Raw genomic sequence first — 144179 nt, 5'->3', positions numbered from 1 at the left:
GAAGGAGGAGGCGTGAAACTTTAGCCAAACCTGCTGTTGTAACAAGTTTTAAGCCAAAACCGTGTCCCTCACTGAGTGTATGGATTAAATAAAGTCGATCAGTGAGATTATTTCCAGAAAAATGCAGAAACTCGATGCTTTTTCAAGACGTTTTGACTCTTGAGTTTTTTTACTGCCTGAAAAACTAAAAGCCGTACAGTTAAAGGCACATTTTTGGCCTGAGACGACCCTGAAAGAAGCTCGGAACACATCAAAGTTTCATTCTCTGGTAAATAATACAGTTTATATGTTGTGGATTGAGGTGATATCATCCAAAATGGCCGCCCCATGACATCACCGTCATGAATTCTGCAGTTCTCTCTCTCTCTCTCTCTCTCATGGTACATGTACTGCACTTCCCTCTCGTCACTTCAGTAGTTTCTGATTTGTCATGTGTGTCATAAGTGAAGCGGCAGTGAGAGTCCACTCTGTCCTTATAAAGTCATGTTACACTTTTTTCATTTCAGAACTGATTAGCTCAACATTTTTTTTTAAAGAAGATGGACTGACATTGAACTGGGGAAGATGACACTGCAGATTTATATTTGTATTACTGAAGGCCACTGTAAGGCAAATAGACTGATCATTTTGGAGCTCAAATGACCTTCTTTATCATAGGGTTTGACTTTATTCTCCTTTCAGTGCCAGCGGAGAACGAGTCCCATGGCGTTATGTATGGGAAATGCTATACGTTTGTTTTGAGACAATTTGATAGAAAAAACTTCAAATTGTGCACGATTTTGGTTTAACCCCTTAACTCCCACCTGAACCGAGCACATTTACTCCAGTTTGGCTTTACCTCAGTCCAAAAGCTTCTGGGGAAAAAGCTGTGATAATAGCAACAAAACTGAGACGAAAACAATGATGGAAATGTGAGGAAAAAAGTGAGAAAACATTGACAAAAAAGTGACGAAAAAATGACAAAAATGTGACAAAATGCTACAAAAAAATGACAAAAATGATTAAAAATGATTAAAAATTTGACAAAAAAATGACAAAAAATGACAAAAAAATGATTAAAAAAAATGACAAAAAAATGACAAAAATGTGACAAAATGCTACAAAAAAAATATGACAAAAATGAGATAAAAAATGACAAAAAAATGACAAAAATGTGATTAAAAAAATTGACGAAAAAATGACAAAAATTTGACAAAAAATGACCAAAAAATGACCAATGAGCTACAAAAAAGTTACAAAAATGAGTTGAACACCCAACAAAAAAATGATGGAAAAAAAATCTGATGACGTGAGGAAAAAGATCCTCTCGGTTCAGGCGGCAGTTAAGAGGTTAAACAGTATTTACAGCCAAGTTTGAGTGAAAAATCCGTACCGTTGTCTTTTCCGTCAGTATAGTATTTACTCTCACGGACAATTAATAAGCTAAATAAAATGGCAACACCTGCAGTTGCGCTTATGGCCTCTAGGGGCACAAGAGTTACTTAGTTCTGCTTTAAACCAGGTCCGGGATTTGAAGGCTAATGTGTGCATTTGTAGGAACAGGCTCTGATTGATGAAGGCATTTCTGTGGTTTCTTTGCTTTAATGGGCCCCCTGCTGGTCCTGGGGCCCGGGGGAACCTTACCCGGATCCCCCCCTCCCACCAACGGCCCTGATTCAACCTATTCACCCCATGTAAAGCATAATGAGTGAGAGCAACACAATGGGTCTGAATACTTGCATCACTTTTCTCTTTTCATATTTACTATAAACTTTTAAAAATATCCAATTTGAATGTATTTTTTTGAGTATTCGGTGTATTCATGTTTCACGTCTGAGCCCAGAGTAAACCCCCCCCCCCCCCGCATTCGCAATTACAACGAACATAAGGCCGCCGTGCCCCGCTAACGAGCTGTCCCGAGAGCACAGAGGCGTGACCGGGGGGGGGGGGGGGGGAGAGGGGGGCGTGGCCTGGATGACATCACTCCCGGATGATACCTGAGGGTGATGTCATTGTTTATCATCACGGCTTTAAATCCATCTGGGTCAGGAGTCGCAAAGTCATAAACAACAACAGAAAATAGATCGATAAATGAAGTGTGTGTGACATTTAGACTCGTAAACAGCCTCATCTTTTAGATTTTATTTCAATTTTGTTTTTTTATTTCTCTTTTAACTCCATAACTGAACTGAGCACATTTTCTCCAGTTTGGCTTTACCACAGTCCAAAAGCTTCTGGAAAAAACTGTGAAAATAGCAACAAAACTGAGATGAAAACAATGATGAAAATGTAACAAAAAAGTGAGAAAACATTGACAAAAAAAGTGACGAAAAATGGATGAAAAAGTGGTAAAAATGTCACAAGAAATTGACAAACAATTGACAAAAAAATGACAAAAATGTGACAAAAATGTGATAAAAAATGGACTAAAAAATGACAAAAATGTGACAAAAAAAATGACAAAAATGTGACAAAAAAATGACAAAAATGTGACAAAAAAATGACAAAAATGTGACAAAAAAATGACAAAAATGTGACAAAAAAATACAAAAATGTGACAAAATGTGACAATTTTTTTTTACAAAAATGTGATAAAAATTTGACCAAAAAAATTACAAAAATGTGCTAAAAATTTGACAAAATAATTGACAAAAAAAAATGACAAAAAGTGACAAAAAAGTTACCAAAAAGTTACAAAAATGAGTTGAACACCCAACAAAAAAATGATGGAAAAAAAAATCTGATGACGTGAGGAAAAAGTTTCTCTCGGTTCAGGCGGGAGTTAAGAGGTTAACCATGTGGTCCATGCTTGTATGGGAATTTAATCCACTCTGAAATAGCCAGAAGATGACAACACAACTATAAGATCAATGTGTAAGTTTATGATGATAAAATACAGGCTCTAGCAAATCATAAAACAATGAATACGAAATAAGAGAAAATTTGCAAACTGTTATGTTATATTATTAGACAACAGTTCTTTCCCATTACTACATAGCAGAGTTTTGCAGCCGTGGAGAGGTGTGGTGTCATTGTTGATGGAAGGAAACGCAGACGGAAACATGTAGGAAATGCCCTGGAGCTGAGAGCAGCAGAGGAATGCCAAAAATCCAATACTGTACAAGAGAAGAGAAAGGAGGGGTGTGAGAGAGAGTGAGAGAGAAAGAGGGAGGGAAAGGGGGAAAGGAAAGGGGGCTAAGAGAGAAGGGGAAAGAGAAAGAAAAAGGAGAGAGAGTAAAGGGGTGGTAGGGGTAGAACGAGGGAAGAAGAGGGGGGAAAGAGAGAGGAGAGAAGGGTGATAGGGGAAGGAAGAGGGAGGAAGGAGGAGGGGGTAAAGAGAGGAGGGGAGAGAGAGAGGGGAAAGAGGGAAGGAGGGGAAAAGAAAAAAGATAGAGCAAAGTGGGGTGAAGGAAGAGAGAGGGGAAAAGAGTGGGAAAGAGGGGAGAGAGAGAGAGAGAAATGAGAGCGAGGGAGTAGAGATGAGAGCAAAGGAAAGGGGAAAAGGAGAAAAAGAGAAAAAAGAAAGAAGGAGAGGACAGAGAGGGGTAACGGGGAAGCAAGAGAGAGAAGGGAAGAGAAAGGGGGAGAGTAGAGCAGGGAATGGAAGAGAGAGGAAAGTCGAGGAAAGAGAGAGAGAGAGAGAGAGAGAGAGAGAGAGAGAGAGAGAGAGAGAGAGAGAGAGAGAGAGAGAGAGAGAGAGAGAGAGAGAGAGAGAGAGAGAGAGAGAGAGAGAGAGAGAGCGCGAGCCGTCGTGTTTACATAGCAGCCGCGCGTTGCTATATTGCATCACCGACAACAATAACCCACAATCCTCTGCGCTAAAAATAGAATGACGTCAGCCCGCCCCTCCCGTTCCCGTCCGTGGATCAGTGCGAGCGCGCCTGCGGGCTTACGTAGGCACGCTCTGACAGAAGAAGTCCTCTCACGCCACGCCCCCTCCACTGCGCCGCCGCTCTTATAAAAGCGGAGTGATGCAACGGTCGGGCCACACACGCAACTTCCCACCGCGGAGGCAGAAGGACGCGACAAAACGGGAGCGATAACCCCCGAAAACTGAGATTATTCACCCCGCTTTCCTCCGACAGGACGCGCAGACACAGAGAACACACAGGTGAGCCGCGTTTTCCGAGTTTTGTCGGTGTTACGGGGCCTGGGTCAGAGAGCGGGGAGGTGCTAGCGAGGGAAGCCGGTGTTGTTGCCGCGTTGCCCGGGTGACAGGCAGAGGGTTCCCCCCCTGCGAGCCGCGGCGCCTCCGACTTAAGCTTTTAATTCATTCTAAAATGATTTTAATACGCGGGTTTGCGCCTTGTTTGTGTGCGGAATGCTTTCAAATGGCTTCGAGAGGGTTGGAGCTGGTTGGAGAGCGGAGGTAGCGATTAAGTTGTAGCCGGCTTTGGGGAAGCGTTGCCCGGGCGACAGACAGAGGAGTCCCCGGTGTTTCCCTTCGGAGCTCCGCTGACTCTGGGGCTGTCGAAATAACTTCCCGAAACGACTCCACAGCCAGCTTTAGCAGAGATTTGATAAGGAAACATGTCAAGGAACACTTTTGTCTCGGTAAATAAGCAATCTGAAGTGTTTTACTGATCGAAAAATGTGGGGAAGTATAGCTATAGTTTTAGGTATAGGATTACTGTAGCTCGGTTGACAGGGAAATTGCTTTTTTTTTTAAATCATACTTGGACTTAACCTCTTGAACCACCTGAACTGAGAGGATCTTTTTCCTCACGTCATCAGATTTTTTTTTTTCCCATCATTTTTTTGTTGGCTATTCAACTCATTTTTGTAACTTTTTTGTCATTTTTTGTCACATTTTTTCGTCAATTTTTTCGTCAAATTTTTATCACATTTTTGTCACATTTTTGTCATTTTTTCGTCAATTTTTCGTCACTTTTTTGTCAATGTTTTCTCACTTTACTGTCACATTTCCATCATTTTTTTCCGTCTCAGTTTTGTTTTTGTTTTTGGACTGGGGTAAAGCCAAACTGGAGAAAATGTGCTCGGTTCAGGTGGGAGTTGAGGGGCTAACTTGAAAATCAAATTGTTTTGAGTCATTGTTTGCTCTCGTCCCGATAATGAATGCTTTATAACCTTGTTTGTTTTTGTGCAAACACTGATAATTGCTTCCCTGTACTTTTACCAAACAACCGAGCCACCTTGGAGATTTCCAACTTGTTGCGTCATGTTTGACCTTACCACAGTTAGTCAGCAAAAAATGCTTTCCCAGGTTATGTAGCACGACTTGACAGATTAGCTTCCACTTCTTCGGCAAACAAAGGCACTGAAAAGGTTCCTTAAGTACTTTTAGTGGCTCAGAATGGTACTATTGTTGACCCTAACCGAGTCAAGTCCACTTTTTAAAGCGAGTTAATTGACTACTCTTTACCAGAGACTGTTTTTATTGGGGTGTCTGGGCACTTGGTTATTCAAGGATGACACTTTAAGTCTTTTAGGATGAGAATTGAGAACTGCTGTGACAATAATAGTAGTAACTTCTTCTGGTTCCATTAAAATAATAACTTTTTGAACATCTTGGAGTCTGGTCCAGGGGCGTGTCCAGACTGTTTTCTTTGGGGTGGCCGGGCACCAAAGTCTCTCAGGATCCAAGCAAAACTCTGAATTGAGAATAATGAATAATACTAACTTTTCGAAACGTTTTTTTTTTCCCCCTCCAGAATGATGCTGCAGCACACCGGTCCTTCCCTGGCGGACATCAGCTGCTCGGCCATGGTGCCCTGCCTGTCTCCTCCCGGGACCCTCTCCCTGGACGACTTCACAGGCTTCAGCCCCCTCGTGAGGGAGGAGCTGCGGCTGACCATCCAGAGCAAGCGGCTGTCCCACGGGCTGAGCGCCGACGTCAGCTCGGACGGGGCCAGCTCCAGCAGCGAGAGGCTGACGGACTACCTGCAGACCTCCGGGTCGTCGGGCAAAAGAGAGGTACGATAGTGAAAAGTATTAATACTGCAAACATGTAAATACTGTGGTGATAAATACAGCAGATTCCATCAAATTGAAACAAAAGTCATTAGCAATTTAGTTTTGTTTTAGTGTCAAGACTAGAATTATTTTATACTGAGTTGGCTTTATTAGTAGTGAGAACATTTTCCTCTCAAATCCGTATTTGGTTTTAATAGTATTTTTTTTTTCTTTTACAGCTGAACCCTGCAGAGCTCGAGAGGCGAAAGAGGCGACGAGAGAGGAACAAGGTCGCCGCTGCTAAATGTCGCAACAAGAAAAAGGAGAAGACCGAGACACTGCAGATGGTACTTTTAATTGACTATTACTCGTAACTAGTCATCGACAAAGTTTAGCTCCTGTCCACACAGCATTATCTATCTTTGTATTTGGGAAAAAAACTTTACCCACTCGTTTGGACGCATCATATTACATTAAAGTGATAGTCTGGAAGTCTAAATGGTTTACAATTTTTATAATATGTGTATCTCTCTCCTCACTCTCCAAACTTACAGACTATCACTTTAAGTTTAAACACGAATCATTTGTTTTCAGACTTCCAAAAACACAAATTGTGTCTCAAAACGAGGATAAAATGGTTTTGAATTAGAAAAATGTAGCTAAAACTGAACTTTAGTTAGACGGACAATGGAAGTGGAGTGATTTTGCGATGTATTGACTCTGTGCATAACTTCAAATCATAACAACAGCGCCCAAGATGTGACTTCCTGTTTCCATCCAGCACGCCAAAATAAAAGCACTATATTATTAATTAGATCAGCAGTTCGTTAGGTCAACTTTCTCTCTATTAACCGACAAAACACTTAAAATGTGTGTGTTTTATTATATTCTTGTGATGTTACAAGTACCTGCTGAACTAATCAATGAGACCGGCTGTGTCCTTTTATTTTGGCGTGCTGGATCGAAACAGGAAGTCACTCCTTGGGCGCCGTTGTTATGATTTGAAGTTATGCACAGAGTCAATTGTGGCTTCTTGTGATACAAATATTACAAAATCCACATCTACATATTGAATATTTAAGTCTGCTCACGTCTCACCACCCCTTCTTGTTGCTTTTCCAGGAGTCCGAGAAGTTAGAGACGGTCAACGCCGACCTGAAGGCGCAGATCGAGGAGCTGAAGCAGCAGAAGCAGCAGCTCGTCTACATGCTGAACCTGCACCGCCCCACCTGCATCGTGCGGGCGCAGAACGGGCGAACCCCGGAGGACGAGCGCAACCTCTTCCTCCAGCACATCAAGGAGAGCGCGCTGCAGCTGGAGAACCTCACCGCCTCCCTGTCCACGACGACCTCACACACCACCACGACCACCGCCGCCACGCCGGCCACCTCCACCATAGACGCCTCCGAACTCCTGTCGCTCAATCACGTGCACTGCTCCGGCCACCTATGAACAAAAAAAACAAAACTTTGACTTAAGAACTTTTCAAACACCGATTCTCGTCCACACGAAGCTGCTAAAAAACAAGAGTGAGACCTGCCAATCATCGCCGTGACCCGCCCACGCCCTCAAAACCAAAGCTGCTGATTGGACGACGCGTGATGGGGCTACGGAAATAGAAAATCTGCTTTGAGTTGAAATTACTTGAAATCGTGATGTGGTTTTGGATGCTTTTGTGTAGCTTATTTACAAACGAGACATATTTTTTTTACTTGGTTTTATATATTTTGTTTAAAAATTCACTACTAAATTGATAAAAATCTATATTATCCTTTTCAAGTAATTTCAACTCAAAAGTTTAAAGTTTTCCGTGACGCGGTTGCATTGAGTTGAAATTACTTGAAATTGCGACATAGTTTTGTGTAGCAAACTAGACATTTTTAGTCTTTGTTTTATATATTTTGTTTAAAAATCGACTACTAAATTAATTAAAATCTAGATTATCCTTTCAAGTAATCTTAACTCAAAAGTTTTAAGTTTTCCGTGACGCGGTTGCATTGAGTTGAAATTACTTGAAATTGCGACATGGTAAAAATTATACTTTTTACAATTTTTTTACGCTTTTTGATGTTTTTTCCACCTTTTTATACGTTGTGTTGTTGAATTTTTCTACATTTTTTTTAGTTTAAATCCTAAATATTTTGAGGCCTACAAACCAAATCCACATCCATATTGCCGTTTCGAGTAATTTCAACTCAATGTTTTCAAGTGTAACGTGTCCCCGCCCACTCCCTCGAACCGAAGCTGCTGATTGGACGAGGCGCGACATGGTTGGCTAGTTATTTAAAACGATAAGAGAGCAACTTTTTCATACCCCGATTTTCAGATTGTGTCAAAACAGTCGCGGCCAAGGAACGAAAGCTACAGCACTAACAAAACGTTTTTTATTTTACTGAACTTTTTATACTCTTCGGTTAAGGCACAAGGTCTGTTTCCACTTCGACTCGCTCAGCACTTTACACGCTGGGTGAGCTTTTCTGTTTTCTGCTGCTAACCTCTCAGGACCTACGCTGGAAGTAGCCCTCGGTGATGGAAAATGGTTTAAAAAAAACACATGTATTTCAAAAACCTAGCAGGAACGGATCTCGGTTAGCCATAAATATTATGTACATATGACTTAATAGCACTGCGACCCCACTTAACTGTAGCGTTGCTTGTTGGATTCGTGTTTTTTTCTATATAAATGTCGGAAATATTGTGTAACTGTGTGCTGCTGTCCGAAGCCCCCAAATGCCTCAGAATGTATTTTGTAGAAAGTATTTATTATCCATGTTTTTTGGAAGATGTGCTTCGGAAAAAAATGTCGTTGCTTTGAATAGAGAGCTATATATATAAACATGAACGATGGCAATACTGTGTCTGCTTCGAATGTCATAAATACATTGAGTTTTATCACTGCCAACGTTGCTCTGTGTTTTCACTCGTGTCAAGGAAGAAAATCAACAAAATGGATAAACCTAGTTGTAATTACTTAAAGGAATTAGTTTACCTTACAAGATCTTTCTCAGATTCCTTCAATCAAACTTACTACGTGGTTGAAACTGGTCAAATGAACCAAGAACGCTTCCTGTAGGTTAGATTGAATTAAAAAGTTAAAGTGGCTAGATACAAGTTTGTCATTTTATACTCACTACTGCCACCTCAGGTCTTATGCGTAACTGCAGCTTCTGTATTAAGCTTGTACATGTTACAACTTTTTGAGTGATTTTAGAGGCAGTTGTGGTGAACAGATGTCATTCTACACATTAGGACATTGCTGGAACATGTAGGGGGAGGAAAATACTTAATTTTAACATTTTTAAACTCCGTATAGTCCCTTTAAAGTGATAGTCTGGAAGTCTAAATGTTAACGGATGTTATAAAATGTGCTCGATCAACCACCTGGTCTTGCATGTAAACTAATTAATAATATATATATGTATTGTTTTTGGTGGAGTCCCTCCTTCCCGGATCTCAGCGACTAATCAGAGTCTAGCATCCTCCCGTGTCGACCAATGTAGTGCAGAATGCAGCAGAATATTACGCAAAAAGATCCAAAGAGAGCCAATTCTCCCCCAAAATACTCCATTGTTAATCGGAAAGATTCGCCGCCAAATCCTATATGTGCATTTTCTGTGAAAGGACTAAACCAAGACTAAATTTGGTCTAAACGAGTCCAAACCAGCTCTAAATCAGGATATGGAGTCTTTCATTAGAACAGGGGTGCGCTTACAAACACAGAAACTAACTCTAAAGCTTAAAAATGACAATAAAACTCTTGAAATCCCACAATGAACATGAAATACAATGAGACAAAACTTACTTTGGGTAAAAAATAAAGTATTACATCAGAAAAATGCAAATAAATGAGCAGATGATAAATATTGAGCCCGGAAATGTATTGTTTGAAATGTCGTTTATTGAGAGTTAAGTCGGTATAGTAGTTGTATAGTAGTTGTATAGTAGTTATATTTGAAAACCATATTGATAATTTTTAATTTCATGTTACATGGTGTGGCTTTAAAAGCACTCTACTCTACCAAATCTATTACTTTTTTAGTCAAAATGTGACAAAAAAGGTTAAACCCCTTTGAGTCACATATTGACCATACACAACATTAACCTCTTAACTTCCACCTGAACAGATCCCATTTTCTCCAGTTTGGCTTTACCCTAATCAAAAAGATTCTTGGGGAAAAAAGCATCAAAATAGCCACAAAAAATGAGAAGAAAACAAGGATGTAAACGCAACAAAAATGTGACAAAAATTCAACAAAGATGTGACAAAAATGTGACAAAAACTCAATCAAAGAGTGACAAAAACTCAACAAAAATGTGACAAAAATTCAACAAAAATTTGAGAAAAATTCAACAAAAAGTGACAAAAAGCTCAACCAAAAATGTGACAAAAATGTGACAAAAATGTGACAAAAATGTGACAAAAATGTGACAAAAATGTGACAAAAATGTGACAAAAATGTGACAAAAATTCAAAAAAAAAGGGGACAAAAATTCAACAAAAATGTGACAAAAATTCAACAAAAAAATGACAAAAAATCAACAAAAAGTGACAAAAACCTCAACCAAAAATGTGACAAAAATTCAACAAAAAGTGGCAAAAAGCTCAACCAAAAATGTGACAAAAATTCAACAAAAATTCAACAAAAATGTGACAAAAAATCAACAAAAATTCAACAAAAAGTGACAAAAATTCAACAAAAAAATGACAAAAAATCAATCAAAAAGTGACAAAAAATCAACAAAATGTGACAAAAATGAAAAAAAAGAAAAGAAAAAAAAAAAAAACCTACAAAAGGTGACACAACACAGCAACAATGCGAGGAAAAAGATCAGTTTTGTGGGTCTTAGCTTTCAAATGAGGTGTTTACACAGGCCTATGTAATAGCCAAAGAGGACAGAATGCATTTGGTTTAGGCGGGTGGTAAGAGGTTAAACTTCTCTTACTACTTAATACTTTTATGAGGCAAAAACAATGTCAGGCCTTTCATGTTGTCAGCACTGGCTCTTCCATCATCGTATTTTTTTTTTTTTTTTTTTCAAACTTATTAAATAGATGAAAGGTCAGATTTCTCCCACGTGAGGCTTGTGACTATGAGTAATAAAGAAACCTGAATTAAATGCATGTTATAGGTCATGATGAGTCATTGTTTTTGTGTGTGTGAGACCGTTTCTAAAATCTGCCCCAAATTACATCAGAAAGGTTTGTTCTAGAACAAACTTTTCCGGCCCCGAGTTTGACCCCGACGTTTGGAGCCCACACTGTAAAAAAAAAAACATGCTTATTTTCAAAACTGGATTTGTAGGAGTGACACGTTAGACACATTTAACAAAACAAACAAAAAACCTTTACCCAGTTTACTTTAGTTTGACATTTTTTGTGATGTTTATAGTTTCACTTCCTTATTCGACAGGAAGTCACATAGATCGAGGCAAACCATTTTAAACTGTTGCCGTGCCGACCATGTTATGTCAATGGGAAAGGAGTGCACTGCAAAAAGTAATCTTGAAATAAGTCCTCTTGTCTTTGATTTGAGAGTCTAATTTCAATAAAGTTGCATTTAAATTAAGATAAAAGAAATCACTGAACTCAAATCTAGATTAACCTCTTAACTTCCACCTGAACATGTTTTTTTCCAAATCTAAAAGCTTCTACAAAACAGCAATAAAAAAACGAGAAGAAAATGAGGATGTAAACACAACAAAAAAAACACTTAAAAGTGACCAAAAAAAGTGACAAAAATTATAAAAACTCAACAAAAAAGTGACAAGAGAGCAACAAAAAGTGACAAAAATCCAGCAAAAAAGTGACAAAAATCCAGCAGAAAAAAGAAAAAAATCCAGCAAAAAAGTGACAAAAATCCAACAAAAAAAGACAAAAATCCAGCAAAAAAAGACAAAAATCCAGCAAAAAAAATGACAAAAATCCAGCAGAAAAAAATGACAAAAATCCAGCAGAAAAAAGAAAAAAATCCAGCAAAAAAGTGACAAAAATCCAGCAAAAAAAAGACAAAAATCCAGCTAAAAAATGACAAAAATCCAGCACAAAAAAAAAAGACAAAAATCCAGCTAAAAAATGACAAAAATCCAGCAGAAAAAAGAAAAAAATCCAGCAAAAAAGTGACAAAAGAGCAGCAAAAAAGTAATAAAGTGACAAAGCACAATAAGTGACAAAAACACATAATAAAAAGTGACGACAATGGCAAAGAGGAGAGAATGCATTTGGTTTTGGCGGGTGGTAAGAGGTTAAAAGAAAAATCTTAATTTACATGAAATAACAGATGTGAATATTTTTGCCCCATGTACAGATTTTTTTTTTTTTAATCTAGGACAAAAGTACTTATTTAAAGGAAATTTCACTTATTTCCAGATGACTTTTTGCAGTGTGAGTCAAACTGCTGTTGAACTTTACCTCTCAGATTAAAAATTCAGATAAAAATAACATTTCTTTCCAACTTTTCTTCAATAAAATGTTAATTATTACTCACAACAGATGTCATTTGTACTTTAAAGGCTGAACCTCTTACCCCCCGTCTGAACCATTTCCTCCAGTTGGGCTTTACCCAAATCTAAAAGCTTCTCTACTGCAGATCAATATCTCATTTGAAAGCTAAGGCCTGCAAAAGTGATGTTTTTGTTGCTCTTTCATCACTTTTTTGTCACTTTTTTGTTGTGTTATTGTCATGTTTTTGTCTCTTTTCTGTTGTGTTTTTGTCTCTTTTCTGTTGTGTTATTGTCACTTTTTTGTTGTGCTTTCATCCTCGTTTTTGTCTCTATTTTGTTGATTTTCTTTCTTTTTTTTTAGCTTTTAGATTTGGGTAAAGCCAAACTGGTTATGGCGGTGGTTAAGAGGTTAAAAGGGCCTTTGAAACCAGTAAGACTTTCTTTAACCCCTTAACTCCCACCTGAACCGAGCACATTTTCTCCAGTTTGGCTTTACCCCAATCCAAAAGCTTCTGGAAAAAAGCTTTGAAAATAGCAACAGAACTGAGACGAAAACAATGATGGAAATGTGACAAAAAAGTGAGAAAACATTGACAAAAAAGTGACGAATAATGGATGAAACAGTGGCAAAAATGTCACAAGAAATTGACAAAAAATGGACGAAAGAATGATAAAAATATGACAAAAAAATGTCAAAAAATGTGACAAAATGTGACCAAAAAAATCACAAAAATGTGACAAAAAAATCACAAAAATTTGATTAAAAAATGACGAAAAAATGACAAAAATGTGCCAAAAAAATCACAAAAATGTGACAAAAAAGTGAGAAAACATTGACAAAAAAGTGACGAAAAATTGATGAAAAAGAGGCAAAAAAAATATCACAAGAAATTGACAAAAAATTGACGAAAAAATGACAAAAATGTAAAAAAAATTGACAAAAAATGACAAAAAAATGACAAAAATGTGATAAAAATTTGACAAAAAAATAACTAAAATGTAAAAAAAAAATTACCAAAAAATGGACGAAAAAGTGACAAAAATGTGACAAAAAATGACAAAAATGTGACAAAATGGCAAAAATTTGATTAAAAAACTGCCAAAAATTTACAAAAATGTGACAAAAAATGACAAAAAAAATAACAAAAATGTGACAAAAAATGACCATAAACATTGACGAAAAAATGACAAAAAATGTGACAAAAAATGACAAAAATGTGACAAAAAATGACAAAAAAGTTACAAAAATGAGTTGAATACCCAACAAAAAAATGATGGAAAAAAATCTGATGACGTGAGGAAAAAGATCCTCTCAATTCAGGCGGGAGTTAAGAGGTTAAACTTTAACTCTCTCAGGTGTTTACTTAGAGCTTATATAACGACATAAAGCAGCTACACCTTTAAAATCCGCTTTAATAATATGGATTTGCATGGTGGCCTTTGTGATTTCTGTCTCTCCTGTGCTGGGACCGGCCTGTACTTTAACACAGTAGGGTTGACTCTCTGTAACATCCCTGTAACTCCCGCTGAGTGAAAGGTGAGTCTGTCTTGGTCTGGTGTAACGCTCTGAAAGATTGTTTTGTCAGGGCCTGGACTAGTCTGGACCTGTCCCAGAGAAGAGCGGGACGCAGAGGGAGGGGCGGCACGTTACACAAAACAAAAGTCACGCTTACACAAACGCACGCGCGGTTTCATCATACCCGAACCCTCTGCGGCGTGACGGGGCTCTCTCTGCAGGGCGGCCCGGTGACTCGTCCGGACAGGAACAAAGATCCTCCAGTCATTCAAAGCCTGCTCTGATTAGTGGTTTTTCTTCAGCTTTTCAGACCTGGAGTCCTTTGTGTTTGTGGCAAACACACGGCAGAAACATCTTCATGAGCTAAACCTGTACTGTATTTAACAATATTTGACCTTAATCTGGGTTTTTCTGACATGCCAGCTGAAAAAAACTGAGAAAGTTCTGTGATAAACACCGAGACACTTCATGTGTTTCTGAACTTTGCGAAAGGAGAGAAACAGCGCCCCCAATTTCACGCTAGTGGCCAAAAAGTGCACTGCATCCATATTTACAATGAAGATTGACTGGAAGAGAGTTTATATTAAAGGATATTTCAGGATTTTTGACACAGGGCCTCATTTCCCAGTGTGTTGCTGATACCTGGAGATGTTTTTTTTTTTTTTGTAATTCATGCAGTTATATTTGATATTTGAAGAGTTTTGTGCCGCTAGGGTAGTGCATTTCTATGGTATCAGCTAGCCTGCATTAAAAACAGCCTGACCCGCTCCACAGAGCACCTGAGGCAAATCACTTATAACACCAGACTAGCCATATAAATGTCTGTGTCCATAGAATCATGTTTGGAATATACCTGACCTTGCATCACACGAATGATCGCATTTTGAGGGACTATTTTCTATGTATTTTCTGTGTAGCTTATACAACCACGAAGCTGATGCTGCTCAAATATAAGTTATTTTAAATGCAAAATGGTAAAAAATACTCTATGGAGACAGACATTTATATGGTTAGTCTGGTGTTATAAGTGATTTGCCTCAGGTGCTCTGTGGAGCGGGTCACACTGTTTTTAATGCAGGCTAGCTGGTACCATAGACATGCACTAGCCTTGCATTAGCCTAGCGCCACGAAACTCTTCAAACATAAGAACTGCATGAATTACAAAAAAAATATCTCCAGAAATCAGCAACACTCTGGATAACTAGGAAATGAGGCCCTATGTCAAAAATCCTGAAATATCCCTTTAATCATACAGGTGCAAAAGCAGGTCAGTCTGTAGCGGGCCAATGCAATTGTTGGGCATGTTTGGAACGCGGGCCCCACTTTGGGCACCCCTGATTGAACCTCTTCACCCCCACCTGAGTTTGGCATTTCATCAATCTAAAAACTTCTCGAAAAAGTACACCAAATATACTAACAAAAGAGCTAAGGAAAAGCCACAATGACACACGAAAAAAAAAACAGATAAAAACACTAGAAAAAGTGACATAAACGCAAAAAAAAGGGAGACAAAAAAGCTTCAAAATGTGCCTTGAGGCTGAAAGCTCCAGTCGAGAGGCTTTTAGATTTGGGTAAAGCTGAACTGGCAAAAATGCTTTCATTCAAGAGGTTTATAAATACAAATCTAGTACACAATAAGTAGTAGTAGTACACAACATTTTTTAAGGGGAGACACTACAGGCAAAACTAATTTTTTTCAGTTTTCAGGTTTTGGGCCAAATTGGTCTCTGAACAGACAAGCTTTCACCTGGAAACAGAAAACATGCCTAATCTTCACAAAAACATGTTTAAATATTGCGCTGATTCAATGTTCTCCCATAGACTTATATGGGGGAAGGCAATTTCAAGGGCCTTTTTCTGAAAACACATTTTTCTGTCATTGTAGCTACACTATGTCCACGTCAGTCGGACCTAAAGACTTCAAATTTTCCAGCCTTGGACTGAACAATATTTGAACAATATTTTTATTATTCAATCCCTAAGCCCCATTTATTGAGTTTTGAATGTCAAAAAATTAGGCGAAAATCACTTTTTTCCAAATTTATCCACTAAAAAACAGCTTATTTTAAAACTAAACAAGAAATCCAAAATCCCCTCTGAAAAAGTCTTGGCAACTTATTTATCAATAAGACGAAACCATACATTTGAATGTAGCTCTATCCATTATTCAGATTTTCTCGCCGAAAAGATGGGAAATTTGGGGCATTTTTAGGCGTAAAACACCTTGTTCTTATATGAAAAGACAAAATGACAGAAATCTTGCGATGTATTTTTTTCTCACATTTATGCCAGTGATCGACAGCAAAAGTTTCAAATTGATATCTGTAAAAAAAAAAAAAAATCCTATTCACCTACAGTGTCTCGCCTTAATGTTGTTTTACTCTTTTGACGAACATGTCCTTTCATTTTAGTCGAGATTTAGTCAACTACAATTGTAAGTACATTTGCATTTATAATATTCATTATAATCATATTTCATGAAGCTCCTCCCACATGACACAACTCAGAGCTGAGGATTTACATGATCTGAGGCTCTTTAGAACTGTCAATGGACGTTTGAATGATTTTAGTCTCTTTTTTTCATTTTTATTTAGTCTTGTTTTAGTCGACAAAAAATATCAGGACATTTTGGTCACAGTTTTAGTCTCATGAAAAACATGAACACAAAACACAAAAATATCACTTTGACTAAAATTATGATTTTTTAAAATTAAAATTAAAGGAACAGTCCACCGTCTTTTTCATACTGAGATATGTTCTGATGAGCTTAGATGAGTTGATGTGTACCTGTCTGGTCTTTGCGCGTTCCCTCAGTCACACAAAACAACCAAAGATGTTGTTAGCATTTAGCCTTTCCCAGTGTATTCCTATGGCTCCAAACGGGGGTGAAGTTGGAAGACATCATTTCAGAAGAATAAGAGACTTTTCTTAGCGGAGCTGTCTTTCCAGCTTCCTCTGAAGAACCTAAACAGGAACGCCCTGGATAAAGCCTCTCGTACAGCGCCCCCTGCTGTCACAGTTTACAGTTGAGACGCTTCATACACAGGATTATGGATGAGACAAAAGAAAATAAGTTAATGAAGTCGAAAATGACACTAATTACTCTTCACTGTGCGACTGCAGCTTCAGGCAGAAGGAAGAAGGAAAGAGAAAAAGGTAAAACTGTTTGAAAAGGTTCGTAAACTACGGGGCAGCACCTGAAAAGCTTCTCCTTCCTCCTTGAAACTGGGCTGAGGAGGAAACTTTCGGTCGCCATGACGGTGCGTTTATGGCGGCGGGACAACACCATCAAAAACCCTCTCCCTTTGTTTCAGCCCATGGAGGAAGTTCTTCACACTTTCACTTAAAGATGGATTCTGTGGAGCTGAGAGTCAGATCAAGGGGCTTTCCCCAAAACTGCACCAGGAACCAGGAAACCAAATGTGTTTTTGTCACGTGGCGCGACGCTGCAGGTCAATGGGGGAAAATATTAACTTACGAGATATTACTTTGAAACTGTAGCTGTGGATTAAAGACATGGATACGAGACACAAATGGGTTGCAAGTTTTCTGTCATTTTACGTTTTCATATAGAAATCAGGGACTTTATGTATGAAAAGGGCATTTTCTGCAGTGAAATCTATATAATGGATGGAGCCAGGTCTAAATGTATGCTTTTATTTTGTTGGTCGGTTTCTACAGGCCTTTTTGATGCCTGAATCCTTTATTTCCCAATGCTACAAATGCATATTTCACTTCTAAAGATTCATAAACGTTCAATCAAATGGAGGAATGAGAGGAAATGTTTATATTCAAAACCAAATCTGACACAGCGGTGTAAAATGTCAGTCAATACTGCAGCTGATTTAGTTTTGGACCATAGTTTTTGACAAATATATGCAGTAAAAATGTAATCGAGCAGGATCTGTCTCGAAGAAATTCCTATTTAATGCCAGTTTGAATCCAATTCAATGCTTTTTAAGGACTTTTAAAGCAGAACTAAGTAACGTGTTTACCTTAATAAATCCTTTCCGTACCTCTGGGGGTAATACAAGAGTTAATGGGAGGATTGGAGGGTCTTTCATCTCCCCCTGGTGTCTGTGGACAGAAAACAACAATTGCAACTTGACTGTCATCGGACCGGAGTCACCAATACACACTAATGGAATCACGAAGAAGAAGCTGATGAATGAAGGTTTATTCGGTTACAAAACATAAAACAAAAAGTATGTACTGAAAATGTTGCCCTATTTACAAAACAACAAAACAACATCTACCCATCAAAGACGTTACAAAAAACAAATATATACAACATATTATATATATACTTATACATATTACACACATATACAGTACACATATTTTTTCTTCTTTACTAAAATAAAAAATGTGGTAATTTGTAAATACAAATGCTTGTTTGTTTCTCTGTTCGATTTTATGCACAACAGTAATGCATAAGCTAACAGGCTAACGGGCAAAGCTAACTGTGGGCTAGCGTCACTTAAACAGTATTTACAGCAAAGTTTGAGTGAAAAAAATGATCTCCATTGTGTAATTGGATGAACAATATCCCTCTGTCCCTTTGTCTTTTCTGTCAGCGTAGTATTTACTCTCACGGACGATTAATGAGTAAACTTGCTACGACACCTGCAGTGTCGCTTATGGCCTCTAGGGGCAAGAGTTACTTAGTACTGCTTTAAGGACTTACTTTTGACATTTTACCTCTTAACACTTCACCCCATATGCTTTTTCTCCAGTTCAGCTTTACCCAAATCTACAAAACTCATCTGAACGGATCACTCGCATTGTCGTCACTTTTTAAACACTTTTTTTTCATTGCGTTTATCACACATTTTCTCGCTCTTTTGTTGCATTTTCATCCTTGTTTTTATCTCATTTTCGTCTCTCTTTTGACACTTTTTTCAGGAGGCTTTTAGATTTGAGTGAAGCCAAACTGGAGGAAATGGGCTCAGTTCAGGGGGGGATTAAGAGGCTAACCCCACCTGTTGTTTATGTCTTAGCTACAAAGACTGTTTTCCAGAGGAGATTTTGGATTTTCTGCTCAAATTGCACCACTGTTTTTGCTGTTCAAAGCTCAATAAATCAGGCTATGAATTAGATATTGATAAGTCTGTGTATGTTCCTCCTGTCTTTAGCCGCTGCTGTCTCCCACAAAGGAAATGCCCATACTTGGATTACAGCGTCATCTCGGTCACAGCCTTTCGTGCTACACGTGGATACCAAACATGTCAGTATTTGTGAATGAATAAACATGGGGAAAGAGCAGGGAGCAACACAGCCATGTTGGAGTTACTTTACATGAGAACTCGTACTTTCAAAGGATTTTTACATTTTTTAACAGATTTTTATCCCCTAAAGTTTAAACCACTCAAGTTTGATCCTTTTTATGCACAAACCGTCTTAAAGCCCGTCCGATTCCCTCCGGGGCCCTTGATTCCCATGTGCTGATGTTGTTCACACTGTAAATCTGGCACTCGAGTCATTTTTGAAACTTTAAACCTGTCTTTTCATCTCACCCTCTCTAAGAATTTCTGCAGAACTGTGAGCAGCTGAGAGATGCCGTCACTGCTGAGAACTGGAGGAGTTAAAGAGAAACTGAAATGAAAGAGAAACTGTTGGATTTGTGAATTCTAGTGCACTGGAATAGTGAGACTCATTTCCTGCAGTTTATCAGCAGAAAAAAAGTTGGTTTTGTCACATATTCACTCTTTAGGTTGACCTTCCACATGACATATTTTAACCTCTGACCCCCCCGCCTTAACCGAGTGCATTTTCTCCTGTTTGGCTTTGCCCAAATCTAAAAAGCTTCTTGACCGACGAGCAACAGTGTAACGCCTCATTTGAAAGCTAAGACCCACAAAAGTGATTGAAGCTTTTTGTCACGTTGTCGCCGCATTTTTGTCATGTTTTTTGTTGCTTTATCATTGCTCTTTTTGTGACTTTTTTGTTGTGTGTTATTATTGCTTTTTTGGGGGGGGGTTTAATTGCTTTTTTCATTGCTTTGTTGTCGTGTTTTTGTCAACTTTTTTGTCACTTTTGCCTTGCTTTTCCGGCACATTTTTGTTGTGTTTTTGTGGCTTTTTTGTGGCTTTTTCATTGCTTTTTTTCATTGCTTTGTTGCCATGTTTTCGTCTCTTTTTTGTCTTCTCTTTGTCTCTTTTTTGTCTCTTTTTTTGTCATGTTTTTGTTGCTTTTTCATTAATTTTTTTCATTGCTTTGTTATGTTTTCGTCTCTTTTTTGTCTTTTCTTTGTCTCTTTTTTGTCTCTTTTTTCGTCATGTTTTTTTTTGTTTTTCCATTGCTTTTTTCATTGCTTTGTTGTCATGTTTTGTCACTATTTTGTCATGTTTTTTTTTGTTTTTCCATTGCGTTTTCATTGCTTTGTTGTCATGTTTTGTCACTTTTTTGTTGCTTTTCCGGCACATTTTTGTTGTGTTTTTGTGGCTTTTTTGTGGCTTTTTCATTACTTTTTTTCATTGCTTTGTTGTCATGTTTTCGTCTCTATTTTTGTCTTTTTTGTCTCTTTTTTGTCTCTTTTTTCGTCATGTTTTTGTTGCTTTTTCATTGCTTTTCCAGCACATTTTTGTTGTGTTTTTCTGGCTTTTTTGTTGATTTTTCATTGTTTTTTTCTGTTGCTTTGTTGTGATATTTTTTTGTCACTTTTTTGTTGCTTTTTCATTACTTTTTTTTCATTGCTTTGTTGTCATGTTTTCTTCTCTTTTTTCTCTTTTTTTTGTCATGTTTTTGTTGCTTTTTCATTACTTTTTTTCATTGCTTTGTTGTCATGTTTTCGTCTCTTTTTTCTCTTTTTTTGTCATGTTTTCGTTGGTTTTTCAATACTTTTTTGTTGCTTTGTTTTGTTTTGTTATTATGGCTTTTTTGTTGATTTTTCATTGCTTTTTTTCGTTGCTCTGTTGTCATGTTTTGTCACTTTTTTGTTGCTTTTCCGGCACATTTTTGTTCTGTTTTCATCCTCGTTTTCGTCGCTGGTGCTTTTCTTTTAAGCTTTTAGATTTAGGTAAAGCTCGGTTCAGGCGGGGGGTGAGAGGAGATAATGGAGAGGTCAGACCGGTGGCCCTGCTCTTCCAGAGTCCGTCCCTGAACTCTCACTGTTTATGAGGTTTAAACATTCAACAAGTCAAGACTGTGATGTGTTTATTTCATTTCATTGAAAGGAGGGAAACTCTTACGTCAATTATATATTATGTCATGTCCAAGACAAAAGTCCTTCAGGAAAACAAAATCAATCTTGAAACCTAGAAAACACTGGAGTCCAGGCCTGCAGAGAATCTGACAGAGCTTCATCCTCAACATGAAGGTAAATGGCGCCCTCTATTGATCACGAATGAAATACACCGTTTTCACCAAAACAATAATGTACTTTTAAAGCACTTCAGCTGAATTAACCTCTTGATGATTAGAAAAACGCAACAAAAACAAGGAAGAAGCTTTTTGTAGGTCTTAGCTTTCAAATGAGGCGTTACTCTGGCCAATAGGCTGTGAAAATGTGCTCGGTTTAGCCAGGGGTTAAGAGGTTAAACACGTTTACTACATATACAAGGCTATGCCTAATCCATATTAATACACAAGATACTGGAGTTACTCCAATAAAAGTAAAGGCAGCTCAGTCAAGTTATTACTTACGTGAAAGTACTGCATTTGTTGTATTTGCTGTAGAAAATATTCAAAGGGGAGTTCAAAGTTTAAAGGTGCATTATGGAACTTTTTAAGTGAAAACTACATCTGTAGGAGAGTCAAATCAAATGTTTTTAGTTTTATTAGAAGAGTTGTCTATTAGAAGAGACCTGACATATTACATACATAAACAGAAAAGAAGAAAGTGACCTCTGTATAATCAGGCCTTTAAGATACTGGACATGAAAGATACATTTGGTACATTTGAGTATTTTTAAACAGACCTTTAGCCTCTTGACCCCCGCCTGAACCGAGAGGATTGTTTACCTCACGTCATCAGCTTTTTTTTCCATCATTTTTTTGTTGGGTATTCAACTCATTTTTGTAACATTTTTGTCATTTTTTCGTCCATTTTTTATCACATTTTTGTCACATTTTTTGTCTTTTTTTTTTGGTGATTTTTTTGTCTTTTTTTTTTGGTGATTTTTTTGTCAAATTTTTATCACATTTTTGTCACATTTTTGTCATTTTTTGTCACATTTTTTCACTTATTTGTCAATTTTTTATCAAATATTTGTAATTTTTTTTGCTACATTTTGGTCATTTTTTGGTCACATTTTTGTAATTTTTTGGTCAAATTTTTGTCAAATTTTTGCCACCTTTTCATCAATCTTTCGTCACTTTTTTGTCACATTTCCATCATTGTTTTCGTCTCAGTTTTGTTGCTATTTTCACACCTTTTTTCCAGAGGCTTTTGGACTGGGGTAAAGCCAAACTGGAGAAAATGTGCTCGGTTCAGGTGGGAGTTAAGGGGTTAAAAGTCCATCCCTCTGGCCTCGTGGTGAGGTCACAGCGTGGACTCCCCTGGGCAGATGGAGGAGTAGATTGACCTGTGGGATTAACCCTGCTCTCTGCGTGTGGTGGATTTGCTAGTGTTTTGCTCGTGGACACGAGGTCAGACGCGGGACAGGCTGAATGGGCACAGACGCGGGACAGCGATGTTCAGGACGGCCTGTCTTCAGCTCAGGTAAGAGACAATTCTGTTTATTCTAGAGCTGCACTAGAATGATCTGCGTCAAAGCTTTTCAGAAGCAGACTGTGGAGTTAGAAGCTTTAACAGAAGATCACACGGAGACAGGAGGGTTTGTTGTTTTCAAAGTATCGGTTCACATGACGTCTAAGAGTGGCCGATATTGACAAAAATTAATACCGCAAACTGTCAGGTTGTACAAACATCTACACCGCTTTGTCGCTCAAAGTAAAATTGTCCTGGACAGGCTTCAGAAAAAAAAAATCACTTTTCCCATTTTCTTTCCAAATTTCCCCCCATTGTTTTATTGAATTGAATTGAATTGAATTGAATTGATTTGATTTGATTTGATTTGATTTTTTTATTTTTTTATTTATTATTTATTTTTTATTTATTATTTTTATTTTATTTTATTTTATTTTATTTTATTTTATTTTATTTTATTTTATTTTATTTTATTTTATTTTATTTTATTTTATTTTATTTTATTTTATTTTATTTTATTTTATTTTATTTTATTTTATTTTATTTTATTTTATTTTATTTTATTTTATTTTATTTTATTTTATTTTATTTTATTTTATTTTTAATTTTAATTTTAATTTTTATTTTGCAATTTAAAGCAATAGTAAGTAATTTGTTTACCTTTATAAATCCTTCCCGTAGACCCTCTGGGGGTAATACAAGTGTTATTGGGATGATTGGAGGGTCTTTCATCTCCCCCTGGTGTCTCTGGCCAGAAAACCATGTTTGCAACTTGACTGCCACCGGACCGGAGGCCCCAATACACACTAATGGAATCACGAAGAAGAAGCTAACAGGCTAAGTGCGGGTTTAGCGTCACTTTAAACAGTATTTACAGCCAATATTTCCATTGTGTAATTGGATGTACAATATCCCTCTCTCCCTTCGCCCTTTCTGTCAGCGTAGTATTTACTCTCACGGACAATTAACCTCTTAACTCCCGCCTGAACCGAGAGCATTTTCTCCAGTTCAGCTTTACCAAATCTTGTAGGCCAGTGTAACGCCTCATTTGAAAGCTAAGATCTGCAAAACTCATCTAAATGGATCTTTTTCCTCAAGTCATCAAATTTGTTTACATCTTAATATGCTCGGTTCAGGTGGGAGTTAAGGGGTTAATGAGTTAAAAAATCGTAACTTGCTACGACACCTGCAGTTGCGCTTTTGGCCTCTAGGGGCAAGAGTTACTTAGTACTGCTTTAACTTTTTTTTCTCCATTTGTTCGCGTTTTTTATGATTTCTTCCCCCATTCTCACACTTTTTTTCGGGAGACATTGGAGATAAACTCTTTATTGTACATTTTCATATCTTTCAAACATCAATTCCGATATTATCTTTTAGATGATATATTGCCCACCTCCAATAACATCACAACATTGTAAAGTATAATTTAAAACTGAGCTGATGCTGTTCTATTGTGGTAACTGTCAAAACACATACTTTGTGTAATCACAGCGTCTTCTCTCTCAGCACATATGAACCATGACTGTCTGATAAAGGCGCCCAAAAGTGATTAATAGAAATTCAATTACGATTTCAATTATTACACTAAACGATTATTGAATTAGCATAATCGAACATTACATTATTTTTTATACAGCTGGGATTATTTTCCCTTTGCATTTCATGGCTCAAAAACAAGCGGCGCTGTGTGATGATGTCATCAGGCCGCACTGCTCAGTTTGCTTGCGCAGGTGTGAGGGCTGGCCTGAACTATGTATTTCCCTTTACAAAATGACCAACTAACATCACAAAAAACATGGACCATCGTTTTATGATCAGGCCAAATTATTTTACGGCCATTTTTTTTTTTAATTTTTGTCTGGCAAGTCCAAATCATGGCAAGATCAAATCTATAATAAAAATATTTCCCTTTCAAAATAGACTTGACCTCTTATCCCCCCGCCTTAAAGAGACTAGATGCAAGTTGGTCATTTTTATCCTCACTACTTTATTGAAGCGACAGTGCAGGATTTTGGAGAAAATGTGCTCGGTTCAGTGGGGGTTAAGAGATTTAAAAACAAACTCCAGGCGATTTTCTAATCCAAAATGTATATGAACAGTAATATTTTGTATTTACATTACACTGTTTTTACACCCTAATCGCCAAAGCAAAAAGGGGCTCATATTCCCCCACTCCCCCGACTTTAACAATGTTTATTAAATTCATCTTTGGAGCCAGAAGTTTTATGCTGGAGGGCCGGATTTGGCCCCTAGGCCTGACGTTGCCTGATGTAGAGGGAGGGAAATACTTAGTTTGAACATTTTTAAACTGTGTGTAGTCCCTTTAACCTCTTCACCCCCACCTGAACCGACAACATTTTCAAGTTTTTGTTCATTTTCCAGCTTTACTCAAATCTAAAAGCTTGGCATTAAAATGCAACGGAAAACAAGGATGTAAACGCAACAAAACAAGCATCAAAAAGTGACAAAAAAATCAACAAAATGCTAAAAAAAAGTGACAAAAATTACAAAAAATTGACAAAAATGCAACAAAAAAATGGTTAAAAAAATCGACAAAAATGCAACAAGAAAGTGACAAAAAATAAACAAAAATTCAACAAAAAAGTGATAAAAAAATTGACAAAAATGCAAAAAAAAGTGACAAAATTAAACAAAAAAAGTGACAAAAAAGTGATACAAAAATGACAAGAAAACTACAAAAATGTGACAAAAAAAGTGACAAAAGAGATGGAAAAAAATACGGGAAAAAATGACTGGTATTGTGGATCTTAGCTTTCAAATGAGGCATTACACTGGCCTATCGGCAAAGAGGAGAGAATGCATTCTGTTTTGGAGGGTGGTAAAGAGGACCTGAGCACCTTTTCTCCAGTTCGGCTTTTCCCTAATCTAAAAGCTTATCGACTGGAGAGCAACAATATGACGCTGCATTTGAAAGCTAAGACCTACAAAACTCATTTTTGACGTTTTTTTCTTTTAATTTCTTGTTGTACTATTGTCGCTTTTCATCAAGTTTTTTGTCACTTTTTTTTCCTTTTCATTTTTACTGGTGTTTTTGTTGCGTTTTCATCCTCGTTTTCGCCATTTTGAGGCTTTTTTCAAGTAACTTTTAGATTTAGGTAAAGCCAAACTGGAGAAAATGTGCTCGGTTCAGGTGGGGGCTAAGAGATGAAGCTATACTTACTGGCTGGGCCCACACTCTCCCCTGCGGCTACTTTCTTTACTGTGCAATAGTCGCCTTTTGCCAGCAGAGGGCGCCAGTGCATCGACTCTTTATTTTCTAAACTTTCCCCCGGAGTTTCTTATCCAATCGCGGGGCAGGCTCGTGTCTGATAACCCCGCCCACGTCCCGCGGCGCAGCCCAGTCTCGGAGAGAGAGAGAGAAGTCGTGCGTAACTGTTTGGACAGAGGAGAGATGTCGACGATCCGCTACTTCAGACCCGCTCCAGTCCCGGGACAGCGCTGACTTTTCACCCCTTTTCTCGGACAACTTGTTTTCTAACCATGAACTGTGCACGAAGGCAGCGCGAGGAAGAAGAAGGAGAAGAAGCAGAAGAAGAAGCGATGGGAGCGCGAGAGGACAGACACGACTAGAGAAGACATCGTTTCCAGAAACAGGAAGGACGGGAGAAGACAGAGGAGAAACATGAACAGGCAGCAGCAGCAGACGCAGGGAGTGGTTTTAACCGGGTACCACAGCAACCAGGAGCTCCTGTCCACCGGCGAGGCCACGGGGGCGCACAGGTGGGACGCACGAGCGGGCATTAAGTCTGTTTAACTAAGAGAACGTACGCGGTGACGCTGGCGGTAACTATTGTCCCGGGTTGTTCAGTCCTGGTAAAGTCTATGTGGGAGGGAAGAGATGCATGATATTGCGATAAAAGTGTAAAATATTACGATGTCGATAATTATTGCGGTATTTGACTAAACCGCGTTTCAATTTGAATCGGTGTATTCCATTGTGTTCGTCAAAACGAGACAAAAACAAAGGCAAGTTTATTTGTAGAGCACAATTCATCCACAAGGCAACTCAAAGTGCTTCACAGTTGCGTAAAAGTACAAGAATAAGGTTAAATCACTCCATAAAACATAAAGATAAAGACTAATGAATAACAGTAAAAGGCCAGAGCGCAGATGAAATACTTTCAAAAAGAACTGTTTTCAGCCTGGATTTGAACATTGTCAGAGTTGAGGCCTGTCTCACATCCTCATGAAGACTGTTCCAGATTTTAGCTTTAGCCTCACCGTGTTTAGTCCTGACTCTGGAACCACCAGGAGACCCCTCCCTGAGGTTCTCAGGGCCCGAGATGGTTCATACACGGCTCTAACCTGTCAGAGAAGGACTTTGGTGGTAACCTCTTAACCGGAAAAGCAACAGTAACACGATAAAAAAAAAGCGCCTAGAAGACAGCGAAAACATGACAATAAAGCGTTAAAAAGCAAGGAATAAAAGCGATAAAAAAATGACAAAAACAAGACAGAAGAACTGAGAAAACAAGACATAAAAGAGACAAAAATGTGACAAAAACATGGCGTGCACGTGAACAAAAAAAGTCTGTTTTGGAGGTCTTAGCTTTCAAATGAGGTGTTAACACTGGCATATAGGCTGTAAGCTCCAGCGGAGAGGCTTTTAGATTTGGTCAAAGCTGAACTGGAGAACATGCGCTTGGTTAAGGCGAGGGGTAAGAGGCTAAAGTACCAAGAAAAGATTCGTACACTCTGAGCGACAGGAAGCCAGTGCAGACACCGGAGCGCTGGACTAATATGGTCGTATTTCCCGGTTCTGGTCAGTTTTATCTAAACTCCGCGTTATATGTTTTTATGTTTAATGTTGCACGACTTCACCGAGACAAAATCCTGGTTTGTGAACCTGTTTGCAAACAATGGCAATAAAAACGATTCTGATTCTGACCACCGTTAGTCTAACCTGCTGGAGACGCCGAAGTCTCTCTAAGTCTGGTTTTGACACTATTCCTCTGATCTCTCGCCGATGACTTCTGCGAGCTGAACTAAACTAAACTGTGATCTGGGTTTAATTTGAATGGAACATGTCTTGAAAAGGGTTTGGTAAAATAACGCAATGATATCGTAACATTGCACCGCTGTATCACAAGTTACTTCAACATCCTGCAGCCCCAGACTTTCGTCCTTGTTGATAGACCTTGGTTTAGTTTTGTTTTGCTTTAGTCAAGGTTATATTCATGTTTGTTTAGACTTGATTCAGAACTGGGTTAGTCCTGGTTTATGCCTGTAGTTTTGACCTCTGTTGTCCAGGTTTAGTCCTACTTAAGTCCAGGTTAAATCTTTCTTTAGACCTGATTATGTGCTGTTTTAGTTCTGGTTCATGCCTTTGTCTTTTCTCGCTTAGCTCTGGTTTTGTTTTGACTGAACCAGGCCGGGTTGACCTGTTTGAGTCCTTCCTTTATTACTGATTCTGCCCTAAAATCCTCTCACTTCCATCTATCTTTGACTGGCCTGGTTTTCTGTCCTGCTTTAGTTTCACAGCCTGGTTTAGTCCTCTTTTGTTGTTCCTTTATCCAGGCGTTGGAACAGTAATCACGATGTTGTTTATGAGCTTCCACTCAGAGCAAAGGTCAACGCGACAGAAGCATTTCCCTTTTTCAAACGAGAAGTTCAATACTGTTTGTTTAGGACGGATCTGGTGCTGGTTTGTCCCTGCTTTGATCTTGGTTTGGTCTTGGTTTAGTCCTGGGCATTTTTCTGCATATTTTTTAGTTTTTTTGCTGAAACCAGTGCTTTTGTTGTTGTCATGTGTGGACGTCGGCCCCTGGACCTGCCGTCTTTGTGCGGACGCTATCGGTCGATCAGTAACTTAACCTTGGCTTCGTCCTGGCGCTGATAAGACGGAGCCTTTACCTCGTTACAAAAGGGTTTTCTGCCTTGTTTGTGAACGCTCGGATGTAAACGGCTCCACACTGAGCTTTGACACTCAGGCTCACACTGACTGAATAGAGGACTTTCATTCAGTCCGTGTGCCTCAGAGTTTAAATTATAATAAAACCAATGGTCGCTGACTACTCTGCTTTGTGATGACGACACTAGAGGCCTCTGTTGCTCTGTCATTACTGTAGTACTTCCATTTAGCCGCTAGTCTCCCATTGGAATGTACTGCACTTTTAGAGAAGTTAAAAACAACTTTAGAACCTGGTGCCTGATTTAACTTTCTACAGCTAGATATTCCTCCTGTGATAACGCCGGGTTAGTTACAGTTAAAGGGACCAGGCTGGTTTTCGCAAGAACATTTTTCCGAAATCTTGCACAAATTGTTAGAGAAATAACAATGGTGTTCGAGAGGATAGATGAAAAACAGGCAGCAGTCTGGATGTCTTATGCAGAAGTTTATTTACCATCGGTGCGGGACCCGGAGACATGAACTCGTGACATTGTGCGAGTCTTATCATGTCTGTCTGTGCTTCCACAGAAATGGGATAAATCCCCTCTCAGAGCGTCATACGCAAGAGTCTGAGCCCCACAATCAAGGCCATGACAGAGATAGTACGACTGTACAGCCTGACCCAGCCTGATAAATAGCAATTTAATGTTATCCTCTAACACTAATGAGGGTCGGACTGTTAGCTTTGGAGCAGCGCGACCTACACCGAGGGCCGAGTCTACAGTGAAGATCCCGCCCTTATGCCCTTTCCAGAAACTTGCTTCGTCAGAGCTGGGGAGGGGGAGTCTGTAAATCAGCCATGATTTCCCCCATCGACCGTGGTCATTATGTCAAACGGGGATTATTTTATTTGTTTGGTCGGGACAGTGCATGTTAATGAACATTATATGAACATATATGTAAACATGCCACGCCGGATTGTAGCCTTTGCCTAATTTATATCTGTTGTCCCCACTCGTACTCTCAAACACTCTCTCTTTCATCGTGGTGTACATTGTACATGTTTTTTGTAGTGGGGAAACCCAGAGTAAACCTACGCAGACACTGGGAGAACTTGCAAACTCCACACAGAAAGGCCGCGTCCAGATGAGAATCGAACCTGGAACCTTCTAGCTGTGAAGCACGAGCACTAACCCATGTACCACCGCGCTGCCTTTAGGTTTTGTTCAGTCTATGTGAGTTGTTTATTGTAACTAGGGTTGTCAAAAACATCTAGTCCTCAATACTAAATCGATTCTGAAAGTGGTTGCCTATCAAAGCGAGATATTCATTTGAGCAGATATCGATACTTTGTTTCCCATCCTCTGTTGACCCGTCCTCCAGCTCGATCCCAGAGGCCGCAGAAAGAACCTGCAGCTCAAAACTTAGACTACAGCTAAAAGTACTCACTTAAACCCGGAATAAAATAAACATTGTTGAAATGCTGCTGGTGTGTTGAAATAATCAGCCGTTCTGATGAAAAAGTAGAATTTGCTAATGTGGCTAGCGTTAGCTTAGCGGCTCCCATTCGTTTACGTGCATCGGTTAGCATCGGATATGAAGCCGTGTTTTTCTCTGAAGATTCTCAACAAAATGAAATGAGATCAAAGCCAACTGTATAGTCTCTGTTTGTGCTTGACTCATATATGCAGAGGAATTTTAAAGGCCAGTTTTAACGTTGTTTGTGCTTTATTGTGTTGTTTAACCTCTTAACTCCCGCCTGAACCGAGAGGATCTTTTTCCTCACGTCATCAGATTTTTTTCCCATCATTTTTTCCTTGGGTGTTCAACTCATTTTTGTAACTTTTTTGTCATTTTTCTCGTCATTTTTTATCATATTTTTTGTCAAATTTTTGTCATGTTTTTGTAATTTTTTTTGTAACATTTTGTCACATTTGTGTCATTTTTTCGTCAATTTTTTATCCATTTTTCGTCAATTTTCTGTCGCATTTTTGTAATTTTTTTGTCACATTTTTGTCATTTTTCGTCCATTTTTTGTCAATTTCTTGTGACATTTGTGCCACTTTTTCATCCATTTTTAGTCACTTTTTTGTCACATTTCCATCATTGTTTTCGTCTCAGTTTTGTTGCTATTTTCACACCTTTTTTCCCGAAGCTTTTGGACTGGGGTAAAGCCAAACTGGAGAAAATGTGCTCGGTTCAGGTGGGAGTTAAGGGGTTAAGGCAGAAACCGACAGTGTGTAACATGATGTTAATGGGCCGATTCCAGTCAGGAAATGTATATTGTTGATACATAGTTTTATCATTTGACTGTGAATATTGAGAAAACAAATTAGACCTTTTTACAATGATTTTTGAAGAACATGAGAAAACCAAATAGATTGAGTGCTCAGTAATGCAGAAGGAAAAAGTTTCCTTCAGTAAATATAGTCTATTTAAGGGGATGCTAATTGCGACTGATCACATTGCGATTTCACCTGCGACCCTGTCATGTCCTCCTCCCGTGACGCTGCCTGACTGTAGCTGTAACTCCATCCTCCTGTGGGTCGGGTGTCGTCCCGTTAGCGCGTGCGTGAGGCGTGTGCGTGTGGCGTGTGCGTGGCGTGTACAAAGCACACACACACACAAACACACAGAGCTCAGAGCAGCTGACAGAGAGGCCGCTGTAACGCGACGCCGATGTTTGCAGCGGGACGAGCCATCTGCAGCTCAGTCTATACACGCAGCCTGGCCCCCGTCCTGGCCCCCGTCCTGGCTCCCGTCCAGCCCCGACAAGAGGTACAAGGTCTGTGTGTTAGAGAGGACAGTGAGGATGAGCTGATGTGTCTCAGATCGAGCACCTGCTCCTCAGTAAAGTCAACTCTACAAGTGTTGGATTGAGTCATTTGTATTAGTGATAGGGGTTAATTATCTGCCCATTGGTCGTGGGGTTTGCCTGACCTGTACCTGGATGTACCTGGCTGGTCCTGGATGTACCTGGATGGTCCTGGATGGTCCTGGATGGTCGCTGCAGTTGGTTCAGCGGCTCGATTTGCCCACAGACTGAGATCAGCCGACGACCTGAACCTGGGTCTATTTGAAATATTATTCAAATAATAACTTTTTATGGTGTTTTACCACGTTGCAATGTTGTTCTCTCAGTTTCCGCGGGGCATTAAAAGTCATTCTTAATACTGTATTTTGCCAAAATCAAGGGCTTAAAACCTCTTAACCCCCACCTGAACCGAGCACATTTTCTCCAGTTCGGCTTAACCCAAAACTAAAAGCTTCTTGGGAAAAGCATCAAAGTGGCGTGAATAAATTACAGAAAATAAACAGGCAGCAAAACTCCATCCATCCATTCATCCATTTTCTTCCACTTTATCCGGGGCCGGGTCGCGGGGGCAGCAGTCTCAGCAGAGGCGCCCAGACTTCCCGATCCACACACACCTCCTCCAGCTGTTCTGACCCCGAGGCCACACCAGGCCAGCTCGGAGACATAGTCCCACCAGCGTGTCCTGGGTCTTCCACAAGGCCTCTTCCCAATAGGACATGCCTGGAACAACACCTGCTGGAGGCTCTAAAACAGATGCCTGAGCCACCTCAGCTGCTCCTTTCGACTTGAAGGAGCAGCGACTCTACTCCGAGCTCCTCCCGGGTAACTGAGCTCCTCACCCCCAGCCGCCCTGCGAAGGAGACTCATTTCGGCCGCTTGTATTCGCGATCTTGTCCTTTCGGTCATTACCCAGATCTCATGACCATAGGTGAGGGCGGGAACGTAGATCGATCGACCACAGAAAAAGTGACTAAAATGCAAAACAGGCAACGAAGACGTAACAAAAAAAGCCCAGAAAATGCATAAAAAATACTTCCCAAAAGTGATTTAAAAAAGCATCAAAGTTGACGGCAACAAACACATAAAAAATGTGACAAAAAAGTGCGGAAAACCTGCCAAAATAAGACAAAAGCTGAAGGCCAGTGTAACATGTACAGTAAAAATTGTGTTGAGCAATGTCATGATTTTCCAATGAATTTAGATTTAATGTTTGAATCCAACTTGATGCCTTTGAAAGGCCTTTATTAATGAAGGAAAATATAAACAGCACAAACATCTGAGACCTGGGAACGGCTCGTGTCCAGAGGTGGCCGTACAGGAGTTTCCGTAAGGTGCTTAGTTCCGTTCAGTGACTCGGTGACAGGAGGATTAAACATGGTTGACAGGGGGCCGGGGTGTCGGGTTATTAGCAAACCATAAGCGGACGATTCATAAATAAGAGACAATGAGACCAGTCAGGAGCGAGCGGGTAAACAGTCTGTGAAGATGATGTTTACACTGGAGTCCTTTTGTTCAACAGGACAATAATGAGTCAGTAAATGTTCCTCTATCTCACACAGAAAAGTTGATTTGAGATATGACACGAACTCCAGACTCTTAGTTTAGAAACTCTTTAATTCCTACTAGTCACTTTGGTCTATAATGTTCATGCTGTATCTAGACGAGAGGTCGACCCAAAAAGCCAAAAGTGATGGAGACTTCCCGTTTTTTTGCATTGGAAGCGGAGTGGAGAAACATGGCGTTGAAAAGTTTGGACACCTCGTATTGGATTATAGATATTGTTGACTTTTTGCATATAATTTCATAACCATAAGAGACATAGACTTTTTTGGAATCTGCTGATTTTTGTCTTTACAAGAGCTCCCTCTGAAGTACCTACTAAACATGAACGTCCTGAATAAATCAGCCTTATGTCTCTGACACATGTTACAGTTTAGAAGCTTCATACACAGGATTAGAGACTAAAAATATAAAAACCCATCTCAGTTGACCTCTGAACTTGACTGGTTTTGCAAACATTTGTCGTACAATCAATCAAAGTTTATTTCTACAGCACTTTACAACAACACATTGGCAGACCAAAATGCTTCACATAAAAAAACACAGAAGAAAATGACACAAAAACACTGGCACACAAAACTAAATACCGTAAATGCTCTAATATAGGCCGGGGCCTTTATTTACTCAAGGGCATCTAGGACCAGGCCTTTATTGGAACCAGGCCACAATTAGAGACAGGCCTTTATTTCTATTTGAGCAAAACGGACGACCAGGAAAATGAAGAAAAACGAGATGTGTGTCCATTTGCACCTAAAATATTAGGTTCATTTATTAATTAACATTTCAAACCCTCTCCCAGCGGCTGGAATATTGACGCCTTTTATTTTGTCGGGACAACAGGAAGTGTTTCGTTGCTGTTAGCGGAGCTTTGACATCAGTGTCACTGCAGGTTTCTGTTTAGTTTTCGGACCGGATTATTTGTTGTTATCTTGTGTAAAAGGCGAGTTTAGACGGAGCGTTTGTGTTTGTGATCGATCATGAGACTGACCCGAGAGAAGACGAGACGCTCGCGCTGATGGGAGGAGTTATTTTGAGGCGTGGGACTGACCTGCACACGGAGCAGCTGGACGTGCTTTGAAGACGCGATGGAGACTTTATTAAAACCCTGGAGGGTCACACAACATTTATTGTTTTCCCTGTTTCCAAATATCGTCACAGGAGGTTTGAAAAGTGGCTAAATCTGTGTCAAAGTTACGTTCGGATCAGCTCCTCCGTAGCGTCCCCCTCGGCCCGGGTTCCCGTTTGTTACTTCCTGCATGTGAGTTTTCATTTACACCAGTATGAGACAAATTCCTAACATGGGGATTATTTCTACCACTATAGTTTCTAATAAAAGCCCCGGCCTGTTTTAAAACCGGCTTTAATTTGCCTCCGACAGCCACGAACCCGGCCTCTGTTAGAGACCCGGCCTCTGTCAGAGACCCGGCCACTGTCAGAGACCCGGCCTCTGTCAGAGACCCGGCCCCTGTCAGAGACCCGGCCCCTGTCAGAGACCCGGCCCCTGTCAGAGACCCGGCCCCTGTCAGAGACCCGGCCCCTGTCAGAGACCCGGCCCCTGTCAGAGACCCGGCCCCTGTTAGAGACCCGGCCACTAATGGAATACAGGCCAGTATTAGAGAATTTAAAGTAGATCAGTGTTAGCCCTGGACCGAGACCTGGGCACATCCTAAGCCATCTGAGTTGAGGAACGCAGGGCTCTGTATGGGCGGTGAATAGACAGAAGCTCGGACAGATATGGGGGGCATGTCCATGAATGGGTTTTTAAACAAACTACAACATTTTAAATTCGATTTGATAATGTAACAGAAGCCAGTGGAGGGAGGAGAGGATTGGGGTGCATTACCATTACCAACAACAAAGCTTATGCTTGAAGAAAATGCATTGTACTCTAACTATAATCTAGTTGTTAGTTGTCAGTCCTGACTGTTTTGTGAGTTTTCTTGCGGGTGAGGCAGATGAAATGTGGCGCTGTGACTGAACTGACAGCGATTGTTGTAAAGTGGGTCATGGTGAAGAGAACAGAGCGGAGTCTGTGGAGCTGCACCTGTTCATCTCAATGGGACTCATACTGTACACGGACAAAAGACAAACTCATTTCATCAGCTGTGTCCGAATGTCCAGTCACGCCAACACGTCCAACATATGTGGACAGAGACGGGGCCTTTCTGTGTGGAGTCAGGCGGGGTGATACTGACAAAATCTCCATATTCTGGGGCAGAGGTTACATCAACCGAAAATTCTCCTTCATTTACGGAACAGTTTTTACTTTGACGGAAAATTTCAAAGGCCGTCCGTCATTTTGAAGGATTGAAAGTCTAGCCGTAACGAAAATAAAGACGCAGCTCTGCTGTTTTTCATAGCGCGCGGGTCTCTCTCTCTAAAGTTTCACACCGCGTCTTGTCTTGGATGAGCTCTTACAAGTTGTATCACTGCCTTGCTCGCTAACTTTCCTAACCGCAACACAGGGAAGAAAACCACGATGCAAACGCGGTTAAAGGCTAATAATATCCTTCCTCTTCTCACGCAAGTCTCAGGACGAGCTCATCTATTTCCCCCTCCCTCTCCATCCCCATGTGCGTAGCGGCGGCGCGTCCTGCAGTGATGTGAACTGGTAAACATTGTCCCGTTCACCCACCGTCTCTTACATTCCGTTAAAATTGAACAAATGCAAATAACAAGCTCCACTTTACATTTGTATTAGCGTAATCTTGATATAAAAATCTTGATATTGAGGAGCAGGTGACGCTCTGAAAGTCGTCTCCTCTGAGACTTTTACGCACGACTTTATACACATTTCTATTGCAAAATGTACCAAGACTGTTCAGATCAGGTTTAGTTTCGCTCCATTTATCCTGCAATCTCACATTTTTACTAACATAAATAATATACAGCCTATATATATATATATATATACATTTATAAAAAAAAACAAAAAAAAAACGCTTATTAGAGATTAATTCATGAAGGATAAAAATAGCTCATGACGGATTTATTTCGAGAGAAATTATCCCGAGTGAAACCACCACTGTTCTGGGGACTAGGGCTGAGCATCAGTATGGTATCGAGTGTGAAAAGTTAAAGGAACAGGCCACCGTTTTTCCCTTCTGAGAGATGTTCTTACCTGAGCTTAGAGTTGATGCTGTCTGGTCTTTGTGCCCGTGGAAGAGCTTGGTCGCTTCCAACTTCGCCCCCGTTTGGTCGGGACAGTGCACGTTAATGAACACGGCTGATTTTAGCCATGGACGAATTTGCATCTGTTGTCCCGCCCACACGCTCTCAAACACACTCTCATTCATCCTGTTTTTAGTGGCAGGGAAACCGGAGTAAGTTAAGTCGAAGTGGAGATTAATATTCTGAATTCTTGTTATTTTGACTCATGTGGATATCTGTTAGTTTCCACAGATTGGCTTCACTTCCCTCTTCCTCCGCCGCCGATTGTCCCGTCAAGGACAATGGAAATAAACAGTTTACGTTGGAGCCTCTTCAGTTCAGGCTAAACAATGTGTGGGAACGACGTCAGCCGCTCTCAGCACCAAGTGAGAGGTCAATTCCTCTCATGTCTCTATAAGCAAAGCCTCAGCACTGAAGTAAACGCGGCTCAGAGTGGACAGTGGTCATTTACTGTCAGAGAGTTAATGTGTCAGACATTTCCCCACTGAGCCAGAGTCCAATGTGTCCAGTATTTGGTAACTAAGTGTGGTTTTGATGCTTTGTGAACCGGCTCCTAGTAAAGAAACCCGTGCCGTGTCTGATCCATTGAGAAGACTGTGAGCCTCAGATTCCTCTCCCACTTCCTCCTCTCGGCCTCGGCTTCAGCTCCTGCTGTTCTGTTTGCTGAGCGATCAACTTTAACAGGACTCTTTCCTCCCGCTCTGACTCAGGCCACGTGCCTCTGTCTCCACACCTCCTTTATTCTCTCTCTCTGTCAGCACCAGCGCGATAACAGCCTCTGATAAAGAGGAGAGATTTAACACAACACTCTGCACGACAGGAAACCACAGCAGAGGACTCGAGATCAGAAAAGAAACATTATTTACTCTTTCTACTTAACAGTTTGTATTAGTTTCAATTTTCACACCCAACTTCACCCTCACATTAACCAAGTGCATTTGCTCCAGTTCTGCATTACCCAAATCTGACAGCGTCTTGAAAAAAGTGTCAAAATAGCAACAAAAACGAGGATGAAAATGCAATAAAAGAGCAACAGAAACTTAACACATTGAGGCCGCGCTGTTTTGGGGATTGAGCTGTAGAGTGCCAACAATCCAGACCATTTTTCATGATGTTTGTAGCACCACAGAGTATTCTGTGTTATAGTTATGGACACATGATGTGGCTCATTTGAAAGACGAGACTCTAAGCTCTCCGTAGGTGAAAACAGTTTAATGCTATGTGCCTCAATTCCTGAGAAATCCGAGGCTAGTTTTGATCAATATCACTGATTTTAATTGATAATTGATGTTTTATGAAACACTCTCCTTTCTGATTAACTCCTCTCCGGACGGACACTATCATTATGTCAAGAGGCAAATGCCTAAATATTTTAATTTCAAGTCAATTTTCAATGACAACATTGTTGACATGTTTTGAAACACGCGTGTTCTCGATCTCTCTTTATGGCGTGTGCATTTGAACAGCCTGGTTCTGGATTGAAGACTTTAACAGGATGTTTCTCAGTCGTCCTTGGACCGATTTTAACCATTTAAAAACTGAGAGGAATGTTAAAAATCTCAACTGTTTCGATCTTTCCATGGGAAGCTGCTCTGCTTTGTCAAACGCTCCAGAGAGCGAGAGAGAAGTGTTGGCTTTGCAGCTGTTCCCTACGTAACACCACGCCCCCTCAGACTAAAAAACAAACAAAAAACAGGAAATGCAATAATATATGAAATGTCCAGATCGTGACTCTTCACAAGTTTTTGATGGTCATTTATTTCACTTCTGTTCATCACAGAGCTACAAAACCACACATAAGGTGTATTAGCGTGTCTAGTTTTGTAATAAATGTGTAACTCAATGTGTTAATATGTGTGACAATGCAGTGACTATAGAAAAAAAGCTATTAAAAAAGACGAGAAAAACACGACTAAAGAGCGATGAAAAAGCAAGAAAAAAACAAGAAAGAGCGACAAAAATGAGATTAGAAACATGACAAACATGCAACAGAAAAGCTTTCAATGAGGCGTCACACTGGACTATAGGCTGTAACTTTTTAGATTTGGGTAAAGTCGAAATGCGCTCAGCTAAGAGGTTAATAGGAAGAGATATAGAAACCAAGCCAAGTGGTTCTAGTCCTCTCAGCTGCACCTCAGTGTTAAACCACAGGCTCTTCAGATCGTCATGTGGTTTAACGCAGCCTCTAGTTTCATTTTCAGATCAACGTGAGCCTCATCGACGCCGTGACGTTCAGTAAATGTTACGCATCGAGGAGTTAAAGATTAACAGTGAGGTTTACTGCAGAGAAACTGAACCAGAGAGTGTTTTACCGCCTGACGTGTTCCTCCTCCTGCTGCCAAACCTGCATTTAACATAAAACCCGATGAATCAGCTCCGTCCTGATCCAGAGCGCGAGGCCCTCGAGCTCTGAACAAACTGTTATGGTTCCATTTGACAGATTTATGCCTGAAAACCTGTTTCAGCTTACAGAAGGCGAGACGCTGCAGGTGAGAGGGAAACTTTTTAAATGTAGAGATATTGATTTGAAACTTCTGCTGTAGATCACTGACATAGGTATGAGGAACAAATGGATTGCAAGTTTTCTGTCGTTTTAAGTTTTCATGTAAAAATAAGGGTTTTTGACACCTTAACTCCCACCTGAAACGAGCACATTTTCTCCAGTTTGGCTTTACCCCAGTCCAAAAGCTTCTGGAAAAAAGCTGTGAAAATAGCAACAAAACTGAGATGAAAACAATGATGGAAATGTGACAAAAAGTGAGAAAACATTGACGAAAAAGTGACGAAAAATGGATGAAAAAGTGGCAAAAATGTCATTAGAAATTGACAAGAAATTGACAAAAAATTGACAAAAAATTTACAAACATGTGACAAAAAAATTACAAAAATGTGACAAAAAAATTACAAAAATGTGACAAAAAATGACAAAAATTTGATTAAAAAATGATGAACAAGTGACAAAAATGTGACAAAAAATGATACAAATTTGACAAAAAAATGACAAAAATTGGACAAAAAAAATTACAAAATGTGACAAAAATTGACCAAAATTTGATAAAAAATGACGAAAAAATTACACAAATATATGACAAAATTTTACAAGAAAATTACAAAAATGTGACAAAAAATTACAAAAATGTGATAAAGAATTTGACCAAAAATACAGAAGGCGAGACGCTGCAGGTGATGGGGAAACTTTTTAAATGTAGAGATATCGATTTGAAACTTCTGCTGTGGATCACTGACATAAGTATGAGGAACAAATGTATTGCAAGTTTTCTGTTGTTTTAAGTTTTCATGTAAAAATAACTCCCACCTGAACCGAGAACATTTTCTCCAGTTTGGAGAAAAAGTGAGAAAACATTGGCTAAAAAGTGACGAAAAATGGATGAAAAAGTGGCAAAAATGTCACAAGAAATTGACAAAAAATGACGAGCAAATGACAAAAATGTGACAAAATATGACAAAAAAATTGCGAAAATGTGACAAAAAATGACAAAAATTTGATTAAAAATGTACGAAAAAATGACACAAATATATGACAAAATGTTGCAAAAACTTACAAAAATGTGATAAAAATTTGACAAAAAATGACAAAAATGTGGTTCCATTTAGTTTCAGCTTACAGAAGGCGAGACGCTGCAGGTGATAAGGAAACCTTTTAAATGTAGAGATATTGATTTGAAACATAAGTATGGGGAACAAATGTATTGCAAGTCTAGGGCTGGGCACCGTTAAACGATACCAGTGCGGTATCGAAAATGAAGGTTTAGGTACTACCGGTATCGGAAAAATAAAAGTGTCGAAAGCAGGTACCGAAAAGAAATACAAAATCTTTATATTCAAGTTTTTATGCTGTTGGTTATACAATTTTAAAAAGAAAAAAAAAGTGAAAGACAGGTAAAAAACAAAAAAAACAAAAAGGGCAAATAGTGGGAAAAATTGGGTTAAATTTGGGGAAAAATTTGGGGAATCCAAAATATCAAAAAGGGAAATAATGTGGAAAAAAATGGAAGAAAAAAAATTGGGGGGTAAATTTGTGGAAAATTAGAAAAAAGGGGAAAATTGGGACGAAACGTGGAAAGTTTTTTTCCGCCTGTTGTTAAAGGAAGTTTCATCTCAAACAACTAATACAAATGTAAAAGAAATTAAATGGAAGGAAAAGAATAAATTAACATTATTCATCATTTTTATGGTTCTATATGAAAAATAATTAAGTATCGGTACTGAAAACTAAGTATCGTTAAAGTACGGATATATAAAAATTGTTTTAACGGTACCCAGCCCTATGCAAGTCTTCTGTTTTGAGTCAAAGCTTTTAGATTTGGGTAAAGCCGGACTGGCGAAAATGTAGTCAGTTAAGCGGGGGTTTAGAGGTTAATGTGTGCGGGGTCGAGGGTAGGGTTAGAAAAAAATCGGACCTGTGCATCACTACTGTGGATGAAGCGATCGAAATGGTCAAATGTGTGTTGAACTGTGACCAGGGCCCGGCCGATACTGTATATCGGGCCGATATTTGGGTACTTTTGACATCTGCCTTTTATCGGCCGATATCTCCGGACCCGAAAGTGATGGAGACTTCCCGTTTCTGCACTTCAAAGGGCTCAGTCTGGGCTTTAATATGAGCCACATGGGGGGATGGAATCGAACTGAATTGTGGATTGAGTTTTTTAAATAAAGAAATTGAATTTTTTGGGGGGAAAACAGCTCTACCCAGAGTATCAGTGGTGCATAACGGCATCGGCCAACCAAAATCCCTCCAAAAATTGGCATCGGTCGACCTCTATTAGGTACATTTTTATGATTTAACCCCTTAACTCCCACCTGAACCGAGCACATTTTCTCCAATTTGGCTTTACCCCAATCCAAAAGCTTCTGGAAAAAAGCTGTGAAAATAGCGACAGAACTGAGACGAAAACAATGACGGAAATGTGACAAAAAATGATAAAAATGACACAATTTTTACCAAAAAAATGACAAATGTGACAAAAATGTCACAAAAAATGTTTAAAAAAAATGGACCAAAAAATGATGAAAATGTGCCTAAAATTACTCAAAAATGTCACAAAAAATGGACGCAAAAATGACAAAAATGTGATAAAAAGTGGGGGGGAAAAATGAAGAAAAAAATGACAAAAAAGTGAAAAAAATGATGGAAAAAAAATCTGATAACGCGAGGAAAAAGATCCATTTAGATGAGTTTTGTAGAACTTAGCTTTCAAATGAGGCGTTACACTGGCCTACAGGATTTGGGTAAAGCTGAACCGGAGAAAAGGTTCTCGGTTCAGGTGGGAGTTAAGAGGTTAAACCTTTAATAAAATCCTACATGTTTAACTATAGAATATTTGAAAGATGAAAAAAACAAACATCAAATTAAATGACTTCAAATATCGGCCAATCTATCGGCCATGCCAACCCCCTTCATATCGGCACCGGACCCCAAAGATCTATATCGGTCGGGCCCTAACTCTGACAGCAGGGGGCGCTTTATTAGGAGCACAGGGCTGATTTATTCAGGACATTCATGTTTAGTTGATGCTTGAAAAGGACAGTAAGTCTCTGTCACTTATGGTTTGCAAAAGTCTCCAACATGAAACCCATAAAACCCAAACATGTGACAAAGAAAAGACAGGAAGTCTCTCTCACTCTCGGTTCCGGAGATATTGACCTTTTATCAGCGCGGTATTGGCCGGACTAATCAGGAAGCGAAACCACCGGGTATTTAGTTCCTGCTGCTTTAGATCAATATTTTCCAGCCGGTAGATTGTGATGAAACGTGGTTATGAAATGCCTGCGATATAAAACCGCCCCCGCCCTCTGGGGTCAATCATTCACTCCACGCTCGGCTCGTGTTTGACTTCCAGGTGCAGAGACAATCATAACACGCTCATTCTCCTCACTTCTCTCACATCAACAAACATTATGGGATGTTGTTTTATTGCAGGGTTATTTTGAGTGTAAAAGCTGCTCCTGTGTTTGTGTTTTTGATCCTCGGCGTCTGCACACAGCACGTGGAAGAGGAGGTTTCTGCCTTTTTGATTTTAATGCTATTATTATCCCTGCGGTGTAAATGTGAGGGGCAGGACGTCCGGCAGATGCTCAGGGGGGGGGGGGGGGGGGAGCGGACATGTTGGACACACGTGGACTGTGTGTGTGTGTGGGGGGGGGTTCAGGGGGGGGTCGTAAAAGCACAAGACGATGACACTTAAGGAAAGAATGTGGAAATGAGACACCAAGTCGAGCGAGAAGAAATGGCTCTTTACACCCGTTTGTAATTGATTTTCTTATTTTTACTTCACCTCTTACTTCAGCCCCCGCCTGAACCGAGTTTGGCTTTATCCAAATCTAAAAGCTTAAAAAAAAACTTGGTGCTGGGCAATTCATCGAATTTTAATTTAATCGTGATTTTAATAAAGGTCGATCTCCATAATCGCCTGGTGCGTTTTAATCGAGGAGAATTGGCCAGTCCTAGGCTAGGGCAAGGCTAGTGCATGTCTATGGTATCAGCTAGCCTGCATTAAAAACAGTCTGACCCGCTCCACAGTGCACCTGAGGCAAATCACTTATACCACCAGACTAACCATATAAATGTCTGTGTCCATAGAGTAATTTTAACCATTTTGCATTTAAAATAACTTATATTTGAGCAGCATCAGCTTCGTGGTTGTATAAGCTACACAGCGGCGGAGTGATCTGCTAGAAAATAGTCCCTCAAAATGCGATCATTCATGTGATGCAGGTCAGTTATATTCCAAAAATTACTCTATCGACACAGACATTTATATGGTTAGTCTGGTGTTATAAGTGATTTGCCTCAGGTGCTCTGTGGAGCGGGTCACACTGTTTTTAATGCAGGCTAGCTGATACCATAGACATGCACTAGCCTTGCATTAGCCTAGCACCACGAAACTCTTCAAATATAAGAACTGCATGAATTACAAAACAAATATCTCCAGAAATCAACAACACTGTGGATAACTAGGAAATGAGGCCCTATGTCAAAAATCCCGAAATATCCCTTTAACCCCTTAACTCCCACCTGAACCGAGCGCATTTTCTCCAGTTTGGCTTTACCCCAGTCCAAAAGCTTCTGGAAAAAAGCTGTGAAAAGAGCAACAAAACTGAGACGAAAACAATGATGGAAATGTGACAAAAAAGTGAGAAAACATTGACAAAAAATGGACAAAAAATTGATGAAAAAGTGACAAAAAATTACAAAAATCTGATAAAAATTTCACAAAAAAACGACAAAAATTGGACCAAAAAATGAAAAAAAAAAAAGTGACAAAAATGTGTTGAAAAAATGACAAAAATGTGACAAAAATGACAAAAAAATGACAGAAATGTGACAAAAAATGAGTTGAATACCCAACAAAAAAATGATGGAAAAATAATCTGATGACGTGAGGAAAAAAATCCTCTCGGTTCAGGCAGGAGTTAAGAGGTTAATAACCGGAACATTTGCATGTAAACGCACTATGGAATTTGTCCTGGAGGGCCCAGAGTTTGTGGTGATTGGATAAATATAGCGGGAAAATGGAGCTCATTTGTAAGTAGAAAAGAGTTCATTGTGCCAGAGATCGCGGTCACGTGTTGGACGTCTGTTTATGTTAAATATGACTCACGTGGATGAGTTGTTCTTTGACGCTGATGCTTTTCTTGGCTCTTCATTAGAGAACAGTGGAGGAATTCAACACGTCTGCGGCCTCTGCTCCTCCATCTGTCTCATTGTGCTGCTTTAAAGACGACATATCCTGTGAAATCCACTTTTAAAGCTTTAAATCGTGTCGTAAAGTTGTTCCATTGTGAAAGAAACAACTGGAGTAGTGCTACATTCATGCGTTTACAGTAATGTTACATTTAGCTGTTTCTTCTTCTACAGTTTCTTCGTTTGAATGCGTCATTGTTAAAACCGTCCTCCACATTCTTAAAGCCCAGACTCCAGCATTATATCAGTTCTGAGACGTTCTGCTCAAAGTGTGTTTATCAGGCTGAGCTGAAGCCGTAGACCACACCATAAATCGAAACTGATCTTTTTAATAAGTTGTTCCTTTGCTGGATTTTTGTCATTTTTTCTGTCAAAATGTGACAAAAATTCAACAAAAATGTGACAAAAATTCAACAAAAATGTGACAAAAATTCAACAAAAATGTGACAAAAATTCAACAAAAAATTGACAAAAAATCAACAAAAATGTGACAAAAATTCAACAAAAAATGTGACAAAAATTCAACAAAAAATTGACAAAAAATCAACAAAAATGTGGCAAAAATTCAACAAAAATGTGACAAAAAATCAACAAAAAATGTGACAAAAATTCAACAAAAATGTGACAAAAATTCAACAAAAATGTGACAAAAATTCAACAAAAATGTGGCAAAAATTTAACAAAAATGTGACAAAAATTCAACAAAAATGTGACAAAAATTCAACAAAAATGTGACAAAAATTCTACAAAAATGTGGCAAAAATTCTACAAAAATGTGGCAAAAATTCAACAAATATGTGACAAAAATTCAACAAAAATGTGGCAAAAATAAAAAAAATCAAACATAAAAAAGGTGACACAACACAGCAACAACGTGAGGAAAAAGATCAGTTTTGTGGGTCTTAGCTTTCAAATGAGGTGTTACACAGATCTATATAATGGCCAAAGAGGACAGGCGGGTGGCCTCATTATAATGAGGCCGGGTTCGAGGGGCCCCTGGACTGTGAGTGCGGTGCTCAGGTTAATGTGTTCTGGAGCAGAGGCTGTAAACACGAGACAAAGTCCACAATAACAGAGCCGTGTTCAGCGGAGCTCGGACACACGGACAAACACGGACAAACATGAATAACTCAGTATTTTAGGGTCACACGCGTGTAATGGAAGCGGCCACAGAATTAAAGTGAAACATTTTGAACCACCTGGACGACTGAGAAACTGTTTTCACTGCAGTGACACTAAATTTACACCAGCTACCAATTATTATACCAGCAACTTACTACGTTTACTTTTTAAGTCTGAGCCTTTATTTTGAAATGTATGCCAAAATATGACGATATATGGATAATCGTCAATAACTTCCACATCTTAAGGTCTGGACCTTTTATTTTGAAATGTATATCAACAAATATCTTTGTATAAGTTTCAAATATGACAATTTATGGATAATCTTCAATAACTTCTACATTGTTTTAATGTAGTTGCACCAAATTTACTCTAGTTATCAACTTACAACCTTTCCTTTTTGAATCTTGATCTTTTATTTTGAAATCCATGCCAAAATATGACAATATATGGATAATCTTCAATAACTTCTACATTTTTTTTGTTTTGTTTCCATTTTTGTAGTGGCACCAAATTTACACCAGTCATCAATTATCAATTATCATACTAGCTACTTACTGCAACCTTTATTTTTTGGATCTGGACCTTTTATTTTGAAATCCATGCCAAAATATGACAATATATGGATAATACTCTTTAGTAGCTTCTATAGCTTTCAGTGTATTGATCACTGTAGCACCAGTTATTAATTATTATATTACCACTTACTACAACATTTACTTTTTAAGTCTGAGCCTTTATTTTGAAATGTATGCCAAAATATTACGATATAGAAGGTATTGATGATCTTCAATGGCTTCTACAGTTATTAATACACCAGTGATCACACTCAGCTTTCTACAACCTCTACTTTTGGGATCTGGACTTTTATTTTGAAATGTATGTCAAAATACCAATTTATGGATCATACTCTTCAATCCTCTTGTTTTCTCTCTTCCAGCCGCAGGACGGGTCACTACACGGTGCAGCAGCAGAACCACGGACATGGCCCGAACGGCTCCAAACCTGAGGCGCCCGCACTGCAGTACCCACAATCCTCCGGGGCGCCTCTGTCGTCCTCCAGCCCCAAACCAGGATCCAGCCCCAACGCCCGGCTCAGACCGCGGCCGGCCTGCCTGCGATCCAACTCACAGGTGACGATAGAGAACACAGAGAACGCACCGTGTTATTATGACTGATTAAAGGGATATTTCAGGATTTTTGACATAGGGCCATGCAGTTCTTATATTTGAAGAGTTTCGTGGCGCTAGGCTAGTGCATGTCTATGGTATCAGCTAGCCTGCATTAAAAACAGTGTGACCCGCTCCACAGAGCACCTGAGGCAAAACACTTATAACACCAGACTAACCATATAAATGTCTGTGCTAATAGGATCATTATAGTCAGGGACCCAAAGTCTCAAAAGCTCTTTAACCTGTTACCACCCGCCTAAACCAAATGCATTCTGTCCTCTTTTGGCTGTGTAACACCACATTTGAAAGCTAAGACCCACAAAACTGATCTTTTTCCTCGCGTTGTTGCTGTGTTGTGTCACCTTTTGTATGTTTTTTTTTTTTTGTCGCATTTTTGTTGATTTTTTGTTGAATTTTTGTCAAATTTTTGTTGAATTTTTGTTGAATTTTTGTCACATTTTTGTTGAATTTTTGTCACATTTTAAATTGGGTTGAACCTGACATGGTCTGCTATATTTTTTATTTGTGTTTTATCTTTTAACTTTGACCCTAAGGACCAATAATTGGAGGGTCTGCTCTGCTGGAAATATCTCGAAAAAAAATTCCGGCCATTTTGGTGTATGCACCCTGTATTTTTATCCGAAAAATGTGAAAACTATTTTCCCCTTTTTTCCCCCTCAAATCCTCAGTGGGTTAGGTAGGCTGTCAATAAATGCATTCCAGATACACCTGTGCTGATAACATCCGTTAAAAAAAATAGCTCTTAAAACACATTTCTACACATTTTCAATCAATTCAATTCAATTTAATGCAAAAAAATATTAGACGTTTTCTCACTTTATTCCAATATTTTTATCTTGACTTCATTGGCAATCGACTATTCCACCCAGTTATGGCCAATATGCCATTATTTTCAACAGACTGTAGACACATTCCACAGAAAAAATGATCAAAATCCGACCAAAATCATTGGATCTGTGATGATTTAACTCCCACCTGAACGGATCCCATTTTCTCCAGTTTGACTTTACCCTAATCAAAAAACTTCTTGGGAAAAAAACCAAAACAGCCACAAAAAATGAGAAGAAAACAAGGATGTAAACGCAACAAAAATGTGACAAAATCTCAACAAAAATGTGACAAAAATTCAACAAAAAAGTGACAAAAATTCAACAAAAAAGTGACAAAAATTCAACAAAGATGTGACAAAAATTCAACAAAAAAGTGACAAAAATTCACCAAAAAGTGACAAAAATGTGAAAAAATTCAACAAAAATGTGACAAAAATTCAACCAAAAAGTGACAAAAATGTGACAAAAATTCAACAAAAATGTGGCAAAAATTCAACAAAAAATGACAAAAATTCAACAAAAAAGTGACAAAAATTCAACAAAAATGTGACAAAAATTCAACAAAAATGTGACAAAAATTCAACAAAAATGTGACAAAAATGTGACAAAAATTCAACAAAAATGTGGCAAAAATTCAACAAAAAATGACAAAAATTCAACAAAAATGTGGCAAAAATTCAACAAAAATGTGGCAAAAATTCAACAAAAAAGTGACAAAAATTCAACCAAAAAGTGACAAAAATGTGGCAAAAATTCAACAAAAAAGTGACAAAAATTCAACCAAAAAGTGACAAAAATGTGGCAAAAATTCAACAAAAAATGACAAAAATTCAACAAAAAAGTGACAAAAATTCAACAAAAATGTGACAAAAATTCAACAAAAATGTGACAAAAATTCAACAAAAATGTGACAAAAATTCAACAAAAATGTGGCAAAAATTCAACAAAAAATGACAAAAATTCAACAAAAAAGTGACAAAAATTCAACAAAAATGTGGCAAAAATTCAACAAAAAAGTGACAAAAATTCAACCAAAAAGTGACAAAAATGTGACAAAAATTCAACAAAAATGTGGCAAAAATTCAACAAAAAAGTGACAAAACTTCAACAAAAAAGTGACAAGATGAAGAAGAAGATGTGACAAAAATTCAACAATGATGTGACAAAAATTCATCAAAAAGTGACAAAAATGTGACGAAAATTCAACAAAAATGTGGCAAAAATTCAACAAAAAATGACAAAAATTCAACAAAAAAGTGACAAAAACTCAACAAAAGTGACCAAAATTAAAAAAGAACCCACACAAAACAAGGTGACACAGCACGGCAACAACACAAGGAAAAAGATCAGTTTTGTGGGTCTTAGCTTTCAAATGAGGTGTTTACACAGGCCTATATAATGGCCAAAGAGGACAGAATGCATTTGGTTCAGGCGGGTGGTAAGAGGTTAAAGACCAATAAGTGATCAACAAACTCAGAACCTCTGAACTGTCAAAAGCCACTTTTGACGCTGGTCCATATTTTTGTTTTGGCCATTTCCAGCCCATTAGATAATGATTTACACCATTGTATTTGGTATCATTGTAAAGAAGACATTGGCATGTTTCATTTGAGCCCAAAGGTTCCACTCTGTAACAATTACCGTGGTAACCAAAGCTCCTCAGACTCAAATGTGAGGACATTTTTTCACAATTTTCAAAATATTTTTTTTTACTATGTTTAACACTGTTTCTTCCATCTCTGATACTGGGAAACTCTGTAGACTCTGAGGGTTCAGGAAATGTATAACATGTCAGTACTTTCTCAGCTTAAGGCCTCGCTCTGAGCCATGAAGTAAAAGAATGTCCCCCTCATATGAGCCTCTCCCATAGAAATAAGCCCACATCTGCCAGGTTGGAACAGCTGGTGGGAATGAGGCCCTATGTGAAAAAAATCCCTTTAAGGTGAGACTGTGTGAAGACTAGTTTTCTCCTTTAACATCTTGCTTCTGCTGTCAGGGTCACGATACTTAATTTATGACGTTTTGTGAGTCTGAGATATCCAGGAAGTCACTCCAACAAGTTCTTCTGTGTGAACTCTTCCTCCGTCTGGACAAACGTATTCCTCAGTTGCAGTCGACCAAAAGAACAAGTCTAAACAAGTCTCCTGCTGCAGATCTCGACCAAACCCCGTCTGAACTGCATCGCCCGGGACGTGTTTCCTCTGTTTGACTTGTTTCACACTGATTGAAAAGCTCTTTGTTTTGCCGCAGGACTCCCTGGACGAGCTGGAGATGGACGATTACTGGAAGGAGGTGGAGAACATCACCCGCTCGGCCGACGGAGAGCGGAGAGAGGGCGACTCGGCGGAAGAGGAGCCCAGCAAGACTCCGGAGGGTAACGCACTTTCACACTTTCACTGTGACTCAAAACTGCAGCAGGTTTAAGACGAGACGCTGCAGCGGAAAACACTGGAGGCCAATGTTTTCTCCTTTAACGTCTTAGTCTTAAAGGAATAGGCCACCGTTTTTACATACTGATATATGTTCTTACCTTAGTTTTGACGAGTTCTTTAGGACCTGTCTGGTCTTCACCCGTGCCTTCAGTCACGTAAACACAGCGCAGACGGCGTTAGCATTTAGCCTCTCCCTCTCTCCTCTATAGCTCCAAAACAGGTCAGTATAGAAGCTACCAAGCTCTTCCACGTTTTCCCTATTTAAATATGGTTACGTGAAGTGTTCCACTACAAAGTATAACTACACAAAATTAAACAATGTGGATTTTCTAAGCGGATAAAAGGGGAACTATATTGTAAGGCGTAGTAATACCAGGAGTAATTTGGCATCCGCACAGTAAAGTGAAGATTACTACGCAGTAAAGTGAAGATTACTACGCGGATTTCGGTGTCTCCTGTTTCATCATCTCTCACTCATGCACAGTGTCATTTCCTCCCCTGTAAAAGCTCCCGTTGTTTCAGAGGGCGAGCAGGAGGAGGCGTGGCTCGTGGAGGCGGGACTTGCGCGACTGTTCGACGAATCGGCGACAGGCAACCAGGAGCAGGTCAGTCCTTTTCCTCTGGAGTCTTTAATGTGACTCAGATTCTGTCTCCTGGTGAATGACTGTAACCTCCTGCGCCGTGTCCCAGGACGAGGACAGCGCCGCGTTCCTGTCCACTCTGACCCGCACCCAGGCGGCCGCCATCGAGCGCCGTCTGTCCTGTTTACAGCAGACTCTGAAGAGGCGCAACCGGACGCACGTGCCCGACTGCAGGGACATCTTCAGACCCCCCGACACGGTGAGGGAGACGCCGTTCATGTTTGAATGTTGGACTTTTGGTCACTGACGTCAGTTTTTCATACAGTTCATGTGTTGAGATTTTAGATAGTTTCCTCCTTAAAGCCGCCGTCAGCTGATCCTGATTTTGCTGACATGGCTGATTCCCACATTGCGTCGCTAGATGAGCCACCTTCCAAACAGTGAGCAGACTTTGGCTGCGTCTGAAACCGTCAAGCCTCTAAGCACTAACACTAGCAACTAATCCTCAACCTTTCATGGGTCGACTGTTAGATCTCTATGCAGTTAGTGAACTAGAGCTTCAGCAGCAATTCCCCAATTTGACCGTCCTTACCCAGAGGAAGGGGAAGTGACATCACCAACAGCTGCTGTTCTTCTTTAAGGTTATTGGCAGACTGCAGGCAAACAAAAGCACATGCTGCCCCCTACTGTATTGCATATGCAACAACATAGTGTCCAAATAAAGACATTTAAGGAGAAAAAAAGAAGTGAGCCAAACATTTCCCTTTAGCCTTATTTTATCTCAACAGCTGTTTCATAAAGCTACAGCAGCAAATTAGCCGTGTGGTTTGTACTAAATGAAAACAAAAGGACAAACTGCCTTCATTTAATCCGTTTCCTGAGGCGACTCTTTAACACTGACATGTGACTGAGCTGTGGGGACGACAACATGGACTTTGTCACTTTTATAATGTTTGGCTTGTGCAGAATCTTTCTTCTTCTTCTTTTTTATTTATTTTTTATTATTAAATGTGCACCTGTCAATCAACAGTAGCACATGAATCACTCGGGGGTGGGGCGATTGGTGCAGTGACTTATGGGATGGCACATAGCTCCTAATCACCGGTTAGTTAGCACCAGTCCCTATGCTAAAGTGGCTATGAAGGGTTAGCATTGAGGCTACTTTTCCTAACTCCTTCCTCACTGACAGCCCAGTTCGGAAGCTTCTTATCATGGCGGACGCTGACGCACATCCGGTTTGGCGTTAGACCTCTTACCAATCTGCTCTTTACGAACGCAGCATTTGTCCCACAGAAGCAAAGACGAGCTCTACACCTACCTCACCTCATCCCCCAACACTCGCCCAACACACCCCTCACCTTCCCCTCACCATGGAAACACAAACACGTTCAGAGATCGCCAATGTTTGAAGCAGCAGACAAAGCAAAACGGTTAGCGGCTAACACTGTCAGAGTTTCATAATTATTTTAATTATGACAAACATCTGAGTAACCTGCTCTGATGCCGCTGAAATCCTCGAGCACCGGGAAGAGTGTGAGGCCGTTCAGGGGTTGTGGGAAATTAAAGCTCTGCACTGTAAATTTAGTTCTAAATGGAACATTAAAGCAGCAGTTTATCTTAATAAATCCGTCCCGTAGTCCCTCTGGGGGTAAGACGAGTGTTATTGGGATGATTGGGAGGTCCTTCATCACCCCCTGGCAGGGGCGGACTGGGACTGAAAAACAGCCCTGGACTCTGACCAGCCTGGCCCAAATTAGCGTAAATGTGACACTTCCACAAATACATATTTTAACCTCTTATCACCCGCCTTAACCGAGAGCATTTTCTCCAGTTCGGCTTTACCCAAATCTAAAAGCTTCTTGACTGTAGAGCAACACTGTAACGCCTCATTTGAAAGCTAAAATCTAGAAGAGTGATGGTAACTTTTTGTCACGTTGTCGCTGCATTTTTGTCATGTTTTTGTTGCTTTTTCATTCCTTTTTTGTGGCCTTTTGTTGTTTTTTTGTCACTTTTTTGTCACTTTTTTGTTGTGTTTTCGTCGTCCCTTGTTTTTTGGTTTTTTTTTTCATGTTATTGTTGTTTTTTCATCGCTTTTTTCATTGCTTTGTCGTCACGTTTTCGTCACATTTTGTTGTGTTTTTGTCACTTTTTTGGTGCTTTTCCAGCACATTTTTGTTTTTTGATGCTTTTCTTTTAAGCTTTTAGATTTGGGTAAAGCTCGGTTTCGCCCGGGGGTAAGGGTGAGGTAAAGTGAGAGGCCAGACCGGTGGCCCTAGAGCCAGTGGCCCTTCTGTGCTCTTCCAGAATGGACATATGGCCAGTCGGCCCCTGCCCCCTGGTGTCTCTGGCCAGAAAACCACAATTGCATCTTTCCCTGCACCGGGTCGGAGTCACCAATACACACTAATGGAATCACGAAGAAGAAGCTAACAGGCTAACGGGCAAAGCTAACTGCGGGCTAGCACCACTTAAACAGTATTTACAGCCAAGTTTGAGCGAAAAAAATGATCTCCATTGTGTAATTGGATGAACAATATCCCTCTGTCCCTTTGTCTTTTCTGTCAGCGTAGGATTTACTCTCACAGACAATTAATGAGTAAAAAAAAAAAACACAACATGCTACGACGCCTGGAGTGGCGCTTATGGCCTCTAGAGGCAAGAGTTACTTAGTTCTGCTTTAATGTTCTAAATGTCAAAAAACACCGACTTGCATGAAAGTTGCAATTTAGAACATAAATGTTAAATGTTTACGCTGCTACATATTTTATTTATTCTGCTGATAAATGTGTGTTTCCAGAAGATTAACCCCTTAACTCCCACCTGAACCGAGCACATTTTCTCCAGCTTTACCCCAGTCCAAAAGCTTCTGGAAAAAAGGTGTGAAAATAGCAACAAAACTGAGACGAAAACAAGGATGGAAATGTGAAAAAAGTGAGAAAAAGTTGACGAAAAATTGAGAAAAAATGGATGAAAAAGTGACAAACAATTGACAAAAAAGTGATAAGAATTTGACAAAAAATGCGAATAATTTGACAAAGTGACCAAAAAATGAACAAAACAAAAAATCGACAAAAATAAGATGACTGCCCAACAAAAAAGGTGATGAAAAAAAATCTGATGATGTGAGGTAAAAGATCAATTTAGTTTTGTAGATCTTAGCTTTCAAATGAGGTGTTACACTGGCCTAAAGCTGAACTGGAGAAAATGCTCTCGGTTCAGGCGGGAGTTAAGAGGTTAATTACGATTGAATTGAATCCATCATAAGGGCAGCGTGGGTGAGGTGAGGTGAGCCAGGGTGAGCAGGTTTACTGACGATTAAAACATCCAAAACGACACTTTAACATCTTAGTTTTAATATCAGACTAAAAAATAGACCAAACTCACTATTTTACAAACTTTTGATGTTTTTTTGATCATTCCAGCTTCCAAATCCAAGTCACATTTAATAATAATCTTTCCACACTGATAGCTGCCACATTATATTCCTTTTTTACTTTACATCACTGTCAGTAGAAGATAAGTCAAGGCTGAGTTATAAGGATGAGGTCATTTTTATGCTAATCTTTATTCTATTCTGTGCAGGAGGACGCAAAGCCGAGGGAAGTGAACGGAGGAGCTGAGAACAAGCCCAAAGACGCCTCTTCAGCCGGAGGTACTGACACTCTCACACTGACAGTGACCGGGAAAACGTTACTTCCTCCTGAATATTTGACGAGACGGTGACCTGTGCAGGTTCAAGGAGAGACACTGCTTTTAACCCCTTAACTCCCACCTGAACCGAGCACATTTTCTCCAGTTTGGCTTTACCCCAGTCCAGAAGCTTCTGGAAAAAAGCTGTGAAAAAGCAACAAAACTGAGATGAAAACAATGATGGAAATGTGACAAAAAAGTGAGAAAACATTGACGAAAAAGTGACGAAAAATTGATGAAAAAGTGACAAAAATGTGATAAAAAATGGACAAAAAATGACAAAAATGTGACCAAAAAAGGACAGAAATGTGACAAAAAATGACAAAAATGTGACATAATGTGACCAAAAAAATAACAAAAATGTGATAAAAATTTGACCAAAAAAATGACAAAAAGTTACAAAATGAGTTGAATACCCAACAAAAAAATGATAGAAAAAAAATCCGATGACGTGAGGAAAAAGATCCTCTCGGTTCAGGCTGGAGTTAAGAGGTTGAGTCATTTCACAGAAAGGTAGTGGAGTAGAAAGTGTTGTCTTTCTCTTCCAAATGCAGAAATACTCGAGTAAAGGAACTGCGTGACCCGGCGGTGGAATTGTCCAAATGAAAACACTCTAAACCCCGTGTTTACAGCGCAGATCCGAGCGCTCTCAGCTCACGTAAACTCACATAAACTGTCCGTGCCGGTGTTTACAGAAGCAGAGACGGAGCTGAACGTGGAAGTGGCCTTTTCGGAGCAGGCTCTGAGCGACCGAGGAAACCACCAGGGCCTGAGGAAGAGCTGCAGCCTCAACTCCGACGACAAACTCCCCGTGGGTGACACACAGCGATGTTACGACAGTTCAGACGTGCTGAGGGAGAAGATGTTGAATTGACAGTTTTTGTTTCATGATATTAACCATAAACCAAGTGTCCTGGTCTCATCTGTAATTCATTAACTTCACCGAAACATTAGACTCTTGGTAACCCGGTCAAACTCTATTTTTAGCTCTTTGGCTTGTTTATGCAAAAGGAGAGGTTGGTAACACGCTCTGGCCTGCACTGACCTCTAGTGGCGGCTTTCTGAATGACTGGTTTGTGAATGAACTGCTTTTTATCAGTGGGTTTTTTATGTTTCTGTTTTTTTTTGGGCAGAATTTCAAGTTGCTGCGAGACAAAACCGGACAGACCAGAATCGGAGACCTGTCGCCACAAGACGTGAAAAAGGTAACGCTGGGAATATTAACCTCTTACCACCCGCCTCAACCAAATGCATTCTGTCCTCTTTGGCCATTATATAGGTCTGTGTAACACCTCATTTGAAAGCTAAGACCCACAAAACTGATCTTTTTCCTCACGTTGTTGTTGTGTTGTGTCACCTTTTTTATGTTTTATTATTTTTATTTTTGTCATATTTTTGTTGAATTTTTGTCACATTTTTGTTGAATTTTTGTCACATCTTTGTTGAATTTTTGTCACATCTTTGTTGAATTTTTGTCACATTTTTGTTGATTTTTTGTAGAATTTTTGTCACATTTTTGTAGAATTTTTGTCACATTTTTGTTGATTTTTTGTAGAATTTTTGTCACATTTTTGTTGAATTTTTGTCACATTTTTGTTAAAGTTTTGTTAAATTTTTGTTGAATTTTTGTCACATTTTTGTCACATTTTTGTTGAATTTTTGTCACATTTTTGTTAAAATTTTGTTGAATTTTTGTCACATTTTTGTCACATTTTTGCTGAATTGTTATCACATTTTTGTTGATTTTTTGTCACATTTTTGTTGAATTTTTGTCACTTTTTTGTTTAATTTTTGTCACATCTTTGTTGAATTTTTGTCACATTTTTGTTGATTTTTTTGTAGAATTTTTGTCACATTTTTGTTGAATTTTTGTCACATTTTTGTTGAATTTTTATCACATTTTTGTTGAATTTTTGTCACATTTTTGTTAAAGTTTTTTTGAATTTTTGTTGAATTTTTGTCACATTTTTGTTGAATTTTTGTCACATTTTTGTTGAAATTTTGTCACATTTTTGTTGAATTTTTGTAATTTTTTTGTTGAATTTTTGTCACATTTTTGTCACATTTTTGTAGATTTTTTGTCACATTTTTGTTGAATTTGTGTCACATTTTTGTAGATTTTTTGTTGATTTTTTGTTGAATTTTTGTCACATTTTTGTAGAATTTTTGTCACATTTTTGTTGAATTTTTGTCACATTTTTGTTGAATTTTTGTCACATTTTTGATGATTTTTTGTCACATTTTTATTTATTTATTTTTGTTACATCCTTGTTTTCTTCTCATTTTTTGTGGCTGTTTTGGTGCTTTTTTCCCAAGAACAACTTTTTTCAACGCACTTTTGTGTTTTTGTGCTTCCTCAGGTGCAGCGTTTGGTGCTGGTGGAGATGACGGCGCTGTTCGACACGGCCGCCATCGACATCAAGGCACAGAAGGCCATTAAGATGAGGACCAGGGGTGAGGATCAACACCGCACATGCTTCTCTTTGAATGAGGAAAGTTGATTTTGTGTTGTCGTTGCAGAGAGCGGCCTGTTCGGAGTCCCTCTGTCCACGTTACTGGAGCAGGATCAGAAAAGACTTCCAGGGACTAAAGTGCCAATCATCCTGCAGAGAGTAAGAACTCCGTCTGACCGGAGCCTATGGTTTTGATATGACTTTATTCACTTGAAGGCGAGACGCTGCAGGTGAAAACATTGATTTTTCACACCGTCGATGTTGAGATTTTTAGCGAGTTTCCTCCTTTAGCATCTTCGTTTTAACATCAGGGTGAAAATTGACCAAACTCTCCCTATAAGCTGTTTATTTTATGACCGAGCACATTTTCTCCAGTTTGGCTTTACTCCAATCCAAAAGCTTCTGGAAAAAAGCTGTGAAAATAGTAACAAAACTGAGACGAAAACAATGATGGAAATTTGACAAAAAAGTGAGAAAACATTGACAAAAAAGTGACGAAAAATTGATGAAAAAGTGGCAAAAATGTCACAAAAATGTCACAAGAAATTGACAAAAATGGACGAAAAAATGACACAAGTATGACAAAAAAATACAAAAATGTGATAAAAATTTGACCAAAAAAGTGACAAAAATGTGACAAAAAAATAACAAAAATATGACAAAAAAATGACCAAAATGTGACAAAATGTGACAAAAAAATTACAAAAATGTGACAAAAAATGACAAAAAAGTTACAAAAATGAGTTGAACACCCAACAAAAAAATGATGGAAAAAAAATCTGATGACGTGAGGAAAAAGATCCTCTCTGTTCAGGCAGGAGTTAAGAGGTTAAAGGGTCTATATGGAGTTTAGGAATGTTAAAATAATGTATTTTCCTCCCCCTACATGTTCCAACAATGTCCTAATGTGTAGAATGAGAATGATTCCTCGCACATTTCTCCTCTGAGCAAAGGGCAGAGAGCTGAAAAATAATAATAAAATGACAGAAAAAGTTTCAGTTTGAGATGTTAAAAATCATCACCTGCAGCGTCTCGTCTTAATCTGTGTCAGAATCTTGTACATGTTCTTGATTGTTTCCTGAGCCCTGAGTGTTGTTCTTTGTGCAGCTGATCAGTCACATCGAGGAGGAGGGTCTGGACACCGAGGGGCTGCTGAGGATCCCAGGAGCCGCCACCAGAGTCAAGGTCTGAAGAAAGCTCCTTTGGTTTAGTCCCGTTTTACTCACGGTTCAGGCCTCGTTTAGTGAATCAGTCAAAGTGCTTCATGTTATTACACGAGTAACTGGTCAAATACAACTCCAATAATATAAAAGGCAAATCTTTATGTAAGTGAAAGCACTGAAGCATTCAAGGTAGAAAGTACAAATCAGTTAAAATAAGTATAAGGGAAAACATCTTTGCAGCTTCTAAAACACAAACACTGTGTCCACATTCAAACCCTCTCTCTCGCGTTTGCATTTGAAGTGCATTAATAAGCTTTTAAAATAAACAATTGACTTTTTACTTTGGAGCCTTTATAGAAACTTAGTGGAAAAGTTCTCAACACAAATACTACTTAAGTACCGTACAGGTCCTTAAATACTCTACTGAAGTACACTTTTTAAGTAAACACAGCTGTGGACCGGTGACATGACAACCTCCAACAGCTGGTCACACATCTGCAAAAGACCAATTAACACAACAATGTCCTAATGTGTAGAATGAGCTCAGACCTGTTCACCACAACTGCCTCTAAAATCCTGCACTGTCACTCAGAAAGGTGTTACTTCAGGTCTGAAGTACCGTCATGCACGAGCTTAATATAGAAGCTGCAGCTACACGTATGACCTGAGGTGGCAGTAGTGAGCATAAAATTACCAACTTGCATCTAGCCCCTTTAACCTCTTACCACCCGCCAAAACCAAATGCATTCTCTCCTCTTTGCCATTGTCGTCACTTTTTATTTCCCTTATGTGTTTTTGTTACTTTTTTATGGCACTTTTGTTACTTTTTTGTTACTTGCATTTTTGTCACATTTTTTGCTGGATTTTTGTCACATTTTTTGCTGCTTTTTTGTCACTTTTTTGCTGGATTTTTGCCATTTTTTGTCTTTTTTTTGCTGGATTTTTGTCACTTTTTTGCTGGATTTTGTCTTTTTTTGCTGGGTTTTTGTCACTTTTTTGCTGGATTTTTGCCATTTATGCTGGGTTTTTTGCTGGGTTTTTGTCTTTTTTGGTGGATTTTTGTCTTTTTTTGCTGAATTTTTGCCATTTTTTGCTGGATTTTTGCATTTTTTTCCTGGGTTTTTGTCACTTTTTTGCTGGATTTATGTCTTTTTTTGCTGAATTTTTGCTATTTTTTGCTGGATTTATGTCTTTTTTTTTGCTGGATTTATGTCACTTTTTTCCTGGATTTTGCCATTTTTTTGCTGTTTTTTTGTCATTTTTTTGCTGGATTTTTGTCATTTTTTTGCTGTTTTTTTGTCTTTTTGCTGAATTTTTGACATTTTTTTTGCTGGATTTTTGTCATTTTTTGCTATTTTGAAGAAGCTTTTAGATTTGGAGAATTTGGAGATCAGGAGAAAACATGTTCAGGTGGGAGTTAAGAGGTTAAAGGAGATGATTGCATCCTGTTCTACTGTAGGATCCTGCGTTTCCTCCATGTGATTGTTCAGTCCCGTTGACTCTGTGTAATCCGCCCCCCTCCCTCCCCGCTGTCCCAGGCCTTGTGTCAGGATCTGGAGTCGTCCTTCTACGACGGCCTGTTTTCCTGGGTTCAGTTAAAGCAGCACGACGCGGCCAGTCTGTTAAAGCTGTTCATCAGAGAGCTGCCCCACTCCCTGCTGACCGCCGAGTACCTGCACACCTTCATCTCCGTCAACAGTGAGTGTTTCTCCCTCACCGTCCACACGAGACTGTAACCTTTTATTCATGTTACCGTGTGTGTCTCCAGAGCTGCCCACGAAGAAGCAGCAGCTGCAGGCCCTGAACCTCCTGGTGCTGCTGTTACCGGAGGCCAACAGAGACACTCTCAAGGTAACACTGACCAGACTCCAGGAGCTCGGGGTAGAGCTGCTGCTCCTCCACAGTGAGAGCATGGATAGACTTAGAACAGATAGACTCACAAGAAGGTCCTGGGATTGATCCCTTTCTGTGTTGTTTGTACAGTAAGCCAGTAGAGGTGGGCCATATCGTATACCGTAAATTCTCTAATACTGGCCTGTATTCCAGTAGCGGCCGGGTCTCTGACAGGGGCCGGGTCTCTGACAGGTGCCGGGTCTCTAACAGAGGCCGGGGCCGGGTCTCTGACAGGGGCCGGGTCTCTAACAGAGGAATGGGCCGGGTCTCTAACAGAGGCCGGGTCTCTAACAGAGGCCGGGTTCGCGGCTGGCAGAGGCAAATTAAAGCCGGTCTCTAAAACAGGCCGGGGCTTTTATTAGAAACTATAGCGGTAGAAATATTCCCCATGTTAGGAATTTGTCTCATACTGGTGTAAATGAAAACTCACGTGCAGGAAGTAAACAAACGGAACCCGGGCCGATGGGGACGCTGCGGATCAGGAGCTGATCCAAGCGTAACTTTGACACAGATTTAGCCACTTTTCAAACCTCCTGTGACGATATTTGGAAACAGGGCAACAAATGTTGTGTGACCCTCCAGGGTTTTAATAAAGTCACCATTGCGTCTTCAAAGCACGTCCAGCTGCTCCGTGTGCAGGTCAGTCCCACGCCTCAAAATAACTCCTCCCATCAGCGCGAGCATCTCGTCTTCTCTCGGGTCAGTCTCATGATCGATCACAAACACAAACGCTCCGTCTAAACTCGCCTTTTACACAAGATAACAACAAATAATCCGGTCCGCGGTAAAAACGAAACAGAAACCTGCAGTGACATTGATGTCAATGCTCCGCTAACAGCAATGAAACACTTCCTGTTGTCCCGACAAAGTAAAGGCGTCAGTGTTCCAGCCTCTGGGAGAGGGTTTGCAATGTTAATTAATAAATGAGCCTAATATTTTAGGTGCAAATGGACACAAATCGCGTTATACTTCATTTTCCTGGTCGTCCGTTTTGCTCAAATATAAATAAAGGCCTGTCTCTAAATGTGGCCTGGTTCCAATAAAGGCCTGGTCCTAGATGCCCTTGAGTAAATAAAGGCCTCGGCCTATATTAGAGCATTTACGGTACATCATCGTATTTTTTGATATCGTGGTGGACACGACATAATTCATGTTCCGCTCAGCTCCATCATGTTACTATCCTCAGTGTTGTCACAGGAGGAGCCAGGCTTTTCAGTTGTTTACGTCGGCCATCACGGTGGCTCAGTGGTTAGACAGTCCCAGTTTTCTGTCTGGAGTTTGGATTCTCTTCCCAGGTCTACGTGGGTTTTTTCCAGCTGTTCCAGTTTCTCCTTCCACTAAAACGATATACGATTGGCCAGGATGCCCATGAGTGAATGGTGGTGCTCTTATTATTAGCGTGTGTGGAGTGAATGTAAATCCCGAGCTGTGGCCTCTGACTCCTCCCCCTCTGAACTCCAGGAGGCGATAGAGTTCGGTTATTGTTATTTCTCTGTTTTGTCTTAATTCCTGCAGGCGCTGATGGAGTTTTTCCGCCGCGTCACCGAGCGTCAGGCCAACAACCGCATGACCCTCAACAACGTGTCCGTCGTCATGGCCCCCAACCTCTTCATGTTCAAGGGCCTGAGGTCGAAGGTCACGCAGCAGCAGGAGGTCTCCATGGCGACCAGCACCGCCAACATCGTGCGGCTGCTCATCCGCTACCAGGACCTGCTGTGGACGGTACGAGCTCTAGACGACGATGTTCTGTCTCCAACATGGCCGCCGCGCTCTGCCCTGTTTCCTGCACATATTCATTCACAAATACAGGAAGACGCCAACCGACAAAGTCCACGGGGATAAACATGTGGATACATTACAAAACTTTAGGCCCGTTTACTCTAAGACGTCCGTTCCACTCTTGCAACAACATCTCCACTTTACTTAACCTCTTGACTCCCACCTGAACGGATCCAGTTTGACTTTACCCTAATCAAAAAGCTTCTTGGGAAAAAAAGCACCAAAACAGCCACAAAAAACCAAACAAGAGAAAACAAGGATGTAAACGCAACAAAAATGTGACAAAAAAATGACAAAATTCTACAAAAATGTGACAAAAATTCAACAAAAAAATGACAAAAATTCAACAAAAAAGAAAAGGAAAAAAAAAACATAAAAAAGGTGAGACAACACAGCAACAACAGAATGCATTTGGTTTAGGCGGGTGGTAGGAGGTTAATGCTCTTGTTTGAAGAGATAAATAGCTCAAATATTTACTTAAGAGTAACTTTACTTTGAAATCATATTTCTCAAGACGAAGAAAAGTCGTGGCCAAAATAATTACTTCCGGAACAGTAAAAAAGTACCTAAAAATGCTACTGAGCAACTGTTTGAGTAAAAATCTGATTTATGATGCAGTCGTGACATAAATTATGAGAAACAAAACATCAGGGAAGGAAGGAAATGACCCAAAAAATAAACAACTTCATTACTGAAGTAGAAGTAAAAAGTACCATATAGTAAAATTACTCTTATGTAGCAACTTGCCTTTGACATCAAGTAGTACAGATTTCTTTTTACCAATAAATTACTGAATCACAAAAACTAAACTAAAGATCTAAAATCCGTTCAGAACTAATCTTTTTAACTATAATTCAATTTTTTATTTACCGGTGGATTTTGGTCGCTGAAAACCGTCCTCTGTTTCTCAGATCCCGAAGTTCATCATGACGCAGGTGAGGCAGCAGAACACGGAGAGCCAGAGGAAGCAGAACAAGGAGCGAGCGGTGAGGAAACTCCTGAAGAAGATCACCACCGACAAGCAGCAGGACAAGAGCATCCCCGAGGTCAGGCGTGGGAGAGACCGCCCTCACACCCTCACTACGCCCTCACAGCCTCACGCCCTCACACCCTCACTACGCACTCACAACGCCCTCACAGCGCCCTCACACCCTCACTACGCCCTCACAACGCCCTCACAGCGCCCTCACACCCTCACTACGCACTCACAACGCCCTCACAGCGCCCTCACAGCGCCCTCACACCCTCACAGCGCCCTCACAACGCCCTCACACCCTCACAGCGCCCTCACAACGCCCTCACACCCTCACAACGCCCTCACAACGCCCTCACACCCTCACTACTCCCTCACTACTCCCTCACTACGCCCTCACACCCTCACAACGCCCTCACAACGCCCTCACACCCTCACAGCGCCCTCACAACGCCCTCACACCCTCACAACGCCCTCACACCCTCACAACGCCCTCACAACGCCCTCACACCCTCACTACTCCCTCACTACTCCCTCACTACTCCCTCACTACGCCCTCACAGCGCCCTCACAGCGCCCTCACACCCTCACAGCGCCCTCACAACGCCCTCACACCCTCACAACGCCCTCACACCCTCACAACGCCCTCACACCCTCACAACGCCCTCACACCCTCACTACTCCCTCACAACGCCCTCACAGCGCCCTCACTACGCCCTCACACCCTCACTACGCCCTCACACCCTCACTACGCCCTCACAACACCCTCACAGCACCCTCACACCCTCACTACACCCTCACTACACCCTCACAATGCCCTCACAACGCCCTCACACCCTCACTACGCCCTAACAGCACCCTCACACCCTCACAAAACCCTCACAATGCCCTCACAGCACCCTCACTACGCCCTCACAGCGCCCTCACAACACCCTCACAATGCCCTCACACCCTCACTACGCCCTCACAGCACCCTCACAACGCCCTCACTATGCCCTCACTACGCCCTCACAACACCCTCACAGCACCCTCACAACGCCCTCACACCCTCACCCCACACGCCCTCACGCCTCATCTAAAACCCTGTGTGTCCCCACAGGAGAGCTCGCAGGGCTTCATCCGAGTGCAGGCGCCGCAGTTCAGCAAAGTGTCCATGGCCGTCCAGCTGACGGAGGAGCTGCAGGCGGCCGACGTGCTCACGCGCTTCCTCAGTCAGGACGGGTACGAGTCGGGTTTGTAGCTCACACAACATCTCTGCAGGTAAACTGTGACCATCTCCTTCTGTCTTCCAGGTCAGTGTCTGTGAAACGGGACGAGCTCTGCCTGTTTGAAATCGGAGGAAACATCAGTGAGTACAGAAAGGGTGACTGCAGGGCCGGATTTAAGTGAAATGGACCCGGGGCTAAACAATTTACAGGGCCCCCCCCATATGGCCTATGTCTGTCTGATTTCTCTCTCTCTATAAAAGGATAAATGATTTTTTTATTATTTGAACATGCAAAGGTAACTTCTTAACCCCTTACCTCCCACCTGAACCGAGCACATTTTCTCCAGTTTGGCTTTACCCCAGTCCAAAAGCTTCTGGAAAAAAGCTGTGAAAATGGCAACAAAACTGAGACGAAAACAATGATGGAAATGTGACAAAAAAGTGACGAAAAATGGATGAAAAAATGGTAAAAATGTCACAAAAATGTCACAACAAATTGACAAAAAAAATGACAAAAAAATGACAAAAATGTGACAAAAAAATGAGAAAAATGTGACAAAAATGTGATAAAAATTTGACAAAAAAATTACAATTTGACAAAAAATGACAAAAAAAATGACTAAAAAGTTGCAAAAATGAGCTGAATACCCAACAAAAAAATGATGGAAAAAAAAATGTGATGACGTGAGGAAAAAGATCCTCTCGGTTCAGGCGGGAGTTAAGAGGTTGAACATAGTACGAGTAAAAAGAAAAGAAGGAAAAAAAAAACAGTTTAACATAATGACCCCAATTTGAGCTCCATGGCCCTCACAGAAGAACCTCTGCTACTGCCAGACTGGTGGGGGGGCCTGGAGGTCCTCCCACAGAGATTCTTTTTTATTTTAAAAGTGCAATTTGGTGCATTTTCGTGCATTTTAACAGACCAATAGGTTCATTTTTTTCCCAGTGTCAACAATGAAAATGACCTTGTTTAGAACTGTTTTTTGTCTTGGTTTAGTCCTGGTTTAGTCCTGGTTTAGTTCTGGTTTCGTCCTGGTTTAGTCTCGTGTACAAAGTCATCTGATAGCATCTGAAAGCCTTACATGTGAGGGAGTCTGCAAAGAGAGAGGGAACTCTCTCCTTTTCTCCTTAAGCCCAGGGGCCCTTCAGCCTGCTGGGCCCCTGGGCTTAGCCCCTCTAGGCCGCGGCATAAATCTGGCCTTGTGTGACTGTGACGTTTTTAGACTCGATTTTCACTGGAAAAATGACCATGAGTTGGTTTGAACTAATCTATCTTCACCTAAAGAAGAATAATCACTTTAAAGGGGCAAGATGCATGTTGGCCATTTTATACTCACTACTGCCACCTCAGGTCATACGTGTAACTGCAGCTTCTATATTAAGCTCGTGCATGACGGCACTTCAGACACGAAGTAACAACTTTTTGAGTGACAGTGCAGGATTTTAGAGGCAGTTGTGATGAATAAGTCTGAGCTCATTAGGACATGGAGGAACATGTAGGGGGAGGAAAATACTTAATTCTGACATTTTTAAACTCCCTATAGTCCCTTTAAGGAAGAAATGACTTGATTTAAGAGATTGAATCTACAGGTTGAGTAGATTTGGTCTGGTCTTGGAGTCCAAAGAGGCTTTATCGTATCACAGGCTCTGTCTGAAACCATCAAATTATCGCCTCTAAGCACTAACACCAGCAACTAACTCCTTAACCTTTCATGGGTCGACTGTTAGACCTCTATGCAGTTAGTGAACTAGAGCTTCAGCAGCATTTTGAACAATCCGTCCTTCCTTAAACAGGGGAAAGGGAAGTGACATCACCAACAGCTGTTTTTCTTCTTCTTTAAAGTTATAGGTGGAGTGCAGGTCAAACAAAAGTGCATGTCGCCCCCTACTGTACAGTGTCCAACAACAACATAGTGTCCAAACAAAGGCATTTAAGGAGAAAAATAAATCCAAATGATCCAAACATTTCCCTTTAGTGTTATTTTATTTCAACAGCTGTTTCTTAAAGCTACATTATGCAAATGATCCATGTGGTTTAAGTTTCTACTAAATGAAAACAAAAGCATTTAATCCGTTTACTGAGTTTCCTCTTTAACACTGACATGTGACTGAGCTGTAGGGACAACAACATGGATTTTGTTTTAATTATTATTATTTTTATTAAATGTGCACCTGTCAATCAACAGTGGTTGCGCATGAATCACTCCAGGGTGGGGGCGAGGGGGGGGGGGGGATTTGGCGCAGTGGCTTATGGGATGGCACATAGCTCCTAATCATCGGTTAGTTAGCATCAGAGGTCCCTATGCTAAAGTGGCTATGATAGTTAGCATCGAGGCTCCTTTTCCTAAATCCTTCCTAACTGACAGCCCAATTCAGAAGCATCTTATCATGGTGCACGCTGACGCACACCCGGTTTGGCGTAAGAGCTTTTACCAATCTGCTCGTTTCAGACGCAGCCTAAGAGCCAGTGGAACAAGTATTCATTTGCTTAAATAATGAGAATTGTACTTGTGCACTGAAAAAAAGACGAATTGCTTGAATTATCAGAATTTGATGGCATTTTTTACAGTGTACTTAATTAGAGTAATTTTAACACATCAAGATTTATCATTTATATATTTAAAGAGTAACTAAACACCAAATCCACTTTTTTTTGCTGATAAACGGTCTAAATGGTTGTTGAATAGAGTTAGCTACATGTCCCAGTCAATATGTTGACATTTGGTGCAAACTTGTTCAAAATCACACTTTTGTGTCTAAAACCGCAGGGTTAGCGCCTCTACTGGTTTCACGCAGCAACTACATTTGATATTTTGTGGTTGGAGGAGAGTGTGTCCACGGCGTCCACAAAACGTCATCAGTTCTGCCTCTGTGCCTCTGTGGCCCCGCCCACACACGCCTCCGTCACGTAGCAACCAGGACACGCGTCGCGCACACACCGCCTGAGCTCATGAGTCAAACCAGTAGATGGCGCCCCTGCGATGCTCACACTTCGTGGTGGTTTAGAGGAATAAATCCCTTAGAAAAGCTACTGTGCGTTGCTCTCTCTCTGTTCACAGTCACTGACAGCGAGCGAGTATCTACCAGAGGCGATCTTTTTTTTTTTTTTCGTAGGATAGTTGCTACTAGTGATGCGCGGGTTGCGGGTTCCACCGTCGTCTTTACAGCACGTTTTTGGCGTAAATATACGTCGGATTTTCATAAAACAAGCAGCGTTTTGCAGCTCGTGATCCAGAGAACGCTTTTGTGGAGCTCGTGTCTCCTGTTTTCCACCGTATGTGCGACTGTGTGTGACTTCGGTTAGGCCGACTTCTGCTCTCTTCCTCTCTCCCTCTTGCCCAGCGCTCTTCAGAGGGAGAGAGAGCGAGAGAGCGATGACACGCCGGTGCTGTTCATACGGATCATATTTGTAACGCGTAATATTTAATGGTTGCGGGGCGGGGCGGGTTGTAAAAATAGAACAACGTTGCGGGGCGGGGCTGGGGCGGGTTAGAACCTGCTCCAAATGCGGGACCCGCGGGTTGAAAAAAAACCCTGACCCGCATCACTAGTTGCTACATCAAGCAATCACAAGTCATGAGAATGTACCAACTCTCCTACAAAAAAATAAACCTTGCGCACAGTGGTGACAGCGGTAACAGCCGTCTGTCAGTCCTGTCAGATCGAGGGGCTTGGTCTGAGACGGTCAACAGAGCAGACCCCGCCTACACACTCACCCCCCTCGTCTCCCCCAAAGCCTCCGAGACCACCCCTTTCTCAGCAATTTTTGACTTTTGTTTGTGGGTGGGGAAAGGCTCTGCCACGCCCGTTTAGTTGCACTTAAAACCTGGCTGGATTCAACATTTTAGATTTTGTCACTGAAAAAACAAGCAATTCTGGCCATTTTTTTGTTTTTACCTCTTAACCCCCACCTGCACATTATCTCCAGTTTGGCTTAATCCACATCTAAAAGTAAAAAAAAAGAAAAAAAACATCAAAATGTGACACAAGCGTGGCGATAAAAAGAGAAAAAGGAATGAAAAAGTGACAGAAACATGACAGAAACATTTGTAGGTCTTGGGTAAAGTCGAACTGGAGAAACTGCACTCGGTTCAGCTGGGGGTTAAGAGGTTCATATGAAAACACATGACATTTTCTGCTCGTAGGTTCCACAAAGTTTCAAATTGAAGTCTGTATTTTTTTTTTTTTTTCCCCCGTTCACCTGCAGCATCTCACGTAACCCTCACCCCGCCTTGTCTTTGCAGAGGAGCGCTGTCTGGACGAGGAGACCTTCATGAAGGACTTGTACCACTTGAACCCGGCGGCCGAGTGGGTGATCCGGGTCGTCCCGCGGTGACTCTGACCCCTGACCTCCAGACTCTATACACCCGCTCAAAGGGAAACGCTGCCTCTGCTCTCGGCTCTGGACGTCGAGATCCCGGTACTTCCTGCTTAAACTCACCACTGACGCTCGGACGGTCTTGGTTTTTTAAAAGACCAAACTCTCCCTTTGCGATGCTTTTTTTTATGACTTTCTCTCGTCGACTACTACGAGAAACCACTTCAACACAGCTGTGGCGCTCCTGGTCTTTCCCGCGCTTATTCATTCACAAATACTGACGTGTTTGGTATCCACGTGTAGCAGGAAAGGCTGTGACCGAGATGACCATACTTGGATTACAGCGTCATTTCCTTTGTGGGAGACGGTTTTCTTTACATTCCTGCAGCAACATCTCCACTTTAGCTCCGACAGACTCCAAACTCTCCAGTCTTGTACTTAACTATATTTCAGAGGGATTTTTAAATATCTAATTTCTGCCTAATTTGAACGAGCTTTGAAGTGTGTCCTGCCCTCACACTCGGCTAAGCAGGTGGATGACCATCATCTCACAGAAACCACACCATTGATCCTGTTTGCTGGATGCATGACATAGATATTGATGGAAGATGATAAAACTGAACAACACACAGTGTAAGAGTGTATGAGCTGACATATAAACAACATTTTACTAGTTACCAGAATAAAAATATTGCGACCCCTGAATTTCATGACCATAGAGCTCCACAGTCCCGCCCACTTTCGGTCACATGTCTGGATCCGACGTAAAAGTGAGTGGTTCTTTTAGTCCAGTCCAATATAGAAAATGTTCCCAATAAATGAATAATAATAATCTGTGATTTGGTCAAAGCCCAACTTGCCTGTAGCTTCATCGGCTTACTCTTGTATTGCACTTTACAAGCCTGTGTCACAAGTTCCTCAAAGTACTGCATAGTCGTCATTATTCATTCACTCCACACTCAGTGATGGTAAGCTGTTATTGAAGCCACAGCCGCCCTGGGGCAGACTGTCCATTTACCACATGGCTATATAATGTGTTGTTCATATCCTGAGCTCTTGTTATGTCAGTGCCCTCTGCTGGACACATGTGGAACTCTTTCCTTTTTTTTAAATATAATGCCCCCTAGTGGCTTGAATGAACATTCGGTTAATCTTTAAAAACTCCGCACAGGAATGGGCTGAGACTTACTTTTTTTTTTTGACATACTATGGAATTTATGCTCAACAGGGCAGGGGCCGGATTGTCCTTTATTTATCCAGGATAAAACTCATTGAGATAAGAAATATCTTTTTCAAGAGTTTGACCATTTATCATCAAGTTAACCTTGTGTGTTTTATGTCCATGAGTTAGCATTTAGCTCTTTAGCCGGCGTCGTGCTTTTAAACTCTTAATATTTGATTTTTTCTATTATAATACATTTTATAGTTTATATATTATATATTTTACATTGGATCCAGAAATATGACCGTTATTTGGTCGGGACAGTGCATGTTATAGATACAGACGGCATCTCGTCATAGAAGGGGTGCGGCCTCACCGAGGGGGGAAATAGAACCTTTAGAGAAATACAATTTTTCACTCCTTTTAGCCATTTTCCGGTGGAATATGAACTTATTTATCACACATAAAGTCAAGTCAGGTTCATATGGATATTTAATCACAGCAGATTGTTCAGTAGAAGTGAAAAAACAGCAGTCGTAGCTAACGCTAGCTAGCTGTTAGCATTAGCATAATGCATAATACATAATAACATGCAGCATCAGGTTAGCATCCTCCGTTATTTATGTATTTATGGGCTGCTGAACCACTTTGCTCCTCTTCATGTCTTTGTATCTTTATTTAGTAGAAAACTATATTCAGAATTTGTTAAAGTAGTTTTTGAATAATTAGAGAAAGTTTAGATTTTTCTCCAAATTGTTTTCCTCCTTAACTGTTTTCCATGACCATATAAGGGCGATTCCAGAGATGCCGTCTGTATCTATTGAACATACATTGGACTCATACATGTAAACACGCCACGCCGGATTGGAGCCTTATAGTTCTCCCACACTCACACTCTTAAACACACTCGCATTCATCGTGCCCTATTGTACATGTTTTAGTGGTGGGTGAAACCCGAGGAAACCTACACAGACACGGGGAGAACAAACTCCACACAGAAAAACCCGTCCAGGTGGGAATCGAACCCAGGACCTTCAGAATGAAATGTTTTAAAGATCATGTCACTGACAGCAGAAGGCCTTGTTTGTTTTATTTAAACAGATTTGTTCTTTTTACTTTGAATACTGCACTTCTTCTTGTATATAAAATACTTAAGTACTTTCCCTTGAGTAAAATGTCTTCACTCCACTATTTTTGGAAAAGCGTCTCGACCGTCCGGCAACACTTCCTTTTCTTGGCTCTTCTTTCTCTTCAAGCTCTGAGATCCAGGTCGAGTTGAAAACCACTGATAAAGTCTGATGTTCGTATTTATTTTCTTAAACGCTAACATGACGTGATGAGTTGCTTCAAACCGATCCGTGTTTGGACAATCAGCAGGCACAATGACGACACGGCAGTTTAAATCATGCTGTGAACTGTCGCTGTTCGAGTGTGGGAGAAAAAGGATTTTTACTATTATCTATCGATGCAAATGGATTTATTATTGTGAGTTTGGCCCTTTTGTTTTCATCCTTTATCTGAGAGAGCGCGCGGTGTTTCTGAGACTCGGTGCCTTGTGTTATTTACTCCAACTGTGAATGAAGCTTTGGGACGATAATTGTTTTTGTGTTTTGCCTTTGAAATGACGACCACTAAAATGCGCCTGTACAGAATGTAAATAAATACTTCTGATTGTTATTGGGGGCGATGTGTGAGTTTTCATTTATACAGTAGCTGAAGTGGAGGCGCCTTAACCAATGGGCTAGCAGGGGCTGGAGCCCAGGGGCCTACCATATTCAAGGGCCGATCACGGGGGTCGCGCTACACGTCTGAATCTGTCCTCTTCATACACGCTTGTACGTGCACCTGCTACGTCATCAAGAACCAAAACAAAACGCACGTGCTGAAAGGTTTAGGTTTATTAAATTTAACATTGCAGGAAATAACAAAATGTTTAACCTGAATTGTGTCAATAACAATAGAATAAAAACAGCAATATACAAAAAAAAAAAACAACAACTATAAAACAGATTCGTAAAACAACGTTCATGCTCGAGGAGTAAAAGACATTTCATGTTTTTTTGTGTTGCTCTTCTTGGCTGCATATGGTTTTCGGTGCCTGAGCTGGTCTCCAATGGTGGGGCCTGAGTTATGAAGGTGTGCAGAGGAGAGGAACTGTCCTTCAGGATATTCTGGAGGGTCTGCAGTGTGGCCATGTCCCACCTCTCACTCAGAGATTGGATGGAGGATGGTGGGATACCAATAATCCTGCAGCACCTATTCTGCACCTGCTCCAGTTCCCCTGACAGGCTCTTAGAAAGGCCGCCACACAGGACTGGCCTCCTCCAGCACAGGTCTGATGAAAGTCAGATAGATCATTTTGAGGACATCTGAGGGAAGTCCAGCTCTCCTGGCCACACTCGGGTAGTATATCTTGGGGCGTGTTTTAGAAAGCATGTACGGTACCGCACATGAGCGTCCCAGGAGAGGTCAGATGATATCTGGACACCAAGCAGTTTGAAGGTGGTGACTCTGCTTACTGCCTAACCACCAACTTCAGGCGGGGAAGGGCAGGGGATGCTAGACTCTCTCCTGGCACTGACCAGCATGTCGTTAGTCTTTATTCCAACATGTGCGTTTGCCGCTCGCTCGTATCATTCAGAAACTACGACGCTGAAGGGCTGACAAGAATATCCTTTGACCCTCGTTCATAAAAAAAAAAAAAAAAAACGCTTTAAAGAGGGGGTTTTATGCTTTTTTCACTCACATAGCACCAGTCTATATCACACTATACAATGATGACCAAACCTTCTGCTGCTCTGTTAATGCAGTAAATGTATAAAATGTCTCTCTCAAAATGGCTGTAGTGAATGTCTTGAAATAGGCCTCTGTCTCTTTAAGAACCTCTGACCCTTTCAGACACGCCCCCTCCACACGCTGTCTGTGGCATCAGTGGGGAGGGGGTTCTGCTGAGGAGCAGTGGTTGGTTACTCGGCTGGTGACGAAAGCTCGGAGGCGTCTCCAGGAGGTGGGGGCGTTCCTAGGAGGACTCAGGCAAACCTATCCCTAAAATGGCTGCCATCCGAGTTTTTACAGATTACTCAAAAATACATGAATGTGCCAAGGCAACACTTCAGGCATGTTTTTAATGAGGGAATGACATAATAACATGATGGAAAGCTTGAAAAAGTCGATTTTGCATAATACCCCCCCTTTAAAGTGCATATGACAGGTTGTCAAGTTTTTATAATTCTTCTTGATTTGGTGCAATAATACCTGTGTTTAGGAAAATATCACAGTTTTACACCCATAAAATATCAGCTTGAGGGGAAAGTATGATTAAAACATCAAAAATGTGCAGGAATCTGACCTTAGCAACACCTTAGCAACCGTAGGACGCTCTTTAGTGATGACGTAGAACAGGGGTCCCCAAAACACCAACCTCAACATTGTAGCCTAAAGTAAAGACCATATTTCTGCAAATGCCAATGTTTTACATCAGTGGTTCCCAAGTCGGGACCCAACGTTACCCTGGGATGACAGGCCCAAATAACCCAAATAAAGCCTTAATATGGCATGTATTGTACAAAATATTGTGTTTTCCCACACAAGTTGTTATTAAACAAGCAGTAGATATGCATGTTAATCTGAAATTCCATGCAGTTTCAGATGGAAGATATTGAAAAAAAGTTTCCTATAGACTCGCGACCCATTTTTGGGTCCCGACCCACCAGTTGAGAATCACTGTTTTACGTTACATACTGTAGGACCAAGTGGGATATTCTGCCAGGGCATTTTTAAAATACTGACACTATTTCTTGCATTTTACTGCAAAGGAATTTGATCTCTCATTTGCACAATAATGTTTCTCAAAATCATCTTGAGGGCCAGAGGTTCTGTGCTACAGGGCCGGATTTGGCCCGCGGGCCTGACGTTGCCTACCAATGACGTAGAAGAAGGTATGTGTGCTGAAAATACAGCAGATGTCGCTCTTATTTGTAGGTATTTGACAGTCTTTTTTCTCATATTCTTGATCAGATTTTATGATTTGCTATATTTATATTAAACTGCATTGGTAATTTACTTCAATAAATGTAAGTTATTGTGTGTGTGGAGTCAGCCATTATTTGTATAAATGCACTTCTGGTGGAGTTTTCTTCAGCTCAGGTGTAGCTCGTTTTATTTTATAATGTTTATACAATTCTTTGATTCATTAAAACAGTTGCCTATTTAGAAATGCACCTTATTTAGTTTCTTTTTAATACAGTTATTTTTTGCGAAGTTGGTTCCACGCAGGAAATTAGCTCCTTCACTTTGCGCCGCTTGGATCAAAACAAAAACATCCACCATCCACCATGCTGACAGGACACACGTATATCAGAAACATCCACCATGCTGACAGGACACACGTGTATCAGAAACATCCACCATGCTGACAGGACACACGTGTATCAGAAACATCCACCATGCTGACAGGACACACGTGTATCAGAAACATCCACCATGCTGACAGGACACACGTGTATCAGAAACATCCACCATGCAGACAGGACACACGTGCATCAGAAACATCCACCATGCTGACAGGACACACGTGTATCAGAAACATCCACCATGCTGACAGGACACACGTGTATCAGAAACATCCACCATGCTGACAGGACACACGTGTATCAGAAACATCCACCATGCTGACAGGACACACGTGTATCAGAAACATCCACCATGCTGACAGGACAGGCGTGTATCGGCGTTTTGAGGAACAGCGGACCCACAGGAGTTTATCTGTGCACACAAGGACTTTATTTTGCCCGCGGGACGATTACGCTTTTCTGTATCCACACCAGGATGGATGTTTTAGCTGCATGTGGAGCAGAGGCAATCAATTCTGTTTAATCCCCTGGGCCTATGGGTACATTAGGGTGGGCCTGGCTGTGGGCGGCCCAGTGTGGTGCTAGGAATTATTTAATTTAGCATTAACACAGAAAAATAACATTGCTCCTACATACAGTTACTAACTTAATGGATCATTTATCAAGACAAATGAGTCGGATGCATAGACATACAAAGAACCGAACCATTTTTGTGAATGTGATGTCTTTGTCCCGGGCTCGAGCTCCCGCCCAATTCTGCCCTGAAAACAAAATTATTCAATAGATGGCGTGTAAAGCACAAGAGTCATAGTGTTCTTCTCTTTCACGTCCACATTGAAGTGCATCGCAAACAGACTTATAGCCTAGTAGCTAACATGAAGCCATTGATACACTGTTCGTGTAGCTCTGTAAGCAGAGCGTCTGGTTCACACTCGGGGTCGTGAGTTTGAGTCAGATGATGGTCTATGGTGGTTTAGTCCTTTGACTTTACATCCACTGGTAAAACAAAAGCAGAAACACTTCTGATGTCATATTATTATTATTATTATCCTTTATTAAATCTTGATCAGTGACTTCATTTTCAGAAGGTTGTATCACTGATACTTCTCATTAAATCTCATTCTTTTGTCTCTATTCTCATTATCCGGAGCAGTTTTCCTCTTTCTAAATTCTCACTCTCAGCTGTTAAACTGCTCAATCCTGACGATTTGGTTCATATTTGTGAATGAGAATAAATGTCAGTGTTGAGTTTGGTTTCATCAGGCTCACTGCTGCTATGTTTTTTCACCACCAGATGGCGCCTATGAGCCTACCAACACTGCCTGTTACTGTGACAGACACTGAGGGATCATCTACTCATCACTGCTAATTATTTCAGTTTTAGGCAGAGATGGGTAAAGTAGTTAAAACAGTATTTACTTGAGTAAGAGTAACTTTACTTTTTTTTACCGATTTCACTCAAAAGTAAAAAGTATTGAAAAATAATTACTCAAGTAACAGTAAATAAGTACTTGGGGGAAATGCTACTTGAGTACTGTGTGTACTGAGTAACTGTTTGAGAAGAAGAAGAATAAAGTACATGAAACAAACATCTATTTGATATGAAGCTTTTTCCACTCAGTTGTTTTTGTTTTATGTTTTATTTTGATCAGGTCAAAAATCCCCAGCATGTCTTTGAATACTTACTTAGATGTTTTTTTCACTGCATATTTTCCAGTCGAAGTGAAAACCCGTCTCTCTAAACTAGCGTTAGCATATGTAGCATGAAGCTAATACAAGCCATTGCTGTTGTTTACTTCCGCAACTCTCGCCGGATGTTTTGGTGAATGGTCGGCGACAGCTGATGCATCCAGGCCTCTGACACGGTTTCATAAAATGATAGATCTGCGACAGTGCAAGAGAAGCAATGCCCTGTTTATGGACATTGTTTTTTGCCCATCATAGGATTCTTATCATTTGTTTAAAACATAAAACGCCGATCTCGGTCCCCGGATGTGACGATATCGCGATCGCTCGTATTTTAGAATTGTCATTAGCATTTTCTGTTATGTATTTATGACTTATTGAACCATTTTGCTCTTCTCCATGTCAACATATATTTATAGTTGAGGATTTGTTAAAGTTGTGGCGTAATGGGTGAAATAGTTTGGTTCGAACATGACTAATATGAAATATACAAATATGCACCGTCTCCGAAATGAATAACCTCAACAGATGAGATCATTTTGTGAGTTTTATTATCGATACACTTTTAGAGACATTTCTTCAGAAGAAAATCCAACATAGTGTTTTTAACATTCATCATTTTTACAATCCAGCCTTAATACTGTATATATCTTGAGGTTTTGCACACTCGGGCTGGTCGGTGACATCGTTTGGTGCACTTTTCTCTTTGCTGGTACTCAACGCAACTCATTGTGAAACTTTATAATCATTACTCTCTAATGTCAACAAGTAAATAGCTCTGTCTCTAACATAAAACTAAGAATATCAATGTACAATATTGATTAACATACATCTTATAGATTTTTTAAACATGTGATTAAATGTCAATGTGTTACATAAACAAAAGATGTATTTATCACAAAGCTAATATATCTATGCACATTATGAAAATGTAATATAGTTAAAAGTAACGTCTTTGCAACCAACGTCTTCCACTGAAAAGCAAAAAAGTTAAACGTCAAAATAAACACAAAAAACAATGACTCTAATCTAGGTCTATAATATCTATAATGTCTAAATAAATCATCAAACTTACATTCTTCCAGAAATGGCGCCTGCTCCTTCACTTCTTTAAGAGACTGAACTCTTCCTTCCCATCCACTGAAAGGCAAAAAATGACAAAATAAACACAGGAAATAATGACTAATCTAGGTCTAATATAGCTGTAATGTCTAAATATACATATTACAAACATAATAATACTCACATTTTTCCAGTATTTCCGCTTGTTCCTTCACGTCTTTAAGAGACTGAACTCTTTCTTTCCATCCAGGTTGACGTTGATTTTGCTCTGACTCGATCATCTGGTCAATGTAATCTGGAGCTGAGAGAGGGTTTGGCTTCAGGGCGAAGTTCTTCAGTTTATTTATTAGTCCTGTAACCTCCTGTGCCAGATCTTGGACGTTCTTCATATGGTTGTCATATTCTTGTTTTAGCGCTGAAACTAAATTCTCTGCTGATTTCTTCTCTTCTGTACCTTCAAGATACTTTTTCATTAACTCCTCTGACGTCTTTACCTCTGTAACTTCTCTGTACTTAAATCGGTATTTCTGATTGTAGTGTTTACTCCAGACACATTTATTAGGACAGACTTTGCAGTTTCCATTTTCATCCATTACCCAGCACCGTTTTCTTTCATCATCATTGTCGATGTCACATGGATAATGACAAGTGTAATGACACACCTGGCAGTTGGTGATGAAGTTGCCGGATCCAGAAATATCCTCCTGAAAAGGCTTCATAACTTTGACTTTGACTTTAAAATCCTTATTTCTCTCAATCTTAGCCTGATGCTTCTTGACCTGGTCTTCTGTTTGCTTTATCACATTAATCTGTGCCACTCCCTCTTTAACTTGCCTTTGTATAATTTCTACAGACTTCTCAAGCCTTTTTCTTTCTTGGAGAACCTCCTTTGTCAAAGTCAAACTCTTGGGATCTATCGTACCTATGTCATCAAAAAAACTCCTCATACTTCCTTTTCCCATGTCCCAGAACATCTCATCAAAGCTCTTTCCAGACGTCTTGTTTTCAGCAAACAGTGCAGAGTTGTTGAACTTATAGTGAGCAGGCTGGCCATCTTCTCTTTTAGGACATGGGACTCCTGCTTCTTTGATGGCCTCGAGAACTGGAGGAGGCTGGCCATCCGCAAATGTCACCAAAACCCTGATATTCTCTGCAACATCTTTTCCGAAAATAGAAAGAACAGAGTCAAAGACGTAGCGCTGGGTTGCACTGAGTCGAGCTAAAGAAGACTGAGCCACAAAGCAGACTGTGTGGATATCATCGACCCCAAAGTTACTGGAGAAGAGGTTTCGGATCTGCTCCGGGATTTCTTTATCTCTGTTGATGCCTCTGGTGTCTCCGAACCCTGGAGTATCAATTATGGTGAGAGAGAAGTCCACATTAAATCCATGATCATAGTTAATTTTGTACACGGTCACCTCAGACGTCTGACTGTGAGCCTGGGACTTTAGTTCCTCCTCAACAACCAGTTTAAATCGATATGGATCCGTCCACTGGACGCCCAGGATGTAGTTGATCATGCCATTGATCAGAGTTGACTTCCCAGCTCCGGTGGCGCCCATCACCATTATGGTGCAGTTTTTCTTTACGGACTCTTCACCAAAGATGAATCGTGAACATCCAGGGATGTTCAGGTCGTCTTTGTTCAGCGGAATCTTTAAGACCTCCAGAGATCCTTTGGTTTCTATGTGTTCACAGTCTTTTCTGAGCGCTTCTGTGAGGCGTCCAGGGCGAGGTGAGGTTTTCTTGGACTTGACTTCAGTGACAGGTCCCAGCCCCACATCAGTCACAGTCCTCACTCTGAAGTTATATTCTGTGTTTGGGCTCAGTCCAGTCACTGTGACTGTTCCAGCTTCTGCTTCAGTCTGCAGCTTCCACTCTCCTCCTGTCTCACAGAACTCCAACCTGTAGCCAGTGACGGCTTCAGCTCCATAAGTCGGGGCACTGAAGCTTAGACTCACACTGTTGTGGGTAACTTCACCAACATTCAGTTTCTCTGGCTTTGACGGGGGTTCGAAGTTGTCACTCTTTTCAAATCCATCTTCGTAAAGGTAGATGGTTGAGCCTTTATATTTCTCATCTTTAAAACACGCTGTGAAGAATTTAACATTGTTGTTGTCCTTGTTGGCCTCAGCAAAATCAGCAAACAGCTTTGCTTTCTGTCTGACTGCCTCTCGAACCTCTTTGGAACTGTACCACTGCTCTTTCTCTATGTCCTTGACTCGTGGACTGGGCTTGTGGACACCTTTTAGATACTGGTCTAAAGCTGCAAGATATGGCTCCTCCCTTTCTAAGGCAGTGAAAACAAAACAAATGGCATTCTTTGTGCTCGACAATTTTTCATCAAGTTCTGTTTGAGAGGAGATGTCTGTGTTTTTCATCAAGTTTGTAAAGGTTTTTATTAAATTGGCCTCTTTACCTTTACAGCTGAGCCACTGGTCCAGACATTTATTGCTAAAAGGAGAAGCAGCTTGTTTCTTCAGTGTTTCTGTAAGTTCTGTTTCATCCTCTCCCCCTCCACGGATTGATGGAAGTTTTCTTGCTAAAACCCCTTGGAGTTCCAGCTTGAACTCAGAAAAGAATTCTGTGAAGGATTTTATTTTCATGGCTATCTGGGGTAACTGCTGTGAGGTTAGAGATGTTAATAGATCCTGGCACCTCATTTCCAGGTCTCCAAAAAACTCCAGAGTTTTCTCAACCTCAAAAACTAATCTCACACTGATCTGTCTGACCAGTTTCGCCGCTGCAGAGTCCAGAGATGTGAGCGGCAGCAGCCACACTTTCACTGGAACAGCGTTCTCTCCATCTGGGCCAAGAAGTGTGGGCAGATCCTTATAAACCTTCACTGCATCTTCAAACGTCACTGGGCTCTGGCTCAAATTGAAGTCGCCATAAAATTTACAAGAGAATTTGTTCACTTTCTCTACGTCCATGTGCTTCATTTTCAGAGTTCCTTCTACGTCGATGGGGATAGAGGGGATTTTCTTGATCATTACCTGAAGATTTCCCTGAATGTCCTGACAGTTTTCAGTTCCAGACACTTCACGGTCAAACACAAAGAAAGCTTGAGCACCGTAAAGAATGGCCGTCACCACATGTGTGGCTAATCCTTGCTCAAAGATATAAGGATGCTTTATGTTTCCTCTTCCAAGATGATTCATTGTCAGTTTCTTGAATTTGGTCGTAGTCTTATACTGTAGGGTGACTCTGGCCTGGTGTTTGGATGTCTGAGTATCATTCAGATATTTAGCTGAACCATCTACTTTCACTAATCCACTAAAGAAACTAGCTTTGAGAGAAGCTTCCACCCCCAGTGAGGATGATTTGTTATAGATGGATTCAGATGCAATAGTTTGAAATTCACTGTTGGGTTGATGCGTCTCTGTCATGTCTTCTGTCAGTTTCTCGTGGTCCCAAAGAGTTACACCTGCAACACAAAGACTCTTGTTTGTATATTTACTGAAGCACACAAATAAGCAGATTTAATTTGTCAGCTTGCACCCACTATTTAACACATATAATGGGAAGAAAAAGTAAGTACACCAAGTAAATACATGTTAAGAGAACTAATGGGCAGTTACTAACAATAACTACTCCGGGCTGCTCACACCAGAGCTGCAAGAATCAACTCACCTTTTGAGTCAATGACATTACTTTAAGTGGATGTGCAGGACAGGTAGGCACACAGATGTTCTGTGTGCTAAAGTTTAGGGGAGCGTGAGAGTCGTTTTCAGTTCTATTCTATTTCATGAACTTTCAGGCTAGTTTTCTAGCATTTTTCTGAATGTGAGCCTGAGAAGTGAATTTGAATGCTACAAATAGGAAAGCTAGGAATGAGTTTGGACCACGACTAATATCTATATTTAGTGAGTCCTCTTTCATTGTTTGTATTAAAGAAATTTGGGTATAGGGCCATTAAGGCTGTTTTGTTATAACATAATGCACAACATGTTATTACATTTTCCTGAAAATATAAATGTTTCAAGTACATTTTGTATTAACTGTCTCAGAATGTAATAACTTATTACAAATGCAGCAAATTTTATTACAAAATGTGGCCTTATTACAAAATGAAGGGACAATGTTATTACATGTAGGACTGTTATTACATAATCCATCTGAACAGGCTTCACTAAACCGATAAATGGATATTTGGCACCTTTGGGTTATCTGCTCCGGTCCGTTCGAAGAAGTCTTTATGCAATCAATAGCACCAAATGCAAGTTACAACTTAACAAGCATTCGATTGGAAGTCTGTCCTGTCATTATATACTTGTTAGTCCTGTCTCTAAATCAGACACACAAACTGACTTTTGACTCAGATAGTTTGTGTAGGTTTAGGAAAAACAAGTTTGTTTAACCATTAATCATTAACCTTATTGATTGGTAAGTCTGACAGTAATTTGACCATTTGCACAGTTTATATAACCATGACAAGAACAGAAATCATATGGCAAAGTACAAGCAGATGGTCTCTCTGAAGGTTTTTTTTATATGCAAGCAATAAGACTACAAATCTACACTCCCCTTCCACAGCAAAGCAGCAGGACACAGACGCTTGGCTCCCCGGACAGGAGAAGGGTTTCCCCACAACTGCACTGGGACTCGGGAACAGCTGTGGGAATACGAGCGCTACAACATCCACATCATGTTGTCAGCATCAGAAACCCCACATCTTCAAAGTGGGTCACCAAAGGGGCAGCTCGAGGAGTCTGCATAAACCCATTTAGTATAAGTGCCTCTAGTCAGAATGCCTTTTCTGTAACTGCGGCCAAAGACTGGAACTCCATCCCAGCAAACATCAGAGAGATGTCCACATACAGTAAATACTGCTAAAAAACATCTGAAGAACTGGTTCATTACACAATGCAGTCATTAACCCGGCCTACATTTCAACCACGAACAGAGTTTAGCGGCTCTTACTGAGTTTGGAGACGAACTGTTCAGCTTCACCTCATCGCTAACGGCAGCTAGCCTCCCCGCTTTCCCCGCTGTCTCCTCCATCTCTGGGCTGAGGTCCGTCTGCTTTTCTTATTAAATCCACTGAAATACGTCCCGCTTCTTTGTGTTGCTCACTTTTATCTCCATTTGACAGAACTATAGCCAAGTTAAAGCTTCGTAGTAGCAGTAGCCTAGCGCTGCGGTGTTGTGACATTGTTGACACCGTTGACCAATCGGGACCCGCACACGTTATCCCACGCTCACAAACACAGGCCTATCTTTGCGGATTTGGGGTCGGTTTTTTAAGCCGTAGAGAGGACAGACGCGCTGTGTTATAAAACATCAGCTGTTTGTCAGAATCGTGTAGTGAGTTCGCTCTTACGATTCTCAGTCGTTAAGTGTGAACCCACAGACGTTCTATAATCGCACTGAATCCAGTCGTGTAGTGTGGACCCCCCATTCTATATAAAATCGTTTAGGACTAGAAAAATCGTGTAGTGTGTGCTGACCTTGGGAAACTAGGACAGGGACTACGGGTGAAAAATAGCCTTTTGGCTAATTCCGGTGCATTTACAGAAATGTTAATTAATGTACAATGTCCCTGCAAATAAATACATACAAAAGCATCCCACGTCGCACCAAACTGCAAGTTTAGTATCTTTTAAGAATGGTGGATTTTGCGTTTGAGTTGATCTCTGATGTCTGTCAACATAACATCTCCTAAAAACAGTCGCCAGTTTCCACGTTACAACGCGCTCGTCTCCGCATGTCGTGTGTCCTGAGTTTCTGTATAGGCTACTCGTACGAGTGTTCCCGGAGGTTTTTGTTTGGGGCGGAGGCACCGCTGCTTTGGTTTGCGTTGTTGTTAGGCGTTTGAGTGAGTGAACCCAGGTCGCTGTTGAAGGCCTGACTGAAACCCCCGGACGCACTGCCAACGACACATCACTGAAACAAACAGCTCCGAAACAGTTCAGAGTCGTGTTCAGAGCAGCGTCCTGAAACTGTGCTTTACCTGGGACCAGTGTGTCGGCCCTGCAGTCGTACAGCATCCCCAGATTAAAAGGTCGACCAAGTGCTGGCATCTCAATGGTTTCAGGGCGGACGTCATGGTTCTGTGAAAAAAACAGTTTGCATTAATATATAAATTCTTATGTTTGTGTAAGCAAATCAATTCATCTCAACAGGTCCGACGCCACATGTACATGCAGTTACACACGATTAATCACACACACAAGGACACAATAACAGGAGTCTAGGCCGGTTCACAAAGTGGGGGTCGCAAGGCCTTGGGTCGGGGTCCCCAGAAGAATTCAAGATGAAATAGAGACAAAAATGCCACTGATTTTAGTATGTTTTTGAGTGTGAAACTGCATATAATTTGTGAAATCCTTTCAAATATCAAAAATAAACAATAAATAAGTACTGACTAAAGTCCCCCAACATGTGGACCGAGACACTTTGTTTTGATTCTTTGCTAAAAATGGATGCAAGAAAAATGAAAAAAATCTTTATTTATGCAAAAGCATCCTCGGAGTTATGTTTTAATTTTTAACTTTTGATCCAACTGAAATGCACTTCCAATTATAGAGTCCACAAACATAATTTTACTCACCTTGTTTCCGCTTTTTTTTCCTCCCATAACTTGAAAGCAAATATAGTTCACCAGAACGGCCTCTGCAAAGTCTCAGTCACTGCGGCCCAGCTCAAAGTGCCTGCAAGGTCCATACAGTGGGAAGAAAAAGTGAGTACGACGTTTGGAAATTCTCGCATTTCTCAGAGGCGCATTGAGTTGCCTTGTGTACGAAATGCACGGTATAAATAAAGTTGCCTTGCCTTGCCTTGCCTTGCATTATCTGGTCTGATCTTCATCAAAATCATAAGAATGATTAAACAGTGTCTGTTTAAACTACCACCACCCAAACATTTACATTTAATCATATTTGTACTGGCCATAGCATGTAAACATTCACAGGACAGGGAGGAATAAGTAAGTACACCCCTGAATCTCACTGAACTGCAGCAGTTTTGTAAAGAGGAATGATCCAAGATTCATCGTTGTGAAAGTCTAATCTTCATCTGTAGTTACTTACTTATTCCACACTGTTGTGAATGTCTTGTTGTTGATAAAATTCATGTTTCTATTGATGACAGCACAAAACAGCCCCACACCATGATTCTCCTGCTCCAGACAACACCGACAAAGCCCTCTCCTCACTGTGAAGTCTGTTTTTTGCCTCAGGGCCTGGACAACGTGCTATAATCAATCAAAAAGAAAGTTCAACGATATTTTGCAGAAAGGTCTGAGCAATTCGGGCGTTCTGCTCTCCCAAAATTTCACCCGATGGGCGGGGGAGCGACTGAATTTTGCGGTGCATTATGGGTAACACTAGTCTTCGCAAGTTCCGGTTCTGCCGGAGCATTTTCGTTCGCTCTGCTTGCTTCATCTTTTGCTTAGAGAGGAATACAATCCTCCTGCCTTCAGCGGACACTTATAGCCACACACTGCCCCGCTGTACGGTCAAACGTTTAGCTATCCCGCCCGGCTCGGAGCCTCGAAGGCCAGGCAGGATAATTAACCGCTGCCCCCGGGGTCTGTGAGCCGTCCCTGGGAGACTATAGTAAAAAGCACTGACAGCCTCTGATTATCCCTCTGCCAAATACAACTTTATCTGTCTGTGTTTTCAACGTGAGAACATCAGCCATGTCAAAAAATAAGTCCGTAGCCGAGCTGCTAACCGCTCGGCCGGAGCTAACTAGCTCCTTAGCGGCGCATCCGGTGAAAACAAGTATTATGCAATAATAACGTGAATAAAGCCGGCAACTATATAAAGCAGGCTTTGAGATGATCGCACACTGATGCCTGATGCATTTGTGGTTTATTGTGGACTTTTCATCAACAATGAGCTGTAGGCGATTGTAACAAGCTAACAGGGCTAACCTGGAATAACCATTGTCCACTGGCACAAATAATACTCCTTTATTCGGACATATGGGCTGGATATGTGCTTACTAGGGAGATCCTGGCGTAGACCATGGGTATAGCTATAGCTGAAGATCCATAGGACATGGCAGTAACAAAGAGGGACTAGTTAGAACTAAAACAGCAGTTCTTTTTCAGTCAAAACCCCCTTTACGCTTCAGAACACATTTAAAATCACTCGCCCCTGACGTTTCAATCAGTCAGTGGTGGTAAAGCCCAATTGTAACCCAGGTCATTTTCCGCTCCCGGTCCGTCTCTGCCTTAGCACTTCCGCCTAAACTCTCGCGAGACTTTCCGCCTGTGGGTTGAGATTTGTGACGCTGTCAGTCTAACAAAGATGGCTGCGCCCTAGTGCGCGGAGTAGGTGTGGGACCATAGACTGTAAAAAATAATGGACGTCTTCTGCTCACTCCTCCCCGTTTACCACAATGACCACGGTCGAGGGGGAAGTCATGGCGGATTTACAGACTCCCCCTCCCCAGCTCTGATGAAGCATGTTCCTAAAAAGGACATAAGGGCGGGATTTTCACCGTAGACTCCGCCCTTGCGTGACGTGTAGCTCACGCTGCTCCAATGCTAACAGTCCGACCCTCATTAAAGAGTAACTAAACACCAAATCCACTTTTTTTGCTGATAAACGGTCTAAATGGTTGTTGAATAGAGTTAGCTACATGTCCCAGTCAATATGTTGACATTTGGGGCAAACTTGTTCAAAATCTCACTTTTGTGTCTAAAACCGCAGGGTTCGCGCCCCCTACTGGTTTCACGCAGCAACTACATTTGATTTTTTTGTGGTTGGAGGAGAGTGTGTCCACGGCGTCCACAAAACGTCATCAGTTCTGCCCTGGTTCTGCCTCTGTGCCTCTGTGGCCCCGCCCACACACGCCTCCGCCTCCGTCACGTAGCAACCAGGACACGCGTAGCGCAGTCAAACCAGTAGATGGCGCCCCTGCGATGCTCACACTTCGGCTGAGGTGGTGTAGAGGAATAAATCCTGCTACTGTGCGATGCTCTCTCTCTGTTCGCAGTCACTGACAGCGAGCGAGTATCTACCAGCGGCCATCTTTTTTTTTTTTTTTCGTAGGATAGTTTTTTTTTTTTTCGTAGGATAAAGCAGGTTTTTGGCGTAAATATACGTCGGATTTTCATAAAACAAGCAGCGTTTTGCAGCTTGTGATCCAGAGAACGCTTTTGTGGCGCTCATGTCTCCTGTTTTCCACCGTATGTGCGACTGTGTGTGACTTCGCGTTAGGCCGACCTCTGCTCTCTTCCTCTCTCCCTCTTGCCCAGCGCTCTTCGGAGGGAGAGAGAAAGCGAGAGCGCGCGATGACACGCCGGTGCTGTTCATACGGATCATATTTGTAACGCGTAATATTTAATGGTTGCGGGTGCGGGGCGGGGCGGGTTGTAAAAATAGAACAACGTTGCGGGGCGGGGCGGGCTGGGTTAGAACCTGCTCCAAATGCAGGACCCGCGGGTTGAAAAAAACCCTGACCCGCATCACTAGTTGCTACATCAAGCAATCACAAGTCATGAGAGTGTACCAACTCTCCTACGAAAAAATAAACCTTGCGCACAGTGGTGACACCTGTAACAGCCGTTTGTCAGTCCTGTCAGATCTAGGGGCTTGGTCTGAGACTGTCAACAGAGCAGACCCCGCCCACACACTCACCCCCCTCATCTCCCCCAAAGCCTCCGAGACCACCCCTTTCTCAGCACTTTTTGACTTCTGTTTGTGGGTGGGGAAAGGCTCTGCCACGCCCGTTTAGTTGCACTTTAAGTACGAGATTTCAAAAATTCTTCTTACAAAAACCAGCCCGGTTTCTTAAATTGTGACTAACCCAGCGTTATCTCAGGAGGAATATCTAGCTTAGTCTAGTGTTGAAAAAGGCGTTAAAGTTGATTTTAAGGTGTCTAAACTCCAATGCTTTTCAATGGGGGCCTAGTGGCGATATGGAGGTACTACAGATATGGCGGCCCCCAGTGTCGTGGTCATAAAGCAGAGCAGCCAGCGCCCATTGTGTGGGACGCGCCGGGTAGGGAGCTGCTGCAGGTATGTGTTCTAAAACCCGTCCTTTGCTTGCTTCATTTTACCGATCACTAACTGTTATGCCTGTCAATCCCTTTAGACGCCTCCACCGCTGTGAACCGGCTTTTATATGATTTTGAGCACTTACGAACCGTGGAACTGGTGAGTGTTACGCTAACGCTTCCTGTTGTTTTGAATCAGTCAGCTGATGCTGCCGCTGGCTCGGCCGTTTCATTATGTGTATCCACACTCAGTGGTGTAGTCTTCAATTTTCTAGTGGGTATACTGTATTTTGTAGCAGGCGTGGGGGATAGCCAATTATATGCGCTGAAAAAAATTGCCCGTCACATACTATTACTAATGAAATGTATCACAGACAATGAAATAGATTATAAACCAAACTGTGAATATAAATGTTATTGAAATAACGAGCAAAAATGAAAACTTCAATGAATAAATGAAATTCTGCAGGCCTTCTAGTGGTTATACGGCGTATACCTGCGTATCACATAGACAACACCACTGTCCACACTGTTGCATATTTAGTAATGAATTGATACGTGCGTATTTTCAGAGTACTCGAGATTTATTGATGTCTGCATTGCGGTTGTGCTATATAGTTATAGACATGTACATGAATTTATGACTTTGCCCTTTGACGTAAAGATAGTTTGTTTCGTTATTGATTGCTTGGTCCTGTTTTGTACAAGCCAGGTTTCCGTGCTGGATGGAGAACTAAGGCCTCAAGCCTCAGGAAAAAGCCCAAAAGACTCAAGCATCTGCCTGCTGGTGCTGTAGGGGGCGCTGCAGCCGCTCAATAGTGTCCAATACGGACAAGTTACAAATGAACTCTGGACTCTGCTTTGAATGGTTTAATCCATGCCAGTGAACTGTTGTTGATACCGAATGGTTTATCCGGTTTATTTCGGTCATTTACAAATGATTCAAAACATTCAAAACATACAAGTCAAGCAATGTCAAGCAATGAACACAATAAATGAGCAGGCGCAGGCAGAAGCTAAAGCTTTTTGTGCCTGCCCTTCACTTTTAAATCATAAATGCAGCACGTTAATGGTAATAACCATCCGCTCGCTGAATTAACACAGGTGGACCATTGTCCGCTCCAGAAGCATATTTAATTCATTTTCATTCTGCCAAATATTTTTCCATTATTATTCTCTTGTAAATATTTTTGAACTGAAAAAGAGACGTAGCTTGTTTTAACTCATTGCAGCAGCTATTCCATAATTTAACTCCTTTGCTTGATAAACAGGGTTTTCTTAATGTAGAATGTACTTGCGGTTGATTAAATATATATGTTCCTCTGAGATTATAGTTACTTTCTCGCTGGGTAAACAATATTTGCATTTAGGGATTTTATTTTGTTTAACTTGGTAAATGAACTTTGCCGTGTACAAATCGACTAAGTCATAGAACTTCAGGATTTTTGATTGGATAAACAGTGAATGACTTGGTGAATTGTAAGGTGCATAAATAATTCATCTGATGATCTTCTTTTGTAATGGGAAAATTGGATTGGTTCCAGTTTTAGAAGTATTTCCCCAAATCTCTATGCCATACGTTGGGTATGATGTGACAAGAGAACCATAAAGTAAATGTAATGCTTTTTTGTTCAAAATATATTGCAATTTACAAAATACAAAATTACAATAGTTTTGGATACTTTCTTTTGCATGTTTAAAATATGTGGTTTCCATGTCATTTCTACAATCAATAATCACTCCAAGAAATTTTATATTTCATTTTCATTAATATTGATCTTGATCCCATCATTTATCTCCTTATTACTAAACACCATACATTTTGTTTTATCTAAGTTAAGTGATAATTTATTCACGTCAAACCATTTTTTTTAGTTCATATCCTTCTCTTTCAACCACCAACACAAGCTCCTTAAGATTTGGGCCAGAGTAGAATAGAGAAGAAAGAATGAAATTAAGAACAATGTGTCAACTAAGTATGTGCACTGTGTAAATATCTTGTAAATATTCCCCCCCACACTGTAAAAAACAAATACACAACAACTAAGATCAACTGCAATACTGTGTCCGGTTTCCATTGAGCACCTCATTTTCCTCCGAGCCGAACCTTGTCTTCTGATTAATCTAGCCTATCATCACTAACCTGAACACTATTCTGTAACTGCAGCGTCAAACATGCTACACAATATTACAACAGGAGCTGGCAATAAAACAAAACAGAAAAGTCTCCATCGTGTTCAGTCTGAATGCAGTATAGTAGCAGCAGGAAGTGCGCTAGGCCACGAACGGCGTCATTTTTAATCACAGCGCCGCTCAGTGGATGACATTTTGGGAGAGCAGAACGCCCGAATTCACAACAGTGTGGAATAAGTAAGTGAACCCCTGTACTAAACATCTGCTGACTCTTCTTTTGCAGAAATAACCGCTTTCCTGTTGTTGCAGATTAGACGTTCACAAAACTGCTGCAGTTCAGTGAGATTCAGGGGGTGTACTTACTTATTCCACGCTCTCCTGTGAATGTTTACATGTTATGGCCAGTATGATCAAATCTAAACGTTTGGGTGGTGTTATAGTTTAAGCGGACACTGTTTAATTATTCCTTTGATTTTGATGAAGATCAGACCACATTTAGTGACCAATTTAGGCAGAAATTTGAGAAATTCCAAACGATGTACTTTTTCTTCCCACAGTATAAGGTAGTATTAAAATGAAATATTTGCTAAACATACATTTCAGAGGCTCAAAAGAGAGAGATGACTTACGCCTGCCGAGAGTTGTGTCCTGCTCTGTCCGCTGAGGCTGTGTGCAGCTTTTATCTGCTGAGAAAAGTACAATCCCGTTATCTCTTGATCTTTTATTTCTTTATGGCCAACTGAACCCTGCACCTGACTGTCATCTGTCCGAACAGATAACCGGTACAAGATACTTTCAGTTTAGACCTTTTTATGAACACTCTGAGTAAAAAGAGTAAACACTCTTTTCCTTCTGAATAATTGATATTAAATCCTTAGTGCATATAGGCAGCAGCATTGAAGCGACTCCACAGAGGCAAAACTCGCACAAATCAAATGAGAAGTTGTACTACTTGGTCATTATCATTATTGATGTTTGATTAAAAACATAAATAAGGGGGTCCAGATTTGCTCTACATCAGGGGTCCCAAACTTTTTGTCTCCGAGGGCCAAAATGAAAAAGTGTCTGTGAGTCGTGGGCCAAACACGGCGACGTCAAGCGCGAAAAACACATATGACTGCAAATTATAAAGTTACTTTATTTACTTTTTATTTTTTCTAGAGCAATTTGCATTTGATTCTATCTATGCAAATAGATTCTATTTGCTTAGAACTTCAGGTGGTTCTGGTGGTTCCAGAGTCAGGACTAAACACGGTGAGGCTGCGTTTCAGTTTCATGAATCTAAAATCTGGAACAGTCTTCATGAGGATGTGAGACAGGCCTCAACTCTGACAATGTTCAAATCCAGGCTGAAAACAGTTCTTATTACCCGTGAATATGACTGAAAGTATTTTTTCTGCACTCTTGCCTTTTACTGTAATTGATGAATTTTATGTTGATGTTTTTATTGATTCTATTTGTTTCTTGACATTTATGCAACTGTGAAGCACTTTGAATTGCCTCGTGTATGAATTGTGCTCTACAAATAAACTTGCCTGGCCTTGCCTATAAGTAAAACTATATGTCCTCATCGACAGAGGGTTCAGCCCTTTACTGTAGGGATGGAAGAAAATGGAAATGTGCACTTGTACAATGACAAATAAAGCACTTACTTAATAGTATATGCAAATAACTTTCTATAAAAAAAATATTAGAGCTTGAATGAAGACCGTATTAAATGAAGGACTTTATGTTTACTGCTCCATTCAACATTTTATCATTGTCTTGGTGATTGTCATATCAACTGATCAGCGTCAAACACATTGTTTTCAATATTGACTCCACTTTTGGACACTTTCATGAGAAAATAGTGTTTGTTTGTGCTGACATTGAGAATGTTGAACTTTGTGCCAGTTGTTGCTGCGTGTGATTGACCAAGTAATAAATGACCATGAACCAAGTAAAATATTCTTTCTGACAGTTACCTTACTACCAGGATAAAGCTTGAAGCCACATGTCACATGAACACTGCCTATTCTTGACAATTACGATTCCCTGAAGATGAAATTCATGATACAATTTGAGACTATTTCTTTGGTTTCTGTTTCATTTGACCCCAGGATGGAATTACTGTCCATACAATTCTCACACTTATATTAGATACATTTAATAATGAGCCTTCTTCACAGATTCATAGTTTTTTCCTTCATTTTAAATAGATGTAGAGCAGGGGTGAGGGGGGGAGTCTCCAAGTACATTTCCCTAGGGGCCAAAACATACATGGGGCGTGTATTTACAAAAGGTCCTAAATAAAAATATGTTTTGATTGGGAAGCTCTTTTCAATAATAAATAATAATGAGCCTGACAGGACTGGAGCCAATGTGTTGTTTCCTGATCTCTCATGTCAGTGCCCTCTGCTGGACACCGGGGGAATTCTCTTCTTTTATTGCCCCCTAGTGGCTGGAGTGAGCATTCTGATAATTTCTTTAAAAAATCATAACTCCGCCAAGGAATGGGCTAGAGACGTACTTCTATTTGTATCACAAATGTATGAGTGAAATATGTTTAAACTAGTACAATAGTTCAAGTGGCTTCATAAGGTGTTTAAATATTGCTCTGATTCAATGTTCATCCAAAGATTTCCGTGGGATGTTCTAACTTCAGTGGCCACTTTCTACATTGTGACGACATCTGCACGTAGCACTGCTGACCTGTGTAGCTGAATTTTGCACACACACAAAACGTATTCCTAGCCTGATTTATCTCAACTCTATTCGCACGGGATTAGAATTACCTATAGGGACCTCAAGTTAAAAGGGAAAATTCTGCAAACTCCAAGGTCCTCCGGTGATTCTAGACTAGGGCCCGACCCATATGGATTTTCGGGGTCCGATACCAATATGACCTGGCCGATTGCCGATGTAAAGGCCGATGTTTTACAGTTCTTCTCCATTGGTTTCTTGAAACAGAAATCACATTCTTAAAACTCTATGATAATTCTGCAAACCAGTCTTACAGTTCAGCACAACATTATTGCTCACCTGCAAAAGCTCATATCTCTCCCAAAACAGTTCGCTCATGGGTCAAAACTAAATTTCCTTCTCATTTACACAGTCAGTGCCCCCAAAATGGCAAAGATCCTTCTCAATTGCTTTGGCTCATTTCTCAAAACTGCTTTTGGATTGGGGTAAAGCCAAACTGGAGAAAATGTGCTCGGTTCAGGTGGGAGTTAAGGGGCTAATCTTTAATATGTTTAGTTATTGTGATTAGGTATTTACAAAGGTCAGTTAGTTAGTTTAGTTTTTCTGCTCGTGTATATAAACTGTAAAATTATGGGACGACCCTGACAAAAGTCCTGAATATCCAATTAGTGGATCTTGTGCAGTTTCCGAGTCTTTTTGAATTGAGTCATTCAGTTTTAGTCAAAATGTTGTCAAATAGTTGAATTATTTCAGATTTAGCCAAAGATGGGTAGAGTAGCTAAAATACAGTCTTTACTGGAGTAAGAGTAACTTTACTTTGAAATCATTTTTCTCAAGAGGAAGTAAAAAGTGTGACCATAATAATTACTCAAATAAGATGCTAGTGCTGGGTAACGGTTTGAGCAAAAAAGAAGTAGGCTACATGAATTTACGTTTAATATGAAGCATTTTCCCATTCAGTGTTTTTATTGGATCAAAAATCCCCAGCATGTCTTTGCATATCGTCTCCACTTTTGGACACCTTTATGAGAAAATATTTTAAACTTGCTGCATATTATCCAGTCTAAGTGAACAACTGTCCCTTGACACTAGCGCTAGCATATGTAGCATGAGGCTAGTGCTAGCACCGTTGTTGGCATTCTTCGTTATGTATTTATGACTTATTCTCCATGTGTCCAACTTTATTCAGAAGAAAATATATTACTTTTTTGAGTTTTATTATCGATACACTTTTACAGACATTTCTTCAGAAGCGTCTGTCTCTAACATAAGACTAAGAACATCAACGTAAATATTGATTAACATACATCTTATAGATTTTTAAACATGTGATTAAATATCGATGTGTTACATAAACAACTGACGTTTTTAGCACAAAGCTAATATATCTGTGCACATAATGAAAAAGTACTATAGTTAAAAGTAACGTCTTTGCAACCAACGTCTTCCACTGAAAAGCAAAAAAGTTCAACGTCAAAATAAACACAGAAAATAATGACTCTAATCTAGGTCTATGATATCTATAATGTCCAAATTAATCATCATTCTTACATTCTTCCAGAAAGGGCACCTGCTCCTTCACTTCTTTAAGAGACTGAACTCTTCCTTCCCATCCACTGAAAAGCAAAAAAAGTTATGTCAAAATAAACAAAGGAAATAATGACTAATTCAGGTCTGTAGGTGTAATGTTTAAATATACATATTACAATCATAATACTTACATTGTGCCTGTATTTCCGCCTGTTCCTTCACTTCTTTAAGAGACTGAACTCTTTCTTTCCATCCAGGTTGACGCTGATTTTGCTCTGACTCGATCATCTGGTCAATATAATCTGGAGCTGAGAGAGGGTTTGGCTTCTGGGCGAAGTTTTGAAGTTTATTTATTTGCTCAGTTGCCTTCTGTGCCTGATCTTGGACATACTTCATAATGCTGTCATATTGTTGTTTTAGCACTGAAACTAACTTCTCTTCTGATCTCTTTGCCGCTGCACCATTAACGTACTTTTTCATGAACTCTTCTAACGTCTTTACCTCTGTAACTTCTCTGTACTCAAATCGGTATTTCTGATTAGAGTGTTTACTCCAGGCACATTTTTTAGGACACTGTTCGCAGTTGCCGTCTTGATCCATTGCACTGCACCTTTTCTTTTCCGCATCATTTCCGACGTCACATGGATAATGACAAGTGTAATGACACACCTGGCAGTTGGTGGACAACTTCCCAGATCCAGAAATATCCTCGTGAAAAGGCTTCATAACTTTGACAGTGACTTTAAAATCCTTATTTCTCTCATGCTTCTTGAGCAGCTCCTCTGTTTGCTTTATTTCATCCATCTTTGCCAATCCGTCTTTAACTGTCCTTAGTATAATATCTATTGATTCTTCAAGCTTTTTTCTTTCTCGGAGAACCTCCTTTGTCAAAGTCAGACTCTTGGGATTGATCGTAGCTAAAGCATCAAAAAAACTCCTCATACTTGCTTGGCCCATGTCCCAGAACATCTCATCAAAGCTCTTTCCAGACGTCTTGTTTTCAGCAAACAGTGCAGAGTTGTTGAACTTATAGTGAGCAGGCTGGCCATCTTCTGTTTCAGGACATGGGACTCCTGCTTCTTTGATGGCCTCGAGAACTGGAGGAGCCTGGCCATCCGCAAATGTCACCAAAACCCTGATATTCTCGGCAACATCTTTTCCGAAAATAGAAAGAACAGAGTCAAAGACATAGCGCTGGGTTGCAGTGAGTCGAGCTAAAGAAGACTGAGCCACAAAGCAGACTGTGTGGATATCATCGACCCCAAAGTTACTGGAGAAGAGGTTTCGGATCTGCTCCGTGATTTCTTTATCTCTGTTGACACCTCTGGTGTCTCCAAACCTTGGGGTATCAATTATGGTGAGAGAGAAGTCCACATTAAATCCATGATCATAGTTAATTTTGTACACGGTCACCTCAGACGTCTGACTGTGAGCCTGGGACTTTAGTTCCTCCTCAACAACCAGTTTAAATCGATATGGATCCGTCCACTGGACGCCCAGGATGTAGTTGATCATGCCATTGATTAGAGTTGACTTCCCAGCTCCGGTGGCGCCCAACAACATTATGGTGCAGTTTCTCTTCATGGACTCTTTACCAAAGATGAATCGTGAACATCCAGGGATGTTCAGGTCGTCTTTGTTCAGTGGAATCTTTAAGACCTCCAGAGATCCTTTGGTTTCTATGTGTTCACAGTCTTTTCTGAACGCTTCTGTGAGGCGTCCAGGGCGAGGTGAGGTTGTGGACTTGACTTCAGTGACAGGTCCCAGCCCCACATCAGTCACAGCCGTCACTCTGAAGTTATATTCTGTGTCTGGGCTCAGTCCAGTCACTGTGACTGTTCCAGCTTCTGCTTCAGTCTGCAGCTTCCACTCTCCTCCTGTCTCACAGAACTCCAACCTGTAGCCAGTGACGGCTTCAGCTCCATAAGTCGGGGCACTGAAGCTTAGACTCACACTGTTGTGGGTAACTTCACCAACATTCAGCTTCTCTGGCTTTGACGGGGGTTCGAAGTCGTCACTTTCTTCAAATCCATCTTCGTAAAGGTAGATGGTTGAGCCTTTATATTTCTCATCTTTAAAACACGCTGCGAAGAATTTAACATTGTTGTTGTCCTTGTTGGCCTCAGCAAAATCAGCAAACAGCTTTGCTTTCTGTCTGACTGCCTCTCGAACCTCTTTGGAACTGTACCACTGCTCTTTCTCTATGTCCTTGACTCGTGGACTGGGCTTGTGGACACCTTTTAGATACTGGTCTAAAGCAGCAAGATATGGCTCCTCCCTTTCTAAGGCAGTGAAAACAAAACAAATGGCATTCTTTGTGCTCGACAATATTTCATCAAGTTCTGTTTGAGAGGAGATGTCTGTGTTTTTCATCAAGTTTGTAAAGGTTTTTATTAAATTGGCCTCTTTACCTTTACAGCTGAGCCACTGTTTCAGACATTTATTGTTAAAAGGAGAAGCAGCTCGTTTCTTCAGTATTTCCATAAGTTCTGCTTCATCCTCTCCCCCTCCACGGATTGATGGAAGTTTTCTTGCTAAAACCCCTTGGAATTCCAGCTTGAACTCAGAAAAGAATTCTGTGAAGGATTTTATTTTCATGGCTATCTGGGGTAACTGCTGTGAGGTTAGAGATGTTAATAGATCCTGGCACCTCATTTCCAGGTCTCCAAAAAACTTCAGTGTTTTCTCAACCTCAAAAACTAATCTCACACTGATCTGTCTGACCAGTTTCGCCGCTGCAGAGTCCAGAGATGTGAGCGGCAGCAGCCACACTTTCACTGGAACAGCGTTCTCTCCATCTGGGCCAAGAAGTGTGGGCAGATCCTTATAAACCTTCACTGCATCTTCAAACGTCACTGGGCTCTGGCTCAAATTGAAGTCGCCATAAAATTTACAAGAGAATTTGTTCACTTTTTCTATGTCCTTGTCCTCCATTGTCAGAGCTCCTTCTCCTTCGATGGAGATAGAGGGGATTTTCTTGATCATTACCTGAAGATTTCCCTGAATGTCCAGAAGGTTTTCACTTCCAGACACTTCACGGTCAAACACAAAGAAAGCTTGAGCACCGTAAAGAATGGCCGTCACCACATGTGTGGCTAATCCTTGCTCAAAGATATAAGGATGCTTTATGTTTCCTCTTCCAAGATGATTCATCGTCAGTTTTTTGAATTTGGTCGTAGTCTTATACTGTAGGGTGACTCTGGCCTGGTGTTTGGATGTCTGAGTATCATTCAGATATTTAGCTGAGCCATCTACTGTCACTAATCCACTAAAGAAACTAGCTTTGAGGGAAGCGTCCACTCCCAGTGAGGATGATTTGTCAGAGATGGATTCAGATGCAACTATTTCAAATTCACTGTTGGGTTGATGCGTCTCTGTCATGTCTTCTGCCAGTTCCTCATGGTCCCAAAGAGTTACACCTGCAACACAAAGGCTCTTATTTGTATACTGTACAGCATATGAGGAAAGCAGAAGCCAAAAGAAAACATGCTTTGCTATGCAGTGCCTTATTGTGACATACAGTTCTATTCACATGAGACCCAGTTCATCATTATCACCAAGTGAGAATCTTCACTAGGACCAAGCCAGAGTCATGAAACTGTTTTACCTGGGACCAGTTTGTCTGCTCTGCAGTCGTACAACATCCCCAGATTAAAAGGTCGACCAAGTGCCGGCATCTCAATGGTTTCAGTGCGGACGTCATTCATCTGTGAAAAATTAAACAGAAACAAGTTTCCATAAACAAATCAATTCTTGTTTTGTGTACGCAAATCAATTCATCTCAGCACGTCCAGTATTTGTAATAACAAATATATGCCATGTGTGCAGTTACACATGATAGAATCAATCACACACAAAGACAGTCTAGAGCAGGGTTGGGCAAGTTTACATCAAAGGGCCAATTTTCATCATTGCCAAAACACCAAGGGCCGAATCTCATCATTATAGCCTAAAGTTAAGAACCATTTTCTGCAAATGCCAATGTTTTACATCAGGGGTTCTAAAGTGGTCCGGCTCCGAGACCCACCATTACCTTAATGACAAGCTGCCACCCAAATAAAACTATAATTCGTCATACCTTGCCCCAAGCTTGGGCCAATTTATTCTCTTAACAAATAAACTTTCACCTGGAAACAAACAAAACACCTAATCTTCACAATAACATGTTTAATTATTGCACTTACTCAATGTTTCTCCTGAGGTTTATATGGAAAATTGTCATTTCACTGCCATTTTCTCACATCAGTATTTTCTACAGACTTCAATCTTGGACTTGAAGGGATTTTTTAACTACATAATTCCTTCCTTGATTAAATGTGGTTTGATTTTTAAAAAGAAATCCGAAATCCCCTCTGAAAAAAGCCTTTGTAACTAATATGTCATAAAGTAAAACCATATTTTAAACCAGGCAAACATAGTTTCACTCACCTTGTACTTTCCACTGTTTTTCCTCCGCAACTTGAAAGCAGATCTCGTTCACCAGGACGTCCTCTGCAAAGTCTCCGTCCCTGCGGCCTGTGAAGATACACATAAGGCGGTGATAATGATGAAATATTTGCTATACATCAAGTTCTAAGGCTATCTAAAGAGGGAGAAACGCCCGCTTTTATCTGCTATGAAAAGGGAACCACCCCTTTATCTACACTAACACATTTGTCGATTTTACAGTTTTTTTTTGTTTTTTTTTTACACAGGAGAAGCACTGCCCGAGCCTGACAAAATGACCTCCAGAGGGCCACAAATGTGCATGTTGGTACTTAAACGGTCAGAATAATAATAAAGCCCTCCATGTGCGAGCCAGAGGTTCCCTGACTGGCATTGGGGACCGGGATGAGATCCTCAGACCTATTGTAAGACCATTTGCTGGTGCTGTGGGCCCTGGGTTCCTTCTGATGCCTGATAATGCCAGGCCACATGTGGCAAGAGTGTGTCAGCAGTTCCTGCATGATGAAGGTATTGATGTTCTGGACTGGCCTGCCTGACCTCGTGGTGCCCTGTGAGGGACGGATGGAGCGTGAGATCGACAGACGGATCGGTGCGGCGTCAGCAGTGATGCGGTCGCTGTATCGGTCTGTCGTGGTGAAGAGGGAGCTGAGTCGGGGGCAAAGCTCTCGATTTACCGATCGATCTACGTTCCCGCCCTCACCTATGGTCATGAGATTTGGGTCATGACCGAAAGGACAAGATCGCGAATACAAGCGGCTGAAATAAGTTTCCTTTGCAGGGTGGCTGGGCGCACCCTTCGAGATCGGGTGAGGAGCTCAGTTACCCGGGAGGAGCTCGGAGTAGAGTCGCTGCTCCTTCACGTCGAAAGGAGCCAGTTGAGGTGGCTAGGGCATCTGTTCTGGATGCCTCCTGGTCGCCTCCCGCGGGAGGTGTTCCAGGCATGTCCTAGTGGGACAAGGCCTCGTGGAAGACCCAGGACACGGTGGTGGGACTATGTCTCCGAGCTGGCCTGGTGTCGCCTCGGGGTCCCCCCAGAACAGCTGGAGGAGGTGTGTGTGGACCGGGAAGTTTTGGCATCTCTGCTGAGACTGCTACCCGGCCCCGGATAAAGCGGAAGAAAACAGAACGGGCTGGCCTGCCCGTTCCCCAAACTTAAATCCAATAGAGCACATCTGGGACATCATATCTCGGTCCATCCATCAACGCCACGTCGCACCACAGACTGTCCAGGAGCTGACTGATGCTCTAATCCAGGTCTGGGAGGAGATCCCTCAGGAGGACATCCGTGGTCTCATCAGGAGCATGCCCAGGCGTTGTAGGGAGTGCATTCAGGCACGTGGAGGCCACACACACTACTGAGGATGATACAGACTCGTTTGGAGGAATTTCTACAGAATTTGGATCAACCAGTGACCTGATTTGTCACTTTGATTTTGACTATAATTTTGGATCCAGACCTCCAGGGGCTGAGAATTTGATTTCCATTTATCATTCTTATGTTATTTTGTTCTCAACACATTGCCCTACACTGTGAATAAAGATTTGCATCCGAAAAATCGAATTGATTGACATCTAGGATGTGTTTTTTGAGTGTGCCCTAAGTTTTTGTGAGCAGTGTATTATTGGTCTTGTGCAACTGTTACTTATCATGTAGGCCAGGGGTTCCCAAAGTCAGCCTTGTCACGACCCCCAAGTTTCTGCGCATCTAAAAACATCTAAAAGGAATATGTGTATGGTGCACCACAAGGTTCAATTTTGGGACCACTATTATTTAGTATTTATATTAAAGAGGGGGTATTATGCTTTTTTCAGCCACATAGCACCCGTCTATAGTACACTACAATGATGACGAAACCTTCTGTTGGTCTGTCAATGCAGTAAATTAGAAGAACTGCCTTGTATAAAATTGCTCTTTCAAAATGGCGGAAGCGAAAGACTTGAAATAGGCCTCTGTCTCTTTAAGAACCTCTGACCCTTTCCGACACGCCCCCTCCACACGCTGTCTGTGGCATCACAACAACACTGCGCTCGTTGTCTCAACAGTATTGAAACTACCATCGGTGCATTTTAATTTTTATTGTTGGAAAGGAGCTACTGTTTATCACTTTGTGAACAATGGCCACACAGGATATTATTTGGAGACGAACCTTCCACACCGGACGCTTGGAAGGGGCTCTTGCCTGAAAAATAACTGCTGTTTGGAGGCTATCTCTTTGCAACTGCCATGCCCTATGGATCTCTAACTATACCCCCATGGACGACACCAGGATCTGCAGGAGCCCATACGATTCAAAAGACGGACATTATCTGTGCAGGTGGACAATGTTTTTTCGAGGTTACCCGTTAGCTTGTTATAATCGACTACAGCTCATTGTTGATGAAAAGTCTGCAATAAACCACAAATGTGAAAAGCCAGGCTCATTGTGTGATCATCGTAAAGGCTGCTTCAAGTAGTTGCCTGCTTTATTGACGTTATTTGTGCATAATATGCTGCCTGTTTTCAATGAATGTTGTGAAGGTGAAGGTTGTTAGCTTGTCGCGGCTAATAGTGCCTTAGCTCCGGGAGAAACCACTCGGCTACGACTCACTGTAGATGAAATGTGAGCAATAAACTACACAATCAACAAGCCAGGCTCCGTGTGTCATCATCATAAAGGCTGCTTCAAGCAGTTGCATGTTTTAGTTACGTTTTCAATGCATAATATGCTGCTTGTATTCAGTGAATTTTCCCGTTAGCTTGTCGCGGCTAGCTTGTTAGCTCCGGGAGAAAACCACTCGGCTATGACCCATTGTAGATGAAATGTGAGCAATAAACTTCCAAATCAACAAGCCTGGCTCCGTGTGTGATCATTGTTAAACGGTTCTTTATGTGTGTGGTGGTTTTATTTACTTTATGTGTGCATATTTCTCGTTTTCACGTGATGACTCGAGGTTTAGCTTAGCATTAGCTTTCTCCGGAGGCTCTGTGCATCATCAAGGCCCAGCGCAGAACCAGACACTGAAATAAGTGTTCTTGTCACCGGTTTTAATCCTGGGTGTTTAGGTAACAGAAACACTGATGTGTGTCTTTGTAAAAGTCTGCTGTGGCTCCGGTTCACAACACATGAAGCTAATCCTCCATGATGACTCTGTTTACATCTTAGGGCTAGACACTGTGGGGAGGGGGTTCTGCTGAAGAGCAGTGGTTGGTTACTCGGCTGGTGACGAAAGGTCGGAGGCGTATCCTGGAGGTCGAGGGCGTTTCCTGAAGGAATCAGGCGTTTTATCCCTAAAATGGCTGCCATCAGAGTTTCTACAGATTACTCGAAAATACGTGAATGTGCCAAGGCAACACTTCAGGCATGTTTTTAATGAGGGAATGACTTAATAACATGATGTAAAGCTTGAAAAAGTCGATTTTGCATAATACCCCCCCCTTTAATGATTTTGCTTCTGTTTCTACGACCACCTTCCCAGTTCTTTTTGCTGATACCAATAAAAAAAATTATAATAAAAGGCCGAACTGGGGAAAATGCACTGGTTAATGTTAAGGCGGGTGGTTAGAGGTTAAAATGTTTCTTTGTGGAAGTGCACAATTACGCTACTTTGGGCCAGGCTGGTCAGAGTCCAGGGCTGTTTTTCAGTCCCAGTCCGCCCCTGACTACAACTGCCTCTAAAACCCTAAACTGTCACTGAAAAAGTTAATTCGGGTCTGAAGTGCTGTTACATGCATGACCTGAGGTGGCAGAAGTGAGCATAAAATGGCCAACTTGCATCTAGTCTCTAAAGTAGTGGTGGAGTAATGGGTGAAATAGTTTTTTTTTTATATTTACAGAAATGTTCATTATATACCTTCTCTGAAATAAATGGCCAAAATAGGTGAGCTTTCACTTTATTATCAATATATTTTAGAGACATTTCTTCAGAAGCAAATCCAACACATTAAAAATTACAAAAACAATCCAGAATTTGCATATCGACATTGTCTTTGGGTCGACCGGTGACATCTTTCAATCATCATCATCTTTCCATATAGAGTTTTAAAACATGATGAAATGTCGATATACATTGCTGCTACATGGAAGTCAATTGATGCATATATCACAAAGCCGATATATCTGTGCACATGAAAAATACAGTTGCTGTTCTCAAAACCGTGTCTCCCACTGTAAAGCAAAAAAGTTATGTCAAAACACAGAAAATAATGACTTTAATCCCAGCCCGATAGGTGTAATGTCTAAATAAAACATAAATCATACATACATTCTTCCAGAAATGGCGCCTGCTCCTTCACTTCAAGAGACTGAACTCTTCCTTTCCATCCACTGAAAAGCCTAAAAACAAAGAAAACAATTAATACAGGTCTGTGGGTGTAATGTCTAACCATGTACATCATAATACTTAGTTTTCCAGTATTTGCGCCCGCTCCTTCACGTCTTTAAGGCACTGAACTCTTTCTTCCCACCCAGGTTGACGTTGATTTTGCTCTGACTCGATCATATGGTCAATGTAATCTGGAGCTGAGAGAGGGTTTGGCTTCAGGGCGATGTTTTGAAGTTCATGTATTAGTCCAGTAGCTAGGTATGTGGATGAAATGTTCAAACTCAATAGAAAGGCAAGTAAATGGTTTAAGTGAAAAGATGCAGTAACCCCCTGCAATATGCAATGAAATGTGTGTATATATGTTCAGTATGAAGAAAGTTGCAGCGGTTTCTAGTTCAAAATCAGCATCTGTCTTTAGTCCCGCCCCTTCCATTGAAACGAATGTCAGTCAGTGTGACGTAAAAAGAGAAATGACCAGAACTTTTTCAATATTAAAGATTCTTTCATCAAAATTTCAGTAAACATTGATTTAACATATTTCCATTGGTTGTACGTGTTAAAACAATTTTATATTTTAGCTCCTTTAGTTAATTTAATCATTGGAGTTTGGTTTAATTAGGCTATTTTCAGTTGTGTCAGTGGGCAGAGTAAACAAAACGAATGATAGTGGACAGAAAGTGGGAAAAAACAAGCAACGAAGGTGAAGCTGAGTAGCTGAATGGTGTTTAGGTTTATCTCTTCCACACGTGCATTGGCAGGAGTGACAAAAAATGTGTGGGAGTTTGAAAGATCACAAAACTTTGAACAACAAGACCCTCTTCATGTCCACCTCCTTCTCCACAGTGTCCACAGTGTTTGAAAGGTGTTTATTAAATTCTTGCATATTGAAGTTAAAAATTAAATTTTGAATTTGCTGCTGCGGGAGTAAATGAAGACCGATTCTCTCCATTTCTACACGAGACTGAAGACAATTATCCACGTAGACAGGATATCTAATTTCAGCCAAACAGGCCATTTGCTGTCCCGCTCTAAAAATGATCAGGGCAAAAACCGGTCACAGATATTGGGGACAAATATGGCAACTCCATTTTAGAAATCCCCACATACCTACAGTAGCGGTGTGTTCCAGATCTACTTCATAATGTTGTTATATTCTTCCTCTTTTAGCGCTGAAGTTAAATTCTCTGCTGATTTCTTCGTTCTGGTCACTTTAAAATCCTTCTTTCTCTCAGTCTCAGCCAGATGCGTCTTGACCAGCTTTTCGATCTGCTTTATCGCATCCATCTTTGGCACTTCTTTAACGTTCCTTTGCATAATATCTGCAGATTCCTCAAACCTTTTTCTTTCTTGGAGAACCTCCTTTGTCAAAGTCAGACTCTTGGGATTGATCGTAGCTAAAGCATCAAAAAAACTCCTCATACTTGCTTGGCCCATGTCCCAGAACATCTCTTTCCAGACGTTCCAGTGCAGAGTTGTTGAACTTATAGTGAGCAGGCTGGCCATCTTCTGTTTCAGGACATGGGACTCCTGCTTCTTTGATGGCCTCGAGAACTGGAGGAGCCATCCACAAATGTCGAGGTCGATGGGTTGACAACAGCTGGAAACATCTGGATTGTTCATATTTTGCGAGGTTTGAGGCTAAATGCAAGGTCAAGGTTTAGTTATATAGCACATCTTGAAAGCTAAGACCCACAAAACTGATCTTTTTCCTCACGTTATTGTTGTGCTGTGTCACTTTTTTTTTAGTCACTTGGTTGAGTTTTTGTCACGTTTTTGTAAAATTTTTGTCACTTTCTGGTTGTGTTTGTCACATTTTTGCTGAATTTGTCACATTTTTGTCTCATTTTTGTTGAATTTTGTCTCATTTTAGTCCCTTTTTGGTTGAGTTTTAGTCCCATTTTTGCTGAATTTGTGTCACATTTTGTTGAATTTTTGTCTCATTTTTGCTGAATTTTGTCTCATTTTTGTAGAATTGTTGTCACTTTTTGGTTGAGTTTTTGTCACATTTTTGCTGAATTTTTCTCACATTTTTGTAGAATTTTTGTCCCTTTTTGGTTGAGTTTTTGTCTAATTTTTGTCTCATTTTTGTCTCATTTTTGTCTCATTTTTGTCTCATTTTTGTCTCATTTTTGTCACTTTCTGGTTGCGTTTGTCACATTTTTGTTGAATTGGTCACATTTTTGCTGAATTTTTGTCACATTTTTGTCTCATTTTTGTCTCATTTTTGTTGAATTTTGTCTCATTTTTGTCCCTTTTTGGTTGAGTTTTAGTAACATCTTTGTAGAATTGTTGTCACTTTTTGGTTGAGTTTTTGTCACATTTTTGCTGAATTTTTGTCACATTTTTGTAGAATTTTTGTCACTTTTTGTCTCATTATTGTTGCGTTTACAAACTCATTTTCTTCTCATTTTTTGTGGCTGTTTTGTTGCTTTTTTCCCAAGAAGCTTTTTGATTAGGCTAAAACCTGGAGAAAATGGGATCCGTTCAGGTGGGAGTCAAGAGGTTAAAAACAGAGTACTGCCCGAAAGTGCTTTCCATATTCAATGCAAAAATATATGCAGTGTAGCCATTTATTTTCACCATTTACATAAGAACCTAAACTCTTTAAATCTTTGTCTTTGTCTTGTCAGGTCTGAAGAGAACTCACAGCAAACACACGCCTGTTTGTACAAACTAACGTTCCTCAACATGTGGACATGGCAAAAACTTTCAATTCCCACTTATATTGTTCACAAACACACTTTCACTCACCTTGTACTTTCCACTTGATTTTTCCTCCACAATTTGAAAGCAGATCTCGTTCACCAGGACGGCCTCTGCAAAGTCACTGCGGCTCAGCTCAGCGTGTCTGTAAAGGTGAAACATATAAGTATCTGTAATCCTGTGGTGTATGCCGAGTCCTGGTGAAGGCAACACAGCAGATTTAGATTTAAAAGGTGATGTATTGAGGTGGAGGAATAGCAGGGTTTTGTTTAGGGTGGAGGTGGGCCATGAGAGTAGAGAATAAACCAATGAATAAATGACAGGTAAATGCACAATAGAGCTTCAGAGGTAGTAGTAAAGTTGGGAAGGAGTATTTGGGATTATTGGACTCATCGTCGATCACACTCTGTCTCCTGAAGGTTGGATGACTCCACCATGCAGGCTTGAGCAGGACAAAATGGCTGACCAGGTGAACTGTTCCCCTAATTACAGACTCTGGACCCGTGGAGCCAGGTAGAGGCTGAAGGAGGCCAACCAGGAATAAAGGGGAGGACCCACAGGAGGAGGGGAGGAGGGGCTATCAATACTCCTAAAACTGTCTTTGACATCTTTGATGGCCTGTGTGTTTTAATCCAAAACACCTTTTCCTACAGGCTCATGTTTGCAGTAGTGATAGAAGGCAGGGCAGGGTTAGTGTATTTAATCAGGCTCTTGCTCCTTTCAAGGTTGACATTCAGGACTGACACATTTATTTCTTTGCTCCTGTCACAGAGTTCGTGTCTCTGGCCTCACAGTAAGTGAGTAACACATAGTTATTTTAGTCAGCTGGTCATTTATACCCATTCAAAATATGGCATATTGTGTTTCTCTCTCTCTGGTGGCTGTTTGTGCTGAGGACACTGAGCTTCACCAGGGAAGTCTCACATATCCAGGAATGGGTCGACCAAAAACCAAGTTTCCATCTTTATTATTTTCTTTTTTAGGATTTTTTTGTTCCCAAATTCATCCTTTTCCAGTAATTTTGGAGCATTTTTATCTGGTCCTGTCATGATACTTTTCTTTCATTGTTTTAGACATGACACAGTTTAATATAAAAGAACCCGACTCACATGTGTCATGTACTTTTTATCGGGTGTATTATCTCGGGTAAAAATCACCCGGCGTTAGTGACGGTGTTATGGATTTGAGCAAAAGTGTTCTATTGTTAAAATATGTCAATGGAAGACGCTGCCTCTGTCCTTTTGGGAAGAACCTGTGCGCCTTCATGCACATTTTCCAGTTATACAGGATAACGTTGTCCTGTCTTTTACTTTGTTATAATACCACTCGTAATGCTACATAAGTAATAACAGCCTTCATGTATTTTTAGGTTTCAAGCATGTTTATACTTCGCTTTTGTCTTCGCCTCTGTATTCCTGGTGAAGAACTTTGTATGCAGCACACCAGGAAACATCACCGACCTTCTCTTTGGTAACATTACCTTTTAAGCTTTCAAGAAATCTGTGTTTTAAACTGGGATGCAGCTGGTTAGAAAATATGGTGTTATGATTTCAAATTTCATAGACAATGTTCTCCGGTGAATTCTAGTGCCTCCTGATGTAACACAGATTTCCTGTTCCTGATTTAATGCCATTCACCTGCAATGATCCTATTTATTCAAGTCTTTATTATCCCTGTAGGAAATCTAGTTTTATTTCTATTTTATTTATTAGTCATAGCACTCATTTCATTCTCATCATTAAAATGCCCCTTTACTAGGGCAGATGTATATTTTCAGCAATAAGTTTTGTCAGAAATGTGCTGCTGTTTTGCTTCTTCACCAGTAGAGGGCGGCGTAGTCTTTGTTTTCAGCTCTCACATCAAATGAAGTCACACTTTAGAGCCTGTTTCAGATGAACGGACGAACCCCACCGACAAGGATCGGACAAGAAGACTTTATGCCTGGATGCTTCATCTGCCTGGACTTTACATTGTCTTATTTACTGTTCTGGTTTATTGCCTTAATGTTCGGTGCAGCCCTGTGAGAAGTGAACGCAGATAAATAAAGGAGTCTGTGTGGTCTCTATAAGTGCTTTATTTTGATCAAAAGTAACATCAAATTAGAGTGAAGCAGTTACCCTTGAATGTGGTATTGTGTAAAAGGAAATAATTCCATAGCAGAGTTTGCAGTAAAATAATCAAAATGCAGATGTTTTGAGGTATAGCGAGTCAGAACACATACAGACCCACAACAAAACCATAATCAAAACATACAGATCGATATGTGCTTCTTCTGTAGATTAATATTTGTTCTTAAGTCAGTTTAACAACATCAGATCATAGAAACACAGGCTATTGTGATCCAAGTGTTTACAGATCAGTTAAAACAAATCTGTTTGCATGTCTCCCATCACGACTCTGCCTTTAATCTCGCAGTCGAGCGCTGCCCAGTTCAGCACGTTTCCCGGTTTGAAGCTCTGGCCCTTCATGAACCTCTGGATCTCACAGGGCGAGAGCACATAGTCCCACATGTGCACGTCGGTCATCATCCCCACAAAGGACTGTGAGGCATCGAAATGACCGCCGGGACTGTCCTGGTCCTGAGAACCCAACAAATACAGGGTTGATCGTCAGTTCATAAAATTGATTCAAATGCTTTATAATTAGATGCACAACGTTTTTCCCACAAATGTCTGAGTTTATAATATTCTAAAGGACAGAATTAATTTGGTTCCATTACTTGGAGAGAAAAAAATCAGGAATAGAGCCTTTAATGAAGCAGCTGTATTTTTGTAGAATCTGTTGTATTTGGGATTCAGACAGATCATTGAGCACTTTTCCCGGATCTGTTTTCCCTTGTTTTGCCGCACTGATCTAGTTGGTTTGGGCACGACCGAAATGAATTCTTCATTCAAACCTTTTGTGTTTGTCATAAAAGCACTAAGACTGCTCTTGTATTATGGAGCTGCATTGGTCAGTTCAGATTTTAAGTCCAACTTTAGCTCAAAGTTTCCACAGATTTTCTACTTGATTCAGTACAGGTGAGTGGGTGCAATAGACAACAGTGCATCAAACCACAGTCGTCATACCTGTCCCAGAGTGACGATGGGCTTCCCAGTGAGCTGTTTGTCAGTGCTGTATTTGATGGTCAGCGGCTCCCCGTCCAGCCACATCTGGGTCAGTCCTGTGGCCGAGTCCCATGTCGAGCAAATGGAGTGCCATTTGTTTGGGGGACAGTCGACTCCATGAAATTTAACATCGGTTGCCTGGACAGTGGTTGAAAGACTGCGGTCCGTGTACACCCAAGTGAGGAAGCCGTTGCCGTAAGAATCATTTGGTGTGGCCAGTGAGAAGATGGCATGGTCACGTTTGAGATCAGTGAAAGTCCTGTAACAGAAACAGTTTTGTTTTTGACAGCAGCATGTCCAGACTTATTTCCCTGAGGTCGCCCTGACAGCACTAGTTAGTCTATGATCAATGACGGCACAGGTTTTTAAAGATTAAATCAGCATTTGAATTTAAACATTTGGGCGATAATTTATATCGATTTTCCCATTCGCATTGTTGGGTTTACTTTCTGTTTCCAATTTGCAAATGTTTATTTGGTGGGTCTTTTGTTTTTAGATATAGGACAACATGAGTTCCCTGAACTTCCACTTTTGAGTGTTAAATCTGACCCCCTGATGTTAGCAGAGGTGCAGCAGCTCCAGATCCGACCTCGTGTATGAGGCGACTGAACTGGTGCAGTTACGTCATCTCACCACCATCACATCAGTGATCCACATTTGTGGAGTTTGTTTGTTTTTGAGCCGCGGTCACACATGGAACCTCGTTAAAGGAGCAGGCATCCTCAAGAGTGTTCAGATTGTAGTAATTTTACATAAGTTGTGATCCACAATATAAAAACACTGAATGCTCTGAGGCGACTTAAAGCCATCGAGTCCTGTGAGTCTGTCCGGACATTAGGATCATGTTTGGTAATGTCAACAATGGAATCCAAAATGTTGCGCCGTGTGCCTTTAACTTATTGAAGAACAAATTAATTACTGCTGACTTGCGAGCTGTAGTCGACACATTCACTTCGTGTGTCCCTTTTTTCTTTTCACTTTCTTTTACCAGCAGCGAAAGCCTGTAGGTGTAAAGATTGTGAATAACTGAAAACACACCTGTGGCAGACCGTTACAGCAGTGAAGTTTTCCTGTTTCGGGGTCATCTTCACGTGAGCTGTCGCAGTTTGTTGCGGGAAAATGAACATTTTCCCCGTCATATCTAAAAAATACATAAAAATAAGAAAAGATTAGTACAGAAATAGTCATTCTATGTATTTGTCTTAAAGGCATGATCCCTCTGGTTCACTAAACCCAGCCACTCCCAGGTTCAGGCTTAAAAACGAGTGAATGAAAAGCATTAAATGAACTAATTCTTGCTGACTCAGTGCAGATGCAGGACATTTTTCCGAAGACATCATCACGACACGACGTCCTGCAAAAAAAGGCACTTGTCACGGCATTGTTAAACTTAAATATCATTAAACAGATTCAACACATTAAAGCAATAAAGAAATACCTTGAGAACTTTGTGACTCTGAAAAAGTAAACATATTTTTTATTACTAACAACCATTCAAACGCATGAGTAACAATAATGTCATGTAAAGTTCTTACCCGGGTTCTGGCTCAGTGTCTCTGAATAATGTGACTGTCAGTGATGTGAGCTTTTTATACTCGCTTCTCACTGGGATGATCCCAATCAAACATGTCTTTACTGGGAAAACTGCTCTTGTTTTAATTATGCTTAATTAGATGATGTGATCATGTGATGCAACCTTTATACCTCAGTGTGAAGGAAAAGAGATAAGATTGATAAGATAAGCCTTTATTGATCTCACAGTGAATTATAAAAACAGGGTGTGCAAAATGACAAAGAAACAGTAAATGGAGCCCACGGCAGCGTAGTGGAAAACAGAGGCTGCAGAGTCACAAAGTCCTGAGCAGAGGCCTTTTGGGTGATCCAAGACCCTGGAGATGTGACGCTTATTGTTATTGGGCCTTATTATCGTTCTGAAATATCGTTCTATTGGCTTAGAGGTGATGATGTTAAAAAGTCAATTATCAGCCCATAATCATTGGCAGCCGATAGTGTCGTACATCCGTACCAGGGCCATAGCCAGGATTCAGAAACTCTTTTGGCGGGGTGTGTGGGAATCCTCCCACAGGCACAATTTAGTGCCATCTGGAGTATTTTAGGAGACCGCAATGATAAAAATAAGATAAAACATCACAAATTATAATAATCCATGTAGAACAGCTGTACAAAAAAGCCATGAGCCTACTCATCTCACCATTGTCCAATTCTAGAGAAATATCATCTTTTGAGTTTGGAAAATGGCAGGACTTTTTAAACACGCTTGTCTTCAGATCCCTCCATGGTTTGGCCCCTCCCCTTTGGAGGAATTCATTAAAAGAAAACAATCTTAGAACCATAACAGCCACTAGAGGAGACTGTGAGGTTCCATTCAGACGAACCGCTGGACAAAACACCAGATCTGTGAAAGGCACAAGCGGGAACAGTCTTCAATTACTATTCGAGAGTCCTCCACCTTAACAGTGTTTAAAAATGGCAATGGTAACTTTATTTATAATGCACTTTAAAGACAGGGTATTATGCTTTTTTCAATCACATTTAATAAGGGAATGACATAATAACATGATGTAAAGCTTGAAAAAGTCGATTTTGCATAATGCCCCCCTTTAAAACAACTAAGTTCACCAAAGTGCTACAAAGGTCAAACATAATATAAAATACAATACAAAAGGTGCCTCAAACACAAATGAATACAATCTGATAAAATGTCAAAATCTAAGGCTGTGTCAAAAGCCAAAGTAAAACACACTTTTTTAAGAGCAGATTTAAAAACAGTCACAGAAGAAGCCAGTCTAATGTGCAAAAGCAGCTCATTTCATAATGTATGTGCAGCCAAAGCAAAAGCCCGATCCCGTCTGAGCTTTCGTTCAGTCTTTGGGACGCTGAGGAGGAGCTGGTCAGCCGACCTGAGAGACCGAGAAGGAGTGTGTGGGTGTAAAAGCTCAGAGAGGTACAGTGATTAAGACATTTGAAAACAAACAGAAGCAGTTTAAAATGGATCCTAAAGTGCACAGGCAGCCAGTGAAGTGAGGATAAAATGGAGGTGATGTGGTCAAATTTACGAGCTGCAGTCGAGAGACACAGGACTGACTTACCCCAATATAAAGCAAGTTACAGTAATCCAGCCGAGTGGTCACAAAGGCGTGGATTACCGTCTCATAGTGCTGTCATGCCAAAAGGTGCTTGACTTTAGCGAGCTGCCTCAAATTAAAGAAACTGGACCTCACAACTGAGCGGATCTGACTCTCCAGTTTAAAACATGGATCCATTTTAAAACCCAGGTTGACCATTTCCCCTTTACAATAAACATTCAGGTTTTCCAAGTCAACAGGGTCAAAATTTGTTCCAAACACCATCACTTCAGTTTTAGAGTCATTAAAATGCAAAAAGTTCAGGGCCATCCAGGCTTGGACATCATTTAGACACGTTTGAAGCAAACTGAAAGAGAAGCCATCTTTTTTCTTAAGTTTTACATACATTTGGCAGTCATCTGCGTAGCAGTGAAAGGACATACCATGTTTCCTGAGGATTGAGCCCAGGGGAAACAGGTACAATGAGAAAAGAACAGGGCCTAAAACAGACCCTTGTGGTACACCATAACGCAGAGGGGCACGTGTCGATTCAGAATCTGCTAGACGGATGCTGAAAGTTCTGTCCTATAGGTAGGACCTGAAAAAAAAAAAGCTTAAAACTAATTATACAATTTATTGTTAGAAATTGGGAAACTTTTTGTGTTGTAAATAGTGAAAATACTATATGTCCATGTTTGTTTGTTTGTTTGAAACATTAAATGTACGAGGACCACAGATGGAAAGTCGCACATGGATAAATCATTTACACAAAGTAACTGTACTGAGTGTTCATTAATGTGCACTGTCCTCTTCAAATAAACAAATAAAATAAAGTTATCTGGATTAAGCATTTTATTGCTGCCAATGAATGAAGAAAAAGTATCTTCAAAGTTAACTGATCATTGTTTTCTACATTTCTTATGAATTTAAGTGCAATGAGACGTTTTCTTTCTTCTAAATTTAACACACAAATATTGTCACTGGAAGATTTCTTGTTTACTTAGAAAACTAAATATAATCAGGGGCAAATGTAATTATTTAAAGGACATTTTACTTATTCATGAACAGAGTTCTGAGTACAGCTTCCGGCTCCAATAACCACCGTGCGTCCTGCCTGTCCATCTTCATTCTGCTCAAAATAAACATTTTCACCAATACAAGGAAGAGAAATAAACTTTAAGGGTCATCTAAACTGGAGCAGATCAGATCAAGCCTGTAAAGTTTATCATTCACTGTCAATTCCATCGTATTGCGCTTACTTGGAATAAGTTGTAAACCCGATGCATAATTATTAAGCCCAGTGTTAAGCAATGATTACAAGTAACGTTAGTATGATTAAGGCTCTCACAGTGTTCATTACTTTCCTATTCCTGTTCCCTTTATGGTTTATTTGTTTTTCCCATTAATAAAGTTTCACAAATTTAGTACAAGATGTATATGTTGTAATAAAGCAAAACAAAGTATAGTTACATAGTCAATGTATTTAACATTAACACTGTGTAAAACAATGACTCTACTAGCTCTATTTCTGCAGTTATAGTTCACATTAGTCTGAGCTGATGAAGCTGAGGAGCTGAAGTGTCTCAGAAGGTTCCACAGACTCTGTACACACAGGAGGAAGGGGATCTTTGTAAATCACCGTCAAAGCTCACTCTTCTAAGTCTCCATCAGCGTCAGATTTCTGTAAGACATATAAAGAACAAAAACACTTTAGTTACGAGTCGTTATGTCAAGACCAAAACCTGCAGGTAAAATGTTGCTTTGTCTCATTCAAACATCTCAGCTCTGACTCTGTCTCACCTCAGTGTGTTCAGCTCCAGCCTCAGCAGATCCTTCAACAGCTGCTCTCCTATATCTGACACTGGACACACAAACCCATTCACAAATGTTATGTCACATCCAACCTCAGGCCAGTTTGTCCAAATATAACGATTAGTGCCGTCTTACCAACTGCCTGGATGCTGAGATGGTCTCAAAGTTTTCACAGCAGTTGAGATTTCTGTAAAAAAAGAATTACAATATGCAAGCACCGTAAAAACAGGTACAAAGCAAATGTCCTCGAAGTTTTATGACAATAAGGATAAACTATCTTATAAAAAATCAGGACTGATATTTGAAGACTATATTGTCATTGTACGGGGTTTTCCCGAGCGGCCTGGCAGGGCTCGGGCCTATTGTAGTTGTACAGACAGTGCGCATTTTGGGAAAAATCGAGTGATGTAGCGCTACTTCTTGCCCTTTTATAAAAAAAGAGGGCCTCTAAATGCCGCTTTAATAATAATGCTAATAATAATGCTAATAATAATGCTAATAATAATGCTAATGCTAATAATAATAATAATAATAATAATAATAATAATGATAATAATAATGATAATAATAATAATAATAATAATAATAATAATAATAATAATAATAATAATAATAATTATTATTATTATTATTATTATTATTATTATTATTATTATTATTATTATTATTATTATTATTATTATTATTATGTTATTTGTGTGTTTATTAATATTTTCTCATTTATTTAATTTATTTGATGTAATAGTTATTTGATCGCGCCGTAAATCATCGCCAGTGTTTTGATGTCGTGTACCACAAAGATAATTGTGGACGCCTCTGATTGGCTGTCGGCTCCATGCCCTGATCCCATTGGCTCACATCTGACAAACCCGAGCTCTGATTGGTCGAAAACACGAAACCCGGAAGTGTCAGCACCGTTGTGAAGCTTAACGTGAAGAGCTAAAGAAGCGACTATTTCATCTAAATCCGACGTTTTTTACCTTTTACACTGATTTTTGGCAAGCAACAACCGTCGGAATATCTCTCACTTTGCTTCTCCTTTGCAAAGTAGCGCATTCAACTCCATTTGTTGTTTTTCTACGCCGTTCGTAAATATATTTTGTCATTTAGCTTGTTAGCATTTTTAGCTTACACCTGCAAACGCAAATAAGATACCCACTTCTTTCTAAAAGAAAACCTCGCTTTCTATACGACTCTGGACTCATGCGCTCGACTTTTTTACCCAGTTGGATTGAAGAGGACATGCACTTTTGACAATCCTTGCAGTCAGTAACATAGTTTTAATATTGAGCATGCATTTACACAAGTTGTAACAGTAAAATTTCACGTAGCCGAATGTTGGCGTTCAGTAATCATAATAATCGCAGGTACAGGTAGCAGCTCGCTAGCTTCGCAACGATGGGGCACAAACGTGGACTTAAAACGACAAGGACTTTATTTTATGGGACAATTCTCCTCGTACTTCTCGCCAAAGCGGTAACAGCTGGTAAGTTGTTAGTGATTATGCAAGACACCAGTGTTTGATCGCTTAATATCCACGTTATTCAAACTTACTTACACTTTACAGAGGAAGACAAGGATGGAAAAGATGAGCCTCAGCTTAAGGTATGTCTACGTTTATGTTGCTGCTTGTTTACCTTGGAGTTGTTATTGTTGGGAGCACGTTATAAATACTCCAGACTATAGTGGCAGCATGTGCCATCTGTGTTATGTCATCCTTATGCGTTTCAATAATACAGGGTTTATAGGGCTGTCTAATAGGGCTGCAAATTATATTGTAAGGCGATATTAGGTGCATTTTGTCCAGTTCGGCTTCACCCAATCATCCTATCTATCTATCTATCTATCTATCTATCTATCTATCTATCTATCTATCTATCTATCTATCTATCTATCTATCTATCTATCTATCTGAAAGCTAAGAACAAAACTCATCGTAACTTTTTTGTTTGTTTGTTTGTTTGTTCGTGGCTTTGTTGTTGCTATTTTTCTTCATTACTTTTTGTCATGTTTTTGCCACTTTTTTGTTGCTCTTTTGTCACGTGTTTGTCCGTTTTTTTTTTTTTTTTTCAGCTTTATGATTTGGGTAAAGCCAGACTGTAGAAAATGTGCTCTGTTAACACATTGAGCCCGACCATTTTTCATGATATTTGAAGCACCACAGCGTATTCTATGTTGTAGCCATGGACACATGATGTGGCTCGTCTGAAAGGGGAGACTCTGAGCTCTCCATAGGTGAAAACAGTTTAATTCTGAAACACTCTCCTTTCTGATTAACTCCTCTCTCCTCTCTGGACGGACACTAACGTTATGTGAAGAGGCAAATGCCTAAATATCTCCGTTTCAAGTCAATTTTCAATGACAACATTGTTGACATGTTTTGAAACACACGTGTTCTCGATCTCTTTTTATGGCGTGTGCATTTAAACAGCCTGGTTCTGGATTGAAGACTTTAACAGGATGTTTCTCAGTCGTCCTTGGACCGATTTTAACCATTTAAAAACTCAGAGAAATGTTAAAATCTCAACTTTTTCTATCTTTCCATGTGAAGCTGCTCTGCTTTGTCAAACGCTCCAGAGAGCGAGAGAGAAGTGTCGGGTTTACAGCTGTTCCCTACACAACACCACGCCCCCTCAGACTAAAAAAAGAAAGAAAAGAAACGCAATAATATATATAAAAAGTCTAGATGTGACTCTTCACAAGTTTTTAATCATCATTTATTTCACTTCTGTTCATCACAGATCTACCAAAACCACACATAAGGTGTATTAGAGTGTCTAGTTTCGCAATAAAAAAACGTGCAAAAACTAGTTTTTCCGTTTTTGGTACGCAATGTGTTGAGGTGGGAATTAAGAGATTAATGCTCAACCTTAGATCTAATGTCAGAGACTGTGATTTGATCACCTGTAAAGTTAATGTAATGTTTTCATCTTATACTAATAAAATAGAAGTTCACAACATTGTCTCACAGTTTGGCCTGAAACATGACTGTGGTTTTCTGTCTTGTCATTTATAAGTAATGTTTATTTTTCTCTGTCCCTGAAATAGTCTTACACGGAGGCCAATTCCGAAGAGGAGGACGTCCATGTTCGCCCGATAGTAACGTTTGAAGAAGTCACAGAGGAAGAAAAGCCCCAGGAAGAAGACGGCCTCCCGGGGGAAGAGAAGGAAGATCTGCCCCTGCAGCCTCCGCCTGTGGAAGAGAAACCTAAAGAAAGTAAGATTTTGGTTTGTAGCCAATAGAAGTGAATGGGTCGTTGGTGAAAGCACTACTTGAATGAGGACTTAATAACTGTGTTGAGGTTTTGCCAGGTTTATTATTATTAATGGGTTAAACGACAGGGGACTGTGCACATTTGTGTATCCATAAAGATGGAATCAAAATGGTAAATCACAGAAAGGCTCAATTTATTAAAAAATGTTAGTGAATGCAGCTTATTTGTGTCTCCCTCTGACCTTCAAACAGTTTCCTGCTTGATTCAGAGCCAAAGCTTTGTGTAACGTGTGGTTTCAGTGCCACAGTAACCGTCCTCTCCCCTGGGAACAAGAGCCGCTCACTGCACCTGCTGCACTCTCCGTCTGATCACAGCAGAGGGAGAGTTTGAAGTTTTCCATTAGAAATGTGAAACATGAAATAAAGAGCTTTGAACTGCAATAAATGTATCTGTAAGCATTAGAGGTGAGTTATTTGATACTTGCCCAGTTTTGAAAACGCATGGAAATGTAAAAATGCAACAATGCAGTTTTAGTGACGATTTTCCTAATTTTCTTCCATTGTAGCCTCGTTTTGGTTCAGATCTACTGTAAATTTCGGCCTTGCGCACCTTACTATAAGCCGTGCGAGCTAAATTTGCGGCCTTGTACACATACAAGCCACACTCGGATGTAAGCTGCAGGTTTTCGTAGTGCCGTGCATCCGCTCAGAGCGGCCCATGGCCCTCTCTCCTTGCCTGGCCTGCCAGACACTCCTCCTTTCTGTTCAAAAGAAGAACCGTCTGGTCACCCACATCGGTCCAATCACGAACCGAGAGGCGGGACTTCATTCCCCCAAGACGCAGAAGCTGTCACCACACTCTACCAAAACAATAGAGATGGCGTGTGCGGCGAGTGACGATGTTTTCTTCTGCTCTTTCATCTGTTTTAAATCATTTAAAAAAATGTAATCCCTAAAACCGGAGCAGGAAACAGCGTTCGAAGCGTTCCTCGTAAATAAGGACGTTTTTGGAAAGGCTTCCTGACACTTGTTGCTGCGACGTATCTAGCGTTGCTCTGATTGGTTGATGCCGTCTGTCAATCACTCCCACCAGAAAATCGTTGAGATCATGCTGCTCCCCGACTGTATGTCTTTGAAATATCTATGAAAAAGCATGTGGTTTGGCAGGACAGGCAGCCTCTCTCCCTCTGTGCAGACGCTGCAGGAGAGGGGCAGAGAAGTCGCGCACATACTGTACGTTTACCTGGATGTAACTGACTGCTCTGGGTGGTTCAGGGAGCTTTCGATTTCAGATCCATATTCAGATTCAGTTCATTTTTAGCTCAACGTGCAATGTCAACACATGAAACGACATTAGACAACATAAAAACAAACAAATGCCTCATAAAAACATAAAGCCAAATACTGAATACAAGTACTGCCTTGTTTGAGATGGCTCGACCCAGTCCAGATCTTAACCCCATTGAGAATCTTTGGGATGTGCTGGAGAAGGCTTTGCGCACTGGTCACACTCTCCCATCATCAATACGAAATGTTGGAGAAAATGTATGTAACACTGGATGTTTGGAGAAGACGTTTATTGAAGCAACGCCCCAGTAAATGGGAGCTGTAATCAAAGCTTAAGGCGCTACAACCCAATATTAGAGCGTGTGACCTGACGGCGACATTTTAAGTGTGTCTGAGCCCTGTAGAAGTATAATGAGCTGTAATTTTAAGTTTGCCATGACTCCAGTCTTTCTCCAGGTTTGAAAAGCTTCCTGTTGACAATGAGAAGACCTTACACTTTAGCCTTTAATTCCCTGCGTGTTTGTCCTTCCCTCTGTGTGTGCTCAGTCCCGGTGGTGAACGGCGGCACCGCTCACGGAGAGCCCTGTGTTTTCCCCTTTTACTTCGAGGGCACGGAGTTCTCGGACTGCACCGTCGAGGGGCGCAGCGACGGCCGGCTCTGGTGCGCCACCACCTACAACTACGACCAGGACAAGAAGTGGGGCTTCTGTGAGAGTAAGTGTGAGAGCAGATACTATTCAGGACAAATGTCTCATCCTTGTTATTTCAGACTTTTCCAAAGAGATGTTTGTTTTTTTGTTCATATCTGTATTGTTTGTTTTCAGCGGAGGAGCAGGCGCAGCAGAGACTGGAGGCGGAGGAGGCAGAGGAGCAGTACCAGACTGTTCTACAGCTGCTCAACGTCACCACCAGGAAGGCCCAGAGGAGAGAGTGAGATTCATCCCTAACATTTATTTTAGAGACTATAAAGCAAGTTGTGGAGCTTTCACTGAAGTACACAAACTGTTACTTTGTACGGAATTGTTTAAAGGGGGGGTATTATGCAAAATTGACTTTTTCAAGCTTTACATCATGTTTTTATGTCGCTCCCTCATTAAAAACATGCCTGAAGTGTTGCCTTGGCACATTCACATATTTTTGAGTAATCTGTAAAAACTCTGATGGCGGCCATTTTAGGGATAGGTTTGCCTGAGTCCTCCTAGGAACGCCCCCACCTCCTGGAGACGCCTCCGAGCTCTCGTCACCAGCCGAGTAACCAACCACTGCTCCTCAGCAGAACCCCCTCCCCACTGATGCCACAGACAGCGTGTGGAGGGGGCGTGTCGGAAAGGCTCAGAGGTTCTTACAGAGACAGAGGCCTATTTCAAGACATTCACTACAGCCATTTTGAGAGAGACATTTTATACAAGGCAGTTATTCTAATTTACTGCATTTACAGACCAACAGAAGGTTTGGTCATCATTGTAGTGTGCTATAGACTGGTGCTATGGGACTGAAAAAAGCAGAATACCCCCTCTTTAAGACTGTGTTTTTTAAATATCTAGTTGACATTTAGGGGCATTAGAACGACATCAACCTCTACCTGAACAGAGCACATTTTCTCCACTTTGGCAATGCCCCAATAAAGCCACAAAAGAGTAGTAGACAAGTGACAAAAAGCAATGAAAATGTGGGGAAAAAATGTCAAAGTGACAATAGCGCCATCATGCCAAATTTAAAATTGTTTTTAATGAGGGAATGACATAATAACATGATGTAAACCTTGAAAAAGTCGATTTTGCATAATACCCCCCCTTTAAAGGAACAGGCCATCGTTTTTCCATGCTGAGATATGTTCTTACCTGAGCTTAGACCTGTCTGGTCTTTGTGCGCATCCGTGGAAGAGCTTGGTCACTTCCAACTTCACCCCGTTTGGAGCTATTGGAATATGCCGGGAGAGGCCAAATGCTAACAGCATCTTTGGTCTTTTTGTGTGACTGAGGACACACAGTTCTTCCATACTATGAAATGTTCTTACCTGAGCTTAGCTGAGTTGATGTGTACCTGTGGTGGCCTGTTCCTTTAACATGCACTGTCCCAGCCAAATAAACCAATTAACTAAACTAAATCCTTCTGCTTATACTAAGTTAATCACCTTGATTAGCTGTGAATTTCATCATTTTATTTAACTCCTTAACTCCCACCTGAACCGAGCACATTTTCTCCAGTTTGGCTTTACCCCAATCCAAAACCTGATGGAAAAAAACTGTGAAAATAGTAACAAAACTGAGACGAAAACAATGATGGAAATGTGACAAAAAAGTGAGAAAAAATTGGCAAAAAAGTGACAAAAAATTGCTGAAAAAGTGGCAAAAATGTCACAAAAATGTCAAAAGAAATTAACAAAAATTGGCCAAAATAATGACAAAAAATTGACCAAAATGTGACAAAAAAAATGAAAAAAAATTGATGAAAAAATTACGAACAAATGACAAAAATGTGACAAAATATGACCAAAAAAATGACAAAACTGGTTGTACCCTATTGTAGGTCTTCGCTTTCAAATGAGGTGTTACACTGGCCTTTTAGATTTGGGTGAATCTGAACTGGAGAAAACGCACTTGGTTAAGGCGGGGGTTAAGAGATTCCCTGTATAACCCTGGTCCTCCATCTTTACCCAGACTGTACGAGCGGCTGCTGAAGGTGTCGGAGAAGGGGCATCAGAAGGCCATGGAGAAGGTGGCCTACTCCATGTTGTTCGGGGACTACATGACCCAGAACGTGACCAGGGCCAGGCAGATGTTCGAGAAACTGTCCGTGGAGGGGTCGCCCAAAGCCCAGACGGTAAACTGACCTTTCATATAAGCCTCACTAGGATTATTAAAGGTACAGTTCTGAGATTGTGTTTGTATGTCCCTGGCAGGCGCTGGGCTTCCTTTACGCTGCAGGACTCGGGGTGAACTCGAGTCAAGCCAAAGCGCTGGTTTACTACACGTTTGGAGCGTTGGGGGGAAACATGGTGGCTCATATGATTCTGGTGAGTCAGAACAAAACGCAGCATTATCAGCTGTTCGTAAAAACTTATATCCAGGATAAAGAAGATGGTGAAGATCATTTTTCTCTCTCGTGGTTAAAAACAGTGAGGCTGATGCGTAAGGGCGAGGAGTAGGGCTGGGTACAGTTAGTTTTTGGATTCTTTAACGATTATTGGTTTATGATATCGATACCTGAACAAAAGTTATTTCTATACCTACTATAATATTTGTCATCTAGAACCAGAAAAAAGAACAATGATGTGTGGAAGATCTGCAAATGTACAATAGCAGGGTCATCTCCAATGCCAAGGAATGTGTGAAAAAATGGGAACTATTTGGAGGAAAATTGGGAGAAATTGTGGCAAAAATTTAGAAAAAAATTTAGAAAATGGGACAAAAATTCAGAAGAAAATAAGGGGTTGAGGAAAAATGGGGAGAAAATGGGGATTTTTTTTGTGTGTGCAAAAATAAGGAAAAAATTGGGGCATAATTAAGAAAAAAAATAATTTGGAAAAATGCGGCAAATATTTAGAAATAAATTGGGGGAAAAAAATATACATTTTAACTGAAACAATCAAGTCAGTTTTGCATCAGAACTGTAATGTTTTTGTCGTTATCGGCTTTTGATGCTTTTCTTTTTTACCGGTTGTACCTAGACTTTTTTTTTTTTGATACCATAGATACAAACAGCATCTTGTCATGGAAGGGGGCGTGGCTTCGTCAAGGGGGAAAACAGAATCTTTTCGGAAACACAATTCTTCACTCTTTTTAAAAATATAAACATATTTATCACAGATAAACAAAGTCGAGTCTAAATCGGGTCCATATGTATATTTATTCACAGCGGATTCTTCAGTAGAAGTGAAAAAAACGTATCACTAGCATGTAGCATGATGCTAACATTAAGCGTTATGTTAGCATTCTCCATTATTTATGTATTTATGGGCTGTTGAACCACTTTGCTCCACTCCATGTCTTTATATCTTTATTGGGTAGAAAACTACATCAATAATTCTGCATTTCCTAACCTCGTTTTTGAATAATAGGAGAAAGTCAAGATTTTTCTCTTCTGTTTTCCCCCTTAACTGTTTCAAACATGACCATATATGGGCGATTCCAGAGATGCCGTCTGTATCTATACTGGTATTGTGTGTCGGTACCCAGACCTACCGAGGGGAAATGCACATTAATCAGCACATGAAGAGAAGATGGTGTGTGGATCTGCAGGTTTATAATATTATAAAACTGAGGCGTCGATCAGAGACATACGGTTTCGATGGATTGCTCAGAATCTGTTCTCAATTCCCATCCTTAGCAAAGAGAGGGTAGAGGAGAGACATACCTTGATGATATAACATTGGTATATTTGAATCAATGTTCCAGTTCTGCCGCTCGTGTTCAATATAAATAAGTCCTTTCTTTGCTCAATAATGAGGAGTAAAAGTGAAACTGGCTCGAGGTCGACCGCCTTCACACCACATCCGCTTTGCCCCAGAGGCGAGAGAGACACCTGTGCCCTCAATGTGCCAGATAAATTCAGTATTCACGGACAGATTTGTTTTTTCTGTGTTGCCTTTCACACAAAATAATTTTCTTGAGAAACAGAAGCAATTGAAATGGAAGGAAAATGCACTGGGGAAAAAGTTTATAGGGTCTAACTGTAGCCAGGACTCTGAGCTGTGCTGGATAAATTAACCTCTTACCACCCGCCTGAACCAAATGCATTCTGTCCTCTTTGGTTATTATATAGGCCTGTGTAACACCTCATTTGAAAGCTAAGACCCACAAAACTGGTCGTTTTTCTCGCGTTGTTGCTGTGTTGTGTCATCTTTTGTAAGTTTTTTCTTTATTTTTTTTCCATTTTTGTCACATTTTTGTTGAATTTTTGTCACATTTTTGGTTGAATTTTTGTCACTTTTTGGTTGAATTTTTATCACATTTTTGTTGAATTTTTGTCACATTTTTGTTGAATTTTTGTCATTTTTTGGTTGAATTTTTGTCACTTTTTGGTTGAATTTTTTGGTTGAATTTTTTTTCTTTTTTTGCTGAATTTTTGCCCTTTTTTATTGAGTTTTTGTCACATTTTTGTTGAATTTTTGTCACTTTTTGTTGAATTTTTGTCATTTTTTTGTTGAATTTTTATCACTCTTTGGTTGAGTTTTTGTCACAGTTTTGTCACATCTTTGTTGAATTTCTGTCTCATTTTTGTTGCGTTTACATCCTCGTTTTCTTCTCATTTTTTTGTGGCTATTTTGGTGCTTTTTTCCCAAGAAGCTTTTTGATTAGGGTAAAGCCGAAACTGGAGAAAATGGGATCCGTTCAGGTGGGAGGTAAGAGGTTAACCTGATGTGTTTGTTTTCTCCCTCAGGGGTACAGATACTGGGGCGGCGTGGGCGTCCCGCAGAGCTGTGAGTCTGCGCTGACCCACTACAGACTGGTGGCCAATCAGGGTAAGTGTCTATGACTTTATGTACTCATTTATGCACATTTCATTCAGTGTATTTGCTCAAGGCAAGATGCTGCAGGTGAAAATATCAATCTTTCACTGCTGAGATTGTCTAGTTCTCTCCCTTCCCCTCTCACTTCTTAGTTTTTCATGATCAGACCTCAACTGTGAAAAGAGCAGGATATTTTTTTCATTGAATTTTACCCAGAACTCCCCCCGTCCGAACACAAGAATCAGCAAGTCTGGCCCAATTTTCTTCCTTAACCCCTTAACTCCCACCTGAACCGAGCACATTTTCTCCAGCTTGGCCTTACCTCAATCCAAAAGCTTCTGGAAAAAAGCTGTGAAAATAGCAACAAAACTGAGACGAAAACAATGATGGAAATGTGACAAAAAAGTGACGAAAAATTAATGAAAAAGTGACGAAAAATTGATGAAAAAGTGGCAAAAATGTCACAAAAATGTCACAAGAAATTGACAAAAAATTACAAAAATGTGAAAAAATCTGCAAAAAATGAGAGAAAAATGTGCCCAAAAAAAATGACAAAAATGCGCTAAAAAATTGACGGAAAAATGTGACAAAAATGTAAGAAAAATTTGCCAAAAAAATTACAAAAATGTGAGAAAAATTTGCCTAAAAAATGACAAAAATGTGAGAAAAAATTGACGAAAAAAAGACAAAAATGTGACAAAAAATGACCAAAAAAGTCACAAAAATGAGTTGAATACCCAACAAAAAAATGATGGAAAAAAAAATCTGATGACGTGAAGAAAAAGATCCTCTTGGTTCAGGCAGGAGTTAAGGTTAAATGCCATATTTTTATTTGAAAACTTAAAATTGCAAAGTTGCAATACATTGTTTTCTGATATTTATGTCAATGATGAAATCAATATCTCTTAGTGCAATATTTTCCCCTATTCACCTGCAGCATCTTGCATTAACACAACACTGCTGTAATGAAAGCTTCCTCTGGTAATCCCCTGCCTTGTCATTTCCCTCCTGGCTCTGTGGCGCCCTCCAGTGGCCAGTGACGTGTCCCTCACCGGGGGCTCGGCGGTGCAGAGGGTGCGGCTGCTGGACGAGGTGGAGAGTCCGGGCTCGTCCAGCGGGATGTTGGAGGAGGATCTGATCCAGTACTACCAGTTCCTCGCGGAGAAGGGAGACGTCCAGGCGCAGGTCAGGCTTTCAGATCAGCGGAATTAGACAGTAGGACATTGGAAACGAGTGGATCATTCTGTCGATTGACTAGGACAGTGGTTTCCAACCCTTTTTGCCTCGCGTACCCCTTGAGTCGTGGATTTATACTCTGAGTACCACCTACTTTGAGGATTTTGCCAATATTATTACAAAGAGACCAACTAAATTAATATTACAGTATTTAACAGTGTGTTGTGTTCAAAATTAAGCTTAAATACTCTCAAAATCAAACCATTTACTGAAAAACATAATTAAAACTAACTTTCCTCAGTTTCACCTTCTTTTTTTATCTGAAATTATTCCAAGTACCCCCAGCTAAATGCTTAAGTACCCTAGGGGTCCCCGTACCCCTGGTTGGAAAACACTGGACTAGGAGACACAAACAAACACAATCAAAATGTCTATTAAAGGGTATTTATTATGAAAAATTAACTTTTTAGAGCTTTTTTTTTACCATGTTACAAAGTTGAAGTCCTACATTGTACTTTTTCAAGCTTTACATCATGTTATTATGTCATTCCCTCATTAAAACATGCCTGAAGTGTTGCCTCGACACATTCACATATTTTTGAGTATTCTGTAAAAACTCTGATGGAGGCCATTTTAGGGATAGGTTTGCCTGAGTCCTCCTAGGAACGCCCCCACCTCCTGGAGACGCCTCCGAGCTTTCGTCACCAGCCGAGTAACCAACCACTGCTCCTCAGCAGAACCCCCTCCCCACTGATGCCACAGACAGCGTGTGGAGGGGGCGTGTCTAAAGGCTCAGAGGTTCTTAAAGAGACAGAGGCCTATTTCAAGACATTCACTACAGCCATTTTGAGAGAGCAATTTTATACAAGGCAGTTATTCTAATTTACTGCATTTACAGACCAACAGAAGGTTTAGTCATCATTGTAGTGTGATATAGACTGGTGCTATGTGATTGAATAAAAGCATAACACCCCCTCTTTTATGCTGCGTTTACACATAACGACGACAAGTCACGAATGCCACGAATCCACATTCGTGGCCGAGGATCACGAATGTGAGTGATTCGGGGCAGAGGTTTCACGCGCCGCCACGAACTGTTGCGACCTGTTACTGCGTGTTCCGATTAATGGCACGAATTATTACGCACGGTCACGAATATGCGTCCCGCGCTGTTGCGTTCTGTTGCGTGCTGCTGCGAGCTGCTGCGAGTTATTGGGAATTGTCGCGTTCTGTCAAAAATCTGTCAAGAATTGGGCGAATGTGGACGAGATCGCCTTGCGCACACCGGGGTGGAGGCGGAGCAGGGACGTCTCGCTCCGCCGTGCTCTCCCTGACTCGTTGGGCTCTCGCAAAATCGGGTTAAACAAAAATCAAATAGACCAGCTCAGCGGTGGGCCTGTCCATATACTGAAGAATAACAATAGTTTTTCAGTCTATGGGACAGTCACACCAGTTCAACCCCGCTCCTGTCAATGCGTAACACGGGCAAACGCATCAACAAACGCACGCGCTTCATGTCAGATAAGTCCGTGCAACAGCCGCACAATTTGGGCTGACTTTACTCCACAGAATACACATAAAAACACTACACTCACTGTGCACTCGATCTTCTGAGGATCCGTCGAACTCGCTGCGCTTAAACCTCTTAATCCAATGATTCTCACTCGTCTGGTCAGTCCTCAGCTCCAGTTGGAAAAACTTTATTATCCACAAACACAGGCCTGTCTTCACCTGCCTCGCGCCCACCGCCGCTTGCTTTACGTGTCTATGTTTATAAATTAGCCTTAACTTATCTGTGGTGCAGCTGCTGCAACCACGCGCTGTTGTTTTGGTCAGTGGAGGCAGCGTGCGAGATGCATTCAGGGACCGCGGTAAAGGCGCACTTCTTACTGTCCCTTTTTTCCCCACAAACGCGGGGAAAATCGTGACAAATATACAACAGTGGGGTTCTCCAGCGAGGGGCAATAGGGGTGGCAGCAGGGACTGGCTCCTAAACATCAGGAGGAACGACCGCAGGAGGAGGAAAAGCCGGCGGAACAACTTCAGCACCTGAGGAGCGGCGGCGGCAGGTGCTGTCCCAGGCCTGGAGCGCGGACTGGCCGAGTCTGTGGGACTTTTCTTTTGCTGCTGCAGGTCCGAAAATGCACTTTTCGGCGTAGCGTGTGTTTCCATCAATTTTGTGCGTGAAAACAGTGATTCTGCTCTACGAATGCTCTCACGCTGAATTACGAAGCGCCACTCCTCATCACGACAGGACACGCTCCACTGCGAACTCCGCGAACAGAGGGTGATTCGTGACATTCGTGGAAGATTTTTTGACAGACAAAAACTTTCTCCACGAACATCACGAATGTCACGAACTGATGCGCTCTGTTAAGAATCCCATTAAGACGCGTTAAGTCATGTTACGAACGTCACGAATGACGAAAAAATACCATTCGTAACGCATCGTGCCTATGTGTAAACGCAGCATAAGGTTGTGATAAAGATGTGTTAAATACCAAATACCTGCAAAATGCACAATACCCACTCTTTAAAAATCTATATTGTGTACGAGTACTGACCAGGATTTATTATTATAATTGAGATGATTGGGCTTTATGGACTGCCCCTAACGTGGTGAAGGGTTTGAGCGCCCGAATGATCCTGGAGCTCTGTTGTCGGGGGCTTCGTGTCCCTGGTAGGGTCTCCCATGGCAAACAGGTCCTAGTTGACGGGTCAGAAGCCCCTTATGAGAGACCAACAGGCCAGTTTAATCGTGAGGTCGTCCTTCCATGGACCCACCACCTGCAGGAGGAGCCATAGGGGCTGGTGCAATATGATGTGGGAAGCCCCCATGACCCGGTAATGGAAAGGTGGAAGAAAATTGATGGATTTATGCATAAAAGGGCATGATTTAGGCTGCACTTGTTGCTCACCTGTTACTTACTCACTTATTTACCAATAATTTGGAAATGCAAAAAAGCACACTTTGCAAATGCCACATCCCAGAACGACAAAGCTTAACTTTCCCCCCGGCTGTTTTGATCCTTTCTTTCACATTAATGTTATGATTTTATAAATTTAATGATTGAGTACTGTGATGTATTCCTTTGATTTTCTAGGAAAGTGTCTGTATTCTAAATACCCAAAAATGAAAGAATAACTTTACCTGAATACAGTTACCCACAATGAGTATTCTGAAGACATGTATTCAGCACATGGTAGTAGAGGCCCTAAAGGTTTTGTTTTCTTACAGGTTGGTCTTGGTCAGCTACATTTGCACGGAGGACGGGGAGTGGAGCAGAACCACCAGGTGAGCCCAGAGTGTTGGTCATAAATGAGATTATTTGAGCAAATAAAAAGGCAAAAATATGACTACGAAATGAGTTTACCTCCAGCTGCGGACCAAAGTTCTTCTATTTGAAATCTGTGAACAATTTCTTCTCCAACAGAGGGCGTTTGACTACTTCAATCAAGCTGCTAATGCGGGAAACACACACGCCATGGCTTTCCTCGGGAAGGTGAGCGCATTATAGAAAAACAAAATGCATTAGATGGAAGGTTGATCTGTAATGCTGTGGACAGATGTACTCGGAGGGCAGCGAGTTCCTCCCTCAGGACAACGAGACGGCGCTGCAGTATTTCAAGAAGGCGTCAGACCTGGTGAGTAATCCTGAAGTGTTTATTGTGCCTCTTATGCTGTAATAACACGGTCCTCTTGTCTCAGGGGAACCCGGTGGGACAGAGCGGGCTGGGAATGGCCTACCTGTACGGGCGAGGGGTCCCAGTGGTGAGACTCGCTGTTTTGTTGCACATGTATCTCCAGGTTTGTCTGTGCTCACTGGAGGTTTGTGTGGCAGAACTATGAGCTGGCGCTGAAGTATTTCCAGAAGGCGGCGGAGCAGGGCTGGGTGGACGGGCAGCTGCAGCTCGGCACCATGTACTACAGTGAGTGGTTCTGTCAGAGCAGAGGAAGTACTGCAGTATCTGAGTCCTAACTGCGGCGCTGTTCCTCCCTCCTCCTGCAGATGGCATCGGAGTGAAGCGGGACTACAAGCAGGCTCTGAAGTTCTTTAACCTGGCGTCTCAGGCCGGGCACATCCTGGCCTTTTACAACCTGGCCCAGATGCACGCCACGGGCACCGGCGTGATGCGCTCCTGCCACACGGCCGTGGAGGTAACGCCAAACCCCTGTCCCTCCTGTGGCCCACACTAAACCTCTGTCCCTCCTGTGGCCCACACTAAACCTCTGTCCCTCCTGTGGTCCACACTAAACCCCTGTCCCTCCTGTGGCACACACTAAACCCCTGTCCCTCCTGTGGTCCACACTAAACCTCTGTCCCTCCTGTGGTCCACACTAAACCCCTGTCCCTCCTGTGGCACACACTAAACCCCTGTCCCTCCTGTGGTCCACACTAAACCCCTGTCCCTCCTTTGGCCCACACTAAACCTCTGTCCCTCCTGTGGTCCACACTAAACCTCTGTCCCTCCTGTGGCCCACACTAAACCTCTGTCCCTCCTGTTGCCCACACTAAACCCCTGTCCCTCCTGTGGCCCACACTAAACCCCTGTCCCTCCTGTGGTCCACACTAAACCCCTGTCCCTCCTGTGGTCCACACTAAACCTCTGTCCCTCCTGTGGCCCACACTAAACCTCTGTCCCTCCTGTGATCCACACTAAACCCCTGTCCCTCCTGTGGCCCTGTGGCCCACACTAAACCTCTGTCCCTCCTGTGGTCCACACTAAACCCCTGTCCCTCCTCTCTGTGGTCCACACTAAACCCCTGTCCCTCCTGTGGTCCACACTAAACCCCTGTCCCTCCTGTGGTCCACACTAAACCCCTGTCCCTCCTGTGGTTCACACTAAACCCCTGTCCCTCCTGTGGTTCACACTAAACCCCTGTCCCTCCTGTGGCCCACACTAAACCTCTGTCCCTCCTGTGGTCCACACTAAACCTCTGTCCCTCCTGTGGTCCACACTAAACCTCTGTCCCTCCTGTGGCCCACACTAAACCTCTGTCCCTCCTGTGGTCCACACTAAACCCCTGTCCCTCCTGTGGTCCACACTAAACCTCTGTCCCTCCTGTGGTCCACACTAAACCTCTGTCCCTCCTGTGGTCCACACTAAACCTCTGTCCCTCCTGTGGCCCACACTAAACCTCTGTCCCTCCTGTGGTCCACACTAAACCCCTGTCCCTCCTGTGGTCCACACTAAACCTCTGTCCCTCCTGTGGCCCACACTAAACCCCTGTCCCTCCTGTGGTCCACACTAAACCCCTGTCCCTCCTGTGGTCCACACTAAACCCCTGTCCCTCCTGTGGTCCACACTAAACCCCTGTCCCTCCTGTGGTCCACACTAAACCCCTGTCCCTCCTGTGGTCCACACTAAACCCCTGTCCCTCCTGTGGTCCACACTAAACCCCTGTCCCTCCTGCGGTCCACACTAAACCCCTGTCCCTCCTGCGGTCCACACTAAACCCCTGTCCCTCCTGTGGTCCACACTAAACCCCTGTCCCTCCTGTTGCCCACACTAAACCCCTGTCTCTCCTGTGGCCCACACTAAACCCCTGTCCCTCCTGTGGTCCACACTAAACCCCTGTCCCTCCTGTTGCCCACACTAAACCTCTGTCCCTCCTGTGGCCCACACTAAACCTCTGTCCCTCCTGTGGCCCACACTAAACCTCTGTCCCTCCTGTGGCCCACACTAAACCTCTGTCCCTCCTGTGGTCCACACTAAACCCCTGTCCCACCTGTGGTCCACACTAAACCTCTGTCCCTCCTGTGGCCCACACTAAACCCCTGTCCCTCCTCTCTGTGGTTCACACTAAATCTCTGTCCCTCCTGTGGTCCACACTAAACCTCTGTCCCTCCTGCGGCCCACACTAAACCTCTGTCCCTCCTGTGGCCCACACTAAACCTCTGTCCCTCCTCTCTGTGGTCCACACTAAACCTCTGTCCCTCCTGTGGCCCACACTAAACCTCTGTTCCTCCTGTGGCCCACACTAAACCTCTGTTCCTCCTGTGGTCCACACTAAACCTCTGTCCCTCCTGTGGTCCACACTAAACCCCTGTCCCTCCTGTGGTCCACACTAAACCCCTGTCCCTCCTGTGGTCCACACTAAACCCCTGTCCCTCCTGTGGTCCACACTAAACCCCTGTCCCTCCTGTGGTCCACACTAAACCTCTGTCCCTCCTGTGGTCCACACTAAACCCCTGTCCCTCCTGTGGTCCACACTAAACCTCTGTTCCTCCTGTGGTCCACACTAAACCTCTGTCCCTCCTGTGGTCCACACTAAACCCCTGTCCCTCCTGTGGTCCACACTAAACCCCTGTCCCTCCTGTGGTCCACACTAAACCCCTGTCCCTCCTGTGGTCCACACTAAACCCCTGTCCCTCCTGTGGTCCACACTAAACCTCTGTCCCTCCTGTGGTCCACACTAAACCTCTGTCCCTCCTGTGGCCCACACTAAACCTCTGTTCCTCCTGTGGCCCACACTAAACCTCTGTTCCTCCTGTGGTCCACACTAAACCTCTGTCCCTCCTGTGGTCCACACTAAACCTCTGTCCCTCCTGTGGTCCACACTAAACCCCTGTCCCTCCTGTGGTCCACACTAAACCCCTGTCCCTCCTGTGGTCCACACTAAACCTCTGTCCCTCCTGTGGTCCACACTAACATGTCCTCTCCTCTCTGTGTCCCACACTAACATGTCCTCTCTCCTCTCTGTGTCCCACACTAACACATCCTCTCTCCTTTCTGTGTCCCACACTAACATGTCCTCTCTCCTCGGTGTCCCACACTAACATGTCCTCTCTCCTCTCTGTCCCACATTAACACGTCCTCTCTCCTCTCTGTGTCTCACACTAACATGTCCTCTCTCCTCGGTGTCCCACACTAACATGTCCTCTCTCCTCTCTGTCCCACATTAACACGTCCTCTCTCCTCTCTGTGTCTCACACTAACATGTCCTCTCTCCTCTGTGTCCCACACTAACATGTCCTCTCTCCTCGGTGTCCCACATTAACATGTCCTCTCTCCTCTCTGTGTCCCACACTAACATGTCCTCTCTCCTCTCTGTCCCAAATTAACATGTCCTCTCTCCTCTCTGTGTCCCACACTAACATGTCCTCTCTCCTCGGTGTCCCACATTAACATGTCCTCTCTCCTCTCTGTGTCCCACACTAACATGTCCTCTCTCCTCTCTGTGTCCCACACTAACATGTCCTCTCTCCTCTCTGTGGCCCACATTAACACGTCCTCTCTCCTGCAGCTGTTTAAGAACGTGTGCGAGCGCGGCCGCTGGTCGGAGCGGCTGATGGCGGCGTACGGCAGTTTCAAAGAGGGAGAGGCGGACGCGGCGCTGGTTCAGTACCTGCTGCTCGCTGAACAGGGCTACGAGGTCGCTCAGAGCAACGTGGCCTTCATCCTCGACCAGAGTCAGTCCAGCTCCTCATTTTTGATATTGTGTCCATAACATTTTATTATTTTAACCTCTTTTAGTCTTGTTCATGAATAATAACGTCCTGTGTCTGGTGCACAGAGGGGGCGCAGATCTTCAGTGAGAACGAGACGTACCCTCGCGCCTTAATGCACTGGACCCGAGCGGCCGCACAAGGTCAGAACGGCGCCCCCTGTCTCTTAACCCCTTAACTCCCACCTGAACCGAGCACATTTTCCCCAGTTTGGCTTTACCCCAGAGACGAAAACAATGATGGAAATGTGACAAAAAAGTGAGAAAACATTGACAAAAAAGTGACGAAAAATTTATGAAAATGTGACAAAAAATGTGACAAAAATGTGACAAAAAAATACAAAAATGTGACAAATTACAAAAAAATGACAAAAAATGACAAAAATATGACAAAAAATTAATAAAAATTGATACAAAAAATGTGACAAAAATGTGAAAAAAATGTGACAAAAATGTGACAAAAAAATGAAAAAATGTGATAAAATATTGACCAAAAAAATGACAAAAATGGGATTAAAAAATGGATGAAAAAATGACAAAAATGTGACAAAAAATGACAAAAATGTGACAAAAAAATGACAAAAATGTGATACAAAATTGACAAAAAAGTGACAAAAAAATACTAAAATGTGATAAAAAAATTGACCAAAAAAATGACAAAAATGTGACAAAAAATGACAAAAATGTGATTTCAAAAAATGTGACAAAAAATGTGACAAAAAATGACAAAACGTGACAAAATGTGACAAAAAAATTACAAAAATGTGATAAAAGATTGACAAAAAAAATTACAAAAATTTGACAAATATGACAAAAAAGTTACAAAAATGAGTTGAATACCCAACAAAAAAATGATGTAAAAAAAATCTGATGACGTGAGGAAAAAGATCCTCTGGGTTCAGGCGGGAGTTAAGAGGTTAAACGTTAAGGTAAACGCTCACGGTTCTGTATGCGCTGCAGGTTACACCGTGGCGCGGATCAAGCTGGGAGATTATCACTTCTACGGTTATGGCACGGACGTGGACTATGAGACGGCGCTGATCCACTACAGACTGGCCTCGGAGCAGCAGCACAGCGCACAGGCCATGTTCAACCTGGGATACATGCACGAGAAGGGGCTGGGCATCAAACAGGTGACTCTGGAGCCACTGTTTTAGTTTTAAATTCAAAGAAAAACTCTCTCTTTGTGATCTTTATTTGATGACGTTTTGTCAAATTGTGATTTTGAAATTGCTCCACCTGCTCTGTAATTGCTCTGTAATCCAAACAAAAAATATGGTCAGGTTGTGGGAGATGGCAGTGGCTAAAGACGGGAGAAATTTACACAGGGCGCATGTGCAGACATTACTAAACTTAACCTGATTTTAAGATAACAGGCCTTTTCCACTCTTGCAACAACATCTCTACTTAAGTCGCTCTTACGCCCAACTCACATTAAATCCGTTTAAGGTCCGGTACGGCCTCCGCGAACTTAAAACCAATGTTGCACACTCACACTGCTTCGCGAAGTCCGGGTCCGGCTACCGAGGCCGTCCGGCGGCAACGGAAAGAATCCGCAAGAAGTCTATTTTTGCCGGACGCCGGAGCCCCAGCGGATCAAGCTGACGGAAAAACACGAGCCAAGCAGGAAGTCAGGTCTCGTGAGGAAAGAAGATCCGTGTATTTCAAAATAAAGTTGGTCTGCTCGCTACTTATTTGGTCTCGTTTATCACCTGTACACACGCGTAACGTCGTAAATGTAAACATTTCTCCAGTGACACCAGTCACACAGGGGCACTTGTGTGTTAAAGCATCCACTTCACTGGGGAGAGTCGTTGTACTGGCAAATACAGCTTTTGTTTATAACATTTTATCATGTGAACTTGCACCAAAAGCGTGAACCCGCGTGCACGTCTGTTCTCAGAATAATTTCTGGTTTATTTAAAATGGGATAGTTTTTTTTTGTAGTGGATCAGTTTTCTTTCAGGGAGCGCAGGCCCTTAATTCTTCTCTCAGCTTCGCCCCTGCAGCTCAGATTCAGACTCTTAACCTCAGCCTGAGGCTACAGAGAGAAAACACTGACCAACAGTTCTCACCTCGTGTAGAGAAAGAGCGAACTACTAAACTTCTAAAAAGTGATTTGAATCATTTGCAAACAAATCATCACTGCTCTGATGCACTTCCACCGCCCTCTGGTGGCAAGTTTCGATAACACAGGCTGGCCATTATAAACATGTGGAAGCATAAATGCAATGACAGTTAATTGTGTGACAGTGTGCGCTTTTTTGTTTGCAGATAAAAACTTTCTTTTGGTTTGAAACTGACCAAAGTGGCTCTTTTGATCTTTTGAAGGTTGCAGATCTAGCCTATTCAAACACTAAACAAGATCCAAAAGTAAAACACAGAAATGTGGTACTGATTGTTTGTCTCTTGCTGCTGTTGTCCAGGACATCCACCTGGCGAAGCGCTTCTACGACATGGCGGCGGAGGCCAGTCCAGACGCTCAGGTGCCCGTGTTCCTGGCTCTGTGTAAACTGGGCCTGGTCTACACCCTTCAGTATCTGCAGGACCTGAATGTGAGTCACATGATGAGTATTCAAGATTATTGTTATTTAAATCATATGTCCATAAATCACACGTAATAACACCTAAAGGTGACCAAATGCTGAAGGTGCATTTTACTGTGGGGGGGTCTCCAGTTCTTCACATTGATATAGAAGTTGTTGATGCCAACCTTTCATCGAGCAGTTTCACTTTTCTCATATTAACCTCTTACCACCCGCCAAAACCAAATGCATTCTCTCCATCACTTTTAATTTCCCTTATGTGTTTTTGTCACTTTTTTATTACTTTTTTGATGCATTTTTGTCACTTTTTTGCTGCTCTTTTGTTACTTTTTTGATGGATTTATTTTTTTATTTTTTTGAATTTTTGTATTTTTTTGCTGGATTTTTGTCATTTTTTTCTGGATTTTTTTTTCTTTTCTGGATTTTTGTCTTTTTTGCTGTTTTTTTGTCATTTTTTTCTGGATTTTTGTCTTTTTGCTGGAATTTTGTTATTTCTTGCTGCTCTTTTGTCACTTTTTTGTTGAGCTTTTTTTTTTGGGTCACTTTTAAGCATTTTTTCTTATTTTTTGTCGCTGGTTTGAAGAAGCTTTTAGATTTGGAGAATTTGGAGAACAGAAGAAAACATGTTCAGGTGGGAGTTAAGAGGTTAAACCATGAGATGAATCCAGTCACTACAAACCTTGGTGACTTTGAGCTCCATATGTGTGAACCTCTTCCCCCCCCGTTAACTCCCCGTCTGCTCCGGCCCGTCAGCTGAACGAGCTGGTCTCTCAGGTGGACCTGGACCAGCTGCTGGGGCCCGAGTGGGACCTGTACCTCATGACGGTCATCGCGCTGCTCCTGGGAACCGTCATTGCCTACCGCCAACGCCAGCACCAGATCATCCTGCCCCCGGCGCCCGCCCCGGCCCCCCCACAGGCTCAGAGAGGAGCCGCCCCGGACCAGAGGGAGGCGGAGGGGCGGGACGGGCAGGACGACGCCCCCGCGGCCCCGCCTCAACAACCCGAGCAGCAGTGAGAGCCCAGGACAACAAGCAGAAAAGTGAGTGAGATGATACTGAAATGGCTGTTTGGAACTATTTTTTTTTTTACAATTTGGAGAAATTCTCTGCATTTTGTGACTCAGAAATGTAGAATCGTGACATGGCAAGAATCAAAAAACAACACCGCAAAAGTTCCATCCATCTACAATACTAAAGACAAGCCCATTATACTTTGAGCGGCTCATTCAAAATCTTTATTTTTGTTTCATCTCATCATACATCTCTTCCATGTGCAGCCCTTTATTTAGATCAGAGGTCCTGAATTCAATTTCATGATGGTCCAAATTGGAAAAAAAAATGTCAAGCAAAGGTCTGGAACATACAGGTTAATTCATGGTTATATTGGGATTTATAAGCCTTTATGAAATCCAATAATAATGACTGTGCTTTGAAAATAATGAAATTCATTGAATATTATTATTATTATTAATGTATTTTTAGAGTAAAAGTACATTTTGTCTCCTAAATATCAGAATGCATATAGCCTATAATAAAGGCTATTGTGTGCATAATACAGGGCCTATACTGTATATAATGTGCCAATGCAGTGATGTGTTCAGCGCACTGAGCCCTGCTTTGACCTGGGCCGTGTTCCTAAAGATTCTTAGTGCAAAGAGTTGCTCCTTGTCGGCAAATTCTAAGAAAATTCTTAGAATATTCTTAGAATCAGTACTAAGAATCATGATGTTCTCTTAGAATGTGCCCTAAAACTGAAGAGTATATCCTAGTTAAGAAAAAGCTATTCCAGACTTGCTCGCTGCTCTTTTTTTTTTTTTTACGATCATGAAGCAGCCGCACTATTTGTGCATTATGATCGCACGTGCATATTTAATTAGTTGTCATGCTGATTTGTGGAGCACAATTCATACACAAGGCAATTCAAAGTGCTTCGCAGTTGCATCAAATTATAAGAAAGCAGGGATGTCCAAACTTCTTTCACCGAGGGCCACATATTGACATGTGTACAGCCTGGAGGACCACAGATCTGTGGCCAGTGAGTTCAGACATTCAGCTTTAGAGGTAAGATTTTAGGCTCAAGATGGGCTTCAAGATTTTTTTGATTTTTTTTTTACTGTCATTAGAATCTCAAATAAAAGGCTTGATGCCCATGCTACGACACCTGCAGTGGCGCTTATGGCCTCTAGGGGCACAAGTTACTTACCGTAATTTCTCTAATACTGGCCTGTATTCCATTAGTGGCCGGGTCTCTAACACAGGCCGGGTTCGCGGCTGGCGGAGGCAAATTAAAGCCGGTCTCTAAAACAGGCCGGGGCTTTTATTAGAAACTATAGTGGTAGAAATATTCCCCATGTTAGGAATTTGTCTCATACTGGTGTAAATGCAAACGGGAACCCGGGCCGAGGGGGACGCTGCGGAGGAGCTAATCCGAGCGTAACTTTGACACAGATTTAGCCATTTTTCAAACCTCCTGTGACGATATTTGGAAACAGGGGGAGAGTTGTGTGACCCTCCAGGGTTTTAATAAAGTCACCATCGCGTCTTCAAAGCACGTCCAGCTGCTCCGTGTGCAGGTCAGTCCCACGCCTCAAAATAACTCCTCCGATCAGCGCGAGCATCTCGTCTTCTCTCGGGTCAGTCTCATGATTGATCACAAACACAAACGCAACTTTACACAAGATAACAACAAATAATCCGGTCCGTGGTAATAACGAAACAGAAACCTGCAGTGACATTGATGTCAAAGCTCCGCTAACAGCAACGAAACACTTCCTGTTGTCCCGACAAAATAAAAGCCGTCAATGTTCCAGCCGCTGGGAGAGGGTTTGAAATGTTAATGAATAAATGAACCAAATATTTTAGGTGCAAATGGACACAAATCTCGTTTTTCTTTGTTTTCTTTGCTTTGCTCAAAAAGAAATAAAGGCCTGTCTCTAATTGTGGCCTGGTTCCAATAAAGTCCTGGTCCTAAATGCCCTTGAGTGAATAAAGGACCCGGCCTATATTAGAGCATTTACGGTAGTTCTGCCTTGAGAGAGGTTTAAACCTTCATTCGGGCTTGGACCCATAACGCAGCTCTGTCCCACAATAAATAAATGCTGCTTTTTTAGTTTTTTAATTGTGTGGAATTAAGATTGCAGTAAAAAGTACCATCTCTGGCCATGTGTGCCAATAAAACGAGAAGCTAAATATGATCAGATTTTCTTTCTGCATTTGTAGGATCAAAATGGATAAACCTGTGTAATTCTGGATCATTTGTCCGGACTGAGGGTTAATAATAATCCTGTGAATGTGTGTTTCCTTCAGTGAGCGCAGACGGGACAGTCTCGCGGAGCAGCCGGCGCTCGCTCCACAGACGACTCCACAAAAGCTGCTCTCACTTTTCCTCCTAAAGACGATCTCTGTAGTTTATCTCCTTCACTCACTGCTCTGGGCTCCTCCACACAGCGCCCCCTACATTTCGGACTAAACGCCCACAGGAGCGACAGAGGGACGGACGGACGGACTGCTGCTCCTTTTGTCTTTCACTTTTCCAAACAATAGGACACATCCAAGTTTGTTTTTTGTTTTTTGTTTTTCCAGCCATTTGACTGCTTTCGACTTCTCAGACGGTTTATACAAAGACTCTCCGGATGAGCTGGGGAGGCCGACGCTCCCGCTGCTGCGGTGGAGACGCAACTCTTTTTAACGACGAACTTCCAAAAGTCCAAATCTTCTCGGTTCTGGAGTCGAAAAAAAACACAAAAGTAGCCACGAGAAAAGACAAACACGGAGAGACTTCCAGACGCGGTTTTTCTATCCGAATCTGTCCCGGCGATTTCTGCATGTTTTGAATCATCCTCCAGACTCGATCACGACTTTTTCAAATGTTCTTTTCTCCGATGTTCGGCCGGAGAAACTAGTCTAAATTTGAAACGGGAAAACTTTAGCGTTGTTTACTCGAAATGCTGGAACTGATCCTAATGTGTAATAAATAATTTAATTTATGAAAACACGATTCCTTCAAAGTCTGCGGCGTTTTTTGTCAACTTTAACCCCTTAACTCCCACCTGAACCGAGTACATTTTCTCCAGTTTGGCTTTACCCCAGTCCAAAAGCTTCTGGAAAAAAGCTGTGAAAATAGCAACAAAACTGAGACGAAAACAATGATGGAAATGTGACAAAAAAGTAAGAAAACATTGACAAAAAAGTGACGAAAAATTGATGAAAAAAATGACAAAAATGTGATAAAAATTTGACCAAAAAATTGACAAAAAATGACACAAAAATGTGACAAAAAAATAACAAAAATGTGACAAAAAGAAAGAAAAAAAAGAAAAAAAAATTGACGAAAAAATGAAAAAAATGTGACAAAAAATGCAAAACAAAATGACAAAAATGTGAAAAAAAAAATGACGAAAAAATGTGACAAAAAATGACCAAAAAAATGACAAAAAAGTTACAAAAATGAGTTGAATACCCAACAAAAAAATGATGGAAAAAAATCTAATGACGTGAGGAAAAAGATCCTCTCGGTTCAGGCGGGAGTTAAGAGGTTAAACGTCTTACAAGGTGCAAATGAATATTGGCTTTTTATTACATTATTGTCCTGACAAGATAAATAAATAGCCAATAATGTAAAACAAATATATAAACCTCTTACCCCCAGCCTAAACTGAGCACATTGTTTTCAGTTTGGCTTTACCCCAGTCCAAAAGCTTCTGGAAAAAAGCTGTGAAAATAGCAACGAAACTGAGACGAAAACAGTGATGGAAATGTGACAAAAAAGTAAGAAAACATTGACAACAAATTGATGAAAAAGTGGCAAAAAATGTCACAAAAAAATGACAAAAATGTGACAAAAAATGACCAAAAAAACATGACAAAAATGTCACAAAAATGTGATAAAAATTTGACAAAAAAAAAACTAAAATGTCACAAAAAATGCCCAAAAAAGTGACAAAAATGTGATCAAAAAATGACCCAAAAAATGACAAAAAAGTTTTAAAAAATGAGTTGAATACCCAACAAAAAAAATGATGGAAAAAAGTCTAATGACGTGAGGAAGAAGATCCTCTCGGTTCAGGCAGGAGTTAAGAGGTCAAACGTCTTACAAAGTGCAAATGAATATTGGCTTTTTATTACATTATTGTCCTGACAAGATAAATAAATAGCCAATAATGTAAAACAAATATATAAACCTCTTACCCCCAGCCTAAACTGAGCAAATTTTTTTCAGTTCAGGCTTAGACAAACAAAATTAATTAAGCTTCTTCCTCGTTATGACTCTCGTTTTGGTCACGTTTTGTGGCTTGATCAGTTACGTTACACTACAAAAAACAAAATGGCACCAAAACGCTACAAAAAAAGCTATGAAATCACGCTCACTCTGTCACTAATAATTTACCAAACTGTTCCAAAAATGGCTAATGCAGAGTGAGCGCTCACTTTTCCAGAGACCATCTTTGATCTGCTCCTCCTGCAGCTGGAGTTTAGGAACAACAGCAGGAACTTCAGGCTCTGTGAAGCTAAAGCTAAAGGTAAAGCTAACTGTAAAGCTAAGGGTAAAGCTAAAGGTAAAGCTAAGGGTAAAGGTAAAGCTAAGGGTAAAGCTAAGGGTAAAGCTAAGGGTAAAGGTAAAGCTAAGGGTAAAGGTAAAGGTAAAGCTAAGGGTAAAGCTAAGGGTAAAGGTAAAGCTAAGGGTAAAGCTAAAGGTAAAGCTAAAGGTAAAGGTAAAGATAAAGGTAAAGCTATGGGTAAAGCTAAGGGTTAAGCTAAAGGTAAAGTTAAAGGTAAAGCTAAGTGTAAAGGTAAAGTCCATGTGTTTCTTTGTCACTGCTTTTCTCTTTGTCTAAGAGTCTAGTTTCTTATTCAGTCCCGGTTTTTAACCAGTTTTCTGTAAGTTCTGGTTTAGTCCTGGTTTAGTCCTGGCTCAGACGCGGCTCTGCCATCTCTGATAACGACTAAAGTGTTAGTAAGTTATTCACCTTATTCCACCCCGCCCACTTTGGCCACTTTTTGTGTTGTCTTGTCAGACATTTCCGGTCGAGCGCGAAGCCCGTTCATTTAAACGGGGGGTATTATGCAAAATCGACTTTATCAAGCTTTACATCATGTTATTATGTCATTCCCTCATTAAAAACATGCCTGAAGTGTTGCCTTGGCACATTCACGTATTTTTGAGTCATCTGTAAAAACTCTGATGGCAGCCATTTTAGGGATAGGTTTGCCTGAGTCCTCCTAGGAACGCCCCCACCTCCTGGAGACGCCTCCGAGCTTTCGTCACCAGCCGAGTAACCAACCACTGCTCCTCAGCAGAACCCCCTCCCCACTGATGCCACAGACAGCGTGTGGAGGGGGCGTGTCTGAAAGAGTCAGAGGTTCTTAAAGAGACAGAGGCCTATTTCAAGACATTCACTACAGCCATTTTGAGACAGCAATTTTATACAAGGCAGTTATTCTAATTTACTGCATTTACAGACCAACAGAAGGTTTGGTCATCATTGGAGTGTGATATAGACTGGTGCTATGTGACTGAAAAAAGCAGAATACCCCCTCTTTAAAGAAAACGTCTGCATTTGTGCTGAAGCTGCTCATGAGTTCAGGCTTTTTTAGACTCACTGTGGATCATTTATTGACGTCTGGAGAGAAAAAGTACCAAAAATGAGCACAGAAAAAAAAGTTTTTTGATACCGCCCCCTACTGGAGCTTTTCGGTCGGTACCAAGTACATACGGTACCCAGGCTGAGCTGCAACTAACAATTATTTGGTAATCGATTAATCTACCGATTATTTTCATGATTAATCACTTGGCTGTGAATGATGTATGAATTTTTTTTTTCAATTTTTTTTTTTATCACGTAACCATAAAGAGGCATCGCTTGAGGAGTTGATGGAGTGAACTTAAAGTGAATGTTTGTTGGAGGCTCTTGGTGCTAATTCTGCTTCTGATTGGACGAGACACAGACGGATATTTATGACATTTTCAAATTACAAACCATAAAAATACACTATTTTAATTTTTGCTCTATTTGAGTCTGTGTTTACTAGAAAATGATTAATCGATTACTAAAATAGTTGGCGACTATTTCAATAATCGATTAGTTGTTTCAGCCCTAAAAACGTGACAAAGAAAACAAGGAAGAAGCTTAGTATGGAAGGTCTTAGCTTTCAAATCAGCTGTTACCCTGCAAGCTCTCAGGTCAAGAAGCTTTTAGATTTGGGTAAAGCCAAACAGGAGAAAATGTGCTCGGTTCAGGGGGTTTAGAGAAACATCAGCTTTGTTTTTTATCACAATCTTCTTTTTGACTGTCCATTTGCACAGCGCCACCTACTGGTCTGGAGTGTGCATTATTAGGAAGTGCAGCACTGTAGTAGATTTACTTGGTTTCTGACCACCTCTGGTTTATAGTAGACAGGAAATAGCCCTGAGTAATGAAACTGTATCTGAATATGAGCAGATTAAACTGGACCGGTTGTGTCAGATGGAGCCGGGTTAAACTTGGCCGCTCTGAGGCTCAGATGGAGACGAGCGACTGAGGAGGCGACGATCTCACAGCAGACCAGACGCTTCCTTCAGTGTTTCACAGAAATCAACACTCACGCACAGTTTTGCAAATTTAATCTAAAAACAGGACATTTTAAGGCAAGACGCTGCGAGAGAACAAGGAAAAAAAGTATATTCATAGATATAAATTTGAAACTTAAAGGGATATTTCAGGATTTTTGACATAGGGCCTTATTTCCTACTTATCCAGAGTGTTGCTGATTTCTGGAGATTTGCTTATTTTTAATTCATGCAGTTCTTATATTTGAAGAGTTTAGTGATGCTAGGCTAGTGCTAGGCTAGTGCATGTCTATGGTAACTAGTAGCCTGCATTAAAAACAGTCTGACCTGAGGCAAATCACTTATAACACCAGACTAACCATATAAATGTCTGTGTCAATATAATAATTTTAACCATTTTGCATTTACAATAACTTATATTTGAGCAGCATCAGCTTCGTGGTTATATAAGCTACACGGCGGCGGAGTGATCTGCTAGAAAATAGTCCCTCAAAATGCGATCATTCATGTGATGCAAAGTCAGTTATATTCCAAACATGATTCTATGGACACAGACGTTTATATGGTTAGTCTGGTGTTATAAGTGATTTGCCTCAGGTGCTCTGTGGAGCGGGTCACACTGTTTTTAATGCAGGCTAGCTGATACCATAGAAATGCGCTAGCCTTGCACTAGACTAGCGCCACGAAACTCTTCCTACTATCTAGGGACTGCATGAATTAAAAATATACATCTCTCCAGAAATCAGCAACACTCTGGATAACTAGGAAATGAGGCCGTATGTCAACAATCCTGAAATATCCCGGGCAATGGCACAGTTTGGCAGCCTACCCAGGGCAGCTGTGGCTACAACAATAGTTGTATGTAGCAGAAAGAGAACAAGCATCATCATATATACTTTTAATCGTTTTTTTCTGAATTTAGTTCGGTTTATATTCAGGTGCTCTCAGTAGTCCGGGTTTTAGATAGATAGATAGATAAACCTTTATTGATCTCACAAAGGAGAAATTCACTTGTTACAGTCGGCGTTACTTCACAGTCTTATTGTACAGTCTGACAGCAGTGGGGATGAAGGCTTTGCGGTAGCGCTCCGTCCTGCACTGAGGGTGTCTCAGTCTGCCTCTGAGAGAGCTGCTCAGCTCTTCTACAGTCCCGTGCAGTGGGTGGGAGGTGTTGTCCATGATGGAGGTGAGCTTGGCTAACACCCTCCTGTCCCTCACCTCCTCCACAGAGTCCAGGGGGCCCCAGGACGGAGCTGGCCCTCCTGACCAGCTTGTTCAGTCTGTTCTTGTCCCGCTCTGTGCTGCCCGGGGCCCAGCACATGGCAGCGTAGTGGAGAGCAGAGGCCACCACAGAGTCATAAAAAGTCCTGAGCAGAGGCCTGCTCACTCCGAACGACCTCAGTCTCCTCAGAAGGTGGAGGCGACTTTGGCCCTTCTTGTACAGGGCGTTGGTGTTGTGGGACCAGTCCAGTCTATTGTTGAGGTGAACACCCAGGTACTTGAAACTGTCCACCTCCTCAATGTCCTCCCCCTGGATGTTCAGCGGTGTGTACGGCAGTGGCTTCCTCGTGAAGTCGATCACCATCTCCTTCTTACTGATGTTTAAGCACAGGTGGTTGCGCTCACACCAGTCCACAAAGTCTAGGATGACTGACCGGTTCTCCAGGTCGTTCCCCTTAGACACACAGCCCACGATGGCGGAGTCGTCGGAGAACTTCTGGAGATGACAGCTGTCCGTGTTGTATATGAAGTCCGATGTGTAGATGGTGAAGTGAAACGGTGAGAGGACGGTGCCCTGAGGGGCCCCGGTACTTTGACCCCTGCTGCACAGCGCCACCTACTGTTCTGGAGTGTGTGCATTATCCTCTTCACCCCCACCTGAAACAAGCACATTATCTCCAGTTTGGCTTTACCCAAATCAAAAAAGCTTCATGGGAAAGAAATATAGCAACGAAAAAAAGATGAAAACGCAAACAAAAAGAGAGCAAATAAGTGAGAAAAAGCAACAAAAGAGCAACAAAAATGTGGCAGAACGCAAAAAAGAGCAAACACATGGACGGGTTTACCTTTAGTACTTTAGGACCAGCTCAACTCGACGGTGTTGAGCTGCGTATTCAAACAAACCTGGTTCCCCCCCTCCCCTGGTTTTGTCCCGTACAAAGCCTCCCCCCCTCTCCCCTCTCTCCCCCCTGTGTTTGTGAGGGAGGGTCGCCGGGACAAAGCGCCGGGGCCTTTTGAGCCCGGCGGGTCTTTGTTTTAGCGGCAGGTGACCCCCCCCGGCCGCCCCGCGCTCCGCACTATGGACCGGCCGCCGCAGCATGGAGCGTTTATGGTTCACCGTGGCGACGTGTGTGCTGGTGTCCCGCTCCACCCGAGGTAAGAGGGGCTGAAATACCCGGTCTGTCACTCAAACCGGGACTAAAACTACCTTTCTCTGGAACATAATCACATTCTTTAACAATAAGCTTCTGAAAAATACTAAAGTTATGGGTCAACTCATGCTTTGGCTGAAATTTCTTTGCTCGGAATTCTTCATCAATATTGGAATTCACTCTCATTCCTCTTTGATGGAATGTTAAGAGCTGAAATATTCACAGATATCTTCCTTTTGTGCCTCTGAAAGTAAAGTATTTGGGCAGTAATTGTTGCTACCAGCCCTTATGTTTAATTTGCCTCTGACTTGAGTCACAAATATCAACAAATCTGTCGATGGGTCAAAGCTTTTTTAGGCTGTAGTTAACCTCTTACCACCCGCCTAAACAAAATGCCTTCTGTCCTCTTTGGCTTTTATATAGGCCTGTGTAACACCTCATTTGAAAGCTAAGACCCACAAAACTGATCTTTTCCTCGCGTTGTTGCTGTGTTGCATCACCTTTTGTATGTTTTTTTTTTTTTACGTTTTTGTTGAATTTTTGTCACATTTTTGTTGAATTTTTGTCACTCTTTGGTTGAGTTTTTTGTAACTTTTTATTGATTTTTGAGTTTTTGTCACATTTTTGTTGCGTTTACATCCTTGTTTTCTTCTCACTTTTTGTGGCTGTTTTGGTGCTTTTTTCCCCAAGAAGCTTTTTGCTTAGGGTAAAGCCAAACTGGAGAAAATGGGATCCGTTCAGGTGGGAGTTAAGAGGTTAAGAAGAACATCTACAGCTTTTTTCAAATACATTAAGACTCATTTTGAGTGTGATGAGATTGTTTTTATTTCAGTTAAAGTGGACATACACTGCTAGGTTGTGTTATGACAGACCCAGAGTCGAATCTCACTTCATTCATGTTTGTTTTGAGTTAATCCTCGGGCAAAGGTGTTGAGTTGTTTCTTCTTCTACGGTGTCAGCGCTTCGTTCTGTTCTTCCCGGAACTAATTGCGTCATTGTTAAAGGGATGTTTTAGGATTTTTGACATAGGGCCTCGTTTCCTAGTTGTTGTTGATTTCTGGAGATATGCTGTGAAAATAGCAACAAAACTGAGACAAAAACAATGATGGAAATGTGACAAAAAAGTGAAAAGAAATAGACGAAAAAATGACAAAAATGTGACCAAAAAAGGACAAAAAATTGATAAAAAATTGACAAAAAAATGACAAAAATGTGACAAAATGTGACAAAAAAATGACAAAAATTTAACAAAAAATGACAAAGAAGTTACAAAAATGAGTTGAATACCCAACAAATTTTTTTACAAAAATATGACAAAAATTTGACTAAAAAAATTGACGCAAAAATGAAAAAATGTGGGGGGAAAAATGAACAAAAAATGTGACAAAAATGTGATTAAAAAATTGACGAAAAAATGACAAAAATATGACAAAAAATGACAAAAAAGTTACAAAAATGAGTTGACTATACCCAACAAAAAAATAATGGAAAAAAAATCTGATGACGTGAGGAAAAAGATCTTCTCGGTTCAGGCGGGAGTTAAGAGGTTAATGACCCAGTGGTTAGTGTGGCGTCTTTACTTGGCTCCAGGATCAATTGTTTTAGAGTTTCTTGGCAGGTTGTTGAGGCCAGCGTGATGGAAAGTGGCGGCACTATAACCACTTATACAGTCATCGGGTCACACAAAGTCAGTTACACACAAATATCAAATTTGTTTTTTCGCATAAAAAGTTCCATAATGCACCTTTAAGTTTATTTTTAAGCCCCTTATGCAGGATATGTCCACTTTAAGTGTAAAAAAAAGCTTACCAGTGTTTGAAGTGATTCTTTCAGCAGTGTTTTCTTTTTAGATCAGACATTGTGATCTTTGGAGAGAACGTTT

General features: G+C 41.1%; 7 protein-coding genes across 7 annotated transcripts in view; 4 read left to right on the top strand and 3 right to left on the bottom strand.

Moving 5' to 3' along the window:
• The first annotated feature begins 3932 nt into the window (after window positions 1-3932).
• atf3 (activating transcription factor 3) lies at window positions 3933-7730 on the top strand. Its single transcript, XM_079572252.1, has 4 exons — window positions 3933-4090; window positions 5652-5913; window positions 6132-6239; window positions 7015-7730. Exons 2-4 carry the CDS (start codon window positions 5653-5655, stop codon window positions 7342-7344), a joined length of 699 nt encoding a protein of 232 aa, XP_079428378.1. The 5' UTR covers window positions 3933-4090; window position 5652; the 3' UTR covers window positions 7345-7730.
• An 18146-nt stretch (window positions 7731-25876) lies between these two features.
• On the top strand, window positions 25877-67311 carry arhgap18 (Rho GTPase activating protein 18). Its single transcript, XM_079572719.1, has 18 exons — window positions 25877-26240; window positions 45667-45859; window positions 49000-49123; window positions 49704-49786; window positions 49872-50021; window positions 53345-53414; window positions 54148-54263; window positions 54586-54657; window positions 55813-55906; window positions 55973-56064; window positions 57013-57090; window positions 58607-58766; window positions 58837-58919; window positions 60477-60683; window positions 61652-61786; window positions 62813-62934; window positions 63006-63061; window positions 67165-67311. The coding sequence occupies exons 1-18, from the start codon at window positions 26143-26145 to the stop codon at window positions 67254-67256; spliced, it is 2025 nt and encodes a 674-aa protein (XP_079428845.1). The 5' UTR covers window positions 25877-26142; the 3' UTR covers window positions 67257-67311.
• Window positions 67312-75540: 8229 nt separating this feature from the next.
• LOC306975381 (uncharacterized protein) lies at window positions 75541-83508 on the bottom strand (the record flags this gene model as incomplete). The annotated part of the gene is made up of 4 exons (XM_079572892.1): window positions 75541-75578; window positions 75685-78927; window positions 81454-81553; window positions 83452-83508. The coding sequence occupies 4 exons, from the start codon at window positions 83506-83508 to the stop codon at window positions 75541-75543; spliced, it is 3438 nt and encodes a 1145-aa protein (XP_079429018.1).
• An 8310-nt stretch (window positions 83509-91818) lies between these two features.
• LOC306975380 (stonustoxin subunit beta-like) lies at window positions 91819-103364 on the bottom strand. The gene is made up of 4 exons (XM_079572891.1): window positions 103297-103364; window positions 95405-95504; window positions 91989-95216; window positions 91819-91883 (listed from the first exon to the last, which is right to left on the bottom strand). The coding sequence occupies exons 2-4, from the start codon at window positions 95502-95504 to the stop codon at window positions 91846-91848; spliced, it is 3366 nt and encodes a 1121-aa protein (XP_079429017.1). The 5' UTR covers window positions 103297-103364; the 3' UTR covers window positions 91819-91845.
• A 2244-nt stretch (window positions 103365-105608) lies between these two features.
• On the bottom strand, window positions 105609-106561 carry LOC306975379 (C-reactive protein-like; the record flags this gene model as incomplete). The annotated part of the gene is made up of 3 exons (XM_079572890.1): window positions 105609-105827; window positions 106317-106493; window positions 106550-106561. The coding sequence occupies 3 exons, from the start codon at window positions 106559-106561 to the stop codon at window positions 105609-105611; spliced, it is 408 nt and encodes a 135-aa protein (XP_079429016.1).
• A 5600-nt stretch (window positions 106562-112161) lies between these two features.
• sel1l (SEL1L adaptor subunit of SYVN1 ubiquitin ligase) lies at window positions 112162-136220 on the top strand. Its single transcript, XM_079572704.1, has 21 exons — window positions 112162-112739; window positions 112821-112858; window positions 114302-114470; window positions 116301-116468; window positions 116579-116684; window positions 118415-118577; window positions 118657-118770; window positions 121137-121218; window positions 122237-122391; window positions 125621-125677; window positions 125817-125885; window positions 125950-126027; window positions 126092-126154; window positions 126225-126312; window positions 126393-126541; window positions 129632-129797; window positions 129902-129976; window positions 130793-130965; window positions 132259-132387; window positions 133132-133419; window positions 135686-136220. Exons 1-20 carry the CDS (start codon window positions 112652-112654, stop codon window positions 133393-133395), a joined length of 2394 nt encoding a protein of 797 aa, XP_079428830.1. The 5' UTR covers window positions 112162-112651; the 3' UTR covers window positions 133396-133419; window positions 135686-136220.
• A 6023-nt stretch (window positions 136221-142243) lies between these two features.
• LOC306975378 (phospholipase B1, membrane-associated) overlaps window positions 142244-144179 on the top strand; it is a gene marked incomplete at both ends in the record, with an annotated part of 13048 nt that continues 11112 nt past the window's right edge. Inside the window, one exon of the mRNA XM_079572889.1 lies at window positions 142244-142301. Within this exon, the coding sequence (XP_079429015.1) occupies window positions 142244-142301 (58 nt within the window). The remainder of the gene's footprint in view (window positions 142302-144179) is intronic.

This window comes from Gobius niger (assembly GCF_951799975.1).
Source record: "Gobius niger genome assembly, chromosome: 15".
NCBI lineage: Eukaryota > Metazoa > Chordata > Actinopteri > Gobiiformes > Gobiidae > Gobius > Gobius niger.
The sequence above is the reverse complement of the archived record's forward strand: the minus strand, read 5'-3'. Positions and strand labels throughout refer to the sequence as shown.

Bases quoted from the DNA above. Each gene is read 5' to 3' on its own strand.
- atf3 (XM_079572252.1), top strand. From the start codon at position 5,653: ATGATGCTGCAGCACACCGGTCCTTCCCTGGCGGACATCAGCTGCTCG. The intron at 5,914-6,131 runs GTACGATAGTGA...TTTCTTTTACAG, and splicing joins GGTCGTCGGGCAAAAGAGAG to CTGAACCCTGCAGAGCTCGA. The intron at 6,240-7,014 runs GTACTTTTAATT...TTGCTTTTCCAG, and splicing joins AGACCGAGACACTGCAGATG to GAGTCCGAGAAGTTAGAGAC.
- arhgap18 (XM_079572719.1), top strand. From the start codon at position 26,143: ATGAACAGGCAGCAGCAGCAGACGCAGGGAGTGGTTTTAACCGGGTAC. The intron at 53,415-54,147 runs GTACTGACACTC...CGGTGTTTACAG, and splicing joins AGACGCCTCTTCAGCCGGAG to AAGCAGAGACGGAGCTGAAC. The intron at 57,091-58,606 runs GTCTGAAGAAAG...CCGCTGTCCCAG, and splicing joins GAGCCGCCACCAGAGTCAAG to GCCTTGTGTCAGGATCTGGA.
- LOC306975380 (XM_079572891.1), bottom strand. From the start codon at position 95,504: ATGAATGACGTCCGCACTGAAACCATTGAGATGCCGGCACTTGGTCGA. The intron at 95,217-95,404 runs GTAAAACAGTTT...TTTGTGTTGCAG, and splicing joins AGCAGACAAACTGGTCCCAG to GTGTAACTCTTTGGGACCAT. The intron at 91,884-91,988 runs GTAAGTATTATG...TTTGCTTTTCAG, and splicing joins GGCGGAAATACAGGCACAAT to TGGATGGGAAGGAAGAGTTC.
- sel1l (XM_079572704.1), top strand. From the start codon at position 112,652: ATGGGGCACAAACGTGGACTTAAAACGACAAGGACTTTATTTTATGGG. The intron at 126,028-126,091 runs GTGAGTAATCCT...CTCTTGTCTCAG, and splicing joins TCAAGAAGGCGTCAGACCTG to GGGAACCCGGTGGGACAGAG. The intron at 129,977-130,792 runs GTCAGAACGGCG...TATGCGCTGCAG, and splicing joins GACCCGAGCGGCCGCACAAG to GTTACACCGTGGCGCGGATC.